Source organism: Atractosteus spatula, chromosome 20 (genome assembly GCF_055471065.1).
Source record: "Atractosteus spatula isolate fAtrSpa1 chromosome 20, fAtrSpa1.hap1, whole genome shotgun sequence".
In the NCBI taxonomy this organism is placed as follows: Eukaryota; Metazoa; Chordata; class Actinopteri; order Semionotiformes; family Lepisosteidae; genus Atractosteus; species Atractosteus spatula.
The window spans coordinates 12,127,948-12,269,717 of NC_142725.1; the positions used below are offsets into that span (position 1 = coordinate 12,127,948).

Sequence of the window (141,770 nt, forward strand, 5' to 3'; positions counted from 1 at the left end):
TGATTTCAACAAAACAGAAGATGAGCTAATGGCCTCGCGTTTTCGAAAACTTTCATTTCTGTCCAGTCACTGACACAAACTTCTTTCTGCTAATGAAGAACGAAAAAAATTCACTTTTCATTTCCTCCCCTGATCACCATATTTGAGAAAGTCAGCCTGCTCAGTGCACCTGAGGAAGCGAATATTGAGGTCATGCAACATAATGCAAAGTGGTGATTTGATTATTCACACTGAGCTGTCTTCTAGGCGTTACAAAAATGCTGGGTGACTGAGCTGTCACTGCCATTGCAGAGGAACTGCGTGAATGAAAACAGGCTGGACCTGCAGGGTAGATTACACATTGTTCTATATTTGCAAAAGAAAGACGAGTCTTCCTTTTGGAAAACGGGCATTATAATTGGCTTAATCCTACTTGCTCCAATGAAATTTCTTTCGTGGTAGCATTGAAATAAAATGTTTTCCTCTGAATCATCCTTAAGTATCACATCTTGAATTGTAATAGTACATAGAAGATTAGTACAGGTTAAGACTGCAAACCTTTGGGTTTGGGTTAATGAGCATGTTATCAGACAAAAAGAGTTTTAAATGTCTACCAATGAATGTTAACCACTCTATTTTAGGTATTAACTAAAAACGACCAACTTGATCATCAACCTGGTTCCAAGCTATTTGATCAATCATTAATCTATGGCTGTCTTTGTAACTAGAGGTGATACTCCAGTATTAAAATGGCTATAATACATGTTAGCCTAATGGCCTACCATGCACAACGTGCTTGCAGTGTTAGAGATTTAGCAGGCTCTATCTGTCCTCCTTCCTTTGCTTATTTGGGCCATGCAGTGCAAAGTAGAAGCTTATGGTCTGAAAGGCACTGATTCTGCAAGGTGAGCAAGAACTGTCTTCCCTTCCTTTACAGCTAAGCACCAGGGTCGAATCAGAGCCAGAAATTTGGACCAGGAGGGGTGGTGGTAGTAGGAGAGGCATGAAAAAAAAAATCGCCACATCTGTGCACTCACTTGCACACCTGGTGACTGTGCCTTTGGCATAACCACTGGTGGTACTCACTGGCGCCATGCTTGAGTTCCCCATTTATAGTGAGCAGTGCCAGTGCCATGTGATTCATTGTGGGCACAAACGCCCATGCAACTTATCACACCACAGGAGCAACCACCTAATTCTTCCCTCTCCCTCTCCAGCAGGCTCCCACTCCTGCCCCACCTCTCTCTCCCTCTATCTCTTGATCCCTCTCCCAGCCCTTCGAAATGACTCCGCTTCCTCTCTCACCCACACCTGTGCCTTCAGGCTACGGCTGCTAAAAATAAGTGCAGTCATGGAACTCGCAGCCAGCTGCAGCTCGTGTTTTCCTAATTAAAAAGCTGTGCAAAAGGTAGGGGAAAAAGAGAAAAAAAATTAACCCTTGCTGTTGCAACACAGTTTGTTCTCCTGCATTTGTAAACCTTGCAACACTAGGTATGGCCTCACTGGTAAAGGTTAAAATGACAATTTTATAAGAACAACAAATATGTTTTATAGTTGTATTTTTCTTTCATGATACAGTATATAAGAATCGCACTATGCTTTACTCTTTACGTTTTATATATGTGATGAAGCTCATGGATTTTAAGAGGTATCTCCTAGAAACATGAGGCTGCTAAGGTAATATATACAGTGCGTGCTGAGTTCAAGACACCAGAGGCTGGCCTTTTGATGTAGCAGAAATCATCATTCTTGGAGGGCAGGTGGGGAGAATAGTTCTGAAACGGTGGTCAAAAAGCCAGCATGAGGTTGCTATTGTCACGCCCTCTACTGCCAGAGGGCACTCCTACTCTGTCCTGTCCCTTGTTTCCTGGGCTTTGTTGTCCTTCCGGTGTCTCTCTCTCTGGGGCTATATTTCCGGGTCACTGATTCACCTTCGCTCAGCATTGATCTTCAGATGTTGTTACGACCCCAAGTGTCTAGGGGTAAAGGGGTGTAACATTTAGGATAATTCTTTTGGAAGCAGGGGGGGTTTTGGTGAAGGACTAGGAAGCGTGATAACAAGGGTAAGGAACTAGAGTGGTGCCAAAGGAAAGAAAATAACAAACAAAAATGGAGCTGGCTAGGACAGTGAGGGAAAGCTAATCTGACTACAAAAGAAAACCTGAAACACACGGTCTTCGGCGTCTTCAACACCCTAGCTAACCTGCACTGACTACCCAAAACCATACAAGACAAACGGCACTCACCCGTACTAAACTAGTGTACTAATACAAAATCAACTAAGTGTGTAAGTGTACCTAGCAACCTAAACTAACCTTATATACAAAAGTTCACACAAAAACACAAGTGAACCAGGAATACAAATAAGGGAAAACAAGAGTAATCAACAGGAGCAGGGTACAAAAGAACACAAAAGTTGAACATGTAACACTGGGGCAAGGTAATGGCAAAACAAGGATGAACACACAAACAAACGAAAGTACAAAGAAACTAACAAAAAACAACAAAACAACAAAGCCGAAGCTATACAAAAATACACACAAAGCAAAACAAACCAACAAACGAAGCCGAAGCAATAACCAGAAGCAAAGCGATAACCAAAACCAAACGGGACCAAAGTCAAACGAAAGGCCTTTTCTTCCTGAAAGCCTCCATGTTATATAGTGAATAAAATGAGTTCTGATTGGCTGAGGGCTGATTGATGATGACATCATATTGAAACAGTGGTGTGATGGTTGGCCAATGGGGAATGGAGAACAATCGAGGGTCAGCAGTGTGGACATAACAGAAAAAACACACACAGAACACACACACTGGGACGTAACAGATGTCCTGAGACCCGCCTAGCACTAGGTCGCCCCACGTCCGCTGCCTGAGGGTATTGGTTTCTATACGACTCCTGAACTGCTGACCCCGGGCTAATCCCCAGTTCAGCCGCTATGCATATGGATCGTTCTCCACGTTTCATCCCTCCCGACATCCGTGACAGCTATGGCCACACAGGATCCATTCCGTGCACTAGGACAGAATGCACTCAACAGACAGATATTGGACAGGGTGGGCCAAAACAAAATGGCAAATCCTAGGCTCACCACACACACATGGGTGATTCCTGTCACTTCTTGGGCCTCAGCTGGACCGAGGGCTATGATCTGTGAGAGCTGTTTGCTTATTTCACATTTGCTGCCGAAGTCCTGCTGATTGGAATTCAGACAACACAGGTTTACTGCCAAGGTCCTGCCCTCACCAGATAGCTGTCAGAGACGTTCTTTATTTGTTGTGTATCCTGTTGTCTGTCGTGCTATTGAACTTCAGCACATTTTAGCACAAATAGCATCTGAAAAGACATCTATACGTTTATACAATGGAAATATGCACTGATCATTATATGAAGCCTTTCTGCCAGAGATGTGAGCACTTAAAACCTTTGTCCTCCACTGTGACGTGGCACTGAAATACTTCCCCATGTCGTTTCCTCTGTTTCGATTTTTCGTTTTTATTATTAGCCACTTGGCCAGAGACTTACAGCAGAGAGACTAAAATAAGTGATGTGCAGATGAGAAAACAACCTAAGCCAGGATCGAAGAGTGTGTACCACATGTGTCGGGCATACCAAGTTGTTTCAAAAATAGATTTTTCTTTCTTTCTTTAAACAGAGGCTAACTTCTATCTGAGCAATAAAATGAGTCAGAAGGCAGGCAGGTTTGTCTTAGCAATTATGAGCTGTATTGATTAAGCTCTGCAGTCTGCGCCAAGCTGACTCAAGTAGGGGTCAGAGAGAAAGAAAGCTGGTTGTCTCAGCCCGCCAGCCTAATGCGAGACAGACTGTCTGTCCCCACAGGGCCCGGGTGCAGCCTCCTTGCCCTCTCCCCTCAGGAAACCAGAGCTTTAACCTGTCTTTACCGCCCACTGACAGCTGGGGTCAGGTCGCCACGGCTGTAACTACCATGACATAATCCAGGTAACCACTTCTGTGCCCTGCAAGTTACAGCCTGTGCTCTTGTCAGCTCTGCAGCTGGTTGAGAGGAAGCAAAACACGTGGCTGATGACTTACAGAATAACAATGCAATGTACGAAAGAGCAGAAATTCATGGGAGGACTGAAAAAAGCCTCCGGAGGAGTAAATCAGGATACAGGTTATTTTAACAAATCCCAGTGAGGAGAAGAGGTTAGGGCTCTGGACTCTAGACTATTCAAGCCACAAGACTCTGCTGTTGCATCCTTGATTAAGTCAAACTGATGCAGTAAATGATGTGTTATATTAAGTCTCCAGTTCGTTACTGTTAATTCGTTTTCAGTTGACTTATGCGGTCCAATAAAGGCATACATTCAGAAGTGCTGGCATTCCCAGAATCAAGGCTGGCGCCATCAGCTGGGCTGAGGGAGGAAGCTGCAGGTCTCTGGACGCATCTTGGCAAAGCCTGGCAAAGTCCGAGCCAATCAGAGGGCTGTAGGCTACTCGAGCACCTCGCGCTGCTTCTCAGCTCTTTTGTCAGGTGATTTTCTTCATTAAAATCGAATGCGATAGATGATCCCTGACCAGTTGTGTCACACGTCATCATCCTCTCATCCAAGCCTCAGCAGGTTCTATCCCATAGCAGCATTATACTGTTTCCACAAATTCTTCGGCTCCCCCTTGGGAAGACGAACTTCTGTATTTTCTGATAGGACCCATCTAACCCCTGAACATTCGTAACACTGACACTTCAGTCCTAAGGAGGGACAATTAGAATTTAAAGTACCTTCTATTTAAGTTGGGAGTGCATCAGTCTGTCAAGACCTTAAAAACATTAGTACAGGGAGTTGTTCTTATTAGCTGAAAAGTCTTAGAGCAGTGCATCGGTCCTCCTTAACATCTCAACCAAGTTGTTGCATACCACTTTCAAATAGATACATTGAAGCTAGTGGCCCATTTAAAAAGTTGCTTTTCTATTTACAAACACCAACAAAACTCCGTCTTATAATTTTTGAAGATAGCTAGGTTACAAAAACCAACACAATATGATCACTAGATTTTCCCCCGTGCATTTTAATTATTTTCAGGAAAAGCTTAACACATTTCAGCCTGGGGCAACTTTGACAACAATAGGTCTATTTCAGCATAGTAATTGTAAGCTGGCGTAATGATTTACTGAAATACGTAGATATTTTCTGAGTTAATGATTATTATTTCTGTATGATGGAGGTTCTCAGGCCCCAACTTCTTTTAATAAAATAAAAACAATTCAAGAGTAATAAAACTCCAGTAATAAACTATTGATACAGAGACATTTAAGTATGAAGCATGGAAAGAAATTTCCAGAAACCTGCAATCCCTTCTCATATTCTGAATGTAAGCATAATCTTTTCACACTAAAAGCACAAGTAGCAAGTAAAAAAAATAATAAGAAAAATTTGGTTCATGTTTTTAGATAAAGAAATGGAAAGTTGTGTTACACCAGGTGGTATTTATTTAATGAGACAGGTATCTTCACTGGAAAATTTAAAATATATTAATGTATTTGTCTTTACACTAATGTTCTTAGGGGCGACTCTTCTCCTTTATAAATCTGTTGATAAACTTTGATTAACTACACCGCTACAAGTTGATCGTTCTTAGGAAAGCTAGTATGACAACAGTGACTTCCGGAAAAAAACACACATATTTTCCAAAGAAGGAAATCAGTATACGCCTTCTGTAACAAACATAGAGGCCGAGGTGTGCAGTTTGATATTTTTATAAAAAAAATGAATAATGAACTAAATTCCCTTTAAGCTAAAGACCTCTGTCTTTAACTGCAGCAGCTAGAGGGAGTCTTTCATGCCTGCAGGAGAACAGCATGTTCCAATAGTAAATAAGGTTGTAATTAGGTGCTCAGACTGACGCATTCCCAGCATCACTAAAACCTCAGCATTTGAGAATAGAGACGTCTGACAGCTCTGCACAGAACAGGACACATTTATTGTTAACTGCTTAGTATAGTTTGCATCATTTTATTACATGAAGGAAACCAGGTATGAAGGAAGTATGTATCTATATTCTCCCAGTCACTGTTACTATTGCATGACACATCATAAGACCATATCATCAGCTGTTCTGAGCCACAGGTCAACAGAAGATTTGTCTCACATGTACAGTACAGCATGTAATAGGGAAGCTGAGGTGAATGCTTCACATTTGTTTCTCCATTTGGGAGCCAGTGAGAAAAACAAAGGCTTGCACAATGCAGAGTTCAAGAACAGGGGGGACAGTTCGGCAGAACAGCACTTCCCAGGATTGCTGTTTGCACAACAGTGATAACCTGCACACTCCCACACTGTGGACACAGCAAACAGAGCAGGAGGATAGTGCCGGGAACAGAAGCTCCTGTTCTCTTCCCATGGGTATGCGCTCATGGTCACGAACCCCAAGGGTAAAGGCACCCACCGTGATCATCTTCACCTCATCTAATTTTTGGATTTAAAAGAGAGCATAGGCTTGCCTTTTGCACCCTGGCTCATTGCACAATGCCTTGATTGGAATTTAGACATGACCTTTTTCCACTACTCTCCATTATGGCCACCCACACAACATGAAGACCTGGAAAACAATGAGTGTCCTATTTCTCTAATGCCATTTTAGCATCCTGCGCCAGGTTACTGAGCTGAGCTAGGAATTGCATGATCCCATTGCACATCAGTATGAAGGGGTCACCTTCAGGAAGTGAAAGGCGTGACCTCCAGATATCATTACTCCTCAAAATCATGGGGCCAATTTCTGCACTCTGAAGTCCACCCTCAGTTAAAAACACCAACTGGGTATGCATTCAAATCATAACGAGGTCCCACTCACCACTGACCTGTGTCTAGGTTAATTGTGAACAATAAACAAAAAGGCATAACCTTATTTTGACCTCACAGGTTAATCAGTGTGCAATGCAAAATAATTAGTTCCGGAATATTAACTTGTTATTATTCCTACATAATGTTGAGTTTCTAAGAAAGTGGTTAATTTTTATTTATTTGTTGTTTTATTTTATACCACTTATGATGTATTGATAACTGAGGGATTGCAGGTTCAAGTCCCTGCTGCAGACAGTGCTGTACTACCACGAGTGATGTACTTAACTCCTGCTCCTCCAGTCCACCCGGCTGTAAGTGGGGACCAGCATCCCATCTAGGGAGGGTGAGTCAGATGCTCTCTCGTCCACTTAATGCCTTAGAAAGCAGGATAAGCTCTGGCCCAATGAGGAGCTGTGTGTGGCTCCGATATGGAAATTGCCTACCTACCTGTAACGTATTGAACAACTAAGAGGAGCATGTTCCTACTTTTTAAACCATTGCTTCAAAGTTTACTTCTGAGCTGCATGTCCAACGTGTTTTCTGTCAATCACTCAGAAGACAATAACTTGGAACAGACTAAGAAAGTTTGCAAGCTGCATTTCATTGTCGTATCATGTAACCGAGGCTTGAATCTATTTCTATTTTAAACTGGGTCTTACTTTGCTCAGCCTTAGGTCAACACATGCTGGCAAAATCACGACATCCAAGACAGAGGTTGGCAAAGCAAGTCTCTGCATTTCACATCCTAATTCACACAAAAGGTAGCCCGAGTCTGGCTTGCATTTCTTGAGGGATACTCAGCCAAGATGTGCAGAATGACACAGCCTGAATTCAATCCTGTTCCAGGCCAGACACATGGCAAATGGCACACTTGACAAAGAGAGCCAGGTCAGCCAAGAGAGTCATGGATTCATGTTGCACTATCTTATGTCTTTATTGTCACAGAAATAACACTCTTTTTCTTGGGATACAGCATATGCCTGGGTCTTGCCTCTGTATTATCAAACAATGAGCCTGTGCAGATGAGTACACTCAGACACACACTGAACCAGAAGAACAGGTTGGTCTGCAGAAGGCAAAAGTGAATCTGGAAGGGAGAAGTGAGTGTTAACACTTTTGGAAGGGTTGTAGTGTGCAATCTGGAGATAAGGGTACAGTGAGGCACTGGGCTGCCACTTCACTCTGCTGTTGCAGATCATGCATGCTGATTGGACAAAGAAGACCAGAGTTCAAGTGTTGGTTTCTACTGATGCAATGAGTAAAAGTCTGCAGGAATATACAACATTCAGGAGTTGAACCATTTGCTTGCTAGTAATTTACTGTATGCCAGTCTAGGATCCCCCTGGGGGAAATGATCTGCAAGGGACAAAATGCAAACGGCCCTATAATTCCCTGAAAATGAGTGCTTTCAGAATAGATCTAAAGTATTATTTTTGGGGTTGTAGCAAGTGCATTGTGAGTGGACTGGATTTGACGTGGGAGGTGTTCAGAGTGCTGTACTGTTCTGTCTGTATTTCACTGCTGTTCCGATCTATCTGCACCTTTTAGAGATGGGGAGGGGGTGAAGAAGACAGATCGCAAAACGTCTGCAGCCAGATGGGGACTCTTTTAGTATTCCACAGAGGTCTGCCTTTCCCCCTTCTCAAGAGGCAAGTTAATAATTTGTTAGCGGCTGCAGGCTTATCTGGCCAGCGTGTTGACAATGGGCTCAGTGTTCCTCTGGTCAATGATGAAGATTAGTGTGGGGCTGATGGGGAGCCAGACCTGCTCAAGAAACTCTCAGGCAAAAAGGAGAAAAAAAACGAATTGTATTTCCCTAAAAAAAGGGCCTTGAAATAATGAAAGTACTTAGTCCCACAGTCCTGGGATAAAGAAAGAATGGAGTATCACATGATATCAAGCCTCTGCATTCAAAACAAACACTCACAAAGTCAAGTCTGGAAATAGGAAAGAGCAGGAAGTTAAGGCTTTTCAATTTCTTAAACTATAATAACTACAGAAAAGACATTTCTAAAGCACACTGAAAAGGGGTAGATCTTATTTATTATCAAGAAGAGCTTCTTCGAGCCCACTGCAGGATTTCTGGGTAACTTTATGAAGACGGGGATGAAGGGTTTATTAAGAAAAGACACACAAGAAAGACACTGGAACAGCCAATTTCTTCACTAGAGCGGTTACAGAAAAGGAGAATGAGGAGCTTATATGTCAATCTTTTAGGCAGGGGAAATATGGAGATATTTCACTTTAAACATGGTTATTAAGGACTCAGGACTTTATTTTTACACAGTTCATCCATCCATCTTATCCCGGTTGGAACTCCTGTAATCCAGACCCTATCCCACAACTGTGCTCCACTTGGAGAGGATACCACTCCAGTCCATGGCTGCAAACAGGGGGACATTCAAGAGCCAAATCAGATCTAGTCAACATGTCTCTGGAAGGTGGGTGTACCAGACAAAACATATGCCAGCCGAGGGAGAGTATGCAAACTCCACACGGACAGACGAACAACTGAAGCTGGAATCAAACCCAGGACCTTGCACCTGTGAGATGGCAGTTTTGCCTCTGTTATGTCACTGTGCCATTTTTTCAGATATCTTTATAGTGATATTAAAAAAACAATGGCACTGTGGTTTATTTAAAGAACCAGAGCAAAACAAAAAAGCCTGATCAATTTTTGCTGGGTTTCCCTGTGTTACTTATTGGAGTAGCCAGGATCAATAATATTTTAATAGTAATGTAATAGTCCTCATTTTATAAATTGCACAAAGGCAGCAGGAAACATTTGTGTTCATAAATTTATTATTACAGTATATAGTAGAATAGAATATCATAACAGACCGCAGACCACTGTTCTAAAAAACTGCAGAGGTTTTTTTGACAACACAATAAACATACCTTGTACCGTTCTGGCAGTGTTTCTAGACGTTAAAAACTACAAGAGCGAGGAATATTTCAATTAAGTCTTCCAAGCCTTTTTTTCTGGAAACAGGTACACTCTGTTGTCCATGGAAGTTCTGCATTTAGATTCGACCACACTGATTACAAAGTCCCAGCTACAGTACACTGTATTAATTTTAATGAATTTAGAAGCATATGTATTAAGATGCTTCTTCTCTAATTCACAATTGTGGACTATCTTCTTCACCTTTATCTACAGTGGCCAGCAGCCATATCACCCTGCAACTCACAACTGGCAGCCCACTGAAGCTCGGCAGGTGTGAGCCTGGTCAGTACCTGGATAGGAGACCTCCTGGGAAAAACTAAGGTTGCTGCTGGAAGAGGTGTTAGTGGGGCCAGCAGGGGGCACTCACCCTGCGGTCCATGTGGGCCCTAATGCCCCAGTATAGTGATGGGGACACTATACTGTAAAACAGGCGCCGTCCTTCGGATGAGACGTAAAACCAAGGTCCTGACTCTCTGTGGTCATTAAAAATCTCAGGGCATTTCTTGAAAAGAGTAGGGGTGTAACCGCAGCGTCCTGGCCAAATTTCCCATTGGCCCTTACCAATCATGGCCTCCTAATAATCCCTGTCTATGAATTGGCTTCATTACTCTGCTCTCCTCCCCACTGATAGCTGATGTGTGGTGAGTGTTCTGGCGCACTATGGCTGCTGTTGCATCATCCAGGTGGGGCTGCACACTGGTGGTGGTGGAGGGGAGTCCCCATTACCTGTAAGGCGCTTTGAGTAGAGTGTCCAGAAAAGCGCTAAGCGTAAGCAATTATTATTATTATAGTGGACAGCTAATTTGACAAACCCAGAAGTACCCATTCTATTCTTGAAGAAAATGTTTGGAATGGTCACCACTGCCACCTAGTGCTTGAACTCAGACGTTGTGGAGACTTAGTACCTCTGTTCTCCACCAGGAAAGGTTTGAAAATGGCTTGTGTTACACAAGAGACATGAAAATGGGATGTATGCAAGGTGCATCAGCAATCACAGGATGATAAAAGGGAGTGATTACCATTTAGTCTAGAAGATACAAATGAGTCCTGGATTGTAATGAATAAGCTCTTCTTGTGACAGTGTCCTGATTTAATAATAAATCCTTACACTTATATAGCGGTTTTCTGGACACTCAGCTCAAAGCGCTTGCAGGGAATGGGGTCTCCCCTCCACCACCGCCAATGTGCCACATCCACCTGGATGATGCGCCAGTACGCTCACCACACATCAGCTATCAGTGGGGAGGAGAACAGAGTAATGAAGCCACTTCTAGATTAATAAGGCTGCCATGATTGGTAAAAGCCAGGGAGATATTTGGCCAGGCTGCCAGTAACCTACACCCCTACACTTTTCAAGAAAGGCCCTGGGATTATTGATGACTACAGAAAGTCAGGACCTAAGTTTTATGTCTTATCCAAAGGTCAGGACAATTTTACAGTATAGCACCCCCTGCTGGCCCCACTAACACCACTTCCACAGCAACCTTAGTTGTTCCCAGGAAGTCTCCCATCCAGGCACTGGGTAGGCTCACACCTGCTGAGCTTCAGTGGGTTGTCACATGTGAGATACAGGGTGATATGGCTGCTGGTGGTTTTGCCTTAATGCAGTTCTGCCATTTTCTGATGGAGTTATGACCCACAACCAAACTTTGTTGAAAACTAATGAAGGCTTAAGAAATGGCTAGGTCAGCACCATCCTTTGCAAGCATTCTGTAGTTTGTGCGTGGGTTTATCTGCAGGTAAGGGATAAAGAAACATTTTGGATGGTAGATTCCTATCTCAGCCGAAGACTGACACATTGTATTGACGTGTTCCTTAAAGGGAGTAAATCAAGTAAGAGAAGCAGGAAGAAATAATTTTCTTCCTGCTGGAAGAAAGAAAACTGGAAGAAGGAATTTGACATAAAAAAAAGATTCCAGCTAGAGGCAAGATGTTAATCAGAGGTCTAGTGCACACTATATCCCGGCCCAATCCAGAAAGAAATCAGCCTAAACTAACTTTCTGAAAAATCACCATGGTCAGCTGTGCACTGGGCTTGTCCAAGATTTCCCTTGGAACAACACATTGGAAGCCTTAAAATAGCTTTAGCATTACAATACGTCTGAGCCCAGTCCATTCTCAGATTAATTCTAGACCTATCTCATGAGTGCCAAAAAAGTCAAGTCATTGTTTTATCACAAACCCAGCGAAATCCCTTCTCAATACACTCATCTATCTTTTTCTGAGTTGCATTATGATTTCAGTTTGGTTTAATTGTCCATGAGATCTAGTGCTAATGTCCATACTGTCAACACTTGCAGACAAAATCTTGACAACACTTGCTTACTGTGCTGTGCCAACACTTTCATATGTGCCAATAATGATGACGTTTTACAGTAAACAACCTATATAAATAAGGAAGCTGTTTTTTAGTTGCAACACAGAGTTCCAGAAGATTGCCATGACACTAATCATCAAAGTACATAAAGCCAAACTGATAAGAGTCACCCATTAGCAAGAGTCTTATCATGTTTTTATGAGAAGCATTAGCACACACCAGAGATCAGGTTGATTAGAACTGTACACATATATTTCCAATGCATGCATACAGTCATTCTGTTAAGCAGTAAAAAACAGGTTTAATACAAAGATGTAAAAAAAAGCCATCAATATACAAAAACATTTCTCATCCAAATTTACATCACAACGTTTCACCTTCTGCTCATCCTGGAAACGACTAATTAGTCACAGTTTTGCATTCGTAACAGAATACAAACAGGTGTGGCATTACATACTGTGCCTGATGTGTTCCACCATCCAAGGCAATGGGACATTTCTGACAGTAAACACCCTGGTCCAGTTTGTTCTAGACAGGGCTGGAGCTCATTTTTTATTTTGTGCAATTCAATTCTGACCAAATCCAGAATACCATCCATTTTCTAATGCTTCCTCCAATTCAGGGTCGTGGGGAAGCTGGAGCTTATCCCAGCAAGCAATGAGCACAAGGGAGGGTACAATCTCGATGGGACACCAGTCCATCCTAGGGCACACATAGACACAGATTCACACACTGCCCCTAGGACATATTATTCCAGAAGCTAATTAAGCTGCACATATGTTTTTGGACTGTGTGTTTTTCTCTATGTGAGCATACAAACTCCATGCAGACAGCACCCCAGGTCCAGCACTGAACCCAGGGCCACAGCATCGTGAACCAGTAACACTAACATCTCTGGACATCATGGAAAATCAAATTCCTCCTCACTGGAGAACGAAACCAACTGGAAACACACAGGACTTCTTCAGTACTAGACACTCCACAAACACAAGCATTAGTTTCCACGCAAGGAGCAAGAGCCCTTTCAATGCTATCCCTGGAGGAAATGCATTCTTATTGAAGGGTTAAGAGGCGTTTTAAAAAAAGATACTTTTGGTTCATTTTACCCTAGGCAAACATTTTTATTGCCTTAAGATAGAAATAACCAATGGTAACATTTTCAAATTTTAGGTGCTCTAGGGCAAAATGTCCTACCTATTTGTACATAAAGTGGTTTTGTTTAAAGATCCAAATCTAACCAGAGCTATTATTGACCCGGGAAAGAATAAGGAGTTTCTTTTCTGCTGCAGAACAGTTTTGGAAATGTCCTCAGTCAAGTCATGCGAGAGCAATTTCTCACAAGATTTGCAATCCAGCCAGCATATGTCAAGAGTGTGAAGTGTATGAAGCCATTGATTGTCAACAACAGCAGCCTGCGTCAAGATGTTACTGTTGATAAGTGAAGAATACCTGTTTTACCACTCTCTGCATCACTGCTCTCACAGCGCTGCCAGCTGCTAGCCTGCTCCACACTGCAGGACCCACCCAAACACCAATCCACAGCCTCACTGGAATATCAGGTCCAGTGACAGCTCAGACTGGGAAACTGGCACAGACTGGCCTGCTGCCATGAGCTTTCTCTTTTTCTGTGTCTATTTACACTCATGTGGTCTCTTATCTGTACAGATTCATTTGGTCAGCTTGTCGTAAGTACATGCTTTTTACTATAAATTTCAAATGTATATTTTACAACAACAAGCAGATGTCCCCTTTGTTAAACTAACAGCACCACCATTCTCCTGGTGGCATCATAAAAAAATGATACATCCATAAACTAAAATCTTAGCTAGTGGATACTGGCCAAGACATAACATAACCAAGAGATTACAACACATTGCCCTGTCCTGACAAAACCATTGCCAATTTCCTAATTTCCTAAATTATAGATGTTTTACAAACAGAAACACGCAGATTTGATGTTTCTGCTAATATATCAAAAGGGTACAGTGTGGGCCTCCCATGTTCAGCTACCAAACACATTGCAGCCATTAACAGGTTACATGAACAAAAGAGTGGTTGCAGTTTTCATGTTACTTATGAATATTTATGAACAGATTTGACATCTCTGACAGCTCCAGAACTGAAAGCTGGCCTAATTAATAGATGATGAGAAGTCATTTAAATAAATAATCAAGATTTATGTTGGAACAAATACCAGCAGGCACCAGGGTCACAAGAGCCCAGTGCATGAAACATCTCAGCAAGAGAACATTTAGGTTATTCTGTGCTGTATGAACTGAATCAAGAAAAAAGTATTCACCTTTTAAAAACAAGTTGCCTCTCTCAATCATTTCATCTTGGGAATGATAGGAAACTGGTCGTCTTTGTACTAGATGTTTGGAAAGTGAATACCATGCTTCCACTTTCTTGATCCTCAGGATTAGGGGGCTGGGAATCCATTCATCAGTATAATCCTTACCTGATGATAATGTGGCTATAGAGTCTTACACCAGCTTGCACTAATCAGAATAAGACAGTCCAGGATTAGCGCTAATCAGGCAATGTAGAAACCAGTAATTAAGCAGGAATGGGCAATGCTGGTCCTGGAGGGCCAGTGAGTCTGCAGGTTTTATTCCAGTTCAGCTCTTAACAAGCTCAATTAGCTCATTATTGGCAATTCAACATCTTCTCCTAACTCTTCAGGTGATGCTGCTGGGAGGAGTTGAAGAACACCTGCAGACACACCAGCCCAAGACCAGAACCAGGATTGTCTGCTGGTATACAGGCAAGAAATCTTGTTGAGATGAACTGCTTTTTAGCCCAGGAAATTATTATATTTATTACATAGACTTAATGAAACAGACCCAGTAGTGATGTCCTCTAAAACAGACAGCAACTATTTACACAGGCCTCCAATATCTAAATGATAGCATTGCACAGAGCAAAGACATGTTAAAAACAAGAAATTGTATTATAGAAAACAATTTCAAAGACACCTACTTATTGACTAAAATCCATCACAAACACATTCCCCAGGTCAAAAAATGAATAAATTTAAATGTATCACTCTACACATACATGATAAATAGAACAATAGCATATACCGTGCATGTTTTTGATATTGATCAAATTTATTTGGTGTTATCATCATATCATGACTAGTAACGATATACGTATGCGACTGTTTCACAAGTACTAACTCAGTGAGAGAGCTATTGGACATAGATGGTGAGGTGATTGTCAAGTTTGGTGAATACACACAGAAAGGAACCTCACTTATCAAGAGAACAATACCTTTGTGCCATCAGCATGCTGGAGGCTGGACTGAGTCACTTATCTTCTGGGATATTGATAGCCAGTAATATCTAGCCTGGCAAGATAAAACACCCAAACACAGTCCACCAATGATAGACTATGACCTTGGAAATCACAAGTCATGACACCTTGCCAAGATCAACACATTACCATTCATGTGTGATGGTCCGGGCAGGTATAATATTCCTGGTTAGAACCAGGAATGTAGTAATTGCAGTAATTGATGACAGTCTGACTACACAGAGCTACTTGGATTAAGACCTGGGACCTCACTTACTGCCCTTCCTGTGGTCTCATCCTGACACAACAATATTCAAGCGGGACACCGCAAATTCTCAGTTAAAGCATGGATGCCCCACTCATCAGACCTGAGCTCCACGGAACATCTGTGGGACGAGCCTGAATGACATGTGGCATCTTGAGCTCAGAGACCAGTGAACAGAGATGTGATCGTCCAGGCTCATCAAAAGGAATTCCACAAAACAGTATCCGCACCCTGGTGTTAGGCTTGTATGGCAGATGCTCAGCTTGTATTGATTGATTGACCTTGTTGATGTCAAATTATTACCAATATAATAAATGTATTATTGGTTCAATGAAAATCTATACACCTGCTGCAATCATCGTTATAATAACCTCGTGAAATCTGTGCTATAAAGCGATACACGGTACATTTATACTGGTAGTTTCTTTCAGTATAGTGTAGCTCAACTTAGTACAGGCAACACTTGAATAACAAAAAAGGCAGGGCTTCTAACAAGTGTTATGTTTGCACAGCAATCAGTGCTATGTCTGTAGAGCCATGCAAATTGCAGAGGGTCTCTTTTTTTAATATAAGCAGGGGTGGAGTGTCCTGCCTTGGAGTTCATTTCAATATATTTCCCTGAGGTCCTAGGATCGTGCTGAGCAGTGACTGTGGCTGCTGCAGGGAAATGCTATGAAAATTAAAAGAGGGAGAGAGAGACACAACCTGCAGCTGACGCAAGGATGATATTTGAATACAGCAATGGCATGGAAGTGAGCATCACCTGGTTAAATCAGTCTTTGATAGTTCCTCGTCCCTGATAAACTACTAAAGAATAAATCTTCCCCCTGCCATTGTACACCTGCCCTGCTTGGCTTACCCCTGACACAGCACTCTGCCCAATCCTTCACATTTTTTACAGATCATAGCAATGTGCACTGAAACACATTTGGTTCATCCTTAAGAGAGCTGTAAGCCCAGCAGATACAGGGTGCCAGATGGGACTACCAGGACAAGATGCCAGTCCGTTGCAGGTCACACAGATCCACACATACAGGGACAATTTAGAAAAACCAATCAGTCTATATAGCGCCTCTTTGAAAGCTGAGGAGAAACTACAGCACCTGTATCAAACCTAGAATAGAGCCCAGAGAGTTATGAGGTCGCCTTGCTAATCACCACCCCACCATGCTGACCACAAATCATTGATGTGTGTTAGGAATTTGTGTTTATCAGACTTTTTCATCTTCTTATCGGCTCTGTTGTTTTACAGCCCTTGCCCTGGTCTAGTTTTGAGTGTTGGTGTGTCCCACTTCAGGGAAGGGGTTTTCTACAGGAAGTAATATCTATTCTAGTTCTTAGGGAGTCAACCGATGCAGTTAACGTGGAGATTGATGTGCCAATGAGAAAACCAACATCTTGACACATTTTTGCTTTCCCCCAACATGCAAGGCAGTCAACAGAATCTGGGAATCTATTATTTTCCAATGCTGTTGCATCAGTAAAAACATTCATGCTTTGCATTTCCTTTTTAGCTGCACAAAACGCGAGTTATTGTAGTCTTTCACAACCCCCTGCCCCATTACCTCCGAGGCTGGCACCTCAGGCACCTTGTTTATCACCTCATCTGCTTCTGTCCGATCTGGGCTCAATAAGCTTCAGTTGAGGTCTCAGTGCTGGGAGGAGTCAAAAGGCGATACCTGGCTCAGGAGAGAATATATTATTCGTCAGCGAGGTCTGTCTGAATTTTAAAAGCAAGATTACTTTGGTGAAGGATTCTTTATGGAAACACTTGGGATGCAGAAAACCCCAGGGTGAATGAAAAGGTTGGAGTCATATAGCATTTACGTGCTCTGCATGGACCTGCACCCTTTGTCCAGATCTCTTCCCCGTTTACTGCGAATCGCTCACAATCACACTCAGTTAATAGATGACATCTGCTTTTCATTTTTCAAGCCTCAAACTGTCAGGCATTTCAGCATTTGTTCACATCTAATAATGGTGTTCACTGTGCCTAAGTTTTTTTCCCTCTATCTTCAGGGGTATTTTTTTTTTGTGGGAGAGAATAAAGATGGAAGTGGAAAGATCTGCTCCTAACAATAAACATGTTACAACCCCTGAAGACAGGTCATTCACTGCACTTGGCCCTCAGAAAAAGTCAATCATTTGTTGTTCCTTTTACACGGCAGACACATCTATTGGTTCTGATTCAAAATAAACAATGCAGTTTGGCTGGGAGTATTGATTAAGGTAGAGAGAGACAGTGGCGTGAAGTATTGTTTAAGGTTCAGTCTTGTAACTGGAAGCTCATGAGGTTGAATCCTGATTCAAGGGGGGACCCATGTACTTGTAAAGTGTTCAGTTTGAGTAGAGTGTCCAGAAAAGTGCTATATAAGTGTAATGCATTATTATAATTATTAATACTATTGCCTAGAGCAAAATACTTCATACAAATGTTGGTGAAACACCCAGGTATTTAACTGCTCAAGAACAGACACGAGTGTGAGCTAAATGCAGCACACTAAATATGAGGGTAATATCTGATTTAAAGAAACATTAACTGCCCATCCTAATTGCAATTTATTTTCTGAGCATATTCAAGCTATTGGATGTGTGATACGATACCCTCAATCTCCATTAATATATAACATAAACATACACTTTACTCTCTAACAACCAGAACTGTCGATCAACTGATGCATATGCAAAAATACCAGTATGAAACATTTATGCATACTGAGAGTCACTAAATTTGCAAGCAGCACTGGAGCAGTGCTATCAGTTTCTTGTGTGTTTAATGCCTCTTACTATAGTTCAGAATGTCAGGAACACAACTGTGACACCTGTGGAGAGAAAATACAAGAGCCCAGGCTGCAGCATCAATAAAGGTTCTGTCACAGGCAATTTCTCATGAGGATGTAGACCTAGATTTGAATGGTAGATGCGAAAGCAATTTGAATTCCACCTTCATTTTAACAGATCCAAAGAGAAGCTCTCAAGATGCAAACCAGCAGCAGAATTTGCCTGAAATCCAAGCTGGTGTCAATGCAAGTTAAAACAAATTGATCCAAACACCTCCTTTCTTTTCCACCATAAAAATATGTTTCCCAAACTGCTTCAGTGATTGACCACAACTTTTTTGTTCTCTTTGATCTCAGTCTCATCCAATAAAATAAAAGAAAACACACACACTTCCACAATATGACAATTTTCTCTTTTTTCAAATTCAACAGTTCTATGCATGGATAATACAGGTGTGGCTCTGTTTTTTTGTTATTTTTGTACTGGTTTTTCGTTAAAAAGGGTATAAAGGCAGTCTCAAGAAAAAAGAGAGACAATCCGAAGCCTGAATGACCAGCTTACTGGACATCTATCTAGGCTTTGTTCTTTCTTTTATTATATTACTGACTTTATTACACTTTTAGTGCAAATATAATTTTTCACTTCATGTACAGATGAGAAACAGCAGGTTACCAAATGCTGTAGAAGTACTATACATCTATTATTATTGACTCCACTACTCTTTTTACTGTAGTGTGGTCTCATCAATACTTATGCTCATCTGTCATTCATAAATGTTCACAATTTTGCTCCCCCTTTCTAATTCCTTATTAATACTTCAGCAATCCCCCCCCCACGGTATCCCCTTGGACCGGCTCCCATTACACACACACTCTACGTGCTTTATGCTTTTTGCTTATTAAACGTTATTTAGAGTTTATTTGTTTTAATAAGTGTATGGAGTAAACATCTGTGCAGCTTAACCTGTTTCAATTAATTGTAACATACAGTCATTTCATTGGTCAAAACCTTGAGCACCTTGTGTTCTATTCATTAAAACCATTTGTTACCATGTCTCTTATGAGCTATTTTATTTACAGGAAAACACGCTGAATGACAACCCAGTGTGCAGCACAGACAATTATTTGAATACCTCACAGAATGTCCTCGTTCTTAAATCATTGGTCTTGTTTTACAAAAAGGAATTCTGTAGCACTTCTGCCCCGACACCAATGCCTTGAAAATTCCAGAAACAATACAACACACAACATGCAAAATAAGAGGCCAACCACAAAGGAGATGGGGCCACATAGGGACAACTGTTGTCATTAAGACATGCCTCATTTCCATATCTCGCTCTGTGTGCAAAAGGCTCCCTGTAAACTCTAATGTCCTCAGGGACAATGATTTGACTAACATGTTACAATAAGAGCTACCTTCTCTCTCTCTTGGACTGGAGAGAAAGGCACTCTGTAAACTGTACCTCTCCGCAGAAGAGCAGGACTGCACGCTGAGGACTGGATTCTGGGGTGGTCTTCTCAAAGGACCCTATCAGCTTTGCACAGATTCTGGAGGTGCATCTGTCTGTACTGCTTGTTGTACCAGATGCTCTGCCAGTTTCTCTCTACTGGCATTGCCTGTCTGCCATTGTTTGGTTCTGTCAGCAGCAAGGACTTGGATCTATTAGTATCTTTTTAACTTGTATCATTCTTCAAACCCTCTTTTTCTCCTTTCATTTCTTTTCTCCTACCTCCTGTGCCTTCCTGATTTGTGCTTCTCAGCCTCATCCCAATCTGTGCTGGTCTGCGCAGTGCAGGAGAATGGAGGTCATGTTGAGGATGCTGTTCCTGCCCTCTGTCCTCTGGACCAGCCCCGCTGCAGACTCTCTTTACTGGTTGAAGAATATTTCCACAGACCTGTTCAGATCGCCGGGGGACATTATCCTCGGGGGACTGTTTCCCATCAACGAACTGACCAGCAACCTGAGTGAGAGGAGCCAGCCTGACGATGTGTACTGTGACAGGTAAAAAGTCTCTGAGCTGCTGTCAATGTCTGTCCTTAATATCTGTATATTCAAGCAGTCAGCCCTGTCCCATCTCCAACCTCAACCCCAACCTTAACCCTAAAACCTGTCTTTCTTCTTTAACCAGTTAGGATTCTACTGCTAACAGCTACACTAATGCCACAACACACACTGAAAACACTTATCACTGATTCTAATTTGCCATTGCTATGCATTATACGTGTCTCAGCTGTTCTACTTGCCATGTGTGTGTTGCAATCGTGCAGTGTGCCCTACAGTAATTGCTCTGACTCTGTGATAGGGGTCCATGTGTGTTCCAACATTTCTTGCTACTGCTCTTCCCAGTTTAAACACATACGGTCTGAGCCGGGCGCTGGTGATGAAGTTTGCTGTGGATGAGATCAACAACACTCCTGACCTGCTCCCAGGCACCAGGCTAGGGTTCGAGGTGTATGACTCGTGCAAGCAGGCGTCGGTCATCATGCGGCCAACCATGCTGTTCCTCAGCGAAAAGCGCTCCAGGGGGATCCGCGTGCTGTGCAACTACACTGGCTACAGCACACGCGTGCTGGCCGTCATCGGGCCCTCTACCTCCGAAATGGTCTCCATTACCGGCAAACTCTTCAGCTTCTTCCTGATGCCGCAGGTAACTGTGGCAACAGGGCACCACGGAAACGTCCCACAGAAACCCAGAAACCAGTTACATCATCACAGGGACAAGTAAAGGTTTATTCCATGCTGAAAAGAGCAAAACAGAAACACAATGTTCCGGCTGTAGAGCCTTCTTCGGGTGTGAGAAAGAGAGGAAAGTCAGCAGCTGATAAAGCAGGGGAGAACCTAAGCCAGGAGTGACTCAGTTACTGACGCAGCTCCCTACTGGAACTAAATCATCACAGGCTCTCACCTCACACTCCCCAGCGCCTGCCAGTGACAGACTCACAGCGAATGAGAGTGTAGTTGTGATGGATGTTGTGTGTCACTTGATTCCCAGATCAGTTACGGAGCCACGAGTGAGAAATTCAGCGACAAGATGCTGTTCCCCTCGTTCCTGCGCACCGTGCCCAGCGACAAGCTGCAGGCCGAAGCCATGGTGCAGCTGGTGCTGGAGTTCGGCTGGAACTGGATAGCAGCGGTGGGCAGCGAGGACGAATATGGCAAACAGGGCGTTCTGCAGTTCTCCATGCTGGCCGCCCAGCAAGCCATCTGCATCGCCCATGAGGCCCTGATTCCCATCTACAGTGACCCCCGGGAGGCTGTGGACGACATCCTGAATCAAATCAACCAGACCAAAGTGGGCGTGGTGGTGCTCTTTACTCTGTCCATAGCAACCAAGGCACTGTTTTCTCAGGTGAGATACACACCCAGCGCTGTGCAAGAACAGCCCAGACTGAAAGAAAACAGGTCTGGCTTATAGCCAGGGTTTTGCTTTACATCAGCGGCAGCTCTTCCATTGCAGGTCTTTTTTTCCTGCTAATCCTTAGTTATTTCAGTAACTGTCAGCAGCGGAGTCCGTTACACAGTTCTGCTGAGATTTAACATAGCTCTGTCAAGGCCCCATGCTAGAAGTTACGAAATATCAAAAGAAAATAAGGATCAACTGCCAAGCATTTTCTTTCTTTCTTGGCAAAGATAAAAGGAAGACTTAAGGGTTAAAAAAGTCAAAGTGACACTTGGCCATAGGGACCTCTATTAAAAGCTTTTTCCACACCACATTGCTTCTGTGTAACAATAATACCCTGGTATTATCTGTCCATGTTTATTAGTGTATGGCCCTTCGTAATCCTGGTCTTCTGGAAAAAGGCTGCTACAGTTAAAATGGGATGTTCCCACAGGTGATCCAAAAGAAGATGAAAGCTGTGTGGATTGGCAGCACTGCGTGGGCTCTAAGCGAAGACATAACCACCCTACCTGGCATCCATACGGTGGGCACGGTGTTGGTCTTCAGCGACAAGAACACCCAGCTGAGTCACTTCCAGATCTATGCCCAGCAGCTCTTCACCCTTCTGGAGCAGGAAAGGCTGCAGGCTAATTCCCTGGATCCCCCGACCTCCCCCAGTGTGACAGAGACCGAATTCCCCCTCCCAGAGCCCTGTCCGGCCTGCCGGAACCTCTCCCAGGCCAACATGACCATGATCAGGGAGCCCGAGGTGCAGCGCACCGCCTTCAGTGTGTACTCCGCTGTCTACAGCGTGGCCCACGCCCTGCACCAGCTGCTCGGCTGCAGCGCCACACTCTGCCGCAGAAAGGATGCAGAGTTCTTTTCCTGGCAGGTACATGATCAAGCAGCCTGTTCCGAAACAGCACATTCTGCTGAGCCCTTATACGTATGATCTCATATTGCGCATACCTACAGATCAAAAAGATCTGCCTGAATCACACTGACAGATCAATAGAGAAAAATGGAGTTAAAATGCTGATGATCATTGTGTTATTAAAGGTAAGAATGGGTCTTTTTCAAGAATGAGTCGTTAACGAGATGTCAAATTTGGGGGAGTTCTGTGCTGGAAATCTGCATCCTGCTAAACATTTTAATTACCATTACACAGAGGCACATGGAATCCATTAGTTGACATTGACAAAATTACTGGAATTACTTGGAAGTACGGCCTGAATTTGAAAAGAATGACTAGTTGAAAGAGGAAAACAGTGGTATATTCTAGTATCTCCAACCGATTAGCACGCCAAGTGCAGCAAATAATTTGCCTAGCTAATATTAAGAGCTATGATTGTTGCCTGTCCTAATGTTCTGTGTAACACCGTTGCTTTATTCAGGTTTTATTTTTATGCAGTTGTGGCATAAAACTTACAATCCTAATTTAAAAAAAAACCTTACTCAATAAGTGAGTGAATTGTAAGACTAGTCACACTTGATCAAGCCCTACAGAAGATAGAAGACAGCATGAGAAGTTGTGAATCTCTCGGTTATTGTGGCAAAAGGAGAATTCCTGAGCTGTGCTGTTGAAGTCTACCATTGTTAAATAAACCTGTAAGCACACACAGTCCTCCAGGGGTAACCAGAGCTTCACAGACATGTGAAAACTGTGCTAATAAATGAAGAAGCTGAAAGCTGACCTTTTTAGACAACTCTTTTGTGAAAACCACTCAGTATGGAGCCATGAAAGACAGTGACCCCACAAATGGGACTATGGGAGACTGAACACACGTCACATTTTTAGCTACTGCATATAACGTCCTTCTATGTATGCAAGCTGTGAAGGACATGCGTGAAGCTCACCTTGAGCCAATCCTTCTGGTTTGTGGTCCATGACACCCAGTTCTGTCCCATTTTCCATGCTTACCAGACTTCATTGCTGGGTCAAAGATTTTCATACTGCAGGTGTTTCAACCGGCCACGTGTCCTGGAAATATCTGTATGTACTCTCTCTCCTCACAGCTGCTGGAGGTGCTGAAGAACATGTCCTTCACCATCAACAACACAAAGGTCACGTTTGATGTCAACGGGAACCCCAATATCGGGTATGAGGTTTTGACGTGGCGCTGGGATAGAGATGTGTTGCGCTTCCAGGACATCGGCACCTATGAGGGCAAGCTGGTGTTGAACAGGAGCCTTATCCGCTGGCACACAGAAAATTCACAGGTAGCATCCAGAACAAGTCACTCCCAGTGAGATATAACAAATGCATGCTTGACGACAAATACTAAATCCAGGGGTTTTTCATTTCATCCTGTTGAGCTTATTGTGGATTTGTAAAAGAGACAAAACAACAAAGGCTTTGTTTAAGTGAAACGATTTTGTCAGTCATGCTGTGGATTTTTTCACCCCTGCATTGCTGCTGTGCATTTGTATTGACGAGCTGCAAAACAGCTCTGATTACGCATTGCTACTCCCCAGATGAGAGAGGTCCTGGGCATGTTTTTCAAGCACTATCACGAACGAGTTGTTATGAACCCCGAGCGGGTCTCTAAGAGAGTCCGATGGCTTACCAGTCCGAGAAGAGCGAGGCAGCAGAGTGGTCAGTAGTTCCAGGCGAGGTCGAATCCGGGTAGAGAAAAAAACGAGGCACACAAATCCAAAAGGGGCGAGATGAAAAGGGGTAGTCGAGAGGGTTAGAAGGTTAGAAGGGTCTTCGTGTCGGTGGTCAGAGGTTTGAGGACGATGCAAGCTCAGGAGGTGGATAGATTCCTTATGGAAGGTTTAAAAAGTGACGCAAAAGGAGATTGAATAATGAGGATCAATTGACGCCGGCTGGGCTTGTAACAAGTCTGGGGGAATGAGGACCACTGTGGATCCCCAGGGCAATACTAGAGGGTTTATTCAGAAATACAACATTTCATGTGCATAGAAACCTCCACTGAATGAAGCCACGACAATCCTGGCCAAAGGTCAGAGTGATACAACCCTCCTCTCTAGGGAGGTCCTGTAAGGGTGCAGCTGGGGAGGCGGGAGAGGTGCACAGTGTTGAAGGCAGCCAGGGAATATTTAAGAAGTACGAGATTATTATTTGACCTTTTTCCAAACTTCTGTTTAACAACTCCCGAGAGTGCCAACCAGCAGATTATCTTGAGCACGTTCTCTTATCAGTTACCCCTCTGGATATTTGTTGAAGATCTTAATCTGTGTATTATTTCCTTTACCATTGTTGTTATTCAGCTATTGATGTTTGCTTTCTCAGAAATTGAGTTACCTTTTATAATTGCCTTCTATTACCACACTCTTATTTATAATCAGTAGTAGGCGTCCCAGACAAGTCTGTCATTACTATCAAAAATATATGAATTACAACTAGTGGAACCACAGTAGCTGTTGCAGTAACACTGGGTAACATAACTTTATCCCTGTCATTTCCATTTCCATGCTGAAGTAACTGCTATCAGAGATTAATTTTAACGCAATTGATCACTCTGACATTGTGACTACAGATGCCTTGGTGGCAGCCAGTGTGACCCCTGCCCTTTCCCTTCTCGTCCCCGGGGCTTGTCTGCAGGTCCCCAATTCCACCTGCTCCCCAAACTGCACAGCCGGACAGGTACGCAGGGTGAAGGGCTTCCACTCCTGCTGCTTCGACTGCATCGACTGCAAGGAGGGCACCTTCCAGAACAACACCGGTATGTCCAGTGGTTTACAGTACATAGACGTTACGTTCTGGCTGGGCCTCTGGATGGTTTTGAAAGATACTACAGTAGGTAGACACTATCCCCCTCTCTTGGCCTCCCAGTAATCTGTTACTATGCAGAAGTCAACACGGCCTCTTTAAAACGCATAATAAACACTTCCTGAAGGAGAACAACAAAAAAGATCTTTACAAATCTGTAAATAAAGAGGTGAGGATCATACTGAGTTAGATCATCTTAATGAAGTTAACAGTCATACTGAGTTAAGATTAACCTCACCCCCTAAATCCACCATGATAACATAAGGGAGCTTTTGCAACACTCTAAAAATCACAAGAAAGTAATTTGTTACTTATCAAAACAATGTAAGAAAGGTTGCAAAAGAGAGGAGGCCATTTGGTCCTTCCAGCTTGTTTGGGTAACTTAGTAGCTAATTGATCATTGCTAAACCAATCCATCCAGCTGTGTCTAGAAAAAAGCCAAGGTTATCTGCAAGATACCTGCTGTATCTGCTGTATTACCTACTGTATGCTGCACCAGAATGGCGGATGAGTGTCCCCCACATGGATTCTGCACTTCAGTGGTGGATGAATAGGGTCGCCTCCTATATGTAAAGTGTTTTGTCATCCTTTGGAATGAAAAGAAATATGTAATTACAAGGAATTATATAGCTAGCTCACTCCTTTTACTCTCGTGTTCTCTAAACCCCATCTCCATTTCCTCTTTCCATCGCGCCCTTGCCCTTCCACTCCTCTCTGTCCATCTCGTTCTGCTGGCAGAGGACTTCCAGTGCACGGACTGCCCTGACCGCCAGTGGTCTACCCTGAGGAGCACCAGGTGCACAGACCCCACCTATCACTACCTGAAATGGAATCAGTATGAGTCTCTAGGGCTGATACTGGGAGCAGTGCTCGTGCTGGCGGGCCAGGCGGCAGTGGGTGTGCTGTTCCTGCGACACCGGGGGACCCCCCTGGTGCAGGCTTCGGGGGGACCTCTCTGCGGGGTGGCCCTGCTCAGCTTGACAGGAGGCTGCGCCAGCCTGTCCCTGTTCCTGGGCAAGCCGGGTGATGCAGTGTGCCGCCTGCAGCAGCCCTTCAATGCTTTCTTCCCTGCTGTGGCTCTTTCTGTCATCCTAGCCATCTCACTACAGGTAAGGCACAGACACCCGCAAACACTGCGGGGCTACCCTGGCCTGAGCATCTTAAACCTAACTCTGTGAACACCTGGAGTCAACCATTTTCTCTCCAGGATGTGCCGAGGTGGTTGACATCCTTATTTAACAAAGCAAAATAAAGCACGACTATAACAATGGAAGGATTCGGTTTATACATTACTGGGCAATTAGAGTAGCCAATGTTGACATGCAAGCACAATACTGTATAATAAATAGCCATCTAATATCATATGTGGTGTAATGTAATCGAATAAGATGAGGATATGATATAGTCCAGTTAGTGTTCTGCATCATCGCCAGTGCTGTTATTAAGCTGCAAGCCATCTTCATTGTACCACCCCCTCCCTTCTCCCCCTGTAGGTGATCTATGTGACAGAGTTTCCAGGGGTGACCCCTTCTCGGCTGGACTCTTTGCGTGGGCCAGGCAGTTGGATGGTGGTCCTGACGCTGTGCAGTGTGCAGGCAGGGCTGTGCGGCTGGTTTGTGCAGGAGGGGAGGCCTCTGAGCAAGTATGTGTCCAAGATGAGCATAACTTTCGTGGAGACCTTCCTGCGCTGCGAAGTGGAGCCCATGCTGGGCTTCGGCCTGATGTACGGCTTCAATGGCCTGCTAGCTCTCATCTCCTTCATGTGCACCTTCATGGCCCAGAAGCCAGCCAAGCAGTACAACCTGGCCCGGGACATCACTTTCTCAACCCTGGCCTACTGTGTGGTGTGGGTGGTCTTCATCCCTATCTACACTGGCCTGGGGGAGATGAACAAATCTCTGGCACAGATGGCCGCAATCCTGCTCAGTAATCTGGGTCTGGTGGCGGCTTATTTTTTCCCAAAATGCCACTTGCTGCTGATTCACCCTGAACTCAATACCGTGGACTACTTCCGCACCTACCTTGAAGGTGCCCCCCCACCCCAGGATGGCCAGGAGCAGTAGATCTCCTCACACCACTTGCACTGGTCCTGTCTGCTGTCACTCCTGGGTAAACAGCACTGACATTGCATATCATTGTCCTCCCCTAACAGTTTACCCGAAGAACTGTTCATTTATATTTCTTTCTAAAAAGATATTCTTCTCATGTATAAAATATAAACAATTATATTTATTTGTAGTTTTAGACAATTTGTAGTCTGCTGTTATTCACTGTTATTCTGTGTTTAATGCTTCACTTCAGGGCATTAACAGACAATCTCAGTTTATCCTGGTTTGTAATTAATAAGCCTCTTTCTTCATTCTTATTACATTCACAGCACTATTAGCTGTTTTTCTGGCTCCATAACATTGTTTATCATATGCATATTTTATTATTTCATTGTTGGATGTTTGCGTTTTGTTAAATAGATTTTGCTGATGCAACCGGAGAGGTCTCAAAAACTCAAAACCGATATTCAATATACACAGAAACGTAAGAGATTTAAGTTTTAAACGTGAAGTGTATGGTAAGTGTAGGAACGTGAAAAAAAATAACTTTCAACAGATCACTGACAAAAAGCCCATGAGTAAAAACAATTTAACACGAAACAGCTCAGATCTAAGATTTATTTTTTTCGCACTCTCAACGACTTGAAAGTAATGCTAGAACAATTTTTGAAAGCGAGAAATTTTGCAGCAACTGCCAACATACTGCATGTCGTACAGAAGGTCTCTCGTTCATTTACAGTTATATACTATTATGGAATAAAGGAGAAACGAATAAAGAAATGTGTATCAGACTTTCGCTTCACTGCGTCAAATGTCCTTTACGTAAAAACAGGTTTAACACGTGTGTAAACTCTATTCCCCAAATTGTAACACAGCGGCCATAACTGGCCGACCGCCAGCTACAGACTGGCTCAGCATCTCTTCCTGGAGACGGTTGCTAACAACTTGGAAGTGCAGGCAAGAGGAACAGGACGACAACACCGCTGTAAATTATATAGTGGTCCCGATAAAAATCATAATAAAAAAGCAACGGCACTCCACGGGAAGCAATATAACTTTCATTTACCACAGACAGGTAATAAATACATTACTGGTTTTCTTTCCGTTGTTGATTGCCTTAAATTGCACGGGAACACCGACGGCCTCACTCAATCTATAAATGCAGGCTTTTTGTAATGCTGCAAATTATTTATGCTGTCGTAAATTGACAAATGAGCAGTTCGGCTTCAGATATTATATATGGAGATTGATATTCACTGCACTGCAATGAGAATTTTAAAGTTAAACTTCCGCATGAAAAATACAGTGCGTGACTCGTCATAGTATCATCTTGCATCTTAATATACAGTTTGGAAATTAATTGCAATTATAATGAACAAGCCTATATTTCTAAGTAAATGTTATCTTGTAGTGATATATACAGGCGACTTGTGTTGTGTATTAGCATTGCATTTGTCATCTCTGAAGTATTGTTTTGTTCCTTATCTGTATTGTGAACATTAAACTGATTTCAGATACTGGTTTGTTTAGAGTAGTCAGTTCTTAATAATAGACCGTGAAAGCCAGCGATAAAACTGATTGCTTTTAAACAAACAAGGCTGTATTGATACATCAATCAAAAAGATCCTAATTGAGCACCGATAGGAATACTTAAAAACAAACGTGGTATACTTTGCAATATATGTTCAGCTCAGCAAAGAACCTTATCATCAGCCCACATTATTGGCTAACTTCTGCAGGTTTAATAGTTCTGGTGCTGAACTTGAAGTACAAATCGATTATGAAATGGTATGATAAATTCAGCTATTTTATACTGAAGTTCTTAGCATGACTGAAATTTTCGGGTGTTAAAGATGACACGCACCATGCATGTAGCAAACCTCTGTCCATACTGTATGTACTACTACAATACCAAGAGAAACCAAGAGGTTTGCCAAGAGACGGTGACTTGAAGAACATGTTATTGTTGTTATGAGGTGTTTTTCTAAGAATGAAATCAGACAATAAAAAAGTAATCACAAGAGACCGAGAACATAAAAAACGTTTCGTAATAAACAAGGTTCCTCTTTCTACCCTTTGGTTACAAAAATTTGAACTCACTGCACCCTGGCTAAAGTTTGGCGCACATTGCTCTCTATCGTTTGACTCCGGTACTACAGCTGATATTTTATTTATGTGACTTAACAGTACGTGCTTCAAAGTTCAAAGATCACTATAGAGCAACTAGAAAATAAGAATATATCGTAAGTTATGTATATACAGCAGCCAGCAGCCATGTCACCCTGCAACTCACAACTGGCAGCCCACTGAAGCTCAGCAAGTGTGAGCCTGGTCAGTACCTGGATAGGAGACCTCCTGGGAAACACTAAAGTTGCTGCTGGAAGAAGTGTTAGTGGGGCCAGTAGGGGGCGCTCACCCTGCGGTCTGTGCGGGTCCAAATGCCCAGTATAGTGACAGGTACACTATACTGTAAAAAAGCGCCGTCCTTCGGATGAGATGTAAAACCGAGGTCTTGACTGAGGTCTCTGGTCATTAAAAATCCCAGGGCGTTTCTCGAAAAGAGTAGGGGTGTAACCCCAGCATCCTGGCCAAATTTCCCATTGGCCCTTACCAATCATGGCCTCCTAATAATCCCCCTCTATGAATTAGCTTTATTCCTCTGTTCTCCTCCCCACTGATAGCTGATGTGTGGTGAGCGATCTGGCGCACTATGGCTGCTGTCGCATCATCCAGGTGGGGCTGCACACTGGTGGTGGTGGAGGGGATCCCCATTACCTGTAAAGTGCTTTGAGTGGAGTTTCCAGAAAAGCACTATATAAGTGTAAGGAATTATTATTATTATTATTATATACATGGTCATGTAATTCACTTTGATTGTGAGACATTACATGAAAATTTTGTATACAGTGGCTGATTTCCTTAAGAAAACAGGGATGTGTCAGGAGAAAGTATTATGTAGTAAACTGATATCACATTGTGAACTGCGATGTGATCTTTCTTTGATCTTTTCTCTGCTCCTCCGTCCTTTTCAAACGGTGCTCTCTTCATCCCTCCACCTTCCCTCTGCTACTGCCTGTCTGTCTCCCTCTACAGGAAGAAGAGGAGAAGACCATGCCTCGGGGACGATCAGCTGCCAGTATACACTCAGACAGCAGTGAGATGGACATCGATGGGATTGGTATGAGTTGTGCCTGTAGTGCTTCTTGGTTTGACAAAATTGCTTATAGTTTAAGGGCCTACATGACTGCAATATACACCATGACATTAAACTGTACATGGCACACAACATTTTCCATTTTGTACTAAAATACAATGGTTGCATGGTGGGAAACACTCTTGCCTCACAGCTCTGGGTCCTAAAATTAAAACCAAATATTTTAGTTAGACCAGCGCCCTAAAAATGCACTATATTTGGAAAGGCTGAATGTGAGCCTCTTTCATGTTATGGTATTGGGTTTCTTGGAAAAGCAACTTTAAAGCAAAACCATCCCGCAAAACATTTCTTCTGCTTTCTGTGGTAGAAGTGCCTGAAACATGAACCGTAACATGCTGTGGGCGAGCAGGTGAGTCAGTGTGCTTGTGGATGTGTTGCAGCAGAGACAGAGCTGGCCAAACTGCAGAGACAGTTCCGCATCATGGAGGGAGACCGGCAGGCTTACGGCATCGAATCCCAGGACTTAATCCGAAGGCAGCTGTAAGTGCCTCAGGGCTTGTCCCCTTCACACACTCCCACTGCACAACCTTACGCTCAGCCCCATGTTCTAAGTGTTTTATTACCAGGTCATTTTGCACTTTAGTTTTTTGGAAAGACCTCCATAAAACAATCAGTATTCAAGTTCAGAAGTTAATCATGCAGACCACTCTGTTCAATACTTATATCAATAAGACTGAAATCTTTACGGCCGATTAAATCTCTGTTTTCACTGCAGTAACAAAAAAGTAGGCTTTATGGTATGGTGTTCTTGATTTTTCTTTTCCTACTTGTTTCACATCCTGCACACCCTGTCTTTAGACCTTGTGCTTTGCAGTCCTATTTATTTATTATTTCTGTGCTAACCAACTGTGGGTAAGCTACTCAACATAGAATAAAACGGTTTGTAACAGAAAAGTAATTTAGTGTTGCACAGATGAATATGCACTGTCCTCAAAAGGCTCCAGAACAGTGTCTAATGCTGCTTTCTTTCCCTGATAAACTTCCTTGCACTATTCCTATGCATTCCACACTCTTAGCAGCTTTGAATATAAATTGAAAAAAAAAAACAGGTATAAATCATACATGTTCAACTAACACAAAAAATAACGTACAGTCATATCATGACAATATGGTGTGCTGCTCTGGGCACTCAGGGCAGAAATGGAGAAGCTGCAGCAGGAGCACGAGGAGCTGCAGAGAAGCCTGCAAGTGTCCGAGAGCCGTGTGAACCGCCAGCGAGACGAGGAGATCACACAGGGCCTGCGCAAGACGCTGGGGAAGCACGACGAGCTGGAGGAGCAGCTGGCCAGAGAGAAACACACACTCGCACAGCTGGATCAAGAGGTACCCCGCAATAATGGCACTGCACAGACGTGTCACTCAGGACACCACTGAACAGCAGACTGTGGGTCCTGAGTGCTTTCACCCCAGGAGATCTATACTCTAGATCTCTTGAAATCATCAGTTACACAAGGGCTGGGAAAAGGGTAAAACACACCCATTGAAGTAAATAAGAATTAGCACAATAAGTCATTGAAGAGGTGGGGTGGAATGAAGTCAGAAGGCATTACAGACTTGAGGACTGGAGCTATAAACCCTTACCATACAACACATGGAAGGAATCAAAGATCAGCAGGCCTCACAGAGTTCAGGACTGCACATTAAAGGCATATTACAACACCAACAGTACAGTCCTATGGTACTGGTACGTGTTATTTGCAGACTGAAAGAGAACAGTACTGCACTGGTGAATGGCAGTCAATAGTACAACACTGATGCATCACGATATCAGACAAGAGCAGCAGAGTAGATTTTGGGCAAACTCACCATCGTACTTGTCTCGCGTTTCCATCGGTGACAGATCCTCCAGCTGGAGCGCAAGCTGGGAAGTCAGAGAAGAGGAGGGCCCAGTGCGACCCAGCCCCAGAGACCTCAGCCCCTGCACACCCAGAAAGCCTGCCGCACCCTGGAAAACAAACTGGACCGGGTGAGCCATCTCCAGCACTCGGGGCAGCTGGTTTCTTTAAGCAGTGGTATATATGCTAAGTAGCCATTCCTCTCACAATTCAGGGTCTCAAGACAATGCCAAATCGTGCCCTGAAAGAACCAGTAGAATTCTGACAGGTCTGCCTGATGTTGCGACAGTACTTCTTGATTTTTTCAGATACCAACATGGATTCCCCTGCACTGCTGAGTGAAGGTTACATTGAATTTGCTGCAGTCTGGGTCAAAGTTTCATTTTCCTTTAAATAACAGTTTGAACAGCTAGAAGCTATGAAACAGGCTGCATGACTATTCCTGCAGGCTCTTACCCGGTTTAACGAGCAGCTGACCAAGAACGGCCATTTGCGAGAGGAGCTGGACACACTGCGTGTGGAGAAAGCCAGATTCCAGCAGCTGTACCGCAGACTGGACAAGGTACAGCGATACCCTGGATACTCTCTACTTAAGCTGGAACATTTGGGAAAAACAACAACAAGGATTAGAACGTCAAATGACTTTCCTTTAGATCATATATCCCTTTTTGAAGAATACCCAGTGCCCACCCCACATTTTATTTGAACTAAAAACAGGCTAAGCATAGTAACTTTGAATAAAAAAAAGTGCGAGAGGGTGATTTTCAGGGCTTTCAACTTTTGCATTTTTTCTATTTCTTATTTCCTCAAGTTTTTCCATCATAGATTTAAACTCGTTGTCAGCCCTAATGGAATATGGTTTTAAGGACTGAGTCAGTAGAAAATATTTCGATTGAAACTGACAATTCTCCTGCTATGAAATGAATTCATTTTATTTTTTTTAAATATTGATCATCTACTGCTTTGATTTGAAGGTGGCAGAATTAAACAGTTAATTGTACAATCCCATTTACAAATTCCAGCACTAGACAGTTAAAAGGCTATTTTGTGAGTTGTAATCTTTTATGCAAAGTGTTGTATGTGAAGGTTGCACGTATACAAAAAGGAAATGCTGAGACGCAAGGGATGAGTTAGGTGCCGGGTTAGCGCAGGTCTCACTGCTGCTGTGCTGTCTCTTTCAGGAGCTCAATGAGATCCGCAAGGAGATCGGGGCTATGATTGACACCTCCACTGCAGCTTACGATGCCAGGTAAAAAATACCATTTATAATACTGATCTCGTACTGCACCCAAAGGGCAGAATACTGCTTTATATTCTAGAGTTGCTCTGCAATTAATTAATATGTGTCCTAGTATATACAGAATGAAAGCTAACTCTATGAATCCATTAATGTAGAAGAAATTCAGTGTTGACCACACACTGGATGTGCACAGTGTTGGATCAGGATGAATACTGTACGCTGAACCTCTGGCTATGTGCAGGTGAAGGTGCAAAGGGTGTCAGGCTGAGCAAAATGAACTGACAGTGAACCTGTTTGTCAGGGTGGAGGCCCAGTCCAAGATGGTCCTCTTGAAGGAGAAGGCAGTGAAAGATCTGGCCCAGTACACCGCCGAGATGAAGGAGCTGGAGAGAGTCATCGCACACGAGCGCCGGCTTAAGGAGTTCATGAACACCAAGAGCCACGAGAGGAACAGCCAAGAGGAGGGCCAGGACCCCAGCCGCAGGCAGGGTCAGACACACCTGCACATCCCGTCTTAGTCACTGAAAGGGGAGGGTGCTGCACACAGAGAAACACTGACAACAGCACACAGACACACAAACCCATGGCACAGCCAGCTCAGGCTTGTAAACAGGACACCAGACATGCCAGAATGGGAGAGGTGCTGTCCATGCACAGCAGCAGCATGCTGATGCTGGGATGGTACACAGAATGAACGAGGAGGGGGAATCTCTGTGTCCACAGCGGAAGAGAAAGAGCGCAGGAAGGCTGATTCAGGACAGGACACTGCAGAATCCCTGGAGGAAGCTTTCCACAAGATCTACAATGTAACCGGAGAGAAGGACCTGGAAGTACTGGTGAAGAGATTCATCGAGGGTGAGTGTATACACATCACGACTGGAGAGGGTTTTTGGACTTTCTCCGAGGCAAAATCCAGATAAACGGACAAATGCTGCTTCTCGCACTTGGTTGAAATTTGTCAAGTAAATAAAAGCTCATGCCAGTTTTCTAAGTAATGCTTTTTATGATTTTTAACCATCTGTGCCATCTGTCTGTACGTGTAGTTGAAGATCGGAACTTCGCTCTCTTCAATTACGTAAACGAACAGAACAATGAAGCAGAGATGCTGCAGGACCAAATCAAACAGGTGAGCTGCAGGAAAGCTCCTTCCCTTTACCAAGCCCACCCTGGACTAGGCAACAGAAAACAGAACAATTAAAACCTTTGCATAGTGTTTGGAGATTGTCAGCATCCTCAGTTTTTTTTCCTTCAAGCCCTCCTTCATAACTGGAGCTTGAATCAAATCTTTGAGAGCAAGATAGAGTCTAGGCTAATCTGTCCCAGGATTCATTGCAGTAACGTCCTCCTCCACCTGATTCAGTACCACTTATGCAGCATCTCTTGGGGGTCATGGGGGGTTGGGGGGTTCAGACTTCCTAGTCTTCCTGGCCAGACTGTCACTTCTCTTCAGACAGGAACAACATAGAGCTGAACTCAAAATCCAAAATCATTCTGGGACTTTTGCAATCTTCCTGTAATTATGTTTTTTTCACTAAATGTCAGTCTTATCCACTCTTCTGCTTATTGTTTCAAGTATGGATCTAGTATCTTGTGTGATGTTGAATCTTAATGCTTTGTATGCAGCATTAGTGCATGTAAGGCTCACTCTCAAATAAGCAGCCCATCCTTAAATTTCATTATTTTATCAATAATCTGTCACCTTCACATCATAACCAGCATGTCTGTTACTATTGATATTTACTTAAATAAATAATTTAGCCTGTACTCAGGTGTGTAAGGACAAGTTTAATATGATCAGTATGCACTAGACTCTGATTTTGCTGTAGTTTAACAATGCCATTCACATAAATGTGCAGTAGCGCACTGTGGCTGGGTTTGCCCTGTGTGTGAGGGATGTGCTGTCTCTCAGATCCAGCAGGAAATGGCGCAGTTCCGTTCCTTGGGTCTGCGTTTGGAGCAGGAGCACAAAGCACTTCTGCAGGACATTGAGCAGCAACAACACAATGCAGAAGGGCAAGCACAGGGCTATGAACTCCGAGCCACAGAAGTCAGCAAGATCCTGGACCAGCTCAAGACAGGTAGCAATGGCTGTTCAGTCACAGTGCTCTCTATAAAGGAACTGAGATAATTCAGAGTGGTTAAAAAGAAAATCACTTTAAACTCTACCGAGATCCAGGCATATGAGACGGGATACTATGAGATAGGGACCAACTGATATTACAATATTAGGAAGATGGGAATGGGTCAGGACTTGTATTGAATGGATGTTTCTTTCAGAATGATGTTTCAGTATGTAAAAGTGCCTTAAGCGTCTCACTGTACTTTTGCTGTGCTGTAGGAATTGGTGCTGTATTCAGTAAAATCGACTGTGATCGCTCAGTGATTGAGGACATGCTGGGATCCTCTGCTGGGATCAGAGACACCAACATCATGACATACCTGGGACTAGTGGAGCAGAAAGCCAATGAGTTGCTGACTGTCCAGTCATACCTCAGTTCTAAGGTAACCAGGCCCCAAGCACTCCATTGAAGGTTTCACCATCTGTGGCTATCATGATCCTGAATCTAGCAGGCTTTCCATATCTTCTTAAACTATAAACAGCTCTTCATCCCCTCATCTGCAAGAAGTGTTAAACTAAACTAAAGTTAAACTTTAATTGATATATCCCTTTCCCACAGCCTTATGCTGTTGATAATTTGAAAAGATTAGAAAGATTCCACACCCCAAGGTACAGATTGGGCAATCCTTGCTATAAGTTGTACATAGACAAAGTGGTGCAAAACGCAAACATACACACAAACACAGATCCGCTGACAGTGAAATTCCTCACTAATTACAAGTACCTGTTGACATCTCATGAGCAAACCCACACAGATAGATCAAACACACACACAGAATTGAATACAAACACAGGTCCAACACAAACGAGCAAAAATTACAGACTGACATACAACCAGACTTGTACACACATATTGCAGAGAGTGAAATATGCAGATCACCTTTACTCTTTGTCTGCAAACGTATATGCTGTATAAGCTGTTTCATTACTGCCTCCTCTACTACAGGACTACGAAAAAGATTATGACCCCAAAGAAGTTGCTCGTGTCCTGTTAGGTCAGAGCCCAGAACTTCCCATCCAGAACCTGTCCATCCAGCCACCCTCCACTGGGTATGTACCTATCCCCATCTAATCCATTCAGGCTCAGAAACACCGGACAGTGTCAGAATGAATGTGACTTGTGTGAATATATCCTGTCTGTTTTCATGAGGATCTTTCACCGCAGTATGTAATGTGTACAAGGCTCTGATCCCGTCTATAAAGAAAGTCTGAAGCTGTTGTTACTGTATATGTGGATATGTGCATACCTCAGCAATGTATGCAAAACTGCTCTTGATTGCATGTAATGCTATTTCTCTGTGCGAGTCAGGGAGGACTATGACACAGAAGAGTCACTACTCACAGATGAGGAGGAACGACCACTGACCCGGGCAGAGCTGCGCCAGAGAATAATGAAAGGGGTGAGTAAGATTACTCTCAACAGCACGCTGCCTATAGTTCAACACCAGCACACTCAGCACTGTCTCACCCAAGTTAGCCAGTGAGATGTGTTGTGATTTTTACCACATTAGCTCTGTGAGATGTACCCTGTTATACCGCGGTCAGTGAGCTGTGCTGTGTTTTGCCCCAGGTACTCCAGAAGGAGAAAGCCAGTCGCCCTGAAGGAGGAAAGGAGGTCAAAGCCTCCAAAATAAATGTGGCATCCACCACTAAGAGACGCTCTCAAGAGGCCTAAAGCTGAAGTGGGAAGCAGCATGTCTTTCAGCATCTCTTCACGCATTAGATCCACCCATGTTGTGATCTACTGTGCTACGATGCCTCATGACCAGCCCAGACTGTTACACCCCTTACACACAGGGAAACTCTTCTGTCTCCAGTGCTTGGATTCAAATGCCAATCCTGATTCTCAGAAAAACCTTAACCAACATGTACGAACAACCTGTCTCCCATCATGATCCCCACCAAGGCTCCCAAACATGCTTCCAAAAATACCGATACCTTTTCTTTGTCTCACAATTGTGATAGCAATGACAAACATTACAGCACAACCATCAAACCTGTAGGTCAGAACTGGTGGGTGTGAAATTGGTCTATTTTTAGCCCTAAACAGACCACGGCCTTTAAACAAGCATGGTCATTTTCAGAATTCAGAGGTCAGGCAGCTTGGCGCAGCTGTGAACTTCTGCCGGCAGTGTTAAAGGAGTAACTCGCATGGTGATTGGAACAGCCCCTTGTTTACCTGGGGAGGGAGTAATTCTTCATTCTCCCTGACCAATTTCACCACCACTAAATTAAATAAAATACACATTAAAAGACATTTAAGTAATATGTCGAGCAAATAAAAAATGAATTTGTTGTGACCGACACTTGCTTGCTGTCTAGATGTTACAGCTCTCTAGCAGTAGAGGGCAGCAGAGCTTCAGCTGTGCCTTCAGTCCGGATAGACCTGCAGCCTATCTGATCTCACGGACAGAATAAAGGCAAAGACATCCTGGACCAGATCATAAAATAGAGTCTAGCGCAGAAATATTTTTAAAATGCTTTATATTATTTAGAATTTGGGCTATGAAAAAGGAGCAATTAGTTATAAATCAATGTCAAGAAAACACAATGGTTGTGGTACTGTACCCTGCCAAAAGAACTCAATAACCTTTATCACCATGCCTGCAACCATCTGTACAGCCTCCATCATCACACATGAAATTTGTCATTTAATTTTTTTAATTAACAGCATTAAATTTGAAAGATTCCACATATTTTATATACAGTGCGTACAGTAAAAACAGAGGACTGGAATGTCACATAAAAGTTGAGCTATATGAGTATGTAATTACCGTACTTGTTGTAACATGTAGTCAGTGTCTAATCAGGTTCAAGTATTCTGTATTCTGCCTTAAGACTGTTACACTTCTGTTATCTATGTAAAAACATGTGACAGATATTAAAAATTAAAATGCAAACATTGCCCGTTTTGTTTTTAAAATTCAAATTTCATAGAAATCTTGGTCCTATGAAGTGAAACTTACTGAAATAATATTATACTTGAGGAGAAACAACAAAATTTAAAGAGCTCAACTGATTTTTTAAAAAGTTCATTAAAATAGTTCTGTGATTGTACAATAAATGACATCATTGATCCCATTCAACCATGCAATAGTTTGATTTTTTTTAAATCCCTTAAAAACACCCATGCTAAATATATAGAACATATGGATGTTTTTTTTTCTCTGTGAAAATAAAACATTTCTGGATTGTATTGAAGTTGTAACAAAAGTGTGGCTTGAACTTCAAAATATTGTGACATGAAGTTATTTCTAAACATTCCTGACACCTCCTTTCCTCCAGCCTCTAGCAGTGATGAAAACAATATGCTATCATCCCTCTACTCTTGTTCAAGGAAGTTACCTGAGGATCAATAGTAGTGTGTTCCATAAGCTAATGCCAGTTTCCATAAAGTAATATCTTTTTCTCTTAGTGTTCAAAACCCAATGGGAGAAAAAGTCATCACTGTTAGTGAATTAAAAAATAGAGTGCAGCTAAACACAGGCTGGGATGAATGCAGAATGCTTGTCAGCAGACTTAGTTAAGTATGTATACAGTATGTGGATGCAAATGTCTCAGTCTTCCTAGAAATATTAGAATGGGAATATGCATTATATTAAACACTGGAATCCTTTTTATTATTGAAGTATGAATTTAAATTACTACTAATTAGGGATATGAGTACATTAATTAAAGCCTACATGTTTTAATATTATATATTTTTGTGAGTATACCTCTATAATTACATGCAAGCAATTAATCCTGTCAGTATTTTTTAAATGTTAAATGAATAGTTTAGATGGTGGGAGGACAGCGGGAGTTTAAATAACTGAATAATAAGAAGTGTTTTTACTTCCTCTCTGGCCTACAGCTGTAGGAGGATATAGGCCAGTTCATGTGCTACAGTTATTTTCTGTTTGTTTGCTTGTAAATAGTTATGTTTCCATTATAATCAGCTTTATGAGGTCCAGAGGAGGAACCCCCGTGTTTGTAATTGCTCACTTTTGAATATAAAAGATGGATTTACAACTCCAGTTGTCTTGAAGGACTGTCTTCTAGCAGGCAGATGGGCATGAGGCATCATACCTCTACAGACAGCTGCCTAGGGTATCCCTACAACCCTTGCACTGGGGCACACCGGTGCCGGTGTCAGCTCTTCCTCTGCGGCTCACAGTACTTTGGATGCCTTTGGGACAGTCCAGGGCTGTTCTCCTAGTCCTGGTCCAATCCACAGAAGACGATGCGGCCCTCCCTGCGTGCACGCTCTGCCTCAAACACCAGTCTGTGACTGGCCAGGGTCTCCTCTGGGCCAGTCAGGATCAGGGAAGGGTCCCCACTCTGCACACAAACACAGACAGGACACACTGCGGACTACAGAGCTAGTGCTACTGCATAGGCGCTTGACTGCATTTACATTGTACTGACTACATTTCACCACACCAGCATTAAGCTTTACTTTATAACTCTCTTTGGCATTGTCTCTGTGCTGGACAGTGGGATTTCCCTGCTGTATTGCTTTGCTGTTGTAAAGGCGCTATATTATTTAGTTCTACGACCGCAATGCAGGCCCCAAGCACTCTGCACTCCGATGTGCCGTTCAATGAATGACCATGGCTCATTATGGCAGTGAGCGTGCCACAGCTGGGAGTGCTTCTCTCTCAGCGGCACTGCGATTGTGTCTGGTACTCACAGCCACAGCAGAGATGAAGCTGTCTATGAGGTGGTAGTCAGCTCCCCCATGACCCCACAAGCCAAGGTCCTCCAGTGCTCCGATGTCGACTTTGTGCTCAGTGGTTCGCTGACTCAGGAAATCAAAGACTCGGACCAGAGAGCTGTCTTCACAATGGAGCTCCCCCTGCAGGAACACAGGGGCACCTCAATTTATTCCTCACCCCTGAGCTTCTCCGGAAAGACAAAAAAAATACATAGTATCTATATCTGTCAGAAAGTTTTGACCCGAAATGTTACCTCAGAGCAAATAATTATTATTCCAGGTTCTGATGAATAGAGCTTACAGTAGCTTAGACAGTTATTTAATTGACTGTTATACATTAACCTGCAGTTAATATATTGTGTTTTGTTTCCATCTAACAGACTGGGTTTTGCCTCCAGAATAATCTGATCTCATCGTTGCCTGTGATCACATTGGCTGCCTTTAGCAGGCCTCAAGCCAACCAGATGTCAGCTGTAAAAATCTCAAAAGGTCCTAGTGCCATTTTTGCTTTGCAAAATTGTGCCTCTGGTTAAAAACAACATCAACCGAAAAATGTTGAATTCCACATTCAGTCATCTCCATTAAAACAGAAAGCGAGCCAGGCGGCAGTTTACACAGCCTGGCACGGCTGGGGGACAGCTCTGTAAGCAGCTATTGTTTGGTGGCGGCTGTGCGAGTCTATATTTACATGTTCATACACACAAAGCTATTTTAACCTTCCTATTCAAACACCAGATTTAGATCATGCAGGAACAATACATCTGAATTAAAAAGAAACTGTAGACAGGGAAACAGCGTTGAAACAAAGGATAACTAAAAAAAGAGTTCAACTAAACTTCGGACGCTCAGACTCGTGGCCAGCACAACCGCAGAATTGCCTGGCTTTTTTTGTCTCACAGACACAGCTTAGCTTGTGCTCAGTTCTCAGAGGTTAATCCAACTAAGCAATTGAGCCTGCGTTTGCCTGGAACACAGACAAAACGGATGAATCAACAGAGGGGCAAAAATAACTCAGGACCAGGTGGAACCATTCAGAATCTACTTAAAAGCAGTGGTTTCTCTCAATACTACTGTGTTACTTGACTTGTGTTATACCATGCAAGCTGAGTTGTAGGTATATTGTATTGGAAAACTGAACCTCATAAGTTGTTTAGGAATCAGAAATATTTCCTCACAAGACTTTCTTATATGTTTTACGGGTTTCACAGCTGTACTAAAGCGATGCACCAGATTTTAATGCTGCACACTGGTGGTGGTTGAGGGGAGTCCCCATTACCTGTAAAGCACTTTGAGTGGAGTGTCCAGAAAAAGCGCTATATAAGTGTAAGCAATTATTATTATTATTATTATTATTATTATTATTTAAGTTCAGCTACGCGCAAAATGTTTGATTTCAAATGTATTGCCGTTAAGAGAAGGCAGATTTAAATTTGATCTTCTAAGGTTAAGCACGGGAGTGAAAACTGGAAATCAACAGCCAAGAATGCAAATATCCACACACAGACACATAGAGATGCAGTCGTGCAGACAGAAACATGGCCATACATGCAAACAGCCCATCTAGCCTCCATTTAATTGTTTCCTCTGGTCTGTGGTCTAACGCTACAGTGCCAGAGACAGAGGAGATTCAGCACAGGGAAGTGAAACTGTAGCAGTCCATGTCTGTCATTTATGGCTTTAATTTATTTGCACAAGTTAATCTTTTCTGAAGCGAGCTTTGCTGAGTGATCCCATGCCCAGACTGTGAAACAGAAGGGGGAGGGGGAGACAGAGGGAGGGAGAAGGAGGAGGCAGGTTGCCTTTGAAATTCGACCCTTATTTCACCCCCACCACCACCACCACCTCCTCCATCTCTCAACCCACTCTCACAGTGCACACGGCACTCTCTGTTGCCATAGAAGCACTCCCTTTAATCAGACCGGAATCTCATTTCCTACTGTTGGCATGACAACGGCTCTCGGTCAACCGCTGAGACTAGCCGCACCAATCACCTTTGAGCAGACAGGAGAGAGCCAGTCCCCTTCGCTTAAACCCACCCAGAGACAACCTTCCTCTGATCTCTTTCTCCTATTAATCTCTCCTCTCCACCCCCTACTCACTCTCTCTTTCTCTGCAAGCCCCCCCTCTTTCTGATTCAAGTCCCATCTCTGAGCCTGCCTCGTCTCTCAGGGCTCTCCCTCTGCCTCCCACAGCTCCTGCCAGGCCTGAACTCCGCCTCGGGACCCCAGCATGCGGTCTGCCCCTCTTCCCGCTCTATCACCCCCTTCTCCCCCTGGCTTTTCGTCGCTGGGTTCGTGTCACGAGAGAACAGCCGCGGCAGTCACAACATGACGCACACGATGACGCGCATCAGGGAGGCCCTGTCCAGTCCCAGAGAGGACAGGAACAAAGAGTGTCGGTGCCGGGAACGTCGAGTAGCTCCACCACTAAAGGGGACAGGTAGAACAGTAACGTGGCTCGACTACAGTGTCGGTCGAGCTCCGCGCTCCTGGGTTCGAGCCTCCTCCGGGTTACTAGCCGACTGTGACTGGCGTTCCCCAAGCAGCAGTGTGTCATTGGCCGAGTGCCGGTGAGGGTGGAGTGGGATCAGCAGGCCAGGACTCTGAGTGACACAGTGATTCCTGTGGCCTCCTGGATGTTTGCACGCATGTGTTGCTGTCGGTGAGGGACGCGCCTCTCCTCCTGTCACCATTGAGCCTCCGGTGTAGGGCTGTGTTACCTGTGATGTGTTAGAAGCTTGGCAATAGGAGGAGCCTACCTGCACTTTCTCAATCTCCCAAGTGTGTGGAGGCAGGGACCTCGGTTTAACTTTCAACCGAAGGACGGTGTCTTTTTTACAATGTAGTGTCCCCATCACTATACTGGGACCACAGGGTGAGCGCCCCCTACTGGTCCCACTAACAACTTCTCCAGCAGCAACCTTAGCTTTCCCAGGAGTCTCCCATCCAGATACTGGCCAGGCTCACACCTGCTGAGCTTCTGTGAGTAGTCAGCTGTGAGTTTCAGAGTGAAATGGTGCTGCACACAGCCAGCAGTTGTCACTTGCGCACGTGCACTGCTTTGCCTTTGCAAAATATCTTATATCCACCACTGGTGCCCTTGTACCTAATCCGAATACATAAGACATGCAGTGTATACAGTATAAAGAAAAGACATTTACATCATTAAGTTAGGTTTCACCAGCATGATTTGCAAACAATTATCTGAACTTTCTCACTCTCACTCCTTAACCCTGCACATACTCTGCATGCACATACACAGACACACAAAACTCTCACTCAAACACAGACATGCACACACCTTCACTCACAAGCAGAGATACCTCATGCATGCTGCTCACACACACAAACGCTCCACACACATTGTCTCTTATCTAACCCCACCACTCTGACCCATATCCTGTTCGTTTGTTTGCTCTCTCTCTCTCTCCCTCCATCTCTCAATCTTCCCTCCCTCCGGTCAGCATCCTGTGCTGGTAATGACTTGCCTCTTTCCAACCAATCTCTCGCTCCCTCTCTTACCACTGTGGGGCTCAATTACAGTCGCTGTCTTTCTCTCTCCTGTCTCCTTGGTCTCTCTCTCTCCTTCCCTCTCCCTACTCTCTCTCTTCTGATCTTGCTACCTCATTCTCTCCTCTCAAATTCAAATAGGCTTTATTGCCAGATCTATCCCTATATAACATGACTTTTAGCAGGCAACAACACACAATATATGAAACGAAGTATAAATGTCCCTTTGGGAGTAGCTGGAACTCTCCAAAATATTTTTTCTCATTTGTAACCTTTCCCCTTTCTCTCAGTCTCTCTGGCTCTCCCACTCTTTTCCTCTCTCTCTGTGTGTTACTCCTCCTTTGCGCCTTTATCACTCAGATATTCAGGAAAGCTCCAGGAGGCCAACAGCCAGAGAAAGTTATTAGGAGAACAGGGTTCATTCTGTATGTCTGCCTCCTGCGACGCTACGACCTGTTTTCAGGAATTCGTTCTGAAGTAACAGTTTGAGTTTCGTAAGACCAACTTAGCTCAACAAAAATCTCTACAAAAAAGCTTCAATGGTGCCAATCTTACCTTCTTTTTCATTTCTGTTTGAAACTTCTTTTAACATTATTTACTTCAAAAACAGATGAGTAAGTTTTAGTTCACTGCTACTGATTGACAAATTCTGCAGTGTTCAAAGACTGACCTTTGTAAGATCTATCAAAGCAGAAAGCAAGCCCAGACAAGACAGAAACAACTACCGACAGGATTCTGAAGCCACTGTTACAAATCACAAGACAATATGCATTTTGAAAGAAGTCAATGTATCAGCTTTGGCAATATGGCTGTGTAGCTTGTTCCACACTCTCACAACTCTTTGGGCAAAGATATACCTCTGGTTCTGTTTTAAATGCACTTGAATGGGCTGCTGATTTATTTTCCAAAGCTTTGGTACAATTTTAATACAATGTATATATGTGTGTATGCTGTACACATTATGTTTTTTTGAAAGAATAAAAAATTCTAGGATCAGAAAGGAAATGCAAGTTCAGAGCTGTGTTTCTTTCACTCAGCTTGTCCTGGGAAGCACACTAACATTCGACTGTATGATTTGCAGCACATTGCCGGCAATAACAAAATACAAACGAATATGCCTCCAGTTTTTTTAATATATATATTTTAGATCCAATGTAATAAAACACCTATCTGTTCATTTAGAAATGTTTTCATTAGATTGCTGTTCTAAACCTGTCCACAACCGAAAGATCCGATCCCTTTGCAGTTTGTTTAAAGTCTCTGACAGCAAACTGTGTAGCTGCAATTAAGCAGGACTTCAGTAAAGTTAATTATATTAATAAAATACAAGCATTTTTCACCATAACTCCCCATGCTAATACATCAGAGCGGAACAGAGTACAAAGATCTGCCCCTCTCCCAGTTTGACTAAATATGGTGTTGAAAAGCTTAGGTCACTGTTTAATATCAGAAAAAGGATCTAATTCGCAAACAGTTATCACATTATACTGAGAAATTCATTTTTCATTGCCTAACCACAAGACCTGAGGTTGTGTTAAAAGAAACTGCTGGGAAAATCGCTCACTTCCAGTGAAAATGGGCAGCTCCTCGTGTCTCTGCCTGCGCTAGGCTGTCCACCTGGAGATGAGTTTCACCCCAGGAGCAGCACTGCGACCTAGAGCCCGCCACAGTCCTGCTGGCCTGCCAGCGCTGTGCCTGTGGAAACTGGGTTCCTCTGTGATCCACACTCCTCATTAATTCAGGAATGCCAGCTTTTTGCAGTTTTTTGCTAAAAATTAACCTTTTAATGTGAGTGGTGACTGACAATATTCACACTACCGTACAACCGAGTCCAAAAGAGTTTCTTTTTAAATTTTAAGTTGGTAGCAGAAAATCTTAATTGAGAAAACTCATTAAGAATACCCAAAGCCCTTTTTTGGTCTCATTGGGAGTTTTAACTACCCAGTGACTGAAATCTGTACAAAAGTGAAAAAGGCTAGCAAGTGAAAAGTGTTTCTGTTTGGATCCTTATGTTCAAAGTAGTGGTCAAAAGCACTGTGACAGGTTTGTTTCTTTTCTTTAACACATTTCTCCCGTGTTTTAATTTCATTTCTTCTCCCTCTCTCTTACTTCGGTTTAATGGCCCAGTGTGTTTATTTAGGCACCAAGCCTGGTGCTTTCCTGTTCTGCTTTGCCTGTCTCTCCTGCTCTGAACTCCAGCCTCCACCCAGCACCTCCACCCCCTCGGCCCTTTCTCCAGGCTTGTTACTAGGCAACCCTGCTCCTACAAAGGCCAGGCCTCATCCAGCCAATGAGCCGGCGGTGTTTACTTTCAAACAGGTATCAGTCAAGAGGGGAGGAGGGCTGTTCTACGGATACCTGTGAAACCCACACATTCCAGGCAGGCTGTTGTGTTCCTGCCTATAACCATCTCCTTATTTTTGCCACAGGAACACAGCAAAAGATCTCTGCTGCACTTCTTTCTGGCTACACATGGGGGACTGGTAGATTTAGTTTTTGTTTTGCAAAAATCTGAGATTCACATAATGCTAATGAAAATAAGTTCATAAAATTAATACATCTTTTGAATTGGGGAAATACTGAAAAGGATAGAATATGAAGAGGGTAGACTGGAGAGCTGCAAGGGAACTCCACACTGAAAAATAAAACTAAGAATAAGCAGTCTTCAGGTGTGTAGAGTGACGATTATAACATATTTCTGTGACACCCCTCTCTCCTCCACATTTCTGCAGAGACTACATAGCCAAAAACATGTTTTCTTCACTTTTCAGTATAGAATTAACCTCTACTCTTTCCATAAAATATAAGTGTTTCCATTTTAAAAAAAATATTATATTAAAGAGTTGCCATTCCTAAAAGCAAACAGCAGATGTGTAAGGCCACATAAATAACCAGTCCTGTGGACCTTAGTTAACTAACCCACGTTGTCTTCTTACCTGCTGCTGTTTGTGTTAATTGTATCTTACTTAAATTAAACAGATTTTGGCAAATACATTCACAAATTGTTTTTATAACAACAATTTCTGAGAAACTCTTTTGAAGAATCTAACGCAATAAGCTTAACTGACTGAACGAGGTAAAGTGCAGTTCTAGAATGTCGCCACTGGAGGGCAGCGTTCACTGCTCAGCAGCTTTAGCTAATGAAATCTGCCTCGGCTGGTTTTATTAGTCCACCACAGTCCATAAACATATTCCGGTCAGAGAAGCACAAGGACAAGTTTGTCGCCTTATTACAGTTTTCCACAGGATGTACTTCTTTACACAGGGAGCTGTGCGTAAGTGAGGAAACCACCTAGCCACACTGCGGAACAAATTCACCGCAATCTTGCTGGATCTTGATCTTGTACAGATGAGCCCCGTTAACCCAGCTAGCAATATGGGACACCCCTAAACCGTCCCGTTCTGTGATCTAATGAAGGGCTTTGGACGCACGGGCACTGAAAAACTCCCCGCTTCCATGCTGCTGGTCCGACGCCAGGTGAGGGAATGGACCGGCAGACCGCTGTCGGGCTAGGGCAGCCCTACGGAGCCGCCGGGTGGGCGCCACGTCTCTCCGGCAGTCGGCGCTCACTCATCCGCAGCGTGTCAAAGGACAGTCGGCAGAACCGGAATATGTGGGTATTTAATAAAAACAGCGCTTTCAAATGTAAAAAATACGCATCGATGCAGTGAAATAAGGTAGCAGGACAAGATCCTTTCATCTACCGCTCATGGTGATGGCCGGGGCACGAGAGCACCCTCTCAGTGGTCAGAGAGGGAGTCTTACCTTGCTCCCGTAGATGGTAGTCCTGCGTTGGCCTAATTTCTCTGTAAAAGCCACCATGGAGAAAGCAGCGGTGAGGCCTCCTTCGAACTCCATGTTGACAACCTGAGAGGCAGTCACAGGGAAGGGTCAGCCCCACACACCGGCGCCGCAAGAGACGAGAACTGAAACTCCCTACTCGCAAACTACTACAACAGGCACTCGGCTGGCTCTAAAACTCAACTCTTCTGTTTACACCGACGCGTGTGATTCAGGGAAGGTGGGGGGAGATCTTCTCGATGGCTAAAACACAATCAGCTCAGTGCGGCGCCGGCAAGATGGCGACGGTTTACAGAAAGCTCTCTCGTTGTGTGACTGTTTGCACTTTGTTTTGTTTTTTACACTTGTTTTACAATCGGGAGACTTTCTGTAAGTCAGAATTCCATTGTACCAGTACCGGTTACATATGGCAACAAAGTTCAAGTTCAAGCTCAAGTTCAAGTCACAAACTGCATCCGTTGGTCCCTGACCTGTAAAGACACGATTTGATGGGCTCAGGCTGGGAGCGCCTCTCACCTGATTGGTGCAGACATCGTTGTCGCATTGGTAGACACAGCGGCCGTACGGACCGGTCCGCAGGGCCTCGGTCACTGACTCGATGTCGGGGATGGTGCTCTGGCACACCACCGATACGGGCCAGCCCACCGCACCCTGGGAGAGAGAGCATAACAAAACGAATGAGACGAGCAAAGGGGACTTCTATTGTCAAGTTTGTCTCACGAAGACCTCAACAGCCAGGCACACTGTTATCATTCCTGATGACACCTCTTCTGCAGCCACCGAGCTGGGAGAACTGTGGTGGAAACAGGTTGTCTGTGTTGTCACCCTGTTGGAAACAGCTCCCTGGAGAGGGGTATGCAGATCCCCGTACTTGCCAGTATGATGGCAGACTCTATTCCAGCTTCTTAGTGCTGGGTTCCCCAATCTAGGCCCTTGTAACCCCCATTCTCTGTGGGGTTTTGTTGCAACTGGGCGCTTGTTTATTTATTTGAACCCCAAATTTAAGTAATCCCTTACGAATGAGGCATTTTATAATTGCTTTCACTACCGCAACTGGAAGAGATTTTCAAGTTGCCTTTATCTTGACAACTGCAACGTCTCAGGAGCATAACATCCATTCAAGAGGTCTGACCAATTCCACGCGACTAGAGTCCATCGGGAATGAAAGAAGCAGACTCAGGACAGGGAAGGCCCATTAGCTGAATCCTGCTCAGTGAGTAGTCCGCTGACAAACCCAGGAGAGGTTCTTTTTCTGCGGCCAGGGCTGCTGACAATTCTGTAATCTGATCCGAGTTCATCCGTGTGCATCTGTCCGACCTCTTCTGAAGATTTAAAATTGTTTAAACAAAAATGTGCGCGGCTTCGGAATCCCTTCTTGGAAGTCCAGTTTCAAGTTAAATTTCACGGAAATCGGAAGAAGGGAGAGCTTGAGGGCAAAGAAGCTTAATGAATAGCTGGTTACAGGCAGGAGACAGCATGTGGAGTTCAGACAACCTCCATGTGTTTGAGGCGAATTCACTGAGAGACCACCCTGCTGTCACTACCCTGTTCGTGCTGCGGCATAACAATGTGAAGGAACATGCCTCTTCCTTCACATTTGTTTAAAACATGTTTTCACGTGTTGCAACACTCTTCTGCGAACTTGCTCGCGGGCAGCAGTCACTGCCCTAAACTGCACTGCCTTGAGTCTTTCAAAATCGGAGCCCCTTGCTACGCTGCCAAATTCCCATTACAACACAGACTTCTTCAGCAGGGAGAGAAACTTCACGGGGAGAGACATGCAGCCCTGCGACTGTTCCTGAAGCACAGAGCCAGCAGTGCTGCTGTCACTGGCAGACAGCCATACCTGCGATCAGAATAAAGCGCTAGGAGAAAAATGGGCAGCATGACAGTTCCAACCCCGAGCACAGGCCGAGCTCTAAGATCCAGACTAATTCCGACCTGTCTGCGCCAGTGCAGCTGGGCGAGATACAAGTGTGTCAATGTCCGACTGACCTGTTTGACTCTGTCCAAGTAGATCTTGAGTGCTGAATACGGACAGGAGACCTCTACAGGACAGTCCAAGCAGCGCTCTGTTGCTCCAGGCGGCTGAGGACACAAAGGCACCATAAACACAGACCGTGGGGTAACTGATCTCACCCATAGACATGGCACAGGCTGAGCCCTGCTGTCTCAGACGCAATGTGCCTTTGAAAGCCTGAAAGTTACAAGCCAAGCAAAAACAAGACCCCCCAAGGGAAAGATTACACCACCGAGGTCTACTAACACCGTATAACAGCCCTGCGCCATCCCCACCTTCCGTTTCCAGGTCCCTAATGAGTTATGTCTGAGACGCACATGCACAGGACGCACCTGGTTGTCCTTGGTAAAGTGGCTCAGGGATCCAAATGATGACACTTTCATGCACCTGGCAGAAGGAAAACACAGGTTCAGCTCGAGCACACGTTTGCGTGCACTATCTGCCTGCCTACCAGGCCTCAGCTCCGCCTCATGGGTGACGGGGCCAGTAGGCTTTCGGTGTACTTGGTACCAGTACCCTCCCACCCGCTCTCCCCAGAGAAGGAGATTGGTAGCACTTACATGTGCACGCATGAGGTCACTAAGAGGGCTATAGAGACCGGTAATGTGAAACGGCAGATCAGAATGTCCCAGTGAAGCAGTATACTCTCCTCTTAGGTTTAGCCACCATCCCACATCTATCAGCCCAAACCCAGAAGAGACCACTCTAGGTTCCTTGAGCCCACTGCTCCTTTCATTCCATATTTGACCCTGCTTCTGGAGATCGCTTCAAGCAGGCAATCAGACCGCAGTGGGGAAGCACGATCGCACACCGGAGTCCAGCAGCGGCGCGACCGGCGGTCTCACCTGCTGCCTCCGGCCCAGTAGTGGATGAGGTCGAGGTCATGGCAGGATTTGGCCAACAGGGAGAAGGAGCTCTCCGCCTCATTCCGCCAGTTCCCCCGGACAAACGAGTGGGCAAAGTGATAGAACCCCACCTGGAGAGGAGAGGCAGAGACATACATGTCATATGTGCGCTTTTGATCAAGGGGGCTGGCTGCGCCTGCAGGTATTCATTTGGGCTCAGCTCCCAGTGACCTAAATCAGTCCCGTTTTTGTCTTAACTAGCTCAGTTAAGAACTATCCCAAGCCCTTCAGGTGCAGATGCATTAAAGAGGCCTGGAATATTACAGGTGTGGAATACTCCTACAGGAGTGTGTTACAATGAGGCAGTCTCGCGCCACTCACCGGCTCCAGGTGCTGGATGTGGATGATGTCACCAATCACCTTGCTTTCTATGAGCTCCTGCAAAGACACAGAGGCACTGTTAGGCATTCCCCCCTCTGCCAATCATTCTGCAGCTTTGTACTGGGATAAGCCAACGAGGAACCTCATTGGGCGGAGCAGTGGCTCTGTGGCTAAGGATCTGTGCCTGTGGCTGGGAGGTTGCCGGTTCGTATCCCGCGGCCAGCAGAGGAATCCTACTCCGTATGTATGTATTGTATTGTATGTGAATACACAGTACAGCCAAGAGAACTACAAACAGAACCAGGGAAGCAGTGTAGTGCAGTAGTGTCTCTCATCTGGGGCCTTTCAGATGAACATGCAAAAGAGGAAATGCTAGTAAAGAAAACTAATAATGAAATAAGCAAATTCATTGCTGTTTCTCTGATCTTTGATTACATACAAATGGAGAGGCATAAGGTCATGACAGGAAAACAAGTACTGGTATGAACACCAAGCTACACCTTCATTGTATATCAATTTAAAATACATCTCATAAGCCTTTGAAGAATGCATCCTTATTAACTGTTCACATTTGTGGTTTTCTGATGTAGCAGCATGGAAATAAAAAGACAAAATGCTTCAGCTGACAAGAATTCTTCAGAATGTATTTTTTTTTCAGTTCCTTGTCCACATCAAAACAGGACAGATTTCCTATGCTTGGTACATCAAAAAAGGTAAAAAAGGCAATGACCAATGTTACTATTGTAGTCTGGCACACCCTTGACACTGTTCGGATAACCTATTTACAACAGATAACACTGGCAAAAAGGTTCAATTCTCCAACCTCTGCTTTTACAAGGAATCTGAGACATATGACAGGCCTCTTTGCTCATCTTAAACTTCCCTCCAGTGCGAAAACCAATCAGAGACTGTCTGTGGCCGAGGAGGGAGACTGACAGCCAATCAGAAGCCATGCAGGTGAGAGAGGGCAGCCTGTGGACCAATAGGAGGTAAGTGGAGTGAGTTCACTTAGACTTCGAGCCAATGAGAGAGGGCTGCTTTGCAGAATCAACCAGACAGAAGCCACTCAAGGGCAGGCAGACGCTGGCAATGCTGAGAAGCACTTTGGCTGCAAGAGTTACTGGAAATTTCCATAGGAGAGCAGCGGGGGGGGGGGGGAAGGGTGAAGAGTGGAGACAATGCGCAAGCGTGAAAGAAGAAAGCTGTTAGCTCTGCTCGCTCTCCCCCTGTGTGTCTCTCACTCTCTCTCCAGGGAGGAGGTGTAGGGGCTTTCAGGAAACATCACCAAGAATAGCACTTTGGAAATGTCTCAAGTTACAGAAAGTAATGCTCTGAATATATTCCCTCCATCCCTCTCTCTCTCTTCAGTGCTTATCCGCACTCTCATCGTCCCCTTCTCCAGCGGCCCTGTCTCTGCGTCCGTCCCGCCTTCTAGTCTAACTTCCTTGTTACCGCCAAAGACTCCTGGTGTCTCCCTCTTCCTTTCTTGCATTCAGCCTGAATTTCTCTCCTCTCTGTCCCCCAGAAATCCCCACTCTCCTCCTCTCCCACCATCTTCCCACTCCTAACCTCGGGTGTCTTCTACTGTCCCCGAGATGTCTGGACATAGCCTTGCTGGCCACTGGTGGCTTGGGTGAGGTGGCTTCTGCCAGCCTTGTGCTAAATTCAGCCTGTATATTTGCAATCTGCTCCCAAGTCCCTCAAACCAGCTTAGTCATTAAAGGGACTTCCCACCCTGCTACAGAACACCATCTCCTACAAGCAGTCTTTCTGAGTGTCAGTTACTGGAACCATGTTACCCTCTTGCAACTACTTTCACTTTACAGGCGATCCAAACAGCTACCTGAGATTTATCTCTATCATACATGGAAACATCCAGAAGCTCTGATGCCGAATACTGGGGGAGGGACTCAGTATCACTAAAGCTCTGATTGCCAAGGGCATGTATTTAATCATTTTACTGTGCATTCTTTAAAACAGTGTGGCACGGTGATGCAGTGGCTTCTACCGAGTCCTTGGCTGGGGCAGAACATTCAGAAGTCAAGGCAGACGTCTTGTTTCTTCGCAGCACGAGAACCCTGCGGTCAGTTCTGGACCTGGGGTGCTATCTGTGTGGAGTTTGATTGTTCTCCTCACGTTCAACTGTTTCCCCACTGTATTGTACTCCAGCTTCCTCCCACAGTCCAAAGAAGGCTGGTAGGTTTCTCGGCTTCTTGGCCCTGGTGTGAGTATGTATTTGTGTCTGCGGTTAGAAAAAGCATGGATGGATTTTGAAAACTTCAAAAGTCTGAAAAAAACTAAAGAAATGGGTGGAGCACACGTGGCAAAGTTCAACTAACTGAACAAGATCTGGGGGAGAGAAGGAGCATCCACACGGTCTCAGGATCTGCAGCAGCAGAATGAGATCTAGCTGTACTTCTTAGGAGCAATTTTTAGCACACAAACCCAACTCCATTCGGAGTTACAGGTATCTCCGTCTCCACCTAGCCTCATAAAAAAATAGATCATCTGTCCTCCGCTCTTCACTGGAACAGTCGAGAGCTCCGTGACACAGTCACACCTGAAAGCAAAATCTCACCTTCCCAGAAGTGCTCCGTTACACTGTGGATGTGGGAAAGCACCCTGAGAATCAGAGGCGAGTGAAAGAGAAAGTACTGTGCAGAAAGTACTGACTGGCGTCAGTTTTCTGTCCCATGTAAGAGTGACAGGGAGGCTGTAGGAAAGGTAAAAGACCGGCCCATGGCAGCGAGCCACACCTGTAATTAAGCTTGCAAAGCTAACAGTAACGAAGGCCCCCTAATCTCCCACAATGTTTCCACTGCAGTGAGTAATACTGAACTAATGGCCATGCGGAGGACCATGGGAAACCCATTCAAAACTGGAGGGCCACTGCGGTGTGGAACAATAGAAAGGAGCATTCTTGGCTCCCACAGTGCCCTCGCCAATTCTTCAGTCACTGTGAACCTTCCCCCTCTAATCCTGACCTTTGATCTTTGACCCCGCCCCTCCTGCCCATTCGGAAATTCCTAGGGGTCAAGTTACATCCTCCCTCCCCACCTCTTGGTCCAGGTGTTATGACGCAGACCTGCCAGCATTCAGGTGGTAAAATCTCCTTCAAGCCATGAGGGCTCCCAAGAAGCATCCACAATAACTACCATGTATATCAACCCTCCAGGTCCAGAATGCTCTCTCTCGGGTGTCATTTGGTCTTGATCAAATGTCTGCCTCTCATTTTGCAGTCTCGTTTTGGTCGCGTGATTGCAACCTACTTTTGCTGCAGAGCAGAACCAGCACAGGAAACTGTGGCACATATGGTCCCACAAGAACCTTTCACCCCAAATCAGCAGAAATGTATGAAAATGCACTTTTATATGTGTCTGAGAACAGCACACAGCACTCTCACCTGTGGAAGTGTTTAACTAAACTTAACTAATTGGAATGTGGCTCTGCAGTATAATGTTTTAGAATTACATTTATATTTAGAATTATTGCATTAGTGGAGATAATTGTTTTCCATTTCAATGGAATGTCCCTGTTCATAGAGAGATCTGAAACCATCCTTCCCTGGCCTAAGTAATATAAGAATGGAAATCTCTGGATAGGCTAAAAGATAGGAATAAAATGATAAAGGACTGTAATAAAGATAAGTATACAGGGCAAGAAAGGTCAATGAAAAGGGATGTGGACAAGTGTCCAGCAGGACAGGGATGGGAGAAGGAATGGAGACAAGAAGAAGGGTGAAGGTTACCTTTATCCTGCGGACGGCAGGGTAGTATCTGAGTACATGGCACACAGCCAGCATCACCCCGCTCTGAGTGCATGTGGACACGATCTCCGAGCAGTCTGCAGTGGTCACCTGAGACACACACAGGCAGGCGGTCAGACAGGCAGAGGCACAGATACACCCCCCAGGCCGAAACACACCCAGAGGAACAGCAGCTCTGGATCACAGATTCATGTCGAGACTCACACAGATTCAAACGAAACCCGACAGGCACCTCTGGGCATGCAGACACAAGAAGAGACTTTCCATTTACAGGGCAGTGTGGGGATAACGCAATTAAGAAGGAAAGCAGTGGTGGGATGTGTAGCTAAAAATGTACAATGTAAATCAAGGCAAGCTAAAACTGTACAAGGCACAAGTAAAACCATGTTTATGATACTGTGTGTGTACAATTCTGGTCACCACATTAAAAGATCCTGCTTCTCTGGAATCAGTCCAGAGAAGAGCAGTGAGATACATTCTCAAGCTCAGAGGAATGTCCTGCACTGATAGGCTAAAAGAATCTCAGTTTTGGAACAAAAACGGCTATAAAGGGAATTGAAATATTCCAAGCCCTCCAAGGCCACCCAGTGAAATTCAGACTGAACAGTGAAATGCAAAACAAGGGTCACAATTGGAGAATAAAGGCTAAGAACTTTCAAAACAGGTGTAAATATTTACACAAAGAGTTGGGGGAGCCGGCAACATGTTAGCCAAACACGCTGTCGAGCCCAAAACCCTGACTTCTTTCAAGAAATAACTGGATGAGATCTCAGATCTCAGATCACTCGGTTAGCAGCAACCAAACAAGCTAGCGGGACCAGATTGCTTCCTGTCATTTGTAGATAATCTTATATTACAGCGTTAAGCATTAACACATTTGTGAGGCATCCAGAATGTCAGAAGCTGTTGAGTTCAGCCACGATAAAAAGGTCTACTCACTGCCATGGGCTTCTCTAGGAGGATGTGGTAGCCCTTCCGCGCAAAGGCCACAGCAGGGTCCTGAAAAACACAACCCAGCTTCACAAGCACCGACTCCAGCAACGCCCGATCGGAGCAGCCCCTGTGCCCACACCGAGGGTCCTCCCCAGCATTTTCTTTCCAGATTTTTACAGCACAGACCTCTCTCGGGTTCTGGAAAACGCCAGTCAAACATTGCCAATTTGGAACAGCAGCAAAATGCTCAGGGGCTCTCCTTCAAAGTATTTGAGGAGAGCCGCGTGTCTCAGAACTGGCTGGTGGCAAGCTGTGCCAAATTAGTCTGAAAATCATGCTTGGAGACTGGGTTCTTTAAAGCTGGATGGACGCCCTAGCATACCATAAAACCTCTGCTGCCTGCTGATCCAGCCAGTGCAAGTTCAAGTCAAGCCTATGCCCCAGTTCAGTTTCAATCTCTATTTAGTTTAGGACTAAGGCAAATCCCTCACTTTTAGTTTTAGAAGATGAGGAGTGTGCACATGTTTTGAGCTAAACCTATGCCTAAGAGTTCTGCCAAACATGGCATAGAACCCCGAATATTGACTCACAGCAGCATTTTAGAATCTTCTGGGATATTCTTCAAATTTCCCCTAGGGGACAATAAAGCTTAAAATTGAATTCTAAATGCTTGCAACAAAGAAGATGTTAGGGAAGAAGAGAAGGCCCAGTTCACCGAAGCCTGAGCGAATGGGAGCCCAAGAATAGCGCCCTCTCCGGGACGCACCTTGTGAAGTCTGTCGGGGGTGGAGATGATCACCGCGTCCGCAAACTTCTCCCTCTGTGCAGCAGCGCGCCAGTCTGGTGCACACAAAAAGAAAACCCAGAAAGTACCACTCTGTCAGGGGGTAGCCTGCAGACCTACAGTATGTCCAGATGAAACCGTGAAACATCAAGGTCTGTGAAACATCAAAGACAACTCATGTTGGTAAGCACCATATTTGCTATTCATCTTCTTCTAAGGCAAAAATATGGAAAAGTGTTTGAATGTGTTTCTGTTAGAAAATGTTTTTGGATTCAACACCAAGTACACTTCTCAGACAAACTGAAGGGTATTCACTCCAGGAGTTTCTAATATCTACAATGGCAGTATCTAGAGGAAGCTTCATTTACTTTCATTGCACCAAATAATATGGCAGACCAGCTGGCCCACATTCAGATACAGCTGTATTACTTAAAGTACTGACATGTCAAGATCCTGTTTTTTTTCTGCGTCTTTACCAGTATTCTTACCAGTCAAATTTCTGTATCGTCTTTGAAATGAAACAATGTGGCAACACATCCATATCAATGCCTATGGTGCTTTAGACAGGCAAAGCATATGGTGTCACAGTGCAAGGTTTATGGTATGCGAACGTGCATTTAACTACTGAAAACAGGAGCCACTTCTTTACACAAAGGGTTGTGGGAGTGTGGAACAAGTTACCCAGCTGTGTGGTTGAATCTAATACTCTGGCTTCTTTCAAGAAACGGCTGGGTCCATTAGCTGATTGATTAGTACTGACTACCAATCAGGCTATATGGGCCAAATGGCCTCCTCTCATTCGTAGCCATTCGTATGTTCTTACGTACCATCAAACACATTCGTGTCTTCTATACAGTGCTGCTCCTGCAGTTTACCGCGAGCAAATGGATTGGGGTCTGCAACTCCCACCACCTGGAACACAATCCGCATGCTAGCCAAGAGAAACTCCAAGCGGTAGAGAACATTACCCTGCGCAATTTCGGTGCGGACAAAAAACTCCTTCACAGGGTGGAAGCAAGAGCTTGAGGCTACCAGCAATCTGCAACCATCCATCAGTTCAGATAGTCCAATTAACATGGAAACTAATTCAGAAAGGAATCGCACCTGCGAGCAAAACACAGTGAGGCAACAGCAATAAACACTGCACCACCAAGTCAAAATGGAAGTAGCTAAAATACTTTTAACAGCCTGAAACCACAGAGAAAGAGCCCCTCCTGCAGGCCCCACCTGTGCGAGTGTTTTTCTGCTGTTTTGTTGTTTTCTAACCTCGCGCTCGTTACACAGTTTCAGTTCCGTTTATGAAACGGTCTGTGACCGTGATGCTGCTTCTCAGGGCCATTCTGCTTCTGCCTGGCAATCTGACGGCGTGTGTGAAGCAGTGGGAGTACCTGAGCCTGGGGACTGTCCAGTGGGGAGCTGGCCTGAGCATCAGTGTCCGGATGACACTGCAATTCCATCAGCTCTTTTGATCACCCAGAGCCATGTTCCTGGAGTCTCATGGTTCTGTGTCCATGGGTCCTGTATCCCCACCCTCCGTGGTACCAGCTGTGGACACGTAATGTACTGTGGAACCTTGATCCTACATTATGTGTGTGTCTGCATAATGTCCTATTTCTCAATAGATATTTCTCAATTATTCTGTGCTTATTTACCTACAAACTGATGCCTGCAGATGAGCGAAACAGAATGTACTCCTATGCATGTTTGCTGTGTATGTCAGAGCTTAAATGTCTCTTCCCAGCTGTGCATCGTTTCCTGAATAGCCCTTACAACGTTAATGAACACTGAGGCTCAAGTGTTTGACAGGAGAGAGTGTTTTAGCCATGGTTATCCTCCCTCCCGCCTCCTTGCCCCCTCCACTCTTTCGCCATACTCTTTTCCCCTCTCCTCTCTCCCTGCTCCATGCCCTCTCCCTCCTCTTTCCCTCCCTCATCTTAGAACAAAATCCACTAGAGACCACAGGGCAATTTTTGGAGGGGTTCCAGTATCCATGGCAACCAGCCAAGGCAGCAGGCTGACCAAAAAAAAAGCAGCTAATGAAAAAAAAAAGAAATAACAGGAAATGACTTCACAAAGACCCCCCCCTCCTCCTTCTTGCTCTCATTTTCCAGTTGCAGTGAATGAGTAATGTTTGGACTAGCTTCCTAAGTTTTTTTTTTTAGAATATATTTATTTGACCACCACTTGTCTGGATTCCTAGTCAGAAACCCAACTGAAGATCCCAGACAGCAGTGGCAGAGTTAGGCCACAGCAACTCTATCAGACCACTGTGATTCAAACTCCCTTTCAGGCTCTTCATTCAGAATCAAAGGGAGAAGATAAAGACGTGAGAAAGATGAAAGTGTGCATTAGTCTGCCCTGAAAGCTCTTCAGCCCTCGACTTCTGTCAGAGTGGGTGCAGAATTGCAGCCGGAAACACGTACAGTACGAAGAGAAAAACAAACCAGCAGGTAGGACTGACAGGGCTGCAGCCTTTTTGATCACTCACAACTGTTGCTTTGGGTTTCCTCCCATCGTTTTTGCGCACCTTTCCAAACAGCGGATAAAAATACAACCTCTGCTTCTCACAGCAACGGCTTTGTGCATGAAGAACACTCTTCGTACCCGGTTCCCTGGACGCACAGGAACCAGTTCCACACAGCGTTCGGCAGCGAAGGTTTAGGCGACAGGTTTGGCATTACCATTCCCAGACATTACTTTTGCTTATTGCCTTGTCTCTCTCACACCTGAAGAAGGCCCCACGGCCGAAACGTTGTGTTTTCGTTGTTCTTTTTTTCAGCCTGGAATAAACCTATTACTTGTTCCGGTGAAAGGTTTGGCCTTCTCGGGGCTCCGACACAGCCTGCCTAGGACGGGCGTGAGGTGTTAGCGGAGGGGTCTTACCCTCATGCGCTGTGGGTGCAGGAGGCCAAAGCGCGCGTACATCTCCCCGCGGTTCCCCGCGCCGACGACCACGTCCACGCGCGCCGCCATGGCAACGGGGCTGAGAGACGATCAATCCCAGCGGCCTTCTCTGCGGATCCCCAGCTCAGACTCCCGCCAGGAGGGGATTGACAAGTCAGTTCAGGAACTTGTTGCCAAGTGCAGAATCGGACAGACTGAGATTTCTCAGGAAAAAAGAAAATAGCCATAAAAAGAATTAATTTGAGCAAGAGAGGCAACATCACATTTACAGATTAGTTAAGCAATACTAGTCGGGGTACACGTCTCTCTCTTCTGGCAGGGGTGTAAAATAGTATGTTATTCTTTATTATTTATTTGCTTAGACGCCCTTACCTACAGCAACATGTTAATTAAATTGCTACAGTAAAATACCCAGCTGTATAAAGGTGTACAAAAGTAAGCTATCTTTTACAAAGGTGTTAGCCTATTAAAATAACTACACGATCCTGTTCTTTCATTTAAGGCCTACTGAATTCACTGCTGCATGGTGCTAAGTTCTCATTTTCTACTCAATGCAAATGGAAAAAACACTTCTCTCCAGGCTTCTCAAATACCATAAAAGGAAAAAAACAATGGGGAAGTATCTTTGTGTGCACAGTGCTCTGAAGCCCATTTGTTGACTTGCTAATGGCAAACAGTCACATACTTAACCCACTTCAGATTCTCACAATAACCCTGTAGGAGCATCAGCTCGTTTGTTATGGAACAACTACCGAGCCTGAGATAACTAAAGAAACTAACAGAAAATAATGCGCCAGAAGACTAACAACAAGGAAGTGCTTATGGGTATGGGCGAGGGGAAATGTGAGCAGACAGTAAATTTAAAAAGAGCAAAATAAAAACCGGTCCACCGGGCTGCAAACTCCAGCTCTGTTGCACAGACATTGCCGCCGTCAGTTCAGTCCGGCCCGCCAGAACAAAATCCGTTCCACAGTTTTCACACCACCAGTTCCAGCATTGGAGCTGCTAAGACAATGGAGCCAGTCTGGCAACAGTGCATGACAGGAGCCCACGCCATCTGTGAGCACTGAGCAGCCTTTGTCATATCAGGCTCATTACATTAAACAGCAAAGCGGCTCTTAATGAAAATATGGAAAGTACAGTATCCTTCAGTCACCTTGTTGGAACTGAGACAAATACAGGAGAATGAGAATACACTGCCCCCTTCTGTAGGCAGAGAGGAATGACAGGTGATGGGAGCTCTTCAAATAGAAATTGTTCTCATCCAAATTTACTATTTTGGTTTACAATTTCCCTGTGTTCAAATTGTCATTGTTAAAGCAATGTGGATCACCATTGTATGTTTGCAGTGATGCCTTTTTGCTCTCTGTCCACTCATTTTTGCAACATGCAATACCCCCAATTCATTTTATTTTTGCATGGAATACATCCAGAACATTCCTCCAGCCGAACTCTCAGCTCTTGTCCTCTCCATCTCCACTGGAGCCTACGACGGGATAGCAGGGAGAAACAGAACATGGCACTCAAAGGAGAGGGCTCGGCTCGGACTACCTCAGCCTGGCAACAGGGACTCCAGTTCAAAGGGCGAGTGTGTTCTGCAATTCTTTATGTGACCGGCCACACACCAGGCATCGAGAGTGTCACACCAGAAACAAAAAGTTAAAAAGTTAAAAAGTAAAGTTAGATAAAAGAACTCAGAATAACACATATGTAAAGCAGGACATCTTTATGCAAAGTAAAGTTAAGAGAATATTGTCTGTCCGTGTGCGTCTTTGTCTTGGGGGGGGGGGGGGGGTAGGAGCAGGGAGCGAAAGAGATTACAGAGTGCGGGGGTGCGTCGGTCTGAATGGAACAGCTGCCTTGTTCAGCTCCCATCTGCAACACAATGCCCTCAACACAATATGCTAATGACACAGCGACAGTAAACAAAGACTCAGAAGTGGCCTCGCTGTGTGTCAGCGGGCCGCGAGTGACTCACACAGGAGACACGCGGCCGGGCTGGATCAGCAGCGAACTCCGAGACAGTATTATAACAATAACGGAGCAATAGTCATGACAATAATAAACCATGTAATGTCCCTGATTGATACAATTGCCACCTCCACGATAGAAATCGGTGAAGACGAAAACGTATCATTCTTCTAAATGTGCGCAAATTTTTATTTTTCAAAGAGAACAAAACGTAACATAAATGCCTAAATCGAAATCGCTCCTGGATTGTCAATAATTACGTTTATGACATAGATTATGTTTTTTCCCCCCTAATATTATTCCTTTCGTGTTCATTTCCTGATACACTCTCCGCAAACAAGACACCTTAAATTAGTCGTAAGAGTCGTTCGGTCAGATGACACCAATCACAAGGATGAATAACCTTCAGACATTGGCCTTCGCTCTTCCGGTTCATTTTGCGTTTAGTTCAAGCGGTAGAGTGTATGCAAAAGTTGAAATACGGTACTTAATGTGTTCAGATCTACTCTAGTAATATGGTACCGACTTCTCGTGATATTTATCACTCGCTTTAATTTGACATTTTCCCATTTTTATGTCAGAATTACTATGTTAACCCCGGTGAATATATTAAATCATTTTGGATCCGGTTGTAACGATAATTAATCAAATACACTGTAGTACTTAAACCATTGCCTTACATGCGATTTTCGGCTTCTGTGAATCACACCGTTTTAAAGAACACGGCACAACTCAATGCATTGCGTTGTACTGTATGATTTAAAGCACACAAACTCGGACAATGTTACAGGTGGGGGCGCTAGCACTGACGTCTGTACCTAATTAACATCGCGCATTTTGAGGAACAATGCGCTGCAGCTTTTCATTAAAAACAAAACCGAATGGTAAATTAGGACAAGCTAAACGAAAATGGAAATGCTGGGTAAAATCCGGATGTATAAAAATGCTGACATTTTAAGAATAACGCGCGGAATTCTGAAAAGAAAAATGCCCGAAGTGACTTATCCGGGTTTCTGGTTTGTGCAGGAGATGAATCCACACAAAGCTACAGCTCTGTGGTCTGTTTTCGCTCCGATTCGTCTTATGCGCGATAACGCGACGTCCGATTCGAGAAGTCTGCGTCGTCTTTCTATCCGTCGTCGCTGCAGTGCTGTGATATAGGAGGAACGGCGCTCTCCCTTACCTGCAGGTCCTGCCGGCCGCCCCGGCGGCTCCTCGCCCTGCTCTGCGCGCTGCAGCTCGGCCCGGGGCGCCTGTCTTAGCACGGGGCCCCCCGAGCGGCCTAAAGACCCGGCTGACACGCGCGAGACCTGGGCGAAAACAAATCGTGTTTTCTTTTCGAATTCGCTGAAGGAGTAAGGACGCAACGCGGAGGTGTTTTGTGCAAGAACACGAATTTGTTTTATTCTCTATTGTTGCAGAGCTCCGTTTTCCCAAATTCAGCACCACAACAATTCAAGAGAAAAAATACAACATTGAAGTATGTTTGGTGTACTGTATTTATATGTAATCATTATATGTTTTTATACTTTGGATTGTTGATGTTATCTATGCGGAGCGCATGCCGTTGAAATAACATCATAACATAATAAATATCATTATTTCAAAATGTTTATTGTTTTTGTTATATTATCTTTCAAACAAACAGTAACGTAACGTGTTGGAATCACATTCAAGAACGAAGAAGGTGTGGCAAAAAATGCTTCCTCTTCTCTTTAAAATGTAGGTTCAGCAGGATGTTTCTAAGGTCGTGCATTTTAATTAGCCTCTCACACACTAATAAAAATCTTTTTTTTTATCCTTTACTGCTACTAAATAATACAAATGAAACAGGTTTCTAATCCAAGTTATTTAGAAAAACCGTTGTAAAGTCACCAAGCTTATGTTCCCTCTAGGACCAGAAATGAGAAGCATATTTTAAGCTTGATGCGCGGTTCTAACAGAACGTGCGCACAACGCCCCTTCCCTTTCCTCCGACCCCACAGAAACTGCGCGCACGGTCTGGCTTCCCGTCAGCACTCCTGCCGCTGTCTGAGGCCGCCTGTCGCGCATTTCTCCGCCTCTGGCTCTTACAACCAGCACTGCCTCCCCCTCAGTTCCTCTGCTCTAGAGCCTCCACCAGCATTGCCTCTCCCCCTGTTCCTCGGCTCTAGAGCCTCCACCAGCACTGCCTCCCTCCCAGCTACTCTGCTCTAGAGCCTCCACCAGCACTGCCTCCCCCCAGTTCCTCGGCTCTACAGCCTACACCAGCACTGCCTCCCCCCAGTTTCTCGGCTCTACAGCCTCCACCAGCACTGCCTCCCTCCCAGTTCCTCGGCTCTAGAGCCTCCACCAGCACTGCCTCCCCCCCCAGTTCCTCGGCACTAGAGCCTCCACCAACACTGCCTCCCTCCCAGTTCCTCGGCTCTAGAGCCTCCACCAGCACTGCCTCCCCCCCCAGTTCCTCGGCACTAGAGCCTCCACCAACACTGCCTCCCTCCCAGTTCCTCGGCTCTAGAGCCTCCACCAGCACTGCCTCCCTCCCAGTTCCTCAGCTCTAGAGCCTCCACCAGCACTGCCTCCCCCCAGTTCCTCGGCTCTAGAGCCTCCACCAGCACTGCCTCCCCCCCCAGTTCCTCGGCTCTAGAGCCTCCACCAGCACTGCCTCCCCCCCCAGTTCCTCGGCTCTAGAGCCTCCACCAGCACTGCCTCCCCCCCAGTTCCTCGGCTCCAGAGCCTCCACCAGCACTGCCTCCCTCCCAGTTCCTCGGCTCCAGAGCCTCCACCAGCACTGCCTCCCTCCCAGTTCCTCGGCTCTAGGCCCTTGGTGAGACTGCCTGCCTTCACATCTCCCAGCTCCCTTTTTGCAGTAACCTCTAGGGCCACCTCCGACTCTTTGATAATTAAGACATTCAATCCAGCTGCCCTTGTTTTGCTTTGTGTCTGTTCTAATTTGGAAAATCGTTCCCAGATGGCGTGTGCCCATAGATCCCTGCCTCTGTTGCAAGTCATCAAGGAAGTGCAGGGTGTATTTCAGGGGAGGGAACCGCTTGAAAGACGAGCTAGAAGCGCTGAAGGAATAGTAGCGTTTCATTATGGTGAAAAAACAGTAGTGGGTGCTAGAATAAAACAGTATAAAAACAATCAAATATGGTTGAGAGATAATCCTGTGGTCAAGGATTAAGACATCTATAAAGTTTTAAGTGCAAATGTTGTGAATTTGAAGTCTGTGAAGTGAAAAGGGGGCAGAGAGAGATGGGCCATAAGGCTTGGATTTCCTGGCTTTGCTGCATTCAGTACAAAATGCCCTTTTTAGCACATTGTGAACTTTGACATGGGGTTATACTTTAGTCATTTTACACCTTTGACCTTTCAAATCTTTGTTTTCCAATTCTAATGAAGAACCGGGCAGGCACTGCCCAGTGTCTTTTGCAGCAGTGCCTGTTCTCGAGTGAAAATAGCTAAGCGTGTATGGGCATTGCATCTCCACTGGGTTTTCTTTCATACATTTGTCTTGATCAATTAGCGAGGCTGATCTAGAAAATGCTAGATTTGAAGTCATAGAAAGGGGAAGTACTGACTATCACACTGACACTAACAGTCAAACTGTGTACAGTTGTGGTCACTGTGTCACAAAAAATGAGATATCGCTGCTGTGGGACCAGGCCAGAGAAGAGCAACCAGATGCATTTGGGGGTTTAATGTCCTGCACTGACAGACCAAAGGAACGTGAACCTTCTTAGTCTTGAACTCAGAAGACTAGGAGGTACCTGAGGCAAACATTCCAAATTCACAGAATCACCCCCAGAGGACTCGTGAAACATGAAGGCAAAGTTGGAAACTTTATGGAAGTGCCCTTGGAAGCAACAATAGGAGGCACTTCTTTACCCAGAAGGTGGCGGGGGTGTGGATCAAGCTGTGGCCCAGCCCTGAGGATGAAGCCGATACGTTGAATTCCTTCAAGAGATGGTCGGGGGAGATCCTGGGCTCAATAAGCTACCTGATCTACCAGCCGGGCCTGCTGGGCTGCAGGCCCTCCCTCCTTTGTAACCTTATCTTTTGTGTCTGCTGCCACCCCTCTAGAGAACAAGTCAGAAGAGCATATGCTTCATCCACTGGAAATACCTCGCTTTTCTGACAAACCTAGCCAACTCAAAACACAGACCCGTTGATTTCCTTGGAGGGGTTGGATGGTTACTCTCTTCCCAGCTTCCCCCTGGGCTAGGATCATTGCAGATCTCCTTGCATTGTTCTCCGTCTGACGTCCTGTGAGGGCGACACAGCGTGCCGAGACAAAAGTAGGAGATCTGGGGGCAGTCGGCAAATTGCCTGGTATTGAATGCCAGGGCCTCGGTCTTTAGTGCTTCTTCTTTTTGTCTCCTGAATGAAGAGGCAGCTCTGAGGGGCTGTGGCTCCGTCTTACCATGAGAATGGCCTGGTGCGACTTCCTGCTGTTGCTCCCCCTGTTGCTGCAATGATCGCTGTAGGAACGCGTAAAGGTTTATTCCATGAAAGAGAAGTAAAGAAACACAACGTTTCGGCTGTGGAGCCTTCTTCACACCTTCTGGAGACGTGGAAACGTGGCGTCTCTTTTCAGCAAAGAATAAACCTTCACCTGTTCCTTGGCAGCCTATGCCTGCTGACGCAGCTCCCTGCTTGAGTGTCGTGATGCCTGTAGGCCGGGCTGTGTGATGGAGGCCACTGACAAACTGCTCTCCGCACACCAGCGGTCTGTTCACTCCGGCTCTTCTCTCTCTCTCTCTCTCCTGCCTCACACAGATCCGACTGCCTTAGCTTGGGGCCTGACCCCTCAGACTCCCCTACCCACGCCAGGCCCTGCTGTGGAGACACCGGGTGCGAAAGTCTGAGGACTCTGTCCATACTCGGACTGACCTCCGGCACAAAGCTCGTAGGCCTTCCTCCCTGTTTCCGTTTTTAAAAACCGGGCGCGCGACTTAAGTCAGCTCCGAACATCTCTCGCCAATTCTCAACGGAAGGATTGTATCGGGTCTTGACAGTCCAGGCAAAGCTTGCCAAGGGGCTTTGCCATATTTGGGGATTCATGCACTGAAGCCGATGAGTCTGTGACAAAAGTCATGTTTCACTTTGGAGGACACGGCTCTGCTCCTGGTATGCAGAAAGCAGACATATCCCAGAGCCTGGGAATAAGCTCTCAGCCTCAAATGCAGGAGAAGGGCTGTCTCTTTTTTTTTTGTAAGGAGTGCAAATCAAATTAAAACAAGCCTTTCTATCACTTCAAGACGAGCTCGTCCAGTAGAAAATGGGAAATGGAGTCTACGTGTCCTACAGAGGTCAGAGAACAAAACAGAAACTGAGCACCCAGGCTTAAAAAATTTTAAAGCCTGCTGGCAGTACTAAGGACTACTACATTAAAATGCAAAGTAAATCAGTGGTATTTTGCATTTTGGTGCGTCTTGTGATTATACAAAGCCCTGTTTTGTATAGTGAACGGTACTTGCAGTCCAACCCATACTGCTTCCTACCATTCATTAGTTAAACAGGACAAAATAGGAATATGGCGGGCCTATTTTATTTGGAAAGCTAAAAACGGTTACGTCCTCATCGCGTTCACGCTGATTCAGGAGCCTGACTGTGAGGAGGGAGACCTGAAATAATAGCGCTATTAACTTCGGTACGTCCGGATCAATTAGTGCTTGGAAACTTTTCAACGTCAAAATGCGGCTTAAAATAACGAGAAGGCGGAAAGCCCTTGATGAACAGAGTCAACGACGGATCCAGCGAGAGCGGGGGGGGGGGAGTTACTTTATTAAATAGTTAACCTGGGTTGCGCGCTGAAATTTGATACCTCTCTTGTCGAGACTGGAAAAAAACGAGAAGAGAGAGAATAGGCGACAAAGGAGAGAAAACGCGTAGCCTCGACACGGGATTCGTGTTTTTTAGAAAAAGCAACGCTTCTAATGTTGATAAAGAACAACCCGAGGCTAAGAATAAAATCGAAAAAACTTCAGAAATACAAAACCCATTTCCATTTAAAAAAATAAAACCCAGATCCATTGACGGCATTAATTGTGACTGTGTCACTATAATGATTTCTGAAGGATATTTAATAGGCTCTACCGCATACTTTTGGTTGTATGCCTCTGTAATACGTTTGTATTTCTCGCTCAACGTGTGGTTTATTTTTATTCTCTTACGCATTTCACACTTAACAGATAAACAATGTATGCGAAAAGCCTAACAAAAACATTTTAAAAAGTTTCCAAATAAAAATAAAAATAAAACTCGTGTATTGTAAAGATTGCCGAGAGTAAAGCAATACAGTATGTGTTCTCCGAGTCTCAACACGTTAGTGCCTGCCAAATATCAGAAAATACAGCGTGTATGCTGTAATGCGTGGGCTGGACAAGAACTGCTTATTTAAATTATCACTCTCGGATTTCCAACCAGACCTGTGGAGCAACGAAAAGTAAATTAGGGAGGATAGTAAATACATATACATTTCTTTATTGACGTCTTAAATATCCAATAGATACAAAGAGAACAGTATCTGTTTTTCAGGGGGTGGGTGGGATTTAACGAGGTATGACCGACAGGTGAAGAAGCCAATGAAAGACCTCGTATGCTAATTGTTTGCCCCCCTCCCCCCCCCCGGGCCAAGAGGCGTGGCGTTTTCCGAGCCCAGCCAATAACAAATGATAGAACGCACCGCGGGGAGGGGCGTAAAAAGCGGGATGCTATAGAGATGATCGACGTGTCCTCTAGCCAATTGAATTCTGCAAAGGTTTCGTCGTCCAATCCCGTGTCAGCTCGGGCTGCCTCCTCAGGAGGATTCTATTTAACTCTCAGGTTTGAAGCGATTTGTTTCACTCCTCTCCTCGCCTCTGGGTCTCTGACTTTGCATCAGCGAAAGGGGTCATTACCTTTATTACAACAGAAGAAATATTTACCACTTTTTTTTTTGGTTATCCTTCGGGTTTCCTCGTATTTTAATAATGGCTGATACCGCAGTTGATACTACCACTACCACCGAGGTTACTCCTAAGGTAAGTTTGATTTGGGTTAAAGTAAGAGGTTGTTTTTTTTACAGATAAGGGTTCCGTCTTATTCAAATGTGCTTTAATTTCGTGTTCTTTGTCTTGTGCACGTTGCTCAGCACCACGCGGTTCTCGCTATAGGTTTTAGTCTAAAATGCGAGATGCTGTTAAACTACATGGAAACCTTTTTTTTTTTTAAAAAGCCCTTCTCAAGTTGCTTTAATTGGAAATGCATATTTATATCTCTAAAGAGCTGTTTTAGGTCTTGATAGAAGATTCTTAAATGTACTTTTGTCTATTTATTCCAATTGTGCCCGCACTCGGTTACGGTTTGCGGACGGAATAAACAGCCGGTACTTGCCAGCGGTACCCTGTCGTAGCGCTGAGAATGATGGTGAGCTTTTACTGTGGGAGGAAACTAGCGCTTTTTGTTCCCGGTTTCTGTTGTTTTTTTTTTTTAAAAACGAAAGAACCCACGTTTACGCTTCCCTTTTCAAACTGGAGTTGGGGGGTGGGGGACTTTCCTAAGCTTTACGGCCGACGTTTCCTGTTCGAGTTTGGGTTCATCGATAAACTTTAGCTGCGTCGTCTCGTCTCCGTCGTTCGGTCTCCCTCCACCTCGCCTGACCCGGGTCTGGTCTCTGGAGGACCGCGGGCGCTGTATTTATACCCGAGGAGGCTGGGAGCGAAACGGCGGGAAGCGCGCGCGTTTTCTTTTTTTTTTTGCTCCCTCTCTCGCAACACACGGCGTGTGGGGGGAGCGCGCGCCACGTTTCTCTCTGGGATTCTTTTGTCTGTTAGTCGGCCGCGCGCTCAGCTTGCCGTGCTCGTGAGGAGGAGGAGGAGGAGGAGGAGGAGGGAGGGGGGGGGGACTCGTGCACGCGTCCTGCCTGGTAACTCCCCCCCCCTCCCTCCTCCTCCTCCTCCTCCTCCTCCTCACCCCTTTGTTCGGCGGAACATGAACAATCCGGCTGTTGGTTCGTGAACCGTTTGAATTTTTCGTAACGGTACTGGGGGGGAAACGGCTTTAAGACGTTGGTGTGCGGCGGCTGAGGGAAACATTGTCAGAATGTGAAGCTGAACGGTCTTTCAGCTGGTCTTGTCGGTAGCGAGTACTTGAATAAAATATCAGGTTTAAGAAGAGTAAACGTCGAGAAACCGCGGTTTCGCTACTTGACGAATAAAACGAAAGCCCCCGCGATTTCCCCCCGGTTTTAATAGCCCAGCAAGGGGCTACGGCTTTCTTCCGCGGCTGTGTGGCCTCGCTGTCCGCTGCACCTGTGCGATTCCGCGTTTCCAGCGCCGAATGTCTGAATTGGGCGCTCCGGGCCCCCGAGGCGCCGGCTGCGGCCCCGGAGCTGGCCCGGGAGCCGCTCCGGAGGCTGAAGCTCGGTGAGCGGTGCGCGGCGCTCACGTTCTGCAGGCATGACGTTTTACGACCTGGGCCTTTTTTTTCCGCCTTCCGTAACATGTATTGAATGAGGTTTTTGTTTAGAGTCATAAATTCTGGCTGAAAGAGGGGTGACGGGAGGGAGGAGGAGGAGGAGGCGGGGATGGTGGGGGGTGGGGGGGAAGCGGCGTCAATTACTCAATATTTTCCAAACTTGGAAAGTAAACTCCCGTTTGTGTTCGGGCGGGGAGGGGGGGGGTGAGGCTGGAAGTAACGCTGCGGTATTGAATTCCCTGTTCTTCAGGATCTGAAGGAGAAGAAAGAGGTGGCAGAGGAGGTGGAGAAGACGGAGAAGGAGAACGGCAGCGGAGACGCACCTGCCAATGGCACAGTGAGTGCAGCTCGGTTCCCCTGTGGCCCCCGGGCCTTTGTCTGCGTGTGCGCTCGGCTCCCTCGCTGTGCAGGTGTTAGGTCCACTCCCCGCCCCTTTCACAGCCCTTTGTTGAGGTAGCCAGGCAGCTGAATGTGCTCTGTGTGCTTCCCACTTCGTGAGCTGTTTACAGTAGCCCGAAGGACTGGATTTCTCCTCGCCCAAGGAAGACTCCGTAGCTCGAGGGGTGTTCTTCCTGCTTTTCGGTGTGGAATTCTCCTTTATTTGTTGCCAAGATAAATGTTGGTCTGATTCTTCCTGGTGGGATGAAAGCATGAACAGTTTTAAATGTGTGAAACCAGCTAAGGTGAAGGTTGTTTTTGAGAAGCGCGTAATAAACAATTTTTGCTCTTTTGTAGGAGGCAAACGGTGCTGACCATGGTGAGGAAACCCCTGAGGATGAGGAGGAGGAAGACGAAGAAGGTAAGTTTCCTGCCTGTTATCTGGGGATATGATTGTCCAGCGGAGGGAATGGACTGAATTTGTTTTGAGTCTTTTGCACTACCATTGGATGTGAATTGCACAAAACTGCATTTTCAAGTATTAGAATCTGATTTGTTAGGTATACACTAAATTACTTTTGAGTATCGGACTTGACCAATTCCATCTGGTTATGAAATGACCTGGCTTCTGACTGGCCTAGTGGACTTCCAGTTTGGGTTAGTGTGGGGTCTGCTTGTTGATCTGCTTTTAATTTCCTTCTAGCTGAGGGAGAGGGGGAGGAGGATGAAGAGGGAGAAGAGGGTGCAGAAGAGGAGGCTGATGGCCACCCTGTGAAGCGCCCAGCTGAGGAAGAGGTAAGTTTCCTTCAGTCCTGTATGTCCGAGATCTGCAGTTGGCTTTTACTAGCTCAAGAACAAAGTGATGCTCTCAGGTGGCAACTAACTTTGAACCTTTTCTGTTCCATCAGGAAAAAGTTGAAACAAAAAAGCAGAAGACAGAAAATGGTGACTCCACAGAAGCTGAAGCAAAAGCTTAGAGCCTCACTTCATCCTCATTAGCTCTGTCCGCATGGTCAACTTTACCTAGTAGAGGGTTGTGCTTTTTATGTACATTTTACAGAACGTTTTTTAAATACTGTAATCGCACTGGATTCCTGTAACATTACACAACTTTTTGTTTTGTAAAATGTTATTTATTGGTCCTTGTATGACCAGTTTCTATTAATTGCTGCAAATAGGGCTCGTTTTTAAGATCCGAGTGCTTTTTTTATATGTACGAAACATCTGAGCTATGAAGCACATTTTCTACTTTGTTACCTGACCAGCCGATGCACACTTGAGCAGCTGTACCCTTTCTTCGTAAGGAAATATTCAGACCTCTATGGTGACCTCTCGAACCCAGTAAAGACCAAAGATGTTGGAGTTAAGCAGGGGATAATAGACGATTGTTAGCATTAGAATCTGATTTGTTAGGTATAGTGCCATTGCTGCTTTTGGCACCCTTTCATTTCCTTGGCTGATGTATGGTACAGCTGAAAACTGAGGCAGGGGCTCCTTTTTCTTTGACTAGTTTTAAATTACGGAACTGTATTAAGTTAACAAGCTTTTTTTTTATAGGAGCCTGATGGCCTGGTGAAATATTCTGCAATGTTTATTAACCCCTCTCTTAAATCTGAAAGTTTTGGTCATTGTTCTGTATGAATTTTTTGAACTACTTTTTGTATTTTTTCAGTGTACAGTTTTAAGTTGTGATTTTTTTTTTGTGGTCTGAAAAACCCCAGGTTAAAAATTTTACAACGGCTTGTCTGTAAGACTGATTTGAATAATATCGCAGTGGTGTTCCCTGAGGGTTCGTAAAGTTATATAGGCAGCCACATTAACTCGTACAGTCTGTCACCTTGAGCAAAGTTTTTCAATTTGTATTTTTTTGGTTGCTTGACCACTGCTTTGTATATTCTGGTTCTCAATTATAAATAAATCAGTCTTGTCTTTTTCTTCTGGTGTTCAATTGTCATTTTAAAGTTAACTTTAGTAATTTGACTTGATAGCCAAACTATTGGCTATTTAGAAGTCTCAACTGGAGTAATATTTTAGGTATTTAGACCTCTTGCAAATTGGATGCTACCCAATGTGAAATGTATTATATTAAAGATGAAGTGATATTTTAATCCTTCATTAATTGCCACACTTGATGGGTTTTTATCTTTAAGCGTGATTCAGTTTACCATGCTAGAATTAAAAACGGATGATGGCAGATGAAGATGACTACCTTATCTGAGAACTTGATAAGAACCTGAGAACCTTTTCACATCTTGTCTAAGTCTGAGCAACCAAATCTGAATTAGAGGGAAGATTGCAATATAAAAACTTTCAAGACTATGCTTTTCAATTTTGTTCCTTCTTGGCGTTTTTAAAGACCTGCACCATTCACGTTTTTAGTACTGAGGAAATGCAGACGGGTGAAAAGATGGTGGTAGAGGATGAAGTTGCGTTTTGGGAAATGGTCAGTTTGAGCTTCGATTTGTTTAAATGCTCTGCTAGTCTTGGAGGTTTAATTTGTTCATGGTTTTTGTCATGAAACTGCTGTGGTTCCTAGAGTAGCTCGAGGAACAGGGTTGGGAAGTTTCCTGTAGTGGGAAGCATTTGCGATATCATTAGCGTTTTGATTGTCTGCCAATTAGATTTGACTAGAGGATATATTTATATGGCATATTGGAGATGGGGAATTTAGTTCTGGCTGCTGATAATGCTGCCATCTGCTGGTGAGCTGTGCAATTACTAAGTGGTATAGATCTCTTGGTAGTGAGAAATTGAGGTAAACAACATAGGTGTCAGACCAGCAAATAGGTGAAAGGTTTTAGCTCAGAAAGAAGCTTTTTTTAGGGATGGAAATCTTGCTGGGTGGTAGTAGAGGTTAAGCGGAATAGCTTTTGTTTGCATTTAGATTGCAATTCACTTTAACTGCAAATGAAGTTGAAAGCAGAAATGAGATGTTGATTACTCCTCTCTGCAGGACAGATCTGGTACTGCAGCTGTGCACAAACCTCTCTCTGAAAGGAAAGTGAAGTACTGTTGTGCATCTTAGAATCTTTCCATATTAGGTCAGCTGCAGTGTTTGGCTTTCAGGGGCCATGAGAGAAAACGGAAGTTTTGATTATATGAATGACTAATCCTGGTAGTCAGACTTCACTTATTTTTCTGTTTCTTTACAGATGAACTTTTTAAAGTTGAAGTCAAAGTAATGCTTTGAACAAAGATTATCAGCTTTTTCCCCAAGGGAGTTTCTGAGGTTATGAGCAACGCTGGCAGTGCTGTTGAAAACATGGGCATACTCTTTGTTGTCTTCAAGTTTCCAAACCATGTCAACCCTATCTGTATTTATACAAACAAATGTCATTTTAATAAGTCGCTTACAAGCAGGATCTCCCAGTTCTGGTCCTGCGGGTTTTTCTCATCTTTTTCAATTAGTATCAGACTTAAGACGGGCATCTTCAACCCTGGATCTAGAAAGATGCAATCCAGCTTGTATTGTGACAGTGTAATCAATTCCTAGGTGGAATAGTGATCAGTGAACGAAGCTATGCAGGTTCAGTAATTTAGAGATCATTTTGTACAAAACTTTGAATAATTTAAATATAGCATGACAAGTTCTCTTAATTGAAAAGATGGTTTCATTAGTCATTGCCATTAACATGATCCCAGTTCCAAACTCATTTTAAGACCTGTTGATAAAGGGTCACATTGGTCCAACTGTGGCAACATTAAGAACATCAGGAAGGCTGCAAATGGAGGAGGTCGTGCACACCATCGAGGTTCAAGCCCTTTCCACAGGTAATAAACAGCATGCTGGTCTGACCACCACAGGGGGACCTTTTTCATTTTCCCCAGTGGTTGCCCTAGTCAAACTGCAGACCCTTGGGCACAAGGCACAGCCTCCTGTTTTTTGTGCACCCTAAAATAGCTGCTGTTTTCTTGCCTCGGTGAAACACATTGGACCTATTCTAAGCCTCGGTCAGCTGGATTGGAAGATTTCTGTGATGCAAATAGACACTGCATTGCAGAAATAATTAAGAATGGTTAAGTTAATACCTGGAATTGAATCTAATCAATTCCTTAATTTGAAGACTGGTAAATCAGTCTTGGGAAACCACTGTACTAAGTGTGAATTGTCCACCACATGTGCAGAGCTTCTTTGCTTTCCGTTTCTCACTGTACGATGCCGTAACGCAGCTCCATACTCTAGACTTATAACCTGCAAGCAGCCAGAGAAAAGGCAATTCAAACTGAGACTCGGTGGAAAAAAGATTCATCTCGGTCAGGGCTGCCCGCTTCTGGCATGCGGTCTGTTCATGCTCTTTTTATCCAAACACCTAGTCACTGGAGCTAACTGTGATTAACTGGAGAATTGTTTGTTTTTGTTTTAAATGTAGAATAACCATTATTTTTTGTTTCTGTACTCGCATGATGTGGAATGAGCAGATGTGTCTTCATGTCTCGGTGCCCAGAGATGGCCCCTTCACAGAAAGAGGAAGTGCTGGCAGGCTTCTCCGACACGCCCACCCATCAGGCTCTTCACATTCTGTCACATTGCGAGCGCCACAGCAACCGCCAGGAGGGTCTATGCAGTGTGTAGGGAGTGTTATGTCATAGGGCCCTCTCTTATACCACGAACTGCAAGAGCCCTGGCCAGCTAGTTCCAGCCCTGCCTCCAGAAGTAATGGGCTTCTTGCGTGTCTCTTCTGGGGAATTCCAGCTGTCGTAGTGCTCAACCTGCACTGAGGAATGCATGGGGGTTAGTGGTAGAACCACTGGGCCCCTTTAGGTTTTCACAGTAGACTTGCAGTGAACTGAGTGAGTGATCTCGTTCTCACGAACATGAGAGCTTGCAGGTGCCCAGCCAAGTCACCAGCGAGTAGAGATACCTGACTCATGCTCATCCAAGTGCACAGTAGTCCTTGATCACTTGTGCAATGCTGGAGTTTCGGCTGGGCTTGATTCAGACTCTGGAGATCCTGGTCTCGGCCATCTAGTGACGGATCTTGGGCTCGGACTCCTAAAATCTGGACTACAGGGTTTGGTCTGAGTTCTGAATGGGCAGTTTTCGTGAACCACCAAGGAGGCCTCTAACTGGACAACTAAACCTTTCCCCCCAGGGCTTCAAAAGACCTTATTGGTACTGTAGCCATATCGCCAAATAAGAGTGTTAAAACATAAATTGTAAGTAAAATAAAATACACCCGTTGGAGCTAATAATATAATCCGTTAAAAGTCAGAGCAAAGGTTTGTATTCCAGCAGGTTTAATAGATCTCCTTAAATCATCAACAACAAAAGACCTCTGGAAGAGGGTTAATTGGACTAGTTTAACCTCTACAATTTAAATTGACAAATACCGATTGGCAGCACCCCCTGAGGTGTTGCTCGTGAAGACCAGACCTGGGGAGAGCAGTACAAGCTCCTTTCTCTAAAACCCCTGTGATATCCACTCTCCTCCCCTTCACACTCCGTCCTTTCTGTCTTGAAGGGCAATCTATGCACACAGAGATTATTTAATCACTGGTATTTTTTATTTGAAAATGATACATTTAAATCAAAACAAGGTACATAAATCATTTGTATATCTATAATAAATAATAAAATAAATAATTTCTAGCTGTACTACTAACAGAAAACGCAATAAAATAATGGCTTTTATTTTTTAAAAAAGTATTGAGGAAAAAATGGCTTACCATGGACAGCTTTTAAGGAATGTTTGAGAGAGTTCTGCTGCTAAAGAGGTTTTTTTTTTGATTAATGCAGTCAGGTCTGATAATCCACTTTTTCGGTGTTCAGAGAAAAAATCTGAAGCTCAATCCAGAGGCTCAGAATAAAACATTCCTTAAAGCAAGGCATTTGTGTGTGAGCAGTGTGTGAGATACGATGAGAATAGTGCCTGGGATGAGTGTTCCACTGTGTACAGGAAGCCAGAGACAAGACAACCGGCACAGGGCAAGATCTTCAGGATAGCATTTAGTGCTCTGAGGGCAGCCCTTTCTGTAGAGAGCTCGTAACTCAGATGGTGACTTTTCAAGTGCCCATGTCTGCATCTCACAGCCTGACCTGCTGTTATTTTACACCCCAGGGATATTGGACAAATGTATAAAGCAATCCACTGCAATTTCACAGGTTCAGACATTTGGTGTCTGTGCTAGGCTAAGGGAGTCAATGGTGGGAGCTGCTGTGGCATTGTGACTGAATGCCCCTCAATTAGAATGCCCCCTAAAAGGTTTAACAGCATGCTTTTTCAACACTGAAGGAAGTCTCCACCAAAGCTTCCGTCAATGTGCATGGTGTTCAGGTGTTAAGGATCAGTCTGAGGCCATGAATTGGGTGATGACTGCAAAAAAGTTCGAGTCCTATGTGGTTGGACCCACTAGCAACTCTCAAAGCAGTTCCCTGTCCTCCTAATAATCTCCAAAATAACTTTCTACACGTGTATAAGTGTGTTTGTGTGTTCTTGGACGTGTATATGATCAGTGCAGGGAGACAGATGCTCAGAGACACTTTGAGAACGGAAAGCTGCTAATGGGAATCCAGATGGTTTCTTTCAATCGGACTGAGTTGAAACATTTCAGAGGCAGACAGATCAACAAACAGAGCAGAATTCTCCACCAGGTCAAGGAGGTCGGTGAGGGAGACAAGAGTAAGGAGGATTGGGCTCCAGAAAACAGCTTCATGCTACACAGTGTCAGGGAGACAGTACTTCTCTTTCAGCAGCTGGAACCCATACAGTAACAGCCAAGTAGTCAGCAACAGCTGAACAAATGTGCTGTAAGGCCTTTCGTTTTATTTAAGAGCAACAGATCAGCATTTGGCATCCTCCCCCCCATACAAAAGTACAGCCCCGGTATTGCTTTCTAAGCATGATGAGAACTTTGGACACATACAGGGGTGGACCAACCGGGAGACACAAAAATCAAGCATGAAAGAATACACAGACAAGACCTGGCTGTGAGGATGCGTCTGCGTACACAAATCAGAATGTCTGACTCCCACACAAACCAGTGGTGTATATATTCCTGTCACCCGTGAAGAAACAGGCCGATACTCAGCGCGAGAGGGTGAGGCCTGTCTGTCTGTGCTCTAAGGAAGATGGCTGAATGAAGCTGTGCAAGGCACAGTCTTCCCTGAGGGGGTGGGGAGGGAAGTCTCTAGATATGTATGAGCAAGGGCTGTGCCTCGCTGTGGGGGGGGTCGCTGTCCGGGGGGGGCAGGTGGTACACCACACACAGGGAGGAATAAAGGCAGCCTACGAACGACATCGCGCTCGCGAAGTACATCACGCCCCTCGCTCCACCCACCAGCGAGGTCAGGGGGCCCATCACCACGGAGACCAGGATCTGAGCCAGGAAGTACTGGCAGCTGAGCAGGGAGATATCCATGCCCATCCCTCGGCGCGTCCCGTCCTCTGTGGAGCCTGTGAACTGGAGCGACACAGGCAGACACACAGCGTTACAAAACATACAGTACCAGACACACATCCAGTATAGCTAAATACACTGCTGCTGCTTAAATTACACACATACAGATATTACTGTAGGATAAAATAACCAGACAGTTCCACAATCTGCAGGACAAGGCGATGTAGATCGAACCTTATGAACAAAATAATTAAATCGTACACTAAACCTTTTGTCTCATTTGACAATTAACCGATTACAAGCAGTTGCCTTTGTAATACACTAGACTTCATAGGAAGTCTACAAATGATATTTACAAATGCAGATTTGTTCCTTATTTGGGGTGATGTGTTGTTTTCAGTTGGTCCTACACATATTTGCTAACAATTGACAGCGTGTTGCCACATTGCAAAATGTACATTGTGGCTTCAGAATAATTTCAAAGATGAGCAACAAAGTTCATTCTCTGCCTGATGGGGTCCTGACTGGTTGCAGACAGGTACTGATTTTGTTTAGCCTTGGGCAGGCGAGACTATGAAAGGACTCAATCGGACTATTTAAAAGCCCCAGAAAGCATTGACAAAGCCAGCCCTAGAAGAGCCTAGCCCAAAGCCAACTTGTGGGCGCCTGGAGAAAGATTCACCGAACAGCTGGGTATCAATTAACTAACAAAACCAGCTGGGAAAGACGTGCCGAATCCCCCTCCTGCCCTCTCGTCAGTTTTCGGGCAATCTTTCTCACATTCTTAGTAACGTTCTGGCTGCCCTGACTCAGCAATGACTCAGCCAGGACCAGGCCACAAAGACACAAGAGGCCCCCAAGCGGGGCCCGGCTCTGACCTGCGGGCTCTGGTAGTACTCGCAGAGCAGGGAGTAGGGCAGGGTGCACAGCGAGGAGAAGAGGACGCCGTAGGTGACACACAGGGACAGCACCACGTACAGGTTGGTAGAGAGGGTGGCGAGGCCCGTGCCCAGCCCGAACGCCAAGTAGGCAAAGAAATAGAGGGAGCGCAAGGAAAAACGCTCCTCCAGCTTCTCCAGGATCGCTGAGGGGCGGGCGGAGAGAGAGGAACAGGAGCAGGAGAAAAACAAGAGCAGAGAAGGAAAGAGAGAGGAGGAGGAGGAATGTTAGCAGTGAAAAAGATGAAGGCATACTTGCAGTTGGCCGGGTAGTGGGCCGATCTGTTTGTTTGTCACTCTGTCAGTGCCACAGAGTGACAAACCCCAACGAGGACATTTCCCCCCGACACCCGTGTCACCGTGTCTGGATACAAGATAGTGACGCTAAACACGCAGCATGAGGGTAACCACGGTAACTGCTGTTGTCTCAGGTTTGAAATTGGGTTTGTTTCCTGTAGGTATAATTTGTAGCTTGAGCATGACCCATCGCAAAAATCAGTCATTGAAAATTTTAATGCTCCCTCGGTTTGTTTTCTTCAAGTAACTGGGAAGCATTTTTTTTTAATTGAATGCAATTCTACAGTAGTAGTGGCAGCGACTGGCCACGTTTCAGAGGCTGTATTGCTCAGAACTGTTCCTTGTGACAGTGAGAGCTTTACAGACAGTGCAGCGTGGGCAAGACCATGCCACAGTGCCAACATCCGAGAAGGGTGCTGGCACCAAAATGTCCTAGCTGAGCAGGGCGTGGCATGGTTTTGTACCAACGTCATGACTACAATGTGGTATATTTTCAGCACAGTGTCAGCACTGTGTCTTACTCCTTGCTGCCTTGTTGTTATTCTGTGTGAGTGCATGCACACACAAGGCTTACAATCAATGTGTGGACAAACTTTGAGAAAATGTTCCTATATAAGTACAGTATATGGTGGACATAGGTACAGGTGACATAGGTACATTCCCACAACATGAATGACTTTTATTTAGGACTTTTTTTCATACACCAGGTGGCATTTGCTAAGTTTGAAAGTGTCAATATCCGCCTTAAAGTCCTTTAAACGTGACAGTGCCAGAAGCATTCGGGTACCACTAAGATCAGTGGCTGTAAATGCACTCTAAATGTTTTCTAAATGAAAAATAGTGATGAGGTTTTCAGAGAAAGACAGATTTGTGATAATGACCACCCCTCTACTGACATGTTTCGAAAGCTTGCCAAACGAAAACATTTTTCCTTCTGTCTTTCAGCTTTTCAGCCCTGTACTTCACAACTACTCGTTCCTTCGTGCTTCTGCTGCAGACTGCATGGTAGTAGCATAATCTAATCCCGACCCCTGCCTGAACCACACCCCTGCCTCTAGGCTTACAGGTACGTAATGATTCCTAGCTGTTGTCAATGCTTTTTAACTGTACAAATAACCACTTCTAACATTAATAAAACATTTTTATAGGCAGCTACAACAGACAACTAAACTGAAGTGTGACATAATTGCTTCAGGTCTACTGATCTACAGCCCATTTCTTTGTAGTACAGGATAGGAAGACGAAATAGAATGAGCGCCTATGGCCCTCCCCCACAAAGACAGGAGTAAATTGTGTTAATGCCTGTGTCTTACCAGAGTAGAAGGCAGCACTGAAGGCATAGATGCACATACCCCAGCAGCCCATGCTGACCCCACTGTTGTATAGCCGGTAGGGCTCTGAGTCGTGGGGGGCCTTGGGGTCACCCCCGAACACCGCCTCCCCCATGAAGTCGGTGTAAAAGAGCAGCATCCCCTCAAAGGACAGCCAGCCTGAGTGACAGACGGACAGCTGTGAGCCCCCCACGCCAGCGCGACCCCACAGACACACACAGAGCCCATTGTGTGAGGGTGACCCTTACCCAGGAAGTGGTTGGTGCAGAGACTGCGCAGTGGCTGGGGCATCCTGTAGATGGCGTTGCACAGCACCCTCATGGAAAGCTGAGTGTCTGGGACCTCGGTGCTGTTGCTCAGGTCGCTGTCGTAGCGCACCCCGTTCAGGAGGATGTTTGCCACCTGGGGCAGGGCAGACAGGACAAAGAGGAAGAAACACATCAGGACCGAGACATAAGGTCTCTGAAAACTTGAGTTCTGTACCTAAGCTTTGACTGAGGAAAGCATGGGATTTTTTCCTATTGCTCAGCAAAGTGAATCTCAACTGCTCTGCGCTAGATGACTATCCAAACTCACCTGGCTGTCAGACTGACCACAGATTGCCTGGTTGTTAAAGCAGCAACGGGCAGAATCATTTATTTTAAAGCTCATGCCTGGTAAAGAGAGCGCTCACAAATGCAGAGATACTAAGCACACCTATGCATCTTCAGGTCTCCTCGTTCAATAAGGGCAACCCCACATTCATGTAACTAAAACAGGGTGGAAAGCAAAGTATTGTGCTAAAATGGGAGATAAAGGAACTAACAGTAATTCCAAAATGTTCCAAAATGAGAAGTGGCCATTCAGTCCCTCAAGCTTTTTTTGTTCTATATTCTAAGCTATATTAAATATAGCTATATTAATTAGCTAAAGCTATATTAATTAATTCTATATTAAACAAGTTTAAAGCTATCCACCTATTTTCTAACCACTTCGTACAAGTCATCCAATTCAGTGTCACAGGGGAGCTACGAACACAAGGCAGGAAACCCCCTGGATGGGACTTCAGTCCATCACAGGTCAGGTGCACAGACACAGACAGGCCCACACTCACCCCAGGGCCACTCTTCCTGGAGGTCGATAAACCTGCCAGTATGTCTTCACACTGTGGAAGGAATCCCACGCGAACACAGGGAGATCATACCAACCCCACGCAGATAGGGCCCCAGGAATTGAACCCAGGGCCCCAGCACTGTGACTCCTTCTTAGAGTCTTTGGAAGGTGGGAGGAAACTGAGGAAACTCCTCACAGAAAACACAGGGAAAAGATGCAAACCCCTCTCAGACAAGTACCCGGAATTTGGACCTGAACCCAAGAGCCTGCTGCCGGTAGTTGAGGCCACCATGCTGTCGTGATCGTGCAGCCCAAGTGTAAAATGCACTTCAGATATAACATGCAACCCCTGCTGACATTGAAACGATGAGAAACTCCTATGATCTGCACAAGCTGGAAGACTCCCCTCCTCCTCCCCGCCCTTTCAGACTGACCTGCTGCCTGAAGGTGACAGTTCTCCTGCGGCCGTTCTCTGCCCCAGGGCCCGTGGGCGGCAGAGTGTCGTCCAGCAGAGCCAGACTTTGGGGGCGCTTCAGGATCCCTGAGCTGCCTCCCCTTGGCAGGCCTCCCCCCGATCCAAGAGTGGGAGGGGTGTCCCCCGCTGGGAGAGGGTGGGTGCAGCCATCGGGCTCAGGTGGCTGGGGTGTCTGCTGTCCTGTATAGCAGTCGATCAGCACGCTGTCGATGTAGGACGTCCCGAGGGAGGAGGCGAACTCGTTGATGCCGGTGAGGGAGCTGTCCCGGCTGATGAAGCTGCCGTACTTGGGCGTAAGCGGGCTGAGAGGCGAGAGGGGGCTGGTGAGGCCAGCGTAGAGTCGCGTGTGGGTGCTGACAGACAGGGCCAGGGGGTCGGGCTGGCAGGGGTTCGGCTCATAGCACTGGTAGCTATGGAGTTCTTCCCCAGCAGCCCTCACGTCCTTATTCCCCTCTCCATCGTCCACCTGCGCCTGCCCGGGGGGGACAGGGGGTGAGGGGGGCAGGGGCAGACTGGGGCTCTTCAGCGTGTTCCTGGGACGCTTCAGGGGATGTGCCTGGGCCAGGGGCCGCTCTGGGATGCTAGTGAGTGTCATCGCCGTGGCGACAATAAGGGTGATGCTGGTGAAGAGGTAGATGACCCTCAGCTGACCCCCCAGTGACCTCCCGAACTCCGTGTGGTCCCAGTTGATGCCGCCGACCACGTAGCCGAAGCCGCCACCGAGCCCTGGAGAGAGGGACAGAGCGGAGGAAGAATCAGTGGATTCTGGACTTCCAAAGATCCAGTGGTCACGAGCCAGTATGACTGGGAACACACTGTTTTCAAAGGCATATGGCACACAAAAGAGCTTGGCTTAGTTGCCAGGGAGAAAGGTAATTCCCATATCCAAGCTGCTTTGGCTCATCAGGCCAGAGCTGCTTTCTGTGACATTAAGCGGAGGAGACAGCACGTGACTCTTCCTCTGGATGGGATGCTGGTCTGGGGTAGGGATTACCCTTGCTATGGCAGTGCTGGCTCCCACTAATACATCTGGGGCAACTGGAGCAACTGATGTCAAGTTCTGTGCCCAACAGAAGGCACAACAGAAGAGCCTGCAGCAGGTGCTTGAACCCACAATTCACCAGTAATGAGTCTTTTGATTTCTGAAGAAATCCACTGTACCAATTCATGAGCGACCGTGAATGAAAGAGCCCTTTCTGTGGCACCACAGTGCTCAGATTAACTAAAGTGAGGTACTGTAATTTTTAAAAATTGGGAGAATATTATCAATATTTCAAATTGGTGAGACCATATACCAGAGTGTTGTCTCTAGCTGGTTATTGAGGAGAGAGCGAGGAAACAGCAGGCTGCTGTTTGACTGAAACTGTGTTTGCTTGCAGCTGACAGCGCAGGAACAAGGGACCTGCGTGTGTGGAGCAGAGGCGCTTCAGGGCTGGAATGGTTACAGGGGCAGACTCTGAAATCCAGGGACGAGGGCCGTGCATCCTGACCTGCCAGCAGCGCGTGGATGTTGAGGCCGCGATCCTGGTCCTCCGGGCTGCACACGTCCATCATGTACGCGTGGCTGGGGTTGTCCGCCGAGTCGGCGCTGAAGTCCATCAGGACCACGCCGCACACGGTCAGCACGATCCCCCACTTGTGATTGGCCGCAGTGTCGGCCAGCGCTGTCCCGATGTCCCGGCCGTTGAGCACCAGCGTCAGGCCAAACAGCGCCCCTGGAATCGGGGAGATGATCAGGCTGGTTACTACGGGTTCATAGGAGTAATCAATACAGAGGATGACATTTTCCGCTGGCAACATAACTCTCCAGAGTTCTGAGTCAAAAACAGAAAAGGGGAGAGGACAGAAATCACAGACCCCACACACTCACTGAGCAATCATCATAACAGAATCACGTCCTGGAAATTTCATTTCATAGTCTATCAGCTTTTAGATTACTTCAGCTGAGAAGGTATCATCTCCTAGTAGCCTATGATCACTATGGGAATCAGAAGGGAGGAAACCACCTGCTTGGCAAGTGGTTTGGGGCTTTTGATGGCATGAACTAACAAGCCTGCCTATAGAGATGTCAAGTCTGGTTTCACTGCTGGCTTGGGACTATGCATTAAGACACTGTGTTATCTAAGACTAAACTCCATCCACCCATTTTCTAATGGCTTTTTCCAATTCAGGGTCACAAGGGAGCCAGAGTCTATCCCAGCAAGCAACGGGCACAAGGCAGGGAACACCTTGGATGGGACGCCAGCCCATCACAGGGCAGACAGACACAAACACGGATTAACTCACTCCAGTGCAATAACCAAAGATAAGGACCTGCTGAGGCGCTGCTCCAGGACATTCATGTTGGATACCATGTCGACCAGTGCAGACGCATTTGCCTCGACAGCTCCAATATGTTTTAAGCTATAAATTAGGCCACAAACAAAATCCGAGAATGATCCTGTGCAAAGTTAACTCATTCCGTCACTGGACCGCAGCGCAGCTGGTCACGTGACCACTGGCTGATCAGCTGACCAGCCGCAGGGCTGCACCGCGAGATCGCAGTGAGGGCGTGTCCTTACCGATGGCCAGCACCAGGATGAAGGGCCGGCGTCGGCCGAAGCAGGAAGTGCAGCGGTCACTCCACGCACCCAGGATCGGCTGGACCAGGAATCCTGGGGAGACCGGACATACACAGCGAATCACGCTTTGACCCTTTAACAATACAGCACACCTTAATAATCCCTAAGGAGGAAATGAAGTTGCCAACACAGCTCATAGACATACAGCAAAAGAACACAAAAACACTTCCACAGCGGTTACTGACACAGTTGATTACCCCATGCAGTGCAGGATGTTAAGAACAAGAACAGCAAATATTTAATAAACGTCCAAGATAAAAAGTCTTAAAATGCTTTGTTGAGAAATCCTCTCTTTATGCTCTGAAAGAGTGTGGGCCCGTTCTAGGTGTTCCTCGGTTTGCACTGCACTTGGAGTGTGTGGGTACAGCTCGCCAGTGCCCTCCCACTCTCTCTCAGCACCAGGGGCACAGCGTTACCCAGTATGGGGCTGATGAACCACACCAGGCTGTAGAACTGGTCGGGCAGGCCCATCTGCAGCAGCACGGGGGTGACGTAGGCCGTCTCCATGGCGTAGCTGAACTCGATGCCGAACAGGATACAGCCGTTGAAGAGCAGCTCCGGGAAGGTGCGCCGCGGGGGCAGCTCGCTGAGGTCCAGCTGCCCCAGGGGGCAGGGGGTGTTGGGGGGCGGAGGGGGCGAGGGCCGGATCAGCTTCCGCCTTTTGGGGTGCCGCTTGAAGTTGTTGGCGCGGTGGCTGAGGTGGCGGGTGGTGGATGACGGGAAGCCAGAGGAGCCCCAGGCTGCTCCGCAGGGGGCCCCCGGACTGGGCAGGAGGGCATCGCTCGGTGTGCCCGCCCCAGGGGACGACATCATAGCTGCACACAGACAGGAGATGACAGCCCTTATGAATGAACGGCACAATATCTTTAGTCTGAATCATTTTCTGCTGGTCATATTATGTTGGCTTGGTCTGCCATCAGCTACATTAATTCATAGCAATTCGGAGTTAAAACAAAATGCCAAGTCCAGATCAGGACGGCCGATCGGTCGTTCATCTGCTGTATTTGTGCCCTGTGAGACCTACGGTGTGAAGATTGCACGTTCTGATTCCCAGCACTGACAGCAAATATACTCCCGTCACGGCATGTGTCCGTCTTGCTGTCACAGCGAAAGGCGCTGTTCGTGAGAGCTGCTGAGTCAGGAGATGGGACCCGCATTTTCACAGGTGCGGAGCAGCATCAGCTGCATTCATTAAAACACACAAATATGTATGTATATATAAAACAATACAAAACAGAGCACGCAAGGACGTTAAAGACCGTATAAGAGACCATCAATTACTACTTCACGCTAAACCATCTCCTAGCGATTACAGTTCACACTCCTAATTACACCAGTAATTGCAATGGACGCGCAGATTATTATTATTATTATTGAAAACCGTTTTTACCTTATGCCAGTGACGAGCACTTGTTTGCTGCTTGCAAGTCTAATGCCCTTACCATACGTTACAATCTAAAGCCCAAATGAATCATTTTTAACAGCACACTACTGATAATGTACGACAACTGCATCTCCTGGATTCCGCCAATTCGTGCTCGCTCGGGGCCGGAAACGCTGCGGCGGTGTCCGGCTGAGACACGAGCCATCACGATGAAACTGCAGATTTTTTTGGGGGGGGGGGACCGGGAGAGCGAGGAGATTGGCACCCCTGCACGGGTGAGGCTATTCCGGATTCCCCGGACAGCGCAGGACGGGCTAAGCGTGCAGCCCGGGAAACAAAGAAGCAGAGACGCTTCTGGGTGGAGGCGATTTGGCTGCTGCCGGTCCCCTCGCGTTGGGATGCAGAAGCCAATATCTACCGCTCACTTGCCGGCGCGCAAAATCCCATGTGCTCACATCAGCTGAGAGCAGCAGTTCACAATGTATCAGCAGCTCATGTCTGTTTCAGAACGGCGCCGTAACCGTACTTCATTTTAGACCGGATGCTTCAGTATTCGCTCTATTATAAAACTACAATGGAGAGAAAGAGAAAAAAACAGGAATGCCACAAACTTTGAAGCCGAGGTTATCGCCGTAACACCGTGCTACAATCTATTAAATACTCGGTTTTATTTATAAGTATTTAATACACGCGGACGCATGCCAGGCAAGCTGAGGACCGCCCAGGATCTGGTGTGTCTACAGATCCGAACCGTGTTCTTGTGCAGGCCGTGGAAAGCTCTGTGAACTGTCACTTTGTATTGCAAAGTGAAGATTATGCAGACGAATATACTGCTCTGTTCCTCACCGGGACAAAGCGTGCAAATTAAACATGAATGAAAGAAGATTACCTTTTTTTTCTGGGGTTCAGGTCTTTAACTACAGCATACTCTTTGTTTCTATAGACAAATATCTCATTTTAGGTGCCTGCTCTTCTCTAATGTTTATGTATTTTTTTAATTTCTCCCTATGTCTTTGATGCAGTTATGTCTCAGCTTTCCTCATCCTCTCCCCCTCTCTCTCCCTGCCCCGTCTCCCTGTCTCTATGGCGACGTCACTCCCTCCCTTCCTCATTTTCCTCTCTGACTTGTTCCTTACATCCTTTCTGCCTCTCCCCCAGTCTTCCCAGCGCCCTCTTACAGATGCCGCATCAGCACCACTGGAGCTGTGTTACGCGCTCCGAGCCTTTCGCTTTCCCGGTGCGCGCTCCCGCCGTTAGATGCGCTCGGCTGCTTCTCCTCTCGTAACCATAGCAACCGGAATTCAGGCGATGAAATCGGTAAATGAATGGATTTCTGAGAAATTAATTGGATTAAATAATGTCATCACTAATTAATGTTCAATATTTACCTTAAAAAAAAACAGCTGAGTATTGCAACATTTGCGGTTCTCCAATGTCGCAATATACAGAGAAATCTTAAAATATTAGGCAATATTTTGATTGATTGAATAAGACCAGATGTAATTTGAAGGTTAGTCCTGGAATATGTGTTCTTATAGAAATCCATATTATATATGGTAATATCTACTACCTTAGTAATTTCCACGTAATGTAAAATACCAGTGGCTGTATCTTCTGGTGCTCCCTTAAAGAGCTTGTTGGTAATGAGGTGAACCTCCTGGGAAAGTTAAGGTTACTGCCAGAAGAGGTGTTAGTGGGGCCACTAGGGGGCGCTCACACCGTAGTCTGTGTGAGTCCTAATGCCCCAGTATAGTGACGGGGACACTATACTGTAAAAAGGCACCGTCCTTCGGATGAGATGTAAAGCTGAGATCCTGACTCTCTGTGGTCATTAAAAGTCCCACAGTGTTTCTCAAAAAGAGTAGTGGTGTTACCCCAACGTCCTGGCCAAATTTCCCCCCTGGCCTTTACCAGTCACGACCTCCTAATAGTCCCCATCTATGAACTGGTTTCATTACTCTGTTCTCCTGTCCACTGAGAGCTGGTGTGTGGGGAGCGTACTGGTGCACTATGGCTGCCATTGCATCATCCAGTTAAGGCTACACACTGGTGGTAGTGGAAGTGAGTCCCCATTACCTGTAAATCACTTTGAATGATGTGTCCAGAAAATCAGTATATAAGTATAAGGAATTATGATTAATTTTTATTAATAAAAAAATACAGGTCTGACAACTGACCTCGGAGTCTCAGATTTTTAAAGAACACAAAATATAATCTCACACTTAACAGTCGCATTGCTGAGATGTCAGTTTCAGAAGCTTGCACTGTAACTGTAGCGATTTCCGAGATATTTTAGTACTCCAGTATATGGACAAAGAAATATACTCAATCTAAAAACCAGATCGTACCATGTCAGAGTAATTGAACTTTTCTCCACTAATACCTTAAGCTGTGCAAGTTTAATGCACATTCTTGTACCTTCTGAAAACCCATCCAGTCTGACAAAAACACCATCCCATCCCTCTACAATGGAGGTCCTGATGAGGGTGTGTGAGACTAAGCAGCACATTCCTTTGGTTTCACTGCTGTCACACAGACCTGAGATCTGGGCTCTGCCCTGGCCTGGGAGGTGATAAAATCCGTCTTTCGTCTAACTTGGAGTTCTGAATATTTTGTCCACAGCTGGGGTAAATCATAGGCCTGTGTTTGGCTGTTCTTTCCTTCTTTACTTCTGTCGTTGGATCCTTATACTGAATTAACAGTTCTTCCCATTAGGATTCCATTACTACTGTCAATTGCCAGGAACATGTAGATTGCAGGTTCTGTTCTTCATAAAAACAGAATAGTTGAGTTAAACCGTATTCCTTGAGTTGATGGTTTAATGAATTGAATGCTCATAAAAAAAAATGAAAACCCACAGATACAAGGGTTCTGATGACCAGGGTTGAGAAGCCCAAATAAACTGATACCAGCAATAAAGTGTTACTTTGCACTACCTTCTAAGAAAAACAAACTTTGATCTTTTTTTGTGTAATATTTGTACAATAAGGACTTTCCAGTGTACTGTGAACTATGGCATTTTACATAACGTTTGCACCGTTACAGTACACTTTTTAAAATCCGAAATGCCCCAGATAAAGCTTTTCGCTGAATAATGAAAGCACAAGTAATACGGACAAGACCATGTACCGATTCGTACTGAGTACGTCACAATGTATGTATGACTACAGTGTTACAATTCATTCCTTGCTCTATGTTCGATCAAGAGCACAAATCAACCTTTCACCCTCACTCCACGTGGCCACACCCTCACATTTTACGCAACTCCTAGTCTAGATTTATGCAACACGACACGCCCTCATACTCCCTAATATGGAATTAGTGCCCTTACGTCGCGTCGTGAGTGGCCAGGACAGATCGACTTGTGAATGCTGATTGGACTGTGGTATAGGAAGGGGGCGTGGTTAGTGCTCCGGGGGCTGCTTGTAAGGCACGAGGGTTTGATTAAGCAAAGTGCAATGTTTGGAGTTGTGAACTTGCACTAGGGAAATTGTACACGGTTATTTTTTTAATAAGACAAAATGAGCGGTCTGGACCTGGCTAAAATCGGAGTAAACCTGTTGAAGAATGCGGCAACGGGAGAGGTTTGTACAAATATCTTTAATCTTGCAGTATTCAAGTGATTGTTTACGTGATATAGAGCAAATGAGTTGTTCCATCATTGAAATGAGTGTTTTGTGTTTTCAGAGCAACATCTAAAATTATCGCCACCTTCACTCTAATTAACTTTAGTCGCATGAAAAGTCATGTCAATTCTCCCGAGTTAGTCATATTTAAACAGCTAAACTAAAATACAGTCATTGTATAACGCTGGGTGACTGACAATTGCCCGGAGAGCCACAATCTAGTGGCGTGTAATGCGTCACCCTTACATTACCGGTTTCTAACCACTTGGATCAATATCTTTTGACTGTCGAAGCATTTGATTGGTTCATTAAGTATATAAATCGCCTGAAATGAAAATCCTAATACCCTTAGTTCATAACGACCACAGTTAGTCGCTATATCTGGTTTAACTGAACCAATGATCTTATTAAATTATTCAAAACATGCTTATATTTTAAGTCGATACAAAACGGGTGGTTTTAGGGTATCCAGACAGTCACATACAGAATAACATTTATAACCCTATGTCACTGTTATGCTTTTTCATGTCTGGATATGTTAGACAGTAGGCCTGTAATGTAAAGTGAAGTGGCTGTTGCATTGTCATCCAGTATGCATTGCACAGATTAAATGTGGGGGAAAAATAGGCAAAGATGTGTTTTAATTCGAATTGTCACAACAAGGGTTGTCGTCGGTGTGGGTTCTGCTCCCACACCAAAGCCCGAACGTAAAAGTGCTGGATCTCACCCGGGTGTCATATAACAGAAATGTCTCTCATGAAGCTTGTCAGTGGGCTTTGAAGGTGAAGAGTAAGCCCCAGTTAGCTACGAGCCCCGATCGGCAGTCCACCGTCGCAGTGACAGCTCAAGCTGTGGGTCAGTGGTTGGTCTGTCGTCCTCTCCCAGATGGTGGAGCTGCAGGCCCTGTGGCGGGACCAGGCCGTCGTGCTGTTTTTCCTGCGGCGGTTCGGCTGTCAGGTTTGCCGCTGGACGGCGGCGGAGGTCAGCAAGCTGAAGGAGGACCTGAGTCAGAACCAGGTGGCTCTAGTGGGCGTCGGGCCCGAGGAGACGGGACTCCAGGAGTTCGTGGAGGGAGGCTTCTTCAAGGGAGGTGAGACCCCCAGCCAGAAAACATATATAAAACATATCGTGCACAAAACAACCAAACTCTAGACTTATCGGGACTGGCTTGTCATTTTCATCAGTCAGAGAACAACTCAATATATGAAAAGTATCCAGAAAAGTCGTCTGTGACCTCAAGCACTCCATTAGCACTGCTGTTCTGTATGGCACACTTTAAAAACGTGCATAGACAAAAATCAATTTGCAGTCTGCACTTAACATCGCACCATGGAAGAAAAACCTTTAGTGAAAAACATTGCGTGACTTTGTGCTTGGAGGAGAGTGATGACATAATTTGACATGTGCACCTTCAACAGCCTCCACTGGGACACTGCTCATAGCCGTGCAGTGTCCATATCACATGATGGTATTGCAGCACACTCTGGTGCTCGGTGCATTCCTAGGCCTTTAGAAACTCTAAAAACTAGAAATTTCTAATGCAGTAAAAGCTTGTCCAGAGAAATCCTTTAGTCATAGATCCAATAGAATATTTGAAACTCTTCCAGTTGCTATGTTGTTACAACATGCCTTGTGTAACCTCTGTCACAATAAGGGAGAGAGGGTGGGTTCTGCTTAACTGTATATGGAAAATTGCCTGTATTCTCCCTAAATGTCCTGTAAAATCATGAAAAGCAGGTGCCTATATGAACAATTCTAGGAACAAACAGCAACCTGTCTCTTCTTTAACACAAATCCAAAAGCAAGGAATATGGGTGACAGGATACAACTCAAGCACTTTGCACAACAGAAACAAGAGGGCGCTGTTGGGCAGTCGTGCAGACAGATGTGAGGGCAAGCACTGGTTGACATAAGGGCCTATTGCTTCTTGATCAAACTGGTCTTTCTGGTGGGGATAAACAATCTTTTGCAGCCTCAGATTTGGTGTCTTCCTCCAGGAATAGGGAAGGTTGAATTAAATACTGAATCAGCATGATGCATCACAGCCTATGTTAGATTTGCACTGATGATGTAAGACCTGGTAGTTAGATCCCTCTTGCTGGGTTCAGTGCTCAGTACTATATGCGTATTTATACTAGTACAAATATTCTGGGATAAGTGCGTGAGAGGACATTTTCAGGGATATTTTTTAGTGTGTGATACTGGTGATGAATTTTAGAACGAGACTTGCACCTTTCAAAAATTGATTATAATAATAATTCCTTACACTTATATAGTGCTTTTCTGGACACTCCACTCAAAATGCTTCACAGGTAATGGGGATCCCCTCCACCACCACCAGTGTGCAGCCCCCACCAGGATGATGCTACGGCAGCCATAGTGCGCCAGAACACTCACCACACACCAGCTATCAGTGGGGAGGAGAGCACAGTGATGAAGCCAGTTTATAGATGGGGATTATTAGGGGGCCATGATTGGTAAGGGCCAATGGGAAATTTGGCCAGGACGCTGGGGTTACACCCCTACTCTTTTCGAGAAACGCACTGGGATTTTTAATGACCACAGGGAGTCAGGATCTCGGTTTGACGTCTCATCCGAAGGACGGCACCTTTTTACACTAGAGTGTATATATGTATATATGTCAAGTGTGAATATTGTTCCAACACAACTGAATGCGCTTGCTGCTATAAACACACCCAGGACAAATTCCAGTATGAGTTGTGTGCACTGCACAGTAACTAGAGACTCCACTGCATTGCTGCGTGCCCATGAGGTTCTGGTACTTAAAGTAAAAAAAGAAGTACAAATAAGCTGTTAAGTTTAAATTTGAGTTTCGGATAATATTTAAACTTAGTCAATATTGTTTTAACTTCATATCAATCTTTGTCATACCTCTTTGCGATGATGATGGTATTTAATAACAATGCCCTGCAACTATATGGTGCCTTTTCGTCCAGAGATTTCCAAGAGTGCTTCATATATAGGTGGGGGGGCTGCTTTATCCACAACCGAGACAGGATTCACCTGGGTGATGCACTGCAGACATTTTGGGCCAGTAGTCCCGTTTCACAGTCCATCGGAGAGAGAAGAGAGAAATTGCTATGCCAGTTCAATTGCAGGGGGATTTTATGCAGACCAAAGTGGGGTTCAGCCAGGACATTGGGGTTAATACCCCTAGTTGAACAAAGAGTGCCATAGAATCTATAGTTTCATATCTCCTCTGACGGATGACACCTTGTACAGCAGAATACCCCCTTTCACCTTAAGGTGATGGTTTTGAAATTGAGTTTGGTGTGAGAGCTAGGGACTACATATTGTGTCCTTCAGAAATTTCTAACATGCAGCTCTTTGACTCCTGTCTGTCTAGACCTGTACATTGATGAAAAGAAACAGTGCTACAAGGACTTAGGCTTCAAAAGGTGAGTCCGCTGACCTTTTCTTTTCAAACAGCAAAATGGACAGAGGGAGAGAAAGGAGCCCATTTTGTCTGAACACGTCAGGTCAGCAGGAAAGTAATTACTGTCCAGTCATTTTAAACCTTCGTTTAATTTCGTACTAATAACCAAAACCGTGACCGGATTGCATTCCGGATTTGCACTGAAATTCTGCAGCACCTTGCCAGAAATACCGTTGGAGGAGAAAGCAGGGTGTGTTTTGTGAGATGGAATACAGTGTCCATGCCACGTGCTGATATTACAGCACATTCTGGTGCTCGGTGCATTCCATGGCTTTAGAAACCCCATTTATTTCTAATACAGTAAAAGCTTGTCCAAGGAAGTCCGTTACTCATAGATGCATTAGAATATTAGCTTCAGGTTATCTGAAGTGTGTGTGGTCCAGTTCCTCATCTGCTAGAAACCAGGATTCTTGTGTGCAGAGCCACCTCACTTTAGCTCCCTGTCGAAAATAATTAGAGACTCCGCCACTGTCGGCATTTTAAAATCCACACGAAGCTCGTCCTTTCTCTCTAGCTTTGAACGTGTAAACTAGTTTTACTGTTCATCGGTTTCCTGTGCATTTCTCTTTTTACCTCATTGATGCGTTATGTAAAAAGCACAGACAAAATAACACCCAGAAATGAAATAACGTTGTAGGCCTATAGAATGAATTCGCGCACACAGTAACAAGCGAGCTCCGCGCTTCTTTCTTGCTCACAGGTACTCGGCTTTGAGCGTGGTGCCCGCGGCGTTGGGGAAGAAGGTGCGCGACGTCGTCACCAAGGTAACTGGGACAAGCCTGGTATCACTGATCACAGAGCGTCTGCTTCCAATTGAAGAAAGGTGTCGATTAGGCATCGGCTCAAATTCAGATTGAATGCTAAACAGCTGTCTCTGTGCATGTATTCATTGTAATGGGTATCAGATTTTTAAAATGCTAGTTTTGCAGTCTGGAAGTGTCAGTCAGTTCTCATACTGTATCTCCCCAGAGCCCTCAAGTGTCCCTTGACAAGGGGCCTGGCCTTTTGGTGTAGTGGGTGTGAGTCTTGCCTGGGCTGTGCAGGCTGGGTGTCTTGAGTCAGCTGAGAGACAGTGGTTCACAGGTCAGTCCCTGACTGCTGATATTACAGCTCACTGCCCTAATGAGTAACATGTCAAATACTTGGTGCTCATGGGGTTTTGCAGAAGGTATCCCTGGAGCATTTAAAATAAATGCAATGCACGCTTCTTTTGATCAGCAACATGGTGCACTTTTCAAGGTTTTCAGAGGTCCCCGAGTTCGTTTTTTCACTTTGTCCAAACAGTAATTGACTATGATGTCACATATGTTATGTGTACTGGACGTGTGATGGTGTGTCATCTCACACTGTTTAGAGGAGGCCTATAAAAACCAAAAACAGCCGTGCACTTTGCTGTTGCAGAAGGTTCGTATTACTATGGAGGGTGCAAATTAAAACAAAACAGGTGCTGCATAGAGCTCTGTTCTGCAGTGAGTGTGTGTTCCCCAGGGGCTAATCCAGGCCTGCTTTTCCTGAATAGAACAGAAAGCACTGCTCTTGCTGGTGGTTTGAGGGGTGCAGAGAGTACTCCACACTGACCTCGCTGGGTGTTATAGGAGCAGTACTGTTCTTCCTTTCCAGGCGAATGCCCAGGGGATCCAAGGGAACTTCAGCGGCGATCTCTTACAGAGTGGAGGCATGCTCATCGTAGGCAAAGGTAAAGTAAAAAGTCCTGCCACCTGTTGAGTTCTGTGTGAGTTCAGTCTGGCACAGGGGCCAGGTAACCAGGAGCTGATCGGTCCACGGTTGAGTGGTGACAGTGTAGCTCAGTTAAAGTACGCTGTCACATGGTTGTGTGTATTGTTATGATTCACAACTAATAAATGCTGAAAAAAAGACGCAATGTTTTGGCTGTGGAGTCTTCTTCAGGTGTGAAGGCTCACCTGAGAACAGCTCCACAGCCAAGATGTTGCATCTCTTTTCCTTTTCCTGTCAGCATGAAATAAACCTTTACCTGATCCTTTGCAGCCTGCACGTGCTGACACAGCTACCTACTTGAACTTTTAACAATAATAAATTGCGTTTCTACACCCGTACTGCTTTTTAATTCGTTCCCAAGAACTTTTTTGTATAGTGAAAATTTGTAAAACGAAAAACCTATTTCCATTATTTCTTATGGAGAACAATTGCAATCCCTTTCGTACCCCAAAATTGTCACCCCTACTTTTACTTTATTCACCACAAATTGACAAAAAAAAGCAATCATAACTAAGATTCATACTCTGGTTTGCGTTTTTAGTAATAAAAAACGCTGCTTAACTGGTTAGACATCATTAATGATACCTAAGTATGTTACTATACTGTGCAGTAACCACAACATTTGCTTTTTGTGTAGTTACACACACCCTCACAGTTCTCATTTTCTGAACACCTCTAGGGTCCATGATGAAGTTAAACCATAAAAATTCTTACCAAAAGTCATGGCACTCGCAATAGTGAACAGCACGCAGAGCAAGAGGCGGTGAACTGTATCACATGTCTCTCGTGCCACTCTGTAGGCTCTGGGCTAGCTCTCACCCACTGCACTTTGTGATACTGGGCAGCCTTTCTGCACCCACAGCATCACTGTGTAACTGATCAGGAGGAGAAGTAACTTACTTCACAAACTCAATGAAGGGGGGGATTGAAGGAGGCTAGATTGTGCAAGTCCGGAGTGGAACTCCAGGACACAGGGTTTTACAGCTCTTGCAGGCAATTTGGAGGACAACTGTCCTCTTAAATGTTCTTTTAGAGTTAAGGAAAGGCTTAAGTTTGCATCTGTGTTGATCAGACCTGGTTGAGCTATTGTGGTCACCATCGTAACACAAACACCAGAGGGCAGCAGTGTATCAGGATTGTCCAGTTTCATCCTGAACAGTTGAGGTGAGCTCTGCCCTTTGTAATCTAACATCTCGGACACTGGTGTAAGTCAGAAAAGGAAAACTTTTGCTCCTTTTTAAAAACTGTGCAAATATGAGGGTAAAGCATAGTAACAGCAGACATCATAACTCTGCGATTGAAAGACAATTTTTTTTGCAGAATGGGTTAAATTTGCCTTTCTTGTCTTTCTGTTTTAAAATTCTTGTCTGGGTATGAATTTTATCATCTAATTAGGGACACTTCCTTTTAGGGTGAATTGCTAACTTTATTGCTTGTTGCACTGCCTCAGGTGGAGAGAAAGTTCTGCTGCACTTTGTCCAGGACTCCCCAGGAGATTATGTGCCCCTGGAGACCATTGTCCAGACACTGGGCATCAAGGCCAGCGTGCAGCCTGGCCAGAGACCACAGGTGAGTGAGACCAGACTGAGCTGCCCACATTAATTTATTTGGGAAACAAGAAGTTGGTTGAGGTGGTGGTGAATAATTCCTACAGGCAGATTATCTCCTATAGCAGTGGTTCCCATCCCCGGTCCTGGTGACCTATACACCAGCTGGAGTTTGTGCCTGCCGAGCCCTCAGTTACACAATCAAACCCTTTGTTGACTTAATAATAATGAGATCAATTTGAACTGTTTGTTCTCAGCTCTTACACATGTGAATACGCAAATATTCAATTGAAGCAACTTCTTAGATCAGGTAGAGCTTCACTGATCTGATGAAGGTGGGAGGAATTGAATACCGGGAGCTGTGTGAGAGGACCGGGATTGGGTACCACGGTCCTGTACCATGCTTGTGTTTTAAAAGCGACATGAAGAAGTGAAATTTTGCAAGGAGAGCATGAAGTGACAGGTGGATCAAACACAGCAAGTCCATCAGCTTCTCTTGGTCTTCATGTCTCATGGGTTGAACATCAGACAATTAAAGATTTACAATAAAATCTAATTGAACAATCCAGCTAAGCACAAGAATTAATCGCTGGAGTAACCTGCCTTCTTCTGGAGTAATCTTCTGAGTGCCTTGATTGATTCTCCATTGACTGGTCCTCAAGTACCACAGTGTGTTTCTGGTTTTCAGTCTCACATGTGCGCTCCATTTACTAATTTTGAACTAATTATTCAAATTGATTGGCTGTGTTTTTTTTTCCCTCCCCCCCACACGTTTTTTAAAAGGTGGGGGGATACAGATGAATAGGAAGTGTGCAGGACAGTGGGTCTCCTGGTTTATAATCGACCATTCCGATTGGAATGCGACCATTGTGACCATTCCTGCTGTAAATGATGTGTCCAGGATGGGTGTCGCTGACTGTGGGTGAAGGATTTTCTTTCAGAATGCAAGAATATACCAGTCATGTCACAGGCACAGTGTTGGGAACAGTGTGCAAAATCACCAAAAAAAAATCAGGATTATCAGGGTCAGTGCTAACTCAATACTGTCAAGGTTTGAATAATCTCAGTAATTCCAAACTCTACACAGGAAAAAAAAATCTGTAGTCCTTCATCAGATATTGTATTGGATTCATAGGTTCTGTGACTTGGTGCCGAGAGCACTGCTTTGAAAATGGTCAAGATCATTGTGCCCATTCTAGAAAAACGTGTGAAACAACTTTAAGGGGGGTTAAAGTGTCTCATCTTTGTGAATAGAATTTACAGCTGGGACTTGGACAACAGATTAACTTCACATAGTATAGACACAGTGACTGTGCTGTAGCCGACTCACATGGTAACCCCCTGTGGCACGCAGCTGCTTGTAAAACTGTGTCCTTTAAAGCTCATCCAGTCTTGAATTCCCCACTTTCTTTCCTCTTCCATCCAGCTGCACGTGAGGTTGGTCGGCTGTCCTGAATGGGGCATTTGTTCACAGAAGTCAATGTTATCGCTGTGCTACTTGTACACCTGACCCCACGCTGGATACAACAACTGTTACTTCTTTGTTTCAACACGGATGGCGGAAACGAGGAATAACTCGATTAAGTTAAAAGGGGAGAAAATCTGGCAGAAAACATCTTCCGACAGGCACTGAGGATTCTAGGTTAATTACGGCTCTGATGTTTCCCGTGCTAGAGAACAGAGCAAAGTAACTTAACGCACTTCTGATGTACGTCTTTGTCGAATTGTGCTCCAGCCATCCCCTTAAGTATTCAACTGTTAATTGAAAGCAGGACCCACTCTTGGGCGGTCCTGTGGCTCAGTGGTACTGCTGCCTCACAGCGCTGGGGCCCTGGGTTCAATTCCAGACCTGTGTGGAGTTTGTGTGTTCTCCCTGTGTTTTTTTTAGTTTCCTGCGTGTGCTCCCGTTTCCTCGCACAGTCCCAAAATATACTGGCAGGGTATTTGGCTTCTGGGAAAACTGGCCCTGGTGTGAGTGTGTTTGCGTCAGTATGCCCTGCGATGGACTGACGTCCCGTACAGGGTGTACCCTGTACTTTGGCCTGTTGCTGGCCAGAAGGGGCTTCTGCTCTCCTGAGACCTTGAATTGGTTAGAAAATGGATGATCGGAACCTGCCAGTTGTCGTTTCGGGTTATATTATAGTACCTTGGTGTTAGTCAGGTTTCTGGTGCTGATTAAAGCACTGTTCAATGGAAGCTGTCCTCGGAGCAGCAGGGAAATTTGAGACCATGCGGGGAGCATGCGTCGGACATCATGGATTGCGGCAGTAAACATTGTTGCGAGTTTGCTCAGGGCAGGGATAAAAAAAATAAATCCATTTGGGCTTTCCAGAAACCTGAGAAGAACATCCATTTGCAAAATCTAAATAACTGGGATAGGTAACCACTTACGAAAATTCACTGCCCCTGTCATAGCAGTCTGGGAACAGTGAGGTTATGTCGCTGGCACCTCGCTGTCTACCTCTCTGCCAAAGTCTGATTCTCTGCACCCTCCTGCAGGAAACAAGCAGGCTTAATTTATTAGGGTTTCTGTAGAATTTGCTAATTTCCTTCTTCCTCTGGTGTATTTTTAACATTAAGCTGTTTTTTTGGTGACCTTTTCATATTCTCCAGTTCGGTACTCTCGGATACGTCAGAAAGCGGAATGTAAAGCACAGTGCAGACGTGCTTTCAGTCCTGCTGGGCTTTTTTGGATGTTTTGTTTGGGTGGGTGGGGTGGGGTTTGACCCATAAACTTCACGGTGACACAATAGTGTGTCTCTGAGAGGCTCTTCCAAGAAAAATAATCCAAGAGAAAATAGTTAAATTCTAAAGGGAGCTGGAGTTTAGATGTGTTCCCCTCTGGAGTTCGGGCCTCTGCAAGAGCTGCTCTGTTCAGTTGCTTCCTGCAGCTTAAGAGAGAACTAAATTGTACTTCTGAATCATGGCGGATACCAAGCAGCATCTTTAACACATGTTATAGGACCATAATAGGATTGAACAGATACCAAGAAGAGGAGTCTGTTTGATCGAGCTTGTTTGTTTGCCGGAAGATCATGGATCAGAGGGTCTTATCCAGTCATGGATAATCTGCAGCCTTTGGTAAAGGCGTGTTCCCTGTTCTTAGTCTTAAGCACACTTTCCCTTTGTCTCCACTTATGTCCTCAGGTTCATATTTTTGCTGTCAATTATGAAGAAATCTGTTGGGTGGAATCTGTCTTATATAAACAACAAGGCAGCCTCGGTATAAAGTTAGTTGGCATTTCGGGAGGATGTTTTAAACAAGGCTTTTGTGCTCTGTTGTAGATTGACTCGTAGAGAACGTTATTGATGCCCTGTCTGTCAGTCAGGCTTGTCTACACCTTGCTGGCTGCGAGGCTCTTACATTGCGCTCTTGTGTGTAAGAAAGGTGGTTTTTGGTGGAAAAACGTCAATTTTTGAATTTGTGTGTGTGTCGCAGCAATTCAGCCTGTCTGACGGGATGAGAACTCAATCATATCAGCGTTATCATGCCGGCTCTCGCCAAGCATTTTCTGACAATTTGATCAGTTTTACTTCCTTTTTTTTTGGTTTGCAAAGACAGCGGGTCTCCTTTACAGCTCCACCCCCTCCCTTGGGGTAATTTTTGAAGTGGCCAGCAGGTAATTTTAGTCACAATTAAAATAGCTGGCAAGGGAACTCGAATAATAACACACACACAGACACTCGCCAGCTGCCTCTGCCCCCCCCCTACCCTCCAGAGTGCAGGCCCAGCCAGTGCCCAGCCGTCCTGTAAACAAGGTGTCGCTCAAGCAGCTGTTATCGGAGGTGTGGATCTGGGGTGGAAATCATAAACTTCTCCCCGACGGATCTGCCTCAGTCACCAGGCTTCGCCAACAATGCCGGGGCCTCTGAGATCGGGGGGGCTGTTGTTCTCTTTTTCCCTCAGGAAGGAAGGACATGTCCAGATCTGCAGAGCTGCTCCACTTTGCTCATTATTTTGTCGGCAGATATTTCAACAGGATAGACTGCATGCTGCTCAGTCCCCCCCCCCCCCCCCGCCACACACACACACTTACCCCCTCCAATCTGAGCCAGCCCAGTGCAGATGGGACTGTCACTTGCTCATGTGTTCATTTTATTTTCACCTGACTTTAGTGGGATCCGTCTTTAAACCAGCTCATTTGTAAGGGCGGGCCCGAAGACATTAAACATAGCTTGGGTTTCTTTTGCATTGTGTGGAGCTCTTATTTCACAATCCCAGTTTTCCACCATTAACCAGACAGCGATTCCAAGAAGGAGTCTGTGGCAGTATAAATACAAAACCGTTATCTGCCTTTTGGGAACAAATGGAGCAATACTCCTCTTTTGTAACTATTCAAATGCAAACTAAATGGATGGCCCCCCCACACACACACACATTGCACTCTCAATGGTTTTTAAATTTAAACAGCCAGCAGATTTTTAAAAATGTGTGTCCCCCTCTTTGTCCCCTCTCCCTCACAGGTGTTTCCCTGCCTGGGCTTTTACATTTCTCCCTCCTTTCCAGTCACAGCGCCCTCAGGAGGAATCCCAGAGAAGCGCGCTGCCTGCCCTCCCTCCGCTCTGGTTGTCCTTAAATCCCCTCTCTCGTCTCCCGCTGTCTGTGGGCAGTCACACCTGATCAAAGACCCGCTGCTCCCTGACGGAGCAGGGGAGCGAGGATTAGTCCTGACATCCTCGAAATCACCGTTTAAGGGCGACGGCGCACGCTGCTCTGCGGGGAGCGTGTAATTGGGCTGTCAGACCTGTGGAGGCCAACCAGCCGAGCAGAAACACACCCGGCTTAATGAGCTCGTTATCTCCCCTTCCAGGGAGAGAGGGGGGCCAAGGCTGGCTTGGGGGAACTGGGAGCACAGAGAACTGGTGTTGAGTAGCAGTTACAGACAGGTGGCTAGGAGGCAGTGTTGGGTTATTGGCAGAGACCCAGGAAACCGCCGTGGGGCGAGAACGATCAATCGGGTACGAGGGACTGGCAAGGGCAGTTATTTTCAATCCTCGCCGCACAAAACAGGAGTAATCGGAGGTGTTCAAAACCAATTTTGTGATTTTGATTTCACCCGGTTTTCCTTTTTTTTTGTGTGTTCTGTTTGAATCCTGTCCTTCCAGTGCAACGACGAGGTGTGTGCAAGATAAAGTCGCTGGGAAGTCCAAAGGACTCTGGGAAGCGGACGCCACATTCCGTAGTTTTCCTTGGAAGCGCTGCAAGGCTGGGCATCCCTCATCTCAGTTTGGAAGGAAGGGTCTGTACTCCCCCCCCCCCCCTGACAACACGGCCTTCGATGAGTTAGTGGAGCTCATGATTTTACAGTCACTTTTGGGTAGATCCGGCGTGATTTTCAAAATTTTGGTTGAAACAGTCGTAATTTAGATTATTAATCACAGTTGTGACAGAAGAATGCAGTGTGTTTTCTTTGAAGCGATCCACAGTACTGTATCTGAAGAGCATTACATTAAAGAAGTCCATATAACCTTGGGTTGAAGTGGGTGGGAAGTTCTCTCGAGCTTGTGCAGTGGTATTGTAATGAACAGAATGCTAACATCCCTCATAAAAAGCCAACCTGTTCCATTTGGTATTTGATGCCTTTAAACTGGCTGAAAGACTACATGAATGACTTGTTAATAACCTTCAAAAATTAGACTGGACAAATATTCAGGTGATTTAAAAAAAAAAATTCATTTCAACCATCAAAATCAAATTAAGTGTTGGGGCAGGTGACCTCTTACCCTCTGTGGGAGAGCTGTTATTGCACTGCTGAGCTGAAAGGAAATGTATTTATTACAATTATGTTGAACTTAAGTGACACCCTAATTGAGTTGTTAAAAGAATTAACTTATTACCACTGTCTTTTTCCATGTGCATGAACCTCATTTGCTTCTGTTTTGATGTAGTTCTGCGAAATACAGGGCAAATATAAATAAAAGAAGTTTTTGAGTAACGGATTCAGTTAATGATAAGGTTGGGGGTCTAGTACATTTCTGTAAAGGTGTCTTCTGGATTTGTATAGACACAGATTGAAGGATTAAAAGATGGTATACAGATGTCCTGCTTTCACTCTCTGGGACTGAACAACTTGATAGATTGAAGAATACACTTAAGTCACCAGCTATAATCTTCACAAGCCACTTTATTTTCTTGTGAGGAGTGGTCCTTTTTTAATGCACACCCCCCAAAAACTGTTCTTTGCATTTCCTGAGGTCTTGCACAGTCAAATACCAGAGGTCTGGTGACGGGCGGAGCGTACGTCCCTCTCGGAGTGTTTCAGTGTTTTAAATCTCATGTATTGTTTCAGATGCCATTAGGTGAAACAGACTTCTGCCTAACCTTTATAGTGCTTATCTTGGAAAGGTCTGGAATCTTTTGGTACAGGCTGATTTTACTGAGAAGGATTATGAAATTCTTTTTCTTTATGTTTTATAAACTTGTACATGTTAAGCTTGCATATGTCATCTTATTAAAACAGTTAGAACTTTTGACTACTGTGTATTTGAATTTCAATGTGTTACTGATAATGTACATGAACAATGCTTCATCAGTCTAAATTTTGGGAAGATTCCAGTATGATGTATTCCATGTTTGCAGAAGAGTTGTAAGGAGGCGTCCACAGTCTGTATTGGAAGGTTGCAGGCTTGAGATCCTGCTGTAGACAATGCTGTTGTAACTTTAAATCAGGTACTTTACCCCATTTGATCTAGCAACTACAAGTATGATGGGATGTGTGCGTTTGGAAGATAAAAATGAACAGCCCCTACCAATACTCTATGCAGTTCACTGGGGAAACTGCTCTTTAAAAATGTTAGAGAAAAAAAGAGAAGACAAGTAAGCACAATTTGTGTGACACTTTGAGGAAGTGTTATTGGTGATGTTCATGAAACATATGGAGTGCAGGGCTGGCCAAGCATGGCCCCAGATGGCTGATGTCTGTGCAGTCTTTCCAGTTCAGCCCTTAATAAGATAAATCCCTCAAATTACTGGGCTTAATTGGATTGATGATCTTCATGCAGCTCTTCAGGTGCTGCTGGTTTAAAGAGACTTGGAGCAACCTGCAGACACGCCAGCCAGAACCAGGATGGGACACCCTTGGTACAGAGCAATGACTTCTAGAAGTCTAGAAGATATCCTTCTAAAATCGTTTAATCATTCTTGTCTATCTAGGAAGACGACAGCACATAATGCATCTGCAGTAAATGACATCCTTTGTGAGAGAAATGTGTTCTGGAGTAAGAGAACAGGTTTTTGTGTACAAAGTTCAATAAGTGACAAGTCAAATAAATGTACACCACTCTTTACATTCCTTTGGTCCCATGCATACAAGTGCATTTTTTGCATGCTGGCTGGAACATGGAGACCCACTTCCACACACAGATGCTCTTGTGTTGCTCTGTGAATAACAATCAGTGTGTTGGATGTCCTTGAAAGCTCCCATACAGCCACTACACGCAAACCACAGCGAGGAAAGCAAGCCAGATCATTCTGTTTTTAATGGATGGAGTTGTTTGTCTTTAATCGCAGAGCACGTGGTACACAGCAGTTAAATAGCAAAAGCTGATTTGTCAAAGCAGTTTTTACATAATAATCTCATTAAAAACTACCTAATAGAAACCAGAAATTGATAACTAGTCTTCTAATTATATGATTATCACAATGGCACAGAGTCGTAAGAAAAGAGAAATCCATTTTTTTTGTTGTTTTCTTGTAAACAGTCCATGGGCAGAGCTCCTGGCTGTGAGGCGTTGAGTAATAATAAAAGGAATTTCTGACTCGCTCAAGCTCTCTTTTTATTACAAGAAGGCAATTTCGTGGAAGGCTGCTTCCCCGGGCTCAAGGGGATGTCTCTCGATCACAAGTGCCTCTCTGCTGTCGGTCTGCATGGTGAATGTGCGATCAGAGGGCCAAGTGAACAATACTGGCAAGAACTGTGGCTACTGTCCCAGAGGGCCTTGGTTTTGACCAGACTCCCCTTTTGTTTGGAATTTTACTTATTTGAATTATTTTTGGCAGTTTACTGCTTCTTAACTCTGTTGCTTAAAAAAAAAAGCCAATGCATTCGTTGCTCATTAATGGGGAGCTGCAGTCCGAATTTCCCAGACCGGTTATTAAACCTTGACGACAAAATTAATTCATTGCCATTATAGAAAAAATTGTACAATTGTTGAATTAAGGACACAATCGTGAACTTTGTGAGAGTGTTGTGAGATACCATGTGGCCGCAAAGCTTATGGGAAAAGCGAGAGTTCCCACGACTTGCGATGTGATGCAGCCCTTCGTGCTCACTAGTCACTGTAATGGGATGTATGAGCAACTTAAGTACAGGTTGTGCAGCAGATATTTCACCACAGAAAGTTGTTTGACGTGATCTGCATGCAGAGTTAAGGAGTAAGTTCCATTTATCGGCAAAATTGTGTAGAAAATGAGAACAATATTTCTATTGGATTAAAAGAGATGTATTCACAACCCTGCTTGTTAAAATTGTAATGGGGCCACATCACTTCACCAGAAAGTTTGTTGCCTCGTTCTGAATTACAGAACATGGCACTGTGCATATCTGCAAATTTCATCTAATTTGTGATGTAGATTGATTACTTTTATTGTGATTGAAGTGCACTCATCAATGCTGATTTTCCTAACCCAGAAATATAATAGCGTTGCAGTTCCCCTTTAACGAATGTGAGTGGGGGCAGGGGTTGTCAGCTGTCATGCGGTGAAGGGGGGGTGGCAGATCGCCCTCCAGTTTAACCTGCTCTCGAACCCTGAACTGCAGAGCTGAGGCGTGGATACGGCGGATATATTGGCTGAGGTTGCGCAGCCCCGTGACATCCGGGAGCACACAGAGAAGAAAACATGTCTTGACCATCGCCTTAGCGGACTGACCCTGGTGCCGAAGGTCATGTTCATAATTAAGAGGAGCTGGAACAAAGGCAGTGTAAACACCAGACTGACCCCGCCTTGGCTGGGCCACACTGCCCCCTGGACACAGGAAACAGCATCACAGCCCCTGACTCTCTTTCAGCATTACTGAGCGCCTCAAAGGAATCTCTTCCCAGGCCAGAGATAACACTGTCATTATTAGTCAGTACAAAGTTTTCACATTCATGTTTACTGTACAGGTCGTTAAGACCTCAACTGGAGGGAAAGAGAAGGTGTAGAGAAAACGGGCTCTGCTCAGACGTGCAGCTGTTCTGGAGAGCGGACCGGGCTGGAGCTATGAAGATCAACCCTCCAAATTTCCAAATGGTCCGCCCAAGGCCACAAAGCCAGGTTAAAACACGTTTCTCCCTTTCATTTAGAACTTCTGTTGTTTAATGCTGTTGGTTGTGGAAAATCGCTGACGTACATAACAAAACAGATCCCACAAGATTTACTTTGCGCTTTAGGGACAGGGCAGCGTGCACAAAACTTAGCATCACCTCAACTAAACGTAAGACATACAGTATTAAAATAGCTTAGCTAATGATTGTATCTTCCATGGTGTTTTTAAAAGTACATCGCAACATTTCCATTCATTTTTTGGCTTATTGTCTAAACATGATCACTGTGTTTTCTGTAATGCTTTTAAAGAATTGTCATGATTTCAATTCCTTCTGGTTGAGGCTATGCTGCCCTGAACAAAACAAGGTGATTTACTCCCCAGAATGCCTTATTGTTCTCCAGAGCAACCAGTCAGGCTACTAGTACAAAACAGCAATGCCCTGCATGAGCCACAGGGACAGATAAAGCAGCAGGAAGAGTGAGAAGGAAAAAAACAAAGGATGTGAAAGGAGAGAGTGAGTATGCAGGTCTATACATTCAGTGAGCTGAAGTCTCTGCAAGGAGAGATAACAGTCTATTACCAAGGCCTGAGCCTTTCTGCAGTTTGCAGTTTCTGTACCGAGATCGCAGCCCCTGATCTAGAGACTGAAAAAAAGCCACAACATAGTTAAAAGGTTAGCTGCAGAGGTTCTGAGACTGGAACGACACAGAGTGTAAAAAAAAGTCAGCTGACTAGAGAGACTAGAGTAGAATTGACTACTGTGCTAAAAACACCTGGCAGTTTCTGCTCAGATCATTCTATGAAAACAATTTGCTTTTTATTAATTTTTATACTGTCAAATACATAATGTCTATACAGTCAAAGGAATGCAGTGCTCCTGTGAAATTCTGTTATTTTAATCAGAAGTGCATTAGAATGAAATAACTATGCTTTTGTCTTTTGTCTGATATATCTATATGTGTCTGTATATCCTTATATTGATTTCTTGAAACTGCTTAACCCCCCAAGACTTATTCATTGGTAAGCTCTTCAGGCTCAGTGTTTCTCAGGGTGGTAATGTTGCTCCCAGTGACAGCAGTATCTCCCCTGATCTGCTCAGATCTGCTCTCACAAGCTCAGCAAGGCTAGACCAGGTCAGGACTGGGATGGAAGGCCTCTCAGGAAATAAAAGGTGCTGCTGTAAGTTAAACAAGCGCTGTATAATTGCAAATAATTCTTAATGTTTTTTTGCTTCCGCGTAATGTTCTGCGGGCGTCTAAATTAAATGTCTCCTACCGCTTGTCCGCCCAGTCTAGAATGTAGATCTGCGGTGGGCCTAATAAAAGTTCCTCTGATATATCATTAATTTCATCTCCCCTTGAGCATTCAGCCATTTCTCTGTTTTCTGTTCACAATTCAAATACACCATCTCTCTCTTAAATGCCTACCACCTGCAGTTCAAGACCGAACCTTTAATGGGGGCCTTTATTAAAAGCCTTCTGGAAATCTGAAGAGATCATATGCTTTATCGTTGTTACCATTGCTTGTTAGGAGAATTCTATGAAATTTGAGTAAAAGCTATCTTTCTGAAATCCATGCTGAGCACCCTCTATGATCACATTGTCAATCAGATCATCCAGTAATTTACTTGTTATGGTCACATCCATAACCTTACATGTACAGGAACTGAGTCTTGCTGAAATATAAGAACTTGGATTGAGATGTTAATGCATTATCACAGACACGTAAGTATAAACAGTTGGGGCTTCCTCTTTGCCAAACAAAATGGAATGCTGTTGACTTATGGTCCGAAGTATTTCAGGAGCCAGAGAAATGTTTCAAATGCTTTGCCTCAGTGTCGTCCAGGTTTTCGCAGCTGGAGCAGTAGAGCTGTGTAAACCTGCTGTACTCAAAGCAGCAGAGCACACTTCTGACACCACGCTGCAGTCGGGTCGTGGGAGTGGGAACAGGGCAGCAGCAGCTACAGAACATTAAACTGAACTCCAGGCGTTTACTGCTGTGTTAGGGGGGGGGCCTTTGGAGGCCTAACGCCTTTGATCCAAACCCAAACGTCAGTCATGAATCTTGTGGAGTGGACATGCTGTCTATCATTGCGCAGCAGAATTCACCAGGCGGTGGATTATTCAACCACAAATAGGCTAGTTTAGCTGGGACTAGACTGTGGTGAGACAGGCCCGTTTTACCTTCCTGATGATGAGATGTTACAGTAGTGATCCTGCTCCATATGGGAGGAACTTTAGACTCTGTGTTTGGTGTCTGTGCTGGGCTGAGGGGCCAAGGGTGTGAAGCTGCGTTCAGTGGGATCGTTGGTTTTATTACAGAATCCCCCCCCCCCTTAAAAGTACATGGTCAGCTACCAACTGTTTCAAAACTGCCGCGGAAAAGCAACAGCGAAAAGGCTGTCTCAGAGTCCAAAGACACTTGCGGTGTACAGAGCTGACTGAGCCGGTACTGCTCGGCTGCTGTGAAACAGCACTGCCCGGAAGATTTTCTGTGAGGTTAGGCCACGGAATTGGGACAGCGGAGCCGTCTAGCTGTGACCAGGTGCTGGAGTGCGGAACGCCTAGCAGGCTGGTGTGGGGAGAGATAGTTTAATTCAGCGCAGTGTAAACTCCGGAAGGACCCTGCGGGGTTTTATCGAGTGAGGAGAGGGACGCGTCTCTGTAAACACGCTGTTCTGATTACACGATTGCCGGTTATTTTTAGTGAGACTTCCTTCCCGTGCTGACAGCCGGTCTTGTTTTGTCAGGTGGGATGAGAACTGAGAGCTGGCAGCCCGTTCTGAAATTGCACTGCCTAAGTACTGCTGTTCGAGCCCAGTCTGATAGCAATCACCATCAGATTCTGTGGGGAGCTTAGTAAAACACATTACTGATTTGGAATATCCCAGTCTTGGTGCAGGAGAGCCATAGTCTTTGCAGTTTCATTCGAAAACTTAGATGATCAGTGAGTATAGATCTGGAAGCATGCTGACTTCCTCTAATTAAACAATTAATTGGTCCAGTTAAGTCAATTCCAAATACAAAAAAAAACACCAGCTCTCCAAGGCCGGTACTGGACACCTCTGACTTAACCAGTGACCAAAAGATCAAAAGCAATTTAACACGCATCGAGGGAAAAACTAAAGCTATCAGCCAAAGCCTGAGCTGCCATTTGAAAGATGAAAAGTATAGTTACTTTGGATTTAGAAATGTGCTGCACATCTTATTATATATGTATATACTGTACATATAATGTAATTTTTTTTCATTTGTATTCATCCTGTTGGAAAAAGGCTGGCTCTTTCCATACAGGTGTCCAGATGGCTGGACAGACAGTTTTCGTATTGTGCCACAGAGGCTGGGGAGGTCAGGCCTTCAGCTTGTATGGGGCAGTTTTCACATACAGTAGGAGACAGACAGAAGTGGGAAATAGCCTGGTGGCCCTGAAAGGGACCAGAGCAATGTCGAGTCACACAAAGCAGCCAAGTCTGATAATGCTGACAGAAAATGTGGGTCTTTCACCCTTTTAATTAATGGGAAGCTTTGAGGAGAAAATGCACCTCTTCTGAAAATATGTGCTTTGCAAAATATATAAATAGCGCTGTTTTTAAAATATTCAGAGCCTAACACAATCCAGGCCTACATAATAAAGAGCGTTGAGTGGCTGATAAAAGGCCCATCAACATCCTTCAGATCCCATGGCTCTGCAGGTTGCATGTCAGCTGAACACTTGGCATTTAAAAGCAATGAGCCAATATGCCTTTGGAATATATTAAGGCTTGTGGAAATAAGTTCCTTTAAAAAATTGCCTGAATGTTTTTTTTTTGTGACCATAATAGCTCGGAAATATGATTATGGATGGAAACCTCTTTCATTTGCTTCCCATTGTGACACTTGGTTGTCAGTTCGAATAGGACTTCAGCAGCGATAAGGACAGGCAGTTCAGAAGAATGACAGAGAAGAGACAGAGATTCAGAACTGACATTGGGAAATTGGCACAAAGCAAGCCACGAGGAACACAGTGCAATCCTAGGATTGGTATCCTTACAGCATATCTAGAACAGAACGGCTCATCAGAACATACACAGCAGAAAGCTCTGGAAGGAAATGTCTCCAATGCACTGACAACCCCTCCAGACTTAGTTTAATACTTTTTCATATAAGTGAATTTATCCATAATGCTATGAAGTAATAATCATAATACATTTGATATTAATATTGACAAGCCCTTAGCACTCTATCTTAATTACAATTTAAGTATTTAGTACATAAGTAGATGCTGCAGTTTTTTGTTACTTTATATACAGATACATTTAAAATGCAAGATGATGCTAGTTGAAAAGAAAAAAGCAGAGCACTGTGGCTTATTCTTCACAGTGTTTAAAACACAGCGAAGCATCTTTGGCTGCTTGAATTCAGAGTAAATTAACGTTTTGTCATGCTAGACCAGAGGTTTCTCATTGTGGTTCTGAAGGGTTAGTGAGTCTGCAGGCTGTCTAGGTTTCTTTAAAGCAGCCAAGCCTGTACAGCTGGGAAAAACTGTTAAATTGATCCAAATAAGCGAGTAATAAGATAATTTAGGTCATTAAGAGCTGAACACAGTGACCCTCCAGGACTGGAACTGATCAGTAGACCTGCCTGATTTGCAATGGGTATAAATGTATCTTAAAGACAGTCACTGCAGACGTCCTCTCTTAAAACAGAATGAAACACAGTACCTGGTTACTGAGGAAACACTACTAGAATAATACAATCCTCAATCTAGCTCTGGGGAAAATGGGATTTACACAGGAAGTAAAATTATGTTTTTCTTGTTAGCCGCGCTCTGTACATAACTCCATATAAAATGAATCAAAAAATAAAATACCAGTGATAATTTATAAAGGACACTCTGGAATTAATTAAATGTAATGCTACAATATATTATTCGGTATCTATAACAGTACTGTAGTTTCAGGTGTAAGTTTCTTGGCATACTTGACTTTGTCAGAAAAGGCAGTGACAGTACTACAAGCCACCTGGTTTAATTTGAGTTTTAAAAAGCAGAAAATAATTCAACAGTCTTTCAGTCTTGCGTCTTGCATTCGATGCAGCCAGCAATCACTCTTATTATCCTATATGCTACAAACTGGGTACTAAACAACCATCTGGAAAAACCCAGAGTCCTTTCCAGGCCTGTTTTTTAAATCAAATGCTTTTCCTAATTGTTTCATATCCTGTAGTGCGTATCCATTGGAAATCCCTAATGTTTACTTAAGCTTTTTCTTTGTTCCGATCAGGATTTTTGTTTGCAGTGTTGATTAACTAAACATTGTAGGACATTGATTTTTTTTCCTCTGGGCTGCGGGCAGAACTAGAGAAAATGAGGCTATGGGGGATTATGAAAGTGTCGCACAGAGCTTCGCCAATGGGGATCAAAGCATTGTGCAACACCAATACTCCTCCCCACCACACCCCTTTCTATCACCTTCGGAGAGCTCCTTTCCAGGATCTTACCACAGACTAAGAGATGCTGTCAAATGAAATATTTTGAAGGGTGTTAGTGTGTACTTGTTAGGTATCCTATATTGAGTGTTTCTGGTTGATATGAGTGTAAAAAATGTGTTATAATTCTGGCAAACCAAAACAACAGCAGCCTTAAGTAGCCTTGCACAATGACTCCAAATACAATATAGGCAAGTACATTTCTGTGTATGCATGGGCTTCGTATATCTCATCTACTGTATATTGCACCAAATGTCAAGATTTTAGGTTGTTTAGTTTTACTGCAACTACTAGTATATATCCTAAGTAATTGTAGATCGCTCCTGCATTTCTGTACCTGTTTCCTGTTATGACAATCAGTCAGACTGCATCGAAGCCGCCACTCTGGTGAGCGGGCGGGACACAAACTGTATGGCCAGGCACGAGATTGTTGCCCCAGTCGGTAAGCAATAGCCTGAGGCACCCAGTGAAAAGACCCCCCGGCTACCAGACTCGGCATTTGACCTCAGGGTGCATGGGACTGCCCTTTTTACAGTGGAACGCCTCTGAGAACGCCCCGAAATTCTGGAGAGAGCCCATCACTCTGTGGAGGGAAAGAGAGAGAGAGAGAGAGAGAGGCAAGGTGACAGCTAAAAGATGGAGGTAGGAATAAATTACACTCATAAAGTGTGGGAAGTGGAATGGAGAGAGGTTGACAGAGAAACCAGAAGGGAGAAGACCAGAGGAGCTACTGGAATAGAGGCAGGAAAGGTTCTTCAAGAACGTCTTTTCCTTTTATTAAAGCCCTACCTGAGCTTTGATTACCCTCTAGGGTCATTTTGTATCTGTAACTCCAGGGCATCAGAATAACGTCAGTACATATTGTACTGCTGGAAAAGTAAACTAAGACAGGAACCTGTTTGTTCTGACCCACGGCCATCTGGTTTCTGAAAGATTTGTGTGAAAAAACCTTCCTTTACTTATAGTTAAGGAAAAATTGTGTCTTGTGTTTTCAGTATTGATTTTTTTACTATTTTAACCTGCCTTTGGGGTAATTCTACTTAATTCCCCCTTAAATACACCAAAATGCTGTAATTTCCAGAATAAATCAAGCTGCTTTACGTTTGGTATTGCAGCTTCTGGAGTGTTTTGTCTAGTCAGCCTCTTAAACACTGTTTCCAGGTGATGCTGATCACCAATTCCAGAGCCTGTTTAAGAGCCAGAGCCAGTGTACATGGGGATAGATCTGGAAAGGAGTGTATTTATTTTAGACAGTTGTTAAACGAGACCAGTCTTGACAATATACTTTTTCTAGATTGTACATGTATGCAGTGTGCAATCACACTACAATATTAAGAATAATTCTGTCTCAAGTCAAAAAAGTCCTGTACTTAGAGAGCAATGTTTTCCTAAAACTGGGCTGATTGTGTATTGCATTTTAAAAGAAAGCATGTAGTTTTAAAAGCAGGTGTGTGCTCATGGAAAGACTGGAGTTAGACAGACCTACCAAAAGGGTTAAAACACCCATTGTCAAGTATAGTAACTTACCTGTACTCTAGGGGGCTGTGTGAGTCTGTCTTGATTGACTGACTTGCGTATTCAGGCCTGTATGAGCCGCACCATACCTGAGGACAAAAGAGAATAAGAGTTTCAACTGCACACAACTGTAAAAAAGCACACATCCTCCTGCATTTTGGTAATACATTGATGAAAAAGCCAGGCAGGTAAAAATGATGATGGTCCAGTTGATAATAAAAAAAAGTTTGTTTTGTACACAATTCCTGATTTAAATCATGACTGACTCTGCTGCTTTCACACTTTGTTACCTCGAACAGGATATTAAACAGGATGAGATTTAAATCCAAGTGCCTATTGTATCATTTGAGGATTATGATTTCAAATTTGTATTGTCCCAGGGAATTTCTTCACTTGTAACATTCAAGCCCCATTTCATACAGTAATAATTGCTTATACTTATATAGCGCTTTTCTGGACACTCCATTCAAAGCGCTTTACAGGTAATGGGGACTCCCCTCCACCCCCACCACCACCAGTGTGCAGCCCCACCTGGATGATGCTACAGCAGCCATAGTGCGCCAGAACGCTCAGGACCCCGGTTTTACGTCTCATCCGAAGGACGCCCCTGTTTACAGTATAGTGTCCCCATCACTATACTGGGGCATTAGGACCTACATGGACTGCAGGGTGAGCGCCCCCTGCTGGCCCCACTAACATCTCCCTATTCTGGATGCACCTTTTCCAATTGTACTCCAAGCTCCAATTGTGCTGGACCAACCTTGGCCACAGTCATCAATCTTGTGAGTCAAGTAAGCTACACTGGTACAGCCATTGCGTTCTGAGTCCTTGCACTACAGTACTAATTCCTGATCTCCTTGGACAGTGAAGTCACCACATGATCTTTGATCGCAGCTGATGTGGCTTGCAGCAGATTGCTGATTTGCAGGCAATATGGATGGTGAGGTTTGGAGGGAGTGAGATAAGTTGTGTCCAGATAAACTACACCACACTCTTTCCTGAGAACCTTGAGATGGGAATCTTGGAGAAGAATCAAATCTGCTTTTTTCACTCATTTGTGCCATAATTCAGGTTAGCGTCTTTTCTGCTCCTGCTGATGGGTGTGCAGTGCTCATGAGTGCTTTGTATTCAGTCAATAACCTTGTTTGTTCTTGTAGCATCTGGGTTTTTTGAAGAGCAGAAGTTCATAACCTTGGGCGTCTCTTGGCCTGACGCTTCAGTTATGAAAGTAATTGCTTCAGAGATACAAGAAGCACCACCACATGCAGGAGATGTTTGTCAGTGTCTCTGCGGCGCACTACTATTGGTCAATACGTTTTTGGTGTGCATGCTGATTGGAGGATGACAAGACATCATTTGCATGCCACAAGTGACATCATAAAAAGGTCTCATTTGAACGAGGCTAAATATAGTCTTTTTTTGTTCTTTGCTTTTAAATTATTTTCTTACACAAGCTTATACTGTACCATTAATATAGATATAGTAAACTAGTTTATCAAAATAACTACTATGAACGTGTAGTGGGTTTATTGTCAGAAGTATTGCTTCTAACACTCGTACATCTGTTTAAAAAACTTTCATTGCAAATTGAGCACTTTCGAAAATGGATGAATATTTAAAATACTAATAAAATGTCATGTGTCAACATGAAGCCACTTTTTGCTTTGCTGGTGGAGACCTTGTTGCAGCGTTTACACAGTGAAAGTGTGGTCTGATTTGTCCAGTGACATGTCCCAGCGAACTCTCTCAATCTGTTAAACAAAGTGGTATTAAAATCATCTGATATTTATCTGCCGCTTATTTGTTTTTCTGCTGTGGTTTTTAGTATTTTTGGCACAGGCACCGACACAGTCTACAAAGACCCCTGGGGGTCCTTGTATCCTGGAAGTTGTGTGTGTTTTCCTTGTGACCGTTTTTTTTTAAGCGGCACTCTGTGCCTCAGCTGATTAACTGTTTTAATCTGTTTTAATTCTGACAGTGAAAAGAAGGGCTTTTAAATGAAAATACAACTCTCATGCGTCAGTGCCTCTGTGGCTAACACTGGAGGCATTTACAATATGTACCACAATACATCTGGTATAAAGGCAGCTTCCAGAGGGTTTTTTTAATTATAGGACTTTGGTATGTACTGTACATTCAGCTACTTTAGATTTAAGTTTTTTACCCTCATGTCACACTGGTTTGTCACACAGGCTCCAGATGAAAACATCTGCAAGGAGAGCTGGAGGTCAGTGAGGGTCCTTAGGGCCATGTCTATGTTGTGTGTAATGAGTGGAAGATACTAAGGCCTTGGAGACCACGAAGAAACAGAATTTGTTTGCGTTGTGACCACTTTGCAGAAGAATTGTGCCAGCAGGACCACAGCTGTAATCCAGAACTTGCTACCTTACAGACTGAAATCTTCCCCTTTTCCACATCGCCTGCGAAGCAGCTTCAATGTTGTGAGTATAATGGCCTGCATTGTGTTTAATGAGGCAGTTATGGTCAAGTCAGGCCTCAGCACCCCCAAAAGCAGAGGGGTTCCCCACACCCCTTGAGTTTTGGCTTAATGGACTTCTCTCCTTGATTCGTTAGTAGTTTATGGCTGGGCAATGCCCTAGAGTTAGTGACGGAATCCTAGTTGGAGTCACTCAAGCCATTTACACTATGAAAGAAAGACTCAGTGGACTACATTGGTGTGTTTTTAACAATTGTTATGCCCAACCAATTTGGATTAGTCATTTTTTACATCTTCGATTCCTGTGCAGTATGGAGAAGAAAGGAAGACACGCTCCTACCCATCAACCCCTCAGAGCCTCTCATCTTTTTAACATGCTGCTAGCTTCACAGTGCCTGACAGGAGAGTTTGCACTGACTGGAGGAGACATGCATCCCTCACTGACCTCACTCCTAGCCCGCAGATACTCAGCAAGTCACAAACCTTGACCATCTAATCTGAACCCTACATCTTGCAATGCTCAGCTAGTGACACAACCCAGGCTTGAACCCACAACAACGGTCAATCTCTGTTTGATTCTCAACCTGTGCTAAGAGTGAATTGAGCCGGGCCTCTTTTTTGTCATACAGAAACGTTTTTTAACTTCCATATTTCTTCTCCAAATTTCACTTCTCCCTCTTCACTGCTCTGTGCCGCTTTTTCTCCCTCTCTCCCCGGTTGTTGGCTCTCACTAGTGTACTGCCTTGGTCTTCCCATCCCCATATCTGTGTCTGCTCCTCCCGTTTTTCTCTCCTGTTTTGTGCTCCTCTGGGAACTCGGAACATTCTTGCCCAGTTCCCCCATCAGCCTCTTCTCTTGCTCCTTTTCTTCTCCTCTTTCCGTATCAAACGACAGCTAAGCATTTGCACGTTACACACCAAGACACTGCTGTTGAGATTTCAGCCAGTGTTGCGCTCGTCATTCTCTCTAAAAAAGGCAAAGCTGTTGGAAATGTCAATGCTTTCTTTTGATGTGGGAGGATTAACAAGCTCTCTCCTGCTTTGGCCTTGTGTTTTTAGCCTGCCGTCGTTTCAGTCGCCGCGCATTTCAGCGCCTGGTGAGTGAAGCAGAAAATCTTCACTGTCTCTGTCTTCCCTGCCCCCCTCCTCCTCTCTCACCTGTGCGAAGTTGAGGAAGAAAAGCTGCTTGTGGTCAAGATCCAGGCCAGGGAGATGGGGCTCCTCCCCTTCTCTCTCCACCCACTTCAGGTATGCCTGCCGGGCAGATGGACACAGGTGATGGATGGGCAGACAGGGCAGACAATGGACACAGATGGACACAGATGGACAAAGATGGAGAAACCACGAAAAGCACTAGAATGATATAAGATTAACATTAACCATGGCTGATTTATGTTAGCATTAGAGCCATCATTATCGCTATTAGCCTTAGTGATGGCAATTAGAGACCTTACCTTATAGGCTTGCCGGACACCTCCATTGTCTGCGATGTTCTCTCCAAGTGTGCTGATCCCACTGACCTGCCAACACAAGACACGTTCTGTCACCGGCACCCAGGCACAGCCCCCCCCCACGTGAGAGACACACTGCCCATGCCTCTTGCTCTGACTCTGCCCTTGGTCTGTTTTGAACTTGCTGCCCCCTGGCAAAAAGATGCCCGAGGTGCTGGCACTGGCTGGGACGCTTGTAAAAGCTCCCAGTGTCCCACCTTCTCCCATTCTTAGCTTAAAATTGATTATAAGAATACACAGCACATACATGCATCGCCTCAGACTCTGCCTTCAGCTGGTTCTATGAGATTTGTCTGTTTTTAGGAAATAAATTAGGAAAAAAATATGTATTTTTAAATTTCGGTACAGGACTAAAGAAAGCTATGCAGATCAAAATGTCTTTGGCTTGACTGCAGACCTGAAGTGACCAGTAGTATAACTGCAGTCAGATTCGGTGTGTGTGAAGTTTTGTTTTTTTGTGAGACGTACATTCACGAAGGGCAGACAGAAAGGAACTTTTGAGAGCTGTGAGTGAACACTACATCTCTGAGCTGCCTGCAGATGGCGCTCAAGATACAGTGCTGAGTATGTTAATCAATCAGAGTGCCCAGAACAACACCCCAGGATTTCCTGTTAGTCCCCTGTTCAAGCCACCTGACTCACATTCTGCCCGCCTGCCAGTTTCCAGGTGAAGTTTCCATACTGGTACACCATGCACTGGGACTGCTCCTTAAAGTGCATGGCCGAATAATTGCTCCACCAATCAAACATGTTCCCGTCCTTGTCGAAATTCCTCCCTGTTTTGGAAGAGACACAGCAGAAGGACAGCATCTCATTTTCTAATCAGGAAAGATGAATTAAGTTCACACCCTTAATTAAGGCGCCTCTCGTATTAACCGGTGCTGACCTCATCCTGGAGCTTGAAGTTCTTGTTCTATTGCAACCTGCCCGTTTATACAGTATGACAGGTAAGAGCTCATTTGGGGGGTGATGGAGGGGGAAAAGATTGGACAAGGGAGTTTGTCAGATGTGGAGAGAAAAAATGCTGATATTTTCAGGGCAGAGACTCTCAACATGAGTGTGAATGTGCCTTAATGTCCAGGTACTCGCAAGGTACTCTCTTACTCAGCCTTTATTTCACTGTGAATGCCTGCCTTTTACTTTTTACTTTTTTTAGTATTTTTTGCCATCTTCTGAGAGCTAATCATAGTACAACCTGGACTGCTTTACTGACTGGCTTATGCTGTGATCTGAACTTTAATTCAGTCGACTTTGATGTTTCTTATGGCTCAATGTCGGTCGTGCTCTGCTCGATGGCAGTGACGTTAGATGGGCTACGCTGTCCGCTGGCCTCCTCGGCGCAGGCTGAGCGAACAGATTGGAAAGGGACGGGTGCAGAGGTCAGGAAGAGAGAAGCATCTGGAGAGATCAGGGGGCGATGCTGGGCGTGTTCACGTGTGTGTGCGTGCGTGCGCGCTCACACGTACCGTTGTCATCAAAGCCGTGCGTGATCTCGTGCCCGATCACCATGCCGATCCCGCCGAAATTCAGAGCCTGGGGCTGCTGCTGGCTGAAGAAGGGGGGCTGTAGGATCCCAGCGGGGAAAACTGAGAGGGTAGAGGCAAAGGTTAGCAAACAAAAACAAGCTGAGTGAAGATGATGAAGGTTTCAGCAATGCAAATGGCCTTAATTGTCAATGTTCAGTGCATTTCACTTGTAGTCTATCATATATTTCCATCAGTCCAAGTGCAGATACACAACTGTAAGGTAAGGGGAAAATACTCACAGGGTTGTTATTTGAGACCTACCCCATCTGAAACCACTAATTGTTTCTGTACATCTGGGCTCTTAGCAGTGACCTTGTGCTCCACAGGAAGACTGAGAGGGACAGTCAAGCCCATGCTGCAAACTCACCAGTCCCTTACAGGCCAGTGGCTGCTTGTCCCTCACCAGGGGCACTGTAAGCCTGCAGGAGCTGCTGGCTGGCTCTTACCCTGGGGCCACACTGCCAGTTGTGTTCATGCCTCGTGGTCTTAAACAACCCACCTTGTGCGTGGAACAAGTGTCTTTACAGGCTGAGCCACTTAGAGTCCCAGTGTCTTTTTAAAGAAGACAAGCAGTCTGAGAGCAGACTGCCAGGAAAGGAGGAAATTAATTGCGGTAAGAGAGGACAAAGTGAAGGAGAAAATCAGAGAAGACTAAGGTAGGAGACTAAGAGAGACCCAAGGGGAGTAATGACTGAGGGGCTGGCAGTCAGCTGGGGACAGGGACTGAGAGGTTGATGGGGGAGGTAGACCATGTTCTGTATGGGAATGAGAGTGTGCTAGGGTGAGAAGTCTGCACTAAGTACATTCCTTTCAAACTCTTCTCAAGTCACAAGTCGTAAGTCACATACAGAAGCACACAGAGATTTCTGGCTGGCTTGTTACCAATGGTGTTTTGTCACATCCCCTGTCCAGATTGCTCACCTATCTGGTTTCTGTTGGGGGAGTAAAAGGCATTGACAACTGCTGCCCCAATAATCCACCTGCAATAAGAATGGAAAACAGCTGAGCACAACTGAGAGCTCTTTCACTGGAAGGCTGCCCACTGCCCTTAATCTGTTATCTTCTCATGTGCTATACAAATGCCCAAAGGAAGAATCTTTTCATTCCTTCCAAAAATGTTTTGATCTTTCCCTCTTCCAGCTGAACATTAATAAGCTGATCACCATCGACAGGAAAACATAGGTTTCTGGGAATGCATCCACTTTTAATTTGCTGCACACTTAGTCCTTGTCTTACGAGCGTGTCATGCTCCCAAGACTTGTTCATACCTCAAGCTGTTCTGAAGTCGAAACATTTTGACTGAAAGTGCTCTTCGTTTTCGCCGCAAAGGTTATTACCTGTTATTGTCTCTCCTCCATTGCTCAGCCATTTTTACGAGTTATTAACACTCAAAATAAACCCCAGAATCACAAAGCAACAGTTAGATGTTAATATAAACAAACCCAAAGTACACTGAGTGACTCATTGTCTCCAATAGCCTTGAGCCATCCTGACACTAGTCAGTATCACTTTGCTGCTTGCTATTCCACTAGACAAAAATCATTTCTTATGGGAATCAGTACATATACTTATGAACATCTCAATTGTTCATACCCCGAGGGCTGAGCATACTTTCTTATCAGTGCCGATACATTGCAGGACCCCTAGTAATATTAGGTTGTCTTTACGGCTCTGGTGTCCTGAAGTGGACTGCAGTCATCGCCAATGGAGACGTGATCTCTCTAGGTGGAGAGAGATGGACTGGAAAGATGCGGTCACGTCCCATTAGACTGATCTGCCAAACTAGCTCAGCAGAGCTCAGCAATGTGCCACTTCCACAGTGGCAGACACTGCATTGTGTTCTTTGAAAGAGATCCTGGTATTGCAGGGTGTCTGGCACCCTCACTTGGATAAACTTAGTACAATATTCTAAAATCTAAACTAAACTAAAATCTAGGGGAATACTGTCCGAACTGCATTAGAGAAGTAGCCCATATTTTCACATCATTTTATTCTCTGGGTTGTGTAATATTTTTTTCACTAATGCTGTATTCTGCTGTGCCTTTTCCTCTTTCTGCTTCAGCAGAAGTGAAGTCTGTAACAGCTGCACCAGTTAGCAGCAGATTTGCCTCAGACCAGCTCTGAAAAAAGCTACAACCCGTCTCTTACCGCAGGAAGACACCCGTTGCTGGGTGTTACTCACAGGTCTGGGTCAACTCGCTCCCTGAGCTTCCTCAGGCTCTTCTGCGCCCCTGCGTGCAAGTTCTCCAGGATGTTCTCAAAGTAGTTCTCCTCGCTGAAGTTCAGCTGCAGGGAAGAGGGAGGGGCGTGGAGCTGCTGGGGTCACGGGGTCATGGCAGGAGCACGTGTCGCAGCACAGAACTAACACACAGCGTCTTCATTTGTTGCATCCCTTTAACCTTCCTGTGAGGGTTCGGGTAAAACTTTTTCCGTTTTGGAATCGGCCTTATATTCTTTAGGTGGAAATCGTCATTTCTACAAGCATGAGCTTGACAAGAGAGCTTCAAGAGCAGTGCACTAAAAAAGCCCCCCCCCCCCCCCCTCCCCTGACCCTCTCCCCCTTCCTCACATGTGCGTATTCCTGATCCAGCTTGAGGTTTTTCTCCTCCAGGATGTGGTCAGGATAGCCGATCTGCTCCTTAATGGCCATGGCCTGTAAAACAGAGCAGCAGCTCGGTACCCAGACACCTCCTCAGATCACATTAAGAGCTGCATACACTTATCACTAATCACCCATCACGCACAGGTGACTTTTGTCCTACAATGAAACAGCACAACATTTCTTTTTTCATCTTTAGCTGCTGGTTGCTGTGGACAGTGTACAGTAGTTGTGGTGGTGGTGGCAGCGTGCAGGGGACGGCAGTGCATCTGACCCCTGACCTTGTCTCTAGCCTTCTGCTTGGATTGCTCGTCCATCCAGCGCAGCTCCTCCAGTGTCTCCACAAAGGCCTCCTGGATCTTACTGATCAGCTCTCTGACCTGTTGGCAGGACACACACACACAAAGACGCACAGCTGCTTCAAATAGCGACGCAGATGTGCTCCACTGCCAGACCCACCGAGGTCCACATTGAGTCTGCATGGCAGAGTGCATATGGTCAAAGAGTGATCTCATTTATAATGTAATCTGTTGCAGTTTAATGGGGGCCCTGAGAAAATACACTGTAAATGCCGAGAGTTTAGTGGTCAATCTTATGGACCAGTTTACAGTGGATCACGTGGATATCGATAATCTGGCTTCTCACCATGCGTTTGCTCTCTCCGGCGAAGGTCTCCTTGACGTACAGAGCGCCCACGGCGTTCTCCATGTTGCTCTGCACGTAGCGCACACAGTCCCGCCAGCGCGCCTCCTCCACTGTGGTCCCGTACAGCGCCTGACCACACAAACACAGACCCTGAGTGAGTGCGATTCTTGGTGGGCAAGGCAAGTAACACACGACTGGGCACAAGAATTGATGCATAGATGAGTGCATTTTAAACCACATTGAAAGTAAAATTCACACAGTAATTTGTAAACCCTCCAATTTATTAAATTTCCAGGTATGCGGAGCACCATATTCTGTGATTGAAGGCATGAAGCGCCCTATGACATTGTAAACAAGCAGGCTTGTGAATACATCTCTTTTAATCCAGTAGAAGTATTGCTCTCGATTTATAGTTGGTTTTGCTTACAAATACAACTTACTTGTTAACTCAGATCACGTTGCCACATTTCTGCAGAGAAATGTCTGCTGCACAACCTGTAGTTATTCGCTCGTACTGTACAGTACATCGCATTACATTAGTCATTACAGGGACTAGTGAGCAGGAAGGGCCGCTTCACGTCGCAATTCAAGTGAATTCTCACTCTCTCTCGTGACGAGACCAGTGATTTGCATAAAGATGGAGACTATACAGTACTTTGACAAAGATTACAACTTTGTGCTTATTTGGAATTTGTACAATTTTGAGATAGCGGTCAATTAATTTATTTTGTTACTGAAATTTAATAACCGTTCTGTGAAATTGGGACTGCAGTTCCCCTTTAATTCACTGAAGTAGATTTACCAACTGAAAATAAATCATCATGCTAAGTAAAATGGATTAAAGCTTTCACATTAGGGACCCTGTTTAACTTAGTTAGCTGTGGTGTACACCTGAGCAGACAGGGTACAAAACGCCCTTCTCTGCCTCTGCTGGAGTGTGTGCTGTGCATGTTGTATCAAAACCCATTCCCTGCTCCTTGCAAGCTGATTGGATGGGGGTCAGTCTTGCCTTCCTGTAGTGTGCTCTGGCGTCCTTAAAGCGGCGACTCAGGCTGCTGACTCTCTCCATGACGAGCTGCCAGGTCAGGTAGTTCTGTAGTGTCCTGGCGGAGGGAACAGACACAGGGAGAGGCCTCACAGAAACGTGCTTTACTATTATTCACACGGTAGGTTAGAGGGGTGCAAAAACCTTCGGAATTTTTTTGACACTAACAAATGCTTTTGCTTTAAACATGCATCCACACACTTCCTTTAGTTTGAAAAGGATTTTGGGGGATTTTCGTAAGCCTTTAAGGACCATCTGTAGACAGCAAGGACTGTTCAAAGAAATAAGGAAATCAAAGTAATTTTGTGGCTTGGCTGTTTGGGTTTAATTTAAAATAAGGATGGTGATAGTCTTTAGGATTTCCTACTATGCTGAGCAAGCCTGGAAAACAGCACACTTGCAGGTTAACTAACTGTATAGCTCTACAGTCCCAGTATAACACCCTGTTTTCTGGTGAAGCTCACTGCAGGTAACTTGCTATTTATGTTTGGAGAGCAGTTCAACTCATTCCGACACACGTTCATGTTCGTGTAGGCTTGCAATCCGCTCTTGAGCCCAGCTCAACAAATTCATCTTAATTTCTGCCCCTTCCTTCCTGTCACCTGGTGGAGTGTTTGGCGAGGACATCTTTTAGTTTCTGTAAGTAGGGGGCGCCATAGACCACCACCTCCTCCTGGGGTTGCACCTCAATACTGACACTGGACAGCACCCCCTGCACGAACCGCGTCCAGTTGAAGCCCTGCACAGCAGACCACAGAGAAAGAAACTGTAAGGATCTGAGAACGAAGCCCTGTGGTCTTTCAGAAGGAGCCAGATGCAATATTGTTTATATTTATATTGTGTAATATGTTAGCTCTTTTTGTAAGTATATCTACCACTTAAAATAACAGTCTCAACACTGTTGGTCTTAGCAGTATGTGATACACTATAAACCAAAGTATTCAAGTACATTAAATTCTGTCGCAATCAAACATGAACTCCATTATGTTTCTTGTTTGTCAAAGTATTTTTTTCCTGTCAAGTGTACTAAAAAAACATATTAGTAGTAGCAGTGGACTGTGAGCTCTGTTTTGTTGTTAGAAAATATCTAGGAGGGCACTACACACTAAGATTCCCTACACACTAATTCTGACACAATTGGCAATGGTTTCAAAATATATATTCATTATGATTATTGAGTAAGATTGAATTTCCAGCTCCGACATCCTCTTTCACCATCGCTTTCTATCTCTGTTTCAGGTTCGAAGGTGGACCACAATGCCCACCGCATGCTGGAGGCAAACTCACATTCAGACCGAACTGCTCCTGCACCTCTCTCAGCGCCATCTTGTGGTAGAGCAGGGTAACATCGTGGCGCTCCTCTACAGGGGAGGTGGCCTGTGGGCACCGAGAGGGCAGTTGACACCGCACATCGCTACCAGTAGCATCAGAATTATGTCTCCAGGCCTCACCTTGGCTATATTAAGAGCTTTCAGCACAAGAAACGGCTCCAGTGTGGTAAGAAAGGACTTGTGACTTGGTTTGCTTGCTCCTGAAGGATTGAAATTTCAGTTTGATCACTTTATTTCAGTTTTTTCTAGACGAATTGTTAGACGTAGTTTAAAACATAAAAAGTAACAAATGAGATGAGGCCATTCCATCCATCTAACTCCTTTGATTGCTTGTAGCTAACTGAGGCAAGGATCTTATCCAGGTGTGTCTTAAAGAAGCCAGGATTTTCATGGCTGGGTAGCTTGATCCAGATATACACATAATTAAACATTTTTTTATAAAACTATTCCAGAATCAAAAACGTAAGGACTAAATAAGATAATTAATGTATTTATGCATTTTTATTGGAGGGTAGAAGTAAGAATCAGTCACTGGAGTGACAGAAGGAGCGATGTTACGGGCTGGCGAGCGCTGAACTGTGCGTGTCGCGGCCCGAGAAAGCTTTCCCGCCCTGGGCGTCGACGGCGCGGACTCACGTTGGCGATGTCCGTCTCCAGCTCCATCACGCCCCTCATTTCCTCCCAGACGTGCTCCTCGTCCTGCGTCAGGTTCCTGTCCTCCCGGGCCATGCGAGCAATCGACACCATGAACTCCAGGTAGGCCTCCCGCACCTGCCGAAGAAGAGCGCACGCTCAGGCGGTCCTGTCACTGCCGCTCACTGCTCCTCTTCCTCGCCCGCCCGGAAGAGCAACACTGGCGCCGACCTTTGCAAGATTGTAGCACATACCAGGCTTTTCATTCTCGACTTGTTTACACTGCTAATGAGCTGGTTAAAACAAGAGATGTTGATGGGACAGACTTAGAGGTCAGGCAGTGGAAAGTCTCCATCTCAGACAGCAGAGAACAGTCAATCCTTGGTTTAATGGGCTAACAGAGAGGAAGTCTGTTATTGCTGAGTACCCATTAAAACATTAATTATGTTTTTTTCCACCCAAAATCACACTGTTATATGATACACCTGAAGAAGGCTCCACGGCCGAAACGTTGTGTTTTCTTTCTTCTTTTTTTCAGCATAGAATAAACCTATTACTTGTTCCTTTGCAGCCTACACATGCTGATGCAGCTACCCACCTGTTATATGATATATATACATATACAATATCCTGTATATCCTTTATGGATCTTTTGACATTTTGGCAATTGCAATCAACACAGTCAAAGTGTATACCTTTTTAGCATATATGCACAGGCTCTTTATTTCATGTGAAGTAAATACTGTACTGTATCAAACTTAAAGCATATGAAATGCACCAAACCATGAGCTCTTGTGTTTACTTTACTCTTTTTTCAGGTCATGATTCATGTGATCCAGTGATCTGTATAGCGCCAGGGAAAAAAAAAAAACACTTAATGTTGAATTTGGGCAGTCTGAGGCGCAGAACCAGGTTAATGTACTCCCAGATCATGAATGTGTGACGTACAGCAATGGGTATAAAATCACGACATCCCCAGAAATGTTAATATGGGACAGAATGTGGTACACTCCAGGAACATTATGTAGGTCAGAAAGAGTTGTTTATGAAGATTGTTTTGAAAAATTTTCCATTGCAGCTTACAAGATAAACTAAAAAAGACTCCCTGTTATTGTCTCGAGAGGAAATTACCCGTTTGTAGTTCCCATCATTGAAGTAGTAGTCCCGGGATGGCATTCCCAATCCAGGCTGGTCGATCTGGGAATACAGGAGAAAAACATAGTTAGGCTTCTTCTTCAGAGAACCTATAATGCATACTCACAGACAGTCAATTGGTTCAAAAGTAATATGTTTAATTAGTATTCTGATGTGAAAAAAGAACTTGGTAGTCATACTTTTAGAAAAAATATGAATAATGTTCTAGTCCAATGATTTTTTTCATCCTTCTGGTTAGGGGTATTGAAAATCTGCACCCCGCTACTACACTCCCCATGTCAGCACAGGTGGACTCTGTGATGGATGTGTGTGCTTAGAGGTCAACAATCTGGTCTGGGCCTGTTTTCTGAGAAGTAAAAGGAAGATGTCCTCCGTGTTTCCGAACCCTTGGAATCAGGTACACCTTCTATATCTTTTTGTAGCTTCAAGTCATTTTCTGAAATGTGTTGGCTGCTTCGACTTACGTCTTGTACAACTCTGTATGTGCTCTGCCCACTTGTGATGTGAGTGCCTGTGATGGGCTCAGAGATGGAAATATGAAAATTCGTGGAACATTCGTTCATTCACTGAAAAACATCTTTCTGGACTGGCTGCCTGACTGTAACCCGGTTGGGACAGTGTCAGGTGGCCAAGCTGAAAGAGTCGTCCTTACATAGATTATGTGACGGCTGGAGTCGCGGTCATCCGTCCACACAAATAGGTCCACCAGCACCTTCTTATGGAAGCGGGAGTTGAGGGTGGCCAGGATATCCTCCAAACTCCACTTGTCCTCTGTGAGGGTGGACAGAGAGATTGATGTACCGGTACCCAATATAGATACACTGATGTCTGACATTGCTAATATTGCAGAATCAGTCTGGGATCCTGCATTACATGACAGGACAAGATCCTTGGTCAAAAACCTTCTGACAACTGAAAGGAGTCCTCTCATGTACAACCTTTCTCGTGTTCCCCTTCTCTTCCACACCAGCACAAGGCATTTAGCACACGCATCTTGCACAATCAAGATGGGACATCTGTATTAAATTCATAAACAGTGTGTACTATGCTGGTAATTACAGTATATTTTAATGAATCTCTAAAATGAAGGGTACATGCCAACTGACATTCAGGAGCAGAGGATGCAGAATTTGGCAATCAAGAGCTAACTAGCTAACTAGCACCATTCAACCTGGACAGAAGAACTCCCTCCTTCCCCAGTACTGTTCGGTCAACCAAGGCTCCTGTAACTGGGTGAAGGCGATGAGTTGCTGTAAATTGTGATAATGATGTACAAGCTGCAAATCAATCACCCTGCTTAATTTGTTCTTGAATGTCGTTGAAAAATATTGACCAGATGCTTAGAGTGTCAGTCTGTAGAGCTTTTACCGCTTAGATTCAGACACTGGATTTTCTTTTATTTTCTGCTGTGGGCAAACTGCCCACTCCAAAAGGAATGAATTAGACTGGGCATGTTGCCCACTACAGTAAATCAAGTCCCCTGTGTGTGCTCCTCTTGCAGAAAACCACGTGTTTTAAATTGTGTCTACCTATCATGCTATCCCAGTCCTCTGATGCAACAGGCCATCCTCCAATGACATCAATGAGCTTCATCAGGGGCTGGGAGTCTCTCTTCTCTATTAGACCTGCAGGGGACAGCACAGGAAAGCCATCAGCCAAATCCATGTTCTGCAGTTGTCAGCAGTGCAAAGACACTGGTAAGCTGTTAGTATGCCAGCGTATTTGTTTCCATGCATTGGGCTTCCACTATGCAGAGACTCACTTTCGTTCATGCAGGAGATGTACAGAGTCTTGGCTTTCTGGAAGGCCTCCCTGTCCTGTTCATTTGCAGTCTCCAGAACACCTGTCAGGGAGAAACAAACCAAACGAGAATCATTGGATTGTATAAGCAATGCTGCATCCTCATATAGCTTCACAGACAAATAATGTATCGCAGGTAAACCATTTTTACTCATGATAAAAAATTCTTAACCTACTTAAGAAGTAGTGTGCAGTGATGAAGAAGACACAAAGCGAAACTGTCCTCGGTGCTCACCCTTCAGGATGATCTCTAGCTCATCTCTCAGGATGTCAAAGACACTGTAGCGGGAGCTGGTCTCCGGGATGACGTGTCGCTCCAGCCAGCCCCCACAGGCATACTGGTAAAAGTTCTGGCATGGCTCGACCCGGGGGTCCATGTTCTGGATGAGCCGGGCCGCTGAAACAGAGAGGAGAAGGGGGAGGTGAGAGAGATACAGGGGTGAATAAGCCCCTTGACACATCAGTTGCCTCATTTCTGTTGGCTTACTCTCAGGTTGCGCTATCTTTGAAAAGTGACACCGTGACTGAGCAGAGACGTAGGCTGAAATAATTAGATGTGCAGCTCTCCCCAAAACAGAAATGACTGTAGGGCAGGTATAGGCTGTAGTGCAGGTATTGGCAGTTTATGGCAAAGGCTGTAAAATACCCAGCTGCAATTACAGGAAAGTGGGCAACATGGTGGTACAATGATTGTGCCTGGGGCCCTGGGTTCAATTCCTGGGGTGCTATGTGTGTGGTGCTTGTATGTTGTCCCCCTTTTTGCCTGGGTTTCCTATGGGGCTCCAGTTTCCTCCCACAGTCAGAAAACATTCGGGTAGGTTATTTGGCTTCTGGGAAAATTGGTCCTGTTGTGCATGCCCTGTGAAGGACTGGCAATCTCATCTAGGGAGGAAGTACAGAGAAGCAGTGGGAACACGCCAGAGGAGAAAGGGGGCACTGTTTGGGCTGGTCAGGCAATTCAGAAAAGAAGGAAGAATGGACTGTGGTTTTCTAAGGGTGGTCGTGTAGACATTTCTTCCCAGTAACAGAAACCAACAGAGACGCAAAACACTTTGCAGGAACACTGAAGGGGATCTCTGTATGTAGAATGTATTTATTTCTACCCATCTGTCTGCATGAAGTATATCTGTGCATACCTGGAGGCCAGGTGATTAGACTACAAAGGCTGAGCTCTTCCAGTGGTGAGACGGGACACCTACCTGCAGTGACGCAGCCTGGCGTGGTGCACACATTGTTGACACTGGCTCGGTAGGCGGGCTCTGAAGGGACAAACACATGCGCGATCTTGAAGAGACACATACCACACCGTTCTAAAGGGGCAGAAAATGCACAGTTCTGAAGAGGCAAAAACCACATGATTCCAAAGAGTAAGAAAAACTCACAATTATATTAACTGTCGTCTGTGTCTCTGCTTCTCATTTAGAGTTCCTCTGGAATGCTGTTGCTCCCCTTTTGGGATTGCAACAATTTGCTGTTTATAAGATGAAAAGATTTGCGAAACATTATTACATGTGATTGTTCCTTGCGTGAGGACATGGTTGATCATTCTCGTCTGACAGCCTGTATTTATAAACAAGAGTCAGGGCGAATCGCGGTGCTGTACTGGTATTGCTAGTCTTCTGTGACCAAAACTGAGTGTTCTACCTCAAGCTTGTGCCAGTCAGCTTGTCACAGATGACCGGCGAAACACACGCAGCCTACAGTTGTCACTTAAAACGGATCGGATGGCTTTGACTAAAAGGAAAAGATTACAAGGACTGAAAATCTTGCTTTCATTTGGCAAACTAGTGTAACCTAATTGAAAACACAGCCGGAGATATTAGAAACTAGCCTAGGGTGCTAATTCAGTCAGAACTGCCTCTAAATCACAGGCAGCCGTGATCCTTTTTTCCACTGTGTTGAGAAAGACTTACTTTATGCGCACTTAGTTTGAATTGGTTGTGTCAGCTTCGTGTCAGGGTTTAGCAGTACAACTGATAGTTGTGGCGATGATGAAGCAGCAGCTGAAATCAGGAATTTGAAAGAACTGGAGCTGACCCAGGGTGGCGCAGTGGTAAGCATTACTGCCTCTCAGCACTAGGGTCCTGGGTTCAATTACCAGACCGGCGGTGCTGTGTGTGTTTGCTTGGATAGCCTCCGGGTGCTCTGGTTTCTGCCCACAGTCCAGAGACATACTGGTAGGTTCATTGGCTTCTGGGAAAATTGGCCCTGGTGTGAGCGTGTGCTGTTAAGCTCCCAGCCCTTGGTCTCCACGGCAACTGACTGCGTCCACACATGGAGTAAAACGCCTGGTGCTCTGAAAACTCATTCGGAGCAGCTGCTCATGCCATCTGCCCCCACTTAACAGGTAATTAAGGTAATAATTATCTTATCAGCTCCAGGTTACTGCTCCGCCCATGGTTCAGTGCTCTGTCATTGAGTTTCCTACTGAGTAGGGAAGTGCTCTTAGCACAGACCAGCCTGTCAGCATTAGAGGTATCCTAGCCAATTCAGGCTATCGACTCAATCCTGAGATCACAGCCACCAGATCCCAGGTCTGTCCCCTTTTCACTATGCCCTCACAGCAACCAACCAGTCCTGGGTCCCCAGTCCCCTCTGCTCAGCTGCACCGTGTCGTCCCTGTTCTCTTCTGCAGTGCACGTTCCCTGCGTCGTCCGCCTTCTGTCTGTCTGTCTGTCTGTCTGTCTGCACAGCCCCTCCCCCAGATCTCGCCTCTGTGTAGCAAGCTAGTAGACTCCTCAGCTTGCCCTACAGCCGTGAGTCTTTTCAGCTCAGCGCCGCAGCGTAATGTGTGTGTCGCTGTGTGCCTTGTGATGGACTGGCATCCTTCCCAGGGTGTATCCTGCCCTGTGCCCATTGCTTGCCTAGATAGGCTTCAACTCCCCCGTGACCCCGGATTGGATGAAGTGGTTAGTAAATGGATTGATGGAGGTGACCCGTGATCAGCAGGAGAGTGGCCACACCCAGCCTGCCCAGGGGACTAACTTATCTTCTCTCATTTAGCTTCTGGTGAGTCTTCTTTCCTGTGAAACACGTTTTGGTTTCTCAATGGAATGTTTGTGGAGATCACTTTGCTACGCCCCCAAAAAGACATTCCGAAAGGCAGTAGTTTCTTTTTTAAATCTAATCTGTCTGAATTTGGCACAAGGGAGAGCTCTTACTCAAGGCAGGGAATACTCTTAACAACCCGAATCCAGCACCCAAATCACGAAACTAAATCCCTGTCGATCATTTTCCTGTCAGGCTAAATACATATGTACATTTTCTTGCTTTAATTACGGTCAGAAATAACTGGGATAAAAAGTATAACAAACAATGCTGTCTGTTATCTTTTCTTTCGAGTCTTACGGTAACTTTCCATAATACGGAGCACGAAACGGGTGGAGTTCGTTTCAGCGATAAGGAGTGAGCGAACGAGACGCGTGAGACAGTGGTCGGAGGTGAAGCAGTGTGTGTTTGGGCTGGGGGAAAATATTATTTAATCATCTCTAATTTAGAAATACTGATGGACCTGTAGCTGTCGCCCCACAGGCTGACCGATTCCACAACTTTTGTTTACTCTTTCAGTGCAAAATGTGCCCCCATATTGTACAGCAAACAATGGAAACACGTTAAGACACAAAATAACAAAATACACCTTTCCTGTGAGAAGCAGGAAACCAATGGCTTACTCGAATAGTTAGTTTAATAATAATAGCCTTTTTCCTAAAGAAAACGGAAAGTTATATTTGGAAAGGACAGCGAGTGTTGAATGGTCTCGCATAATTTTTCCATTCCCCTAAAACGCGCCTAAGAAAAGTGTTTTGACTTAAAACTCTTATTATAGGTGTTAAAAATAATGTGACGGTGAAACAAACCAGAAACTCCCTTACAAAATGTCTTTCACTAAGAAACAGCCCCCCTGCCGTTTGAAACGGCCTGTCATCGGCTGTTAATTTCACGTCTGACCGCCTGACAATTTAACAAACCTCCTTCCAGCGGCGAGGGGCGCACTGAGGCGCGCCGCGGGACGGGATTAGACGCTCGGCGGGGACAGCGGTGAGAAGCGACTGTTAAACCTCGCCATTCTCCCGCACTCACTCTCCCACTCTCCTCCCCTGCCGAGCCAGCGCATAGGTGGAGAAATGAGCAATTTTGTCCAATAGGATTTACGAATGTACCTTTTAACAGCAAGACTTAAAACACGGGAATAAATTATCCTAGCTGCTTACTTTTAACAGCCTCTGACATCCCAGTTTTTTCGCATCTTTTTCACTTCGGTTTCCCCCCAAATTAAAACTGCAGATCCCTATTCTTTGATCTAAACGGCCACTGCTGAATCCTTCTGAACAACTGCAAGATCCGGACCTCGACTTTCCACAGAAAACCTGACCGCAACTGGCCAGCGTCCAATCGTTTGTCCGTGTAATCATTTTTAATTGGGTGTACCGCACACAAATCCTGACTTTGATAGAACTAAACAGAGTGTAAAGACGAAATAAAAAAACGAACCTGGGACGACATCAACCAACGTAGACGAAGTCGTGGGCTACCCGCAAGATCTAATTGGATTCAGCGTAGCATTGCATTTTTAAAAGTTATTATTTGTTCTGGGTTTGGAATCTCGCTGTTCCTGCAATTTCTTTTTTTCCAGTAGGCAGAGGTAGAAGAGTTGGCTACAAAGAGAATGCATAATACAAGGAATACCACAAGTCACTTCACACAGATCCTAGCAGGATTCTTGGCACCCCGTAACTATAGGGACCGTCATATTACCAATGAAGTCTTTGAATTCAGTTGAATTGCTGGGTGCGTATATTTTGACAACCGAACGCCGACATAACCCAGGAACGAAAATTTGGTTAACTTTTCCAAAGCTAACACCCCCTTATCTCCAATCCCAGCTCCTTCGAGTACAGAATATTTAACGCCGAGCAGATAACCACCCAAGAGGATACCCGCCATTGGTAGTATCCACTCCAGATTGGGTAAATTCACTTCTACGGTCACGGCTGTGAACGGTTTGTGTGCAGAGTGGTAACAAAAAAGATGTAAAAAGATTATCTTTGTTAGGAGGTCGGGAGATACAGCAAGTCTTTCAAGGAAAGGGAATTCGGTCGCCTGTTGTAGCTATATGCCAAGCTGCCACTTTCTCGTTATTTTACACCACGTCTCGTCTACAGCTGTATGAAGGCATAATCTTGTGAGCATGAATAGATAACGTATCTATGCTAGTTAAAACCGCTTGCTCTTTGGGACAGTCAGTTGAACAATTGATACAAGAAAATAGAAAAAAAATGAGCTTAGAAAAAATATAATCTTGATATATCTAAGCTTTTTCCGTAACTAGGCAGTCAGGATGCGTGGGTGCGCACGAAGAGTCACCAGCTTATCGTTTGTGCCGAGTGCTGGTGGATCAGTGCTGTGCGGTTAACAGCGACCTCAGGGGTGAGAGGTGAGGGCTTTACCCCCTGGACTCGTGTCCCACTACTTTTCAGCTTTCAGCGAAGTCGGTGAAGCAAAACTCGCAATTCGGAGGACTTGAGTTTTTTTACACACACACAAAAAGGGAGGCGTTTCTGTGCGAAACGTTTTTTGCTTTAGCTTAAAAACGCGTCTGCAATCTGTATTATCAACAGCAACAATTGTGATTGCTTTAAATTCTTTTCCGTTCTTTTTTTATCATTAGAAAACTAATGATCCTTTTCTAACGTTCAGTGAAACTCTTATCTGTACATAAGAAGTCACTCTATACTGATTGAAAAAGTCCCTACAGATGCATCTTTGGTATCACAGATTTCGGATTCTCAAAAATGTTAGAATTCAAAATACAAGTCATAAAAAATGCCCACAGCTTGCTTACCCATAGCTCCCTGCGTGTCTTTACTTTTTGTGTGGAAGAATACCTTGTGTTTTAGATGACTATATTGAATTCTGAATGAAAATGTAAAAATGCATTTCAATAATGTCGTGTTGCATGATCACCGTCAAACAAGTTGTAAGTCACTGCGCCCGCTGCTTGACTTATTTACGATAAGTGGAAGAGATAAACTTTTCTAATTCCGGTGTAAATAACTGCAGACTAGGCCTCGGCGGGTATAAAGGTTATATGCGTAATTCTGTGTAAATGAGAAAAAATTTTACAGAGGGTCAAACGCCTGCATTCACCTTGCATACAGCCTACCTTGAAATCTGCAACTGTGGAAAATAAGCTTATATACTACTTTTATTGTAAAAATAATAGTTTGTCTTTTTCTTTTTATCTGTAATGAACGTTGACAGCTCCCGGCAGCTGTTCCTTTGAAAATAATGAATTATTTAAGTGGTAGAACATAAAGTATTCATATATTATATTCAGATCTATATACAGTATGTTAACACATCTCTGCGTCCACTAATATTCTGCAGTAAAACCAAAAGCAAACCTCCATTCGAAACCATCAAACGAGACATACGATTTCTTAATTCGTCGATATCAATATTAGCCTAAATGCTTTTTCGCTGGATATTGGCTAAACTCCGATCTTAGAAACTTTAAGGTAACCTGTTAGGCTACGAAAAAAACGTTAAAAAAACTATTTTTGTTGTCAACAATGAGAATAATTGGTTATATATCTAAACGAAATAATTGAAAATAGGCTTACTTCAGTAATAATTATTTATAATATGAACAGTTCGGCTGGTAGTCTACTCCAGCCGTTATTTCCCTTATCCCAGCCTAACGCAGAGCAACAGGATTCGCGTCTTCTCGAACTGACCTCCGAGAGAGGGGTTTTTAGGGGTGTGCGGGCAAGACGTTGCGGTGCCCCCCCCCCCCAAACCTTACCTTTCATGGCCGAGGTGTAGAGCACCGCCAGGCCGGCCAGCGCGCAACTGACCAGCAACAGCAGCACCGTCAGTCCGATCTCCGCCACGCTCCAGCGCCGCTTGCCCGCCTTGCTCGATTTCTCTACAATGTCCATCTGGCTTTCCGATTTACCCATTATTGTCACTCTAAGAAAAAAAAAGAGAAGAATCGCTGGGGGTGAAGGACGGAGCGAGTGTGTCTAACTCGTGTATGTGTGTGTGAGAGAGAGAGACAGTTTTACAAGTCGGAAAGGAGAGCGAGAGAATGCCGCACAGGTAAGACGAACTAGCCGGCGTGCTGGTTTTTGCGAGGTAAACAGCTGGTTTTAAGAAGCACAGCAACGCGCAGACGCTGGTAAAGGGATCTTATTAGCATAACTAAATAGCTCAAACCAGTCTGAGAAGAGAAACAGGCAAGCGACTGCGAAGGAGACACACCGACAACTTAATTGATTTTAAAGACAGGGCTGAAAAATGATTACACATATTTATCTGCTTGCTCCACTCCCGTGGGCGTGTTAGCAGTCGGCTCCTCTGTCATCTCCGGCGGGGGGTACTAGTGGCTGCAGTGTCACCTAGTTTGTCCCACTGAGCGCGGCTCGACAGGAGTGCGTGTCTGGGCTGGGCGCCGGGCAGCGGTGGGGTACTCGGCTCCTCAAACGCATCGCCACGGGATCCGTACCGCCGGGGCTTCCAAGCTGCCAACGGGTTGCCTCCCGATTGCTAAATTGCGTTCCCCTCCACCATTTCCATTTAACTCAATAAATGCATTGGGAATAAATAGGAGGTCAGAGCAAGGCTCCCTGGTCCCTGATCGGCGAAGAGATATCAAGGCGCAAGGAGAGCGCTCCTCGCCTCTCTTACAGCAGCTTGTCCTGTTCTATCGTGCGCAAAACGCAAAATGCAGGGCGATCCTGTCATTCGCACTTAAGTTCAGTTCCTTACACAGAACGACTGCTGCGTACTACAGCCCCTTCCCACCGAAAACAGTATCCGCGTTTCAGGGCGATTCGGGGAAACTGCGTGAATTAAGGGGGGGACAGGGATGAGACCAAAGTTCAGATCCGCGAAGGCTTTGGGGATGATCACTTTCGTCGCCTACAAGTCTGAATTCCACAGGCGAAACAAGACCCCGTTGACTACGTAGAAAAAAAACAACACACACCCCCCAAAACCACCCCAAGCTTTGCCGATTTGACAGGCTGCTGGCAGGAACTTAAAACCGGCTCTAATCGTGGCGCAACGCGGCTCCGAGGCTCTCGGGACGGCTGAACAGATGCTGCGGTTGCTACCTGGATAAGCCCCGGGCCACGCGCGCCGTAGCCACAGCAACACCGCTGCTTTCACGCGCGGTGTGGGCGAGGACTCCGCGCTAAAGCGAGCTGCAGATGTACAGGGGTAGATGCAGACTACTCGTGCGCTTTTACGTGTTAAAAATAGTTTGGCGTTCAGTTCTTACCTCTGCCGCTCGTTGTTCCAGGCTTAAGGTATGTTCATTCAGCGAAAGGAGGGCAGGCTGCAAAGTTCACGGTATTTCCCCGGTTTGCGTGTTTTTTAGAAATCGCTGGAAATAGGCTACAACCCCTTCAGATCTGTAATTGACAACATGGGATTGCGTGCATTCTTCTTAGTTTTTAATCTGCATGTAAAGTAGAAAAGGCTTCTTTTGGCGGCGTGAAATGTAGAATCGTCTATCTAAATTTCAAGATCATTAACCGACGGTCACTTTTTTTGCGCAGGTCAATCAGAATGTTGTTATAATAAAGGAGATTTGATCTTGTTCAGTTTAATATTTAATGAAATACCGGTGTTCTTTATATAGGGTAAACGAATGGTAACTACATAACCCGTCGTCTTAAAATGCCACTGCAAGGAGGAATAAACTAGAATAATTGCTATTATGTAATAAGATTGCATTTTCCGTATTATTCCGAATATTAATGATAAGGTGAGGGCTGGAGGATTTCACATCTCAGTGATTTGTTTTCAACTTTTCAGCAGTTTTTAACTGTTCGCGGTGGGGGTGAGTTTTGGAAAATAGTTTTTTTTTTTAGAATTTCCTGCGCAGTCACGTGCTGGAACCGTGGAACCGTGGAAGTTTAAAACATAAAGTCTTCCTTTATTTTACCAAAACAATCTGCAGTTTGTTTAATTACTATATTTGAATATAAGCAACTACCGAAAACGGTGCATTAATACACCACAATTAGATGCCAGGAGAAACTGCAGGAGACAGACAATCCAGCAGTTCGATCGACCAGCGGCGTTAATTCCTGCGTCCCAGCCTGCCCACAGCTCGACTGTAGCCTTGCGGGATCCAATCTACCGGCAGGGAATCCGAATCGCCTTCTCATCCTGTTGCTTTGTGCAGGGCCGGATTTCCCATTAGGCACTGCAGGCACGGTGCCTAGGGCCTACGAAATTTTGGGGGCCTACGAAGGAGGGAAACACCAGTGACTAACGGAAAACCAGCTGAAACGGCATGCTTGCGATCGACTGTCGGCGCTCCAAATCAATAATTTGATTCCTATTCATGCGCCCTATCTAGCGGCTGTTCTAGAAACCAGAAGTATTTAAGTGATGGTCGCTCGACTCGCTCCATCAATCACTTGGTTTAGCATTAGACTCGTTTAAAGTGCATCATGTCAATTGATGTCATTCAGTGAAAGTGCCTAGGGCCTACAAACACCAAAATCCGGCTCTGACTGTGTGCTCTCCCCTGTTCAACAGATGGAATAGCCCCCATTATACCTGCCCTGTGCTGGTGGTTAGAAGCCTCACAGCTCTTGGGTTCTGGTCTAGGGTGCCTTCTGTGTGGAGTTTGGATGTTCTGCTTCTGTTCGCGTGGGTTTTCTCTCACCCCTCGAAATGCTGGCTAGACCTCTGAACTCTGACCTCTGTGTTTGTGTCCTGAAATGGGCTGGCGTCGTGCCGGTCTGCTTCAGAGACAGGGGCCGGCTTCAGAAACGAGGGATGTGCCTGCGTTAAACTGGTACCACATTGGACACTGCGTGTGGTTTAGGAGTCAGAACAATCTATCAATCTGGTGCAAGAATGAGAGAATACAGGACTGAAGTAGATAAGGATAGAAATCAGACCACCCATTCCTCTATTTTCTAACAGTTTTAGCCAATACAGGCATGGGTCACACGGGAGTCAGAGTCTGTCCCAGCAAGCAGAGAAAGCAAGGCAGGGTATTTCCTGGGTGGGACGCCAGTCCATCACAGGACACAACCAGACACAAACACAGACACGACACACCCACACCAGGGAAGCCAAAATGTGAACAGTTTGTCAAAATATTTTTTAACTGAATATCCAAAATATCCAGCCATTCCATTATCAGTAAGGAGCTGTGATCAACATATTAGAAATGTCTCTAAAGCGTCTTTTGACATCTGAGAAAGACTGTGAAAATCCAACACATTTTTTCCGTGTCTGACACTGTGAGAGATTAATGCACACTTAAGATCATGGCTTGAGTATTGTGCTGCTCTTTCCCCTGGTACCTCTCATCGAACTGTTTCAAGACAAATACTGATGCGCCAGACGGCTGCCTGAATTTTAACAAGACACGAGAAATCTGAATCTAAGAGCACTGCTCCTGCCACAGCTCCACGAGCTTCTTCCCTCAGCCTCTGGACTTGCACGGCTTAACGCCCTGTTAATCTGAGTCCATGTGTCCCCAGTCCGTCTCGCAGAACACCAGCCTGCTCAGTGTCCCACAGGTGCAGAGGAAAGACACAGGTGACAGGGGTGGACAGACCCTCAGTTTTAAGCCCCTAGACTGTGGAATGATGCCACCCTCTTGTGAAAGGAATCTTTATGAATTTTTAAAGGAAGGTTAAAATCAACACTTTACAGTTCTGCTTTTAGAAAACTGTGAGTATACCTCTTATAAATGAGGTCTTGTATTGTACACTGTTAGCAATTGGCTCTGCTCTTGCTTATGTACAGTATAGTTTTGATTTGCACAATTATCTTATGGGAATGGTGTCATTGTTTTTTTTATTTTTCTAATTTGACTTCATTTTTGCACCACCCTTGTTTCTGTTCTCACCCTTGTGCAGTGCGTCGAGGCCATCTTTTCTGACAACAGCCCAACATAACAATGAAGACAGATAGATATAAACGGCAGGGATATGGTGTGCCTTTGAAGTGTAGGGTGCAAGATGGGACAGGGGGCTTGTTCACTGCCACCCCATCTCTGGACAGGACACCAGTCTGTCACAGGGCAACGGAGAAAGGCCCAGCTCAGATTAGCCAATGAAGCTTAGTCAGCACAAACCAGTGTCCACAACACAAGAAGAACATGCAAACTCCCCACAGACTAGCACCTGACAGTGAATCAAACCTGGGACCGCTGAGCCAGCAGTGCCAACCACTGCTCCACCCACTGCCTTATCCCTATGATATTAGACGAGATATTTAAAATAGATATATAATAGCTTTTGAAGAGAAGTAGGAAATACAGTAGGTTTCAGCCTACACACACGTTCACACAAATGTATTAACTTTGATATAATAAAAATACGGATGCTGCGGTTTGCTTCTACAGTCCAAAGACGTACTAGTTTGGAAGAATTGGAAGAAGCGGATAAAAAATGGGTAGATAGATCCGTTCAACATCTCGGTGTCAGGGAGCCGTACGATCGGCACTCTTAACCTTGAGCACTTTCAAGCACTTCTGCCCGCAACAACTGCTGACTGCTTCAACCTTTAAATTATACGCATGCATAAAACATTCGTAAGTAGTATCCCTGATATATTTTTATAATTCCAAAATCGCAAATAACCAGTTATAGCGCCTCATAGTAAAAACAAACAATAGTAAATTCATCGCGTTTGACAGGAAATATAAACATTTTTCGCGTGACGCAAAGGGTACAAAATCGAGTTTGAACAGGATGTAGTGACCCATTGACTGTACAACAGTGATCCCCCCCCCCCGTACAGTGACCATTACAATGAAAGCCTTACAATCAGTAACAATACTGTTTCTAACTGGATACGTGACTTCTACGGGTACTATTATAATGTCCCAAATTCATGTAAAGTTGCTATAACACAGTGTCACCGGTAGAGGGAGGTGCTCCCAGTTTTAAATGCCAATCTGAAGGTGTTGATTACTGAAGCTTGAGTGCCATAAACGGAAGAATGTATGTCGTGCACTCATGTTTATGATCATTAGTAAATAATCTAGTGCTTTAAAACTCATACATCTAAAGGTAATTAATGCAACTGGTATAAGATTGACACAGAGATCAATGTTCGTAGGATAACTGTTATATACTCTCCCAGAAAAAATATTTCTAATAAAGAAGCTGATAAATTTAAAACAAAATACCTTTTTTTTCAGTTTAGATTCCTTTAAGACTGACAAGAGAAGGAAGAAATGGGAATGTTGATTTTCATATTAGTGTTGAAAAATATGCATATGCCTAAGGAATGTGCATTATAAACATTAGCACATTGGAGGAGGTTGTTCAGCTCATCTTGCCTGTCGGGTTTTAGTACCTAGCTAATCCTAGTTTGTATAATTATTTATTCAAAGAAACCAGTTTGCACCATACTTCCACATCCCTTTGTGTAAAGTGACTTCTATTCTCACTCAGTTTTGCTGTTTCTCTGCCTAGCAGTTTCCACTTATGCCTTGGGGTTTATATTTTACTGTCAGTTCTGAAGAATGTCATTGGCTTTTCTGGATACTGAATATTTGAATTAGGTCCCTTTGTAGTCTCCCCTGATCCCAAATCCATCCTGTCCCATGCTGCTTCTCTATAAGATGTTTGTGATGAACTGCAGGAATACTGTTAGAGTTGATTGGAGACAGCACCATACACAATCATTTACATTTCCATACATATTTTACATTTTATCCTGTAGTAATTCCTAATTTGGGAAGTTAGAATTTCCACAGCATTTAAATGAGAAAGGATATTTTGATGATTTGAAATCATATTACCGGAGGAAAAAATGCATTAGCACAATCATATGCCTTCTTATAAACTGTATTAGATTAGATTAGCTGACTTAGGTTTTTGATTATTCTGTCAGCATTTTCAAATCACCAGGAAGGTCTCTCAGATCTGGGAGACAGAAGGCTAATCTCTCGCCTAACAGACTTGAAACTGTGAATTGTGGGTGTTGTTACTGTATTTATTCAGGATTACTTCTGAATTAATATCGTTTTGCAATGGTGCTCTTCCACCAGCCTGGTAACGAAAAAAAAAAAGTTAGGTTTTCACTCTTGCATTCTGTTGTAGCTGTGATAAAGCTGTAGCCAGCAACTATATCAACCTGCCACTCACAACTGGCAACGCACTGAGGCTAAGCAGGTGTGAGCCTGGCCAGTACCTGGACGGGAGACTCCTGGGAAAGCTAGCGTTGATGCTGGGAGAGGTGTTAGTAGGGCTGGTAGGGGGTGCTCACATATGGGTCCTAATGCTCCAGTATAATGACAGGGACACTATAGTGTAAAAAGGTGAGGTCTTTCACATGAGAGCTAAAACCAAGGTCCTTATCTTCCATGGTGAGGGGCATTCTTTGGAAAGAGTAGAAGTGTTGTCCTGGTGTCCTGGGATGGCCTTTATAAATCATGGCCTCCTAATAATCCCCATCTATGAATTGCTTTAATTACTCTGTTCTCCTCCCCACTGAGAGCTGATGTGAGGTGCATCATCCAGGTGGTGATGAAGGGGAGTGTCCAGAAAAGCAGTTACAAGTGTAAGGAATTAAATAAGAAATTAATGTTGTTCTACGGAAATGAGCCATTATTCCAATTGGAACATGTTTTGATTACAAAGTAAGACCAACCAGTTTCCAATAACTAAACAATAATATTCAGTTAAATACTCAGTGAAAGTGAGTATTTTGATCATTTGGTAATTCTGGTAACTGCCCAGGATTTTGATGCAGAAACGATGGCCATCTGAAAGAAAAAACATTCACCTGTCTCCAGTCTGCTGTGCTCAAAACTGTGGGTATTGAAACTCAGCTAAATCGAAATTAGAGTCTGAACAGGAGGATAAGGGAATCAAACCCACGTGAGCTCTCTCCTGTACACATCATGCTGACATACTGACATCATACATCTACTGATTTCAGGATACTACATTTAAAAAAAGCTCTTACATTGCTGTGATGAGTTTGACTGCGTTGATACCGGCTTTGCAAGGAGTGTTGCTGGCCGTAGCCAAGAAAAGTTGTAGAAAAGCTAGCAGCCTTGCAAAGCCGCGATGGAGCTGATGTATGCGGAGGTGACAGTAGTCTGATACTGAACGTGCCTGAGAAAACTGGGGGACTTTTTATGGATGTGCCGCCGCGACTTTACAGGATCAGTCGGAGCAAATCACTCCCTTACAGCAGCAGCAGTCAGGCGAGACGCATCCATCACACCGCCAGCAGATGTGTGTCTGCGCACATTCATCAGGTAGGGCTAATGAGAATGCCATTAGCGCCAACAGCACGGAGCTCACATTTGGTGTCTGGTTTGTTGATTTCTCTCCAAAGTAGCTGGAGTGGGTGAACAGGGGGGACAACGCTGGGAACAGGTGGCGCCTGAGCAGAGAGGAGCTGACATCTCAAATACAAATTTGATAGAAATAGCCCAGAAACTACTTTAAATACAAAGACCCCATGGCATGTTTAAACATGAAGCATTGCCGCGAGTTTGCACATTTAGTCATCGTTAGGTTAATCCTCAGACCCAGGAGGTTTAAAAGCCTGGAGGAGGTGATAATCTGGGCTGCACTACCAATGTAAGCAGAAATCCACCCCCGCCCTGGGACAGACATTGTGGAACTGATC

At 44.9% G+C, this 141,770-nt stretch overlaps 7 protein-coding genes and 1 long non-coding RNA gene across 11 annotated transcripts; 5 read left to right on the forward strand and 3 right to left on the reverse strand.

Moving 5' to 3' along the window:
- Positions 1–14,610: 14,610 nt before the first annotated feature.
- tas1r3 (taste receptor, type 1, member 3) lies at positions 14,611–27,563 on the forward strand. The gene is made up of 10 exons (XM_088938491.1): positions 14,611–14,637; positions 14,727–14,792; positions 20,175–20,386; positions 20,732–21,032; positions 21,378–21,734; positions 22,219–22,656; positions 23,781–23,984; positions 25,333–25,453; positions 26,239–26,609; positions 26,994–27,563. The coding sequence occupies exons 1-10, from the start codon at positions 14,611–14,613 to the stop codon at positions 27,561–27,563; spliced, it is 2,667 nt and encodes an 888-aa protein (XP_088794617.1).
- Positions 27,564–28,480: 917 nt separating this feature from the next.
- odad1 (outer dynein arm docking complex subunit 1) lies at positions 28,481–39,147 on the forward strand. Its single transcript, XM_088938071.1, has 15 exons — positions 28,481–28,623; positions 30,642–30,726; positions 31,143–31,242; positions 31,896–32,085; positions 32,603–32,728; positions 33,046–33,159; positions 33,779–33,846; positions 34,139–34,326; positions 34,561–34,692; positions 34,881–34,963; positions 35,747–35,915; positions 36,176–36,339; positions 36,903–37,006; positions 37,266–37,356; positions 37,527–39,147. The coding sequence occupies exons 2-15, from the start codon at positions 30,660–30,662 to the stop codon at positions 37,629–37,631; spliced, it is 1,701 nt and encodes a 566-aa protein (XP_088794197.1). The 5' UTR covers positions 28,481–28,623; positions 30,642–30,659; the 3' UTR covers positions 37,632–39,147.
- Positions 38,600–63,003, reverse strand: LOC148817531 (uncharacterized). 4 transcript variants are annotated; one of them, XM_088938074.1, is made up of 15 exons: positions 62,751–63,003; positions 61,148–61,199; positions 59,576–59,799; positions 57,520–57,604; positions 56,675–56,748; positions 55,915–55,974; positions 54,958–55,065; positions 51,210–51,266; positions 50,829–50,959; positions 50,316–50,370; positions 49,959–50,051; positions 48,480–48,614; positions 47,928–48,029; positions 40,629–40,793; positions 38,600–40,276 (listed from the first exon to the last, which is right to left on the reverse strand). In XM_088938074.1, exons 3-15 carry the CDS (start codon positions 59,663–59,665, stop codon positions 40,151–40,153), a joined length of 1,281 nt encoding a protein of 426 aa, XP_088794200.1. In that variant the 5' UTR covers positions 59,666–59,799; positions 61,148–61,199; positions 62,751–63,003; the 3' UTR covers positions 38,600–40,150. The 4 variants fall into 4 exon arrangements, with proteins under 4 accessions (XP_088794200.1, XP_088794198.1, XP_088794201.1 ...); XM_088938072.1 differs by having other exon boundaries at positions 59,576–61,199; XM_088938075.1 differs by lacking the exon at positions 62,751–63,003 and having other exon boundaries at positions 59,576–59,790; positions 61,148–61,375.
- LOC148817532 (uncharacterized) lies at positions 58,011–61,347 on the forward strand. The gene is made up of 2 exons (XR_016094587.1): positions 58,011–59,142; positions 59,263–61,347. It is a non-coding gene; the product is annotated as an uncharacterized LOC148817532 (long non-coding RNA).
- Positions 63,004–68,387: 5,384 nt separating the features above from the next.
- LOC148817533 (uncharacterized) lies at positions 68,388–72,318 on the forward strand. The gene is made up of 5 exons (XM_088937909.1): positions 68,388–68,571; positions 70,257–70,343; positions 70,742–70,805; positions 71,088–71,179; positions 71,293–72,318. The coding sequence occupies exons 1-5, from the start codon at positions 68,521–68,523 to the stop codon at positions 71,359–71,361; spliced, it is 363 nt and encodes a 120-aa protein (XP_088794035.1). The 5' UTR covers positions 68,388–68,520; the 3' UTR covers positions 71,362–72,318.
- A 5,194-nt stretch (positions 72,319–77,512) lies between these two features.
- Positions 77,513–85,289, reverse strand: slc45a1 (solute carrier family 45 member 1). The gene is made up of 8 exons (XM_088938215.1): positions 84,893–85,289; positions 84,417–84,509; positions 83,346–83,570; positions 81,815–82,581; positions 80,537–80,690; positions 80,271–80,447; positions 78,601–78,806; positions 77,513–77,785 (listed from the first exon to the last, which is right to left on the reverse strand). Exons 1-8 carry the CDS (start codon positions 85,287–85,289, stop codon positions 77,513–77,515), a joined length of 2,292 nt encoding a protein of 763 aa, XP_088794341.1.
- Positions 85,290–89,269: 3,980 nt separating this feature from the next.
- On the forward strand, positions 89,270–102,701 carry prxl2b (peroxiredoxin like 2B). Its single transcript, XM_088938424.1, has 7 exons — positions 89,270–89,444; positions 90,372–90,576; positions 92,854–92,905; positions 93,644–93,707; positions 94,564–94,639; positions 96,131–96,249; positions 101,334–102,701. Exons 1-7 carry the CDS (start codon positions 89,382–89,384, stop codon positions 101,358–101,360), a joined length of 606 nt encoding a protein of 201 aa, XP_088794550.1. The 5' UTR covers positions 89,270–89,381; the 3' UTR covers positions 101,361–102,701.
- A 6,883-nt stretch (positions 102,702–109,584) lies between these two features.
- Positions 109,585–134,502, reverse strand: mmel1 (membrane metalloendopeptidase like 1). Its single transcript, XM_088937910.1, has 23 exons — positions 134,444–134,502; positions 133,942–134,108; positions 128,336–128,395; positions 127,372–127,533; positions 127,099–127,179; positions 126,866–126,961; positions 125,989–126,107; positions 125,313–125,378; positions 124,185–124,319; positions 123,505–123,594; positions 122,820–122,956; positions 122,182–122,275; positions 121,173–121,301; positions 120,809–120,907; positions 120,498–120,581; positions 120,111–120,214; positions 118,850–118,908; positions 117,869–117,988; positions 117,045–117,178; positions 116,346–116,411; positions 116,050–116,145; positions 112,468–112,544; positions 109,585–111,523 (listed from the first exon to the last, which is right to left on the reverse strand). The coding sequence occupies exons 1-23, from the start codon at positions 134,500–134,502 to the stop codon at positions 111,424–111,426; spliced, it is 2,334 nt and encodes a 777-aa protein (XP_088794036.1). The 3' UTR covers positions 109,585–111,423.
- Positions 134,503–141,770: the final 7,268 nt, after the last annotated feature.

What these genes read in the sequence shown, in the direction of transcription:
- slc45a1 (XM_088938215.1), bottom strand. Translation starts at nt 85,289, where the DNA reads ATGATGTCGTCCCCTGGGGCGGGCACACCGAGCGATGCCCTCCTGCCC. An exon ending in CATCCACGCGCTGCTGGCAG is followed by an intron (nt 82,582 to 83,345) that starts GTCAGGATGCAC and finishes CCCTCTCTCCAG; the next exon opens with GGCTCGGTGGCGGCTTCGGC. An exon ending in CTGCACCAACCACTTCCTGG is followed by an intron (nt 80,448 to 80,536) that starts GTAAGGGTCACC and finishes TCTGTCACTCAG; the next exon opens with GCTGGCTGTCCTTTGAGGGG.
- odad1 (XM_088938071.1), top strand. Translation starts at nt 30,660, where the DNA reads ATGCCTCGGGGACGATCAGCTGCCAGTATACACTCAGACAGCAGTGAG. An exon ending in TGCAGGACCAAATCAAACAG is followed by an intron (nt 34,964 to 35,746) that starts GTGAGCTGCAGG and finishes GCTGTCTCTCAG; the next exon opens with ATCCAGCAGGAAATGGCGCA. An exon ending in ATCCAGCCACCCTCCACTGG is followed by an intron (nt 37,007 to 37,265) that starts GTATGTACCTAT and finishes TGTGCGAGTCAG; the next exon opens with GGAGGACTATGACACAGAAG.
- tas1r3 (XM_088938491.1), top strand. Translation starts at nt 14,611, where the DNA reads ATGGGCAATGCTGGTCCTGGAGGGCCA. An exon ending in ATGCTGGTCCTGGAGGGCCA is followed by an intron (nt 14,638 to 14,726) that starts GTGAGTCTGCAG and finishes CTAACTCTTCAG; the next exon opens with GTGATGCTGCTGGGAGGAGT. An exon ending in CACCTTCCAGAACAACACCG is followed by an intron (nt 25,454 to 26,238) that starts GTATGTCCAGTG and finishes TTCTGCTGGCAG; the next exon opens with AGGACTTCCAGTGCACGGAC.
- LOC148817531 (XM_088938074.1), bottom strand. Translation starts at nt 59,665, where the DNA reads ATGGCGGCGCGCGTGGACGTGGTCGTCGGCGCGGGGAACCGCGGGGAG. An exon ending in CTGCCGTCCGCAGGATAAAG is followed by an intron (nt 51,267 to 54,957) that starts GTAACCTTCACC and finishes GTGTCTTTGCAG; the next exon opens with GAGCTCATAGAAAGCAAGGT. An exon ending in ACGATGTCTGCACCAATCAG is followed by an intron (nt 48,030 to 48,479) that starts GTGAGAGGCGCT and finishes ACTGCCTCTCAG; the next exon opens with GTTGTCAACATGGAGTTCGA.
- mmel1 (XM_088937910.1), bottom strand. Translation starts at nt 134,502, where the DNA reads ATGACAGAGGAGCCGACTGCTAACACGCCCACGGGAGTGGAGCAAGCA. An exon ending in TGGAGACGGACATCGCCAAC is followed by an intron (nt 123,595 to 124,184) that starts GTGAGTCCGCGC and finishes CGGTGCCCACAG; the next exon opens with GCCACCTCCCCTGTAGAGGA. An exon ending in CCCCAACAGAAACCAGATAG is followed by an intron (nt 117,989 to 118,849) that starts GTGAGCAATCTG and finishes CTACCCTCTCAG; the next exon opens with TTTTCCCCGCTGGGATCCTA.
- prxl2b (XM_088938424.1), top strand. Translation starts at nt 89,382, where the DNA reads ATGAGCGGTCTGGACCTGGCTAAAATCGGAGTAAACCTGTTGAAGAAT. An exon ending in AGAATGCGGCAACGGGAGAG is followed by an intron (nt 89,445 to 90,371) that starts GTTTGTACAAAT and finishes GTCCTCTCCCAG; the next exon opens with ATGGTGGAGCTGCAGGCCCT. An exon ending in GGGAGGCTTCTTCAAGGGAG is followed by an intron (nt 90,577 to 92,853) that starts GTGAGACCCCCA and finishes CTGTCTGTCTAG; the next exon opens with ACCTGTACATTGATGAAAAG.
- LOC148817533 (XM_088937909.1), top strand. Translation starts at nt 68,521, where the DNA reads ATGGCTGATACCGCAGTTGATACTACCACTACCACCGAGGTTACTCCT. An exon ending in CCACCGAGGTTACTCCTAAG is followed by an intron (nt 68,572 to 70,256) that starts GTAAGTTTGATT and finishes CCTGTTCTTCAG; the next exon opens with GATCTGAAGGAGAAGAAAGA. An exon ending in GGAGGAGGAAGACGAAGAAG is followed by an intron (nt 70,806 to 71,087) that starts GTAAGTTTCCTG and finishes ATTTCCTTCTAG; the next exon opens with CTGAGGGAGAGGGGGAGGAG.